The sequence below is a fragment of the Corvus moneduloides genome, chromosome 2 (assembly GCF_009650955.1).
Source record: "Corvus moneduloides isolate bCorMon1 chromosome 2, bCorMon1.pri, whole genome shotgun sequence".
In the NCBI taxonomy this organism is placed as follows: Eukaryota; Metazoa; Chordata; class Aves; order Passeriformes; family Corvidae; genus Corvus; species Corvus moneduloides.
The window spans coordinates 31906233-32008850 of NC_045477.1; the positions used below are offsets into that span (position 1 = coordinate 31906233).

A 102618-nucleotide genomic window follows, 5' to 3' on the forward strand; every position below is an offset into this window, starting at 1 on the left:
TTTCCCCAAGATTTTCTGAGATGAGCAGAGGCAAGCAGCACGCAGTTCTCAGCATGGATGGCAGTCTGGAGAGTGTCAGTGGTGTAATGAGGTTGACTGATTTAGTCCCTGTTAATTTCCTGTAATTATTAGGATTGGACTTCCCTTTTGGACTCAGACAATCCTACTAAGTCCTTGATGAAGATATTAAATAGTATTGGTCCCAATACAGATCTTTGAGGAACACTACTCATTGCTGGTTTGGACACTGAGTTGTTGACTGTAGCTCTTCCAGTGTGGCCATACAGCTAATTCCTTATCCATCTAATGGTCCATCCCTCCATCAAACCAGTATCTCTCCAATTCAGAGGTTAAGAATGTCATAAGGGACCATATTAAAGGCCTTACAGAAGTCTAGTATAGTATGAGTTTGGTGTACTGCTATCTGTGCTACACCAATTGTAGTATATACTATATTAATACTAGTGTTAGTAATGCCAGTGATCTTTGCATATGGCATATTGATAAAGTATATGCTGTATTATATGTGAAAGTATGGCTCATTTTGTCTGTCACACATGCCTCGGGTCAAGGAGAGCCCATAGGGGAGTCCTCAGCTCTTGGTTTGGGTTTCCATGTGTGCTGCAGATGTGAGATGATGCTACTCTTGTCTAAAACAGGACCTGTGCCTAGGGAGGTGTATTTTCCCGGTTGTGTTTTTTTGTTTAAAAAAAAAAAAGTCTTAAAGGGAGGGTTGAACTTCAACTCTGGAGAAAAAGATTTGTCCTTGTGCTGAGGTTCTCTGGGTGATTTGGTGTCCTGAGCTAAGGCTCACAGGTGCTGAGCTGCTGATGGGTGAGGAAGGCAGCATTTGTCCTCACCCTGCACACAGCAGAGCACAGATACAGGGTATGAAGTTCAATTTAGCATTGAAAAATACGTGGCTTGGGTTCTGGTATCAGGAAAAAGCCTAGCTACATCCTAAAGGCCCTTGTTACCCATACAGGACATTTGAAGCTGTAGGAGACACTTGGTAACATGCTGAGAAGATGCTCTGAAAGCTTTAAAGGTGCTACATAATCAAACTTGATCTGCTCATTTATTTCCCCCTTTTTCCCTTGCTCTGCATCCATGCTGGGAATCACCAGGGAGAGATGTCTTTTTATTATCATTGTTTTATTTTCCTGTTGCTTTTCTGTTGCATATACAGTACTTAAAAATGAGATCACCTTCACATCAGGCATGTACCATGTTTATTAACAGCAAAAAAAGTATTATCTAGGCTTCACTCAAGACCGATTTACAGGATAAATAATTGTCTCAAATTACTTTAAAAAAAACCAAACAACAACCCCCCAAAGAATAAATTAATAACTTAAGTGATTAGCTGTCCACAGTGATTTGAAAACTTAATAACCATTCAAACAGTGACACCACAAGAAGACACATACTGTACAGTTTGCCACAGATTACTCTTGTCCTTCCTTCTACAAATGGAAATCAAAAAATTAAAAATACTCCTCTTTAAGAACAGTCATAGGCTTTGAAACACACAAAACGTCCCTGCGCATCGGCTGCTGGTGCAACAGCTTCACAGCCGGGGCTCTGACCCCTCCTCGCAGCAGGTTAAGAAACAAATGGAGAAAATTACCCTAATCTGGGTCTGATCCCACACAATGATGCCCAAAGTCAGTGGGGACATGTTGACTTTGCCAAGGGCTGGGTTGAGTGGGACATAACTACTCTAAAGGTTTGGTCCTAACCCTACGGGATTCATCGACAGGCTCCCCGTGGAGCCAGGGTCCTGCTCCCTTCCCCTCTCTGCAACATGGTTCAACCACCATGTCCAAACTGCTCTCAAAAAAAACGTGGTATTTTCAGGGTCGATGTGGCAGCAGAACGCTGAAAACTGTGCAAATGGCATTTCCCCCACCCCCCTCATTAAGGAGAAAATCCTGCCAAGTTTTTTTCCACCTTGGTAATTAAGGACGAAGGGGTTTTTAATGAGTTTTGCCGAGCGGGATGTGCAGTGCCATGTATGATGCTGGGCGTGACAACAGGGTAAGCACCACATGCTGCCCAGCCATTGCCTGCAGACTCAAAACAGCTCTTTGCACTATTAGATGGCAATTAATTACACCTCATGACACAGCTGTGAGGTGGGGAAATAAGTACTAAAAACCTTCATTTTACAAGCCGGAGAAAAAGCAGGATGCAGAGTTCACGTGAACCCTCTCATCCCACATGAAGATACAGTGTGGTGTCACCCAGAGACTGACAATAAAAATGATGGTTTCTTATCTCCTGGTCTTGGGGCAAACCTCTCCCATATAGTGAACCCACTGGCCTAGAAATGAACCCATTATATGCTAGCAATGGGCTATATCAAAAATGAAGAGCCTGCTGATTGGGAGCAAGTCTGTTGAGAAGCTTTTTTAGCTAAAGAGATGGAGCCATGTGGCCCAGCTTCTGTTTCAGATGTTACTGGCTGGTGTTAAAACTTGAACACCACGTGCCAGGGCCAGCTGGCCGTGGGCTGGCAGGGGACAGCTGTATTGTGACACCTTGCTACATATCAACTCTTCCCCAGAGTAAACCCTAAATCAGCAACCTGATCAACAGTACAACACTAGGAGTTGTGAACAAAGAGATGAAATTGTGGCTACAATGATGAGACATTAAGGACAGGCTGATGGAGGGATGAACTGCTCCAGGCCAAGGAGGAATCATGATCAAAAGGTGCACGCCTCGACCTGCAAGAGCCTCATTAACAGCTGCAAGATCATTGTGTACACGTGGGAAGGTTGGGCAAAGAGAGGCACTCAGACTCATCAGAGGCCCCTACATTGGCTTATTGGCCCTTGTGATTTGATGCTGGACTGATTTTCTTGATGGCTCTTTGATGGCCTTGTGTGTTCTCTGGCTGGTGCCAGGGTTAGGCTTTGCTCTTCCCCCTCCTGTTACAGCTAGGACTTCTCCATAATCGCAGCCCCACTGCCTCCCTCTCATCTAGACAGCATCCCTCCAATGGGACACACAGTGTGGGTGTCAGCTTTTACATGGAACGGAACTTTAACATCACCAGGTGGGAAAACACTAACACAATGCAAGCATGACTTGAGAAAACCATCCTTTTACTTGCCTCCTAGGCCAGAAAGATCAGACAGGATCTGGGAACTATTTTAACATCTTCTGTAAGACCTGGACATGGCTGTACCCTGCCCCCCTAAGGAGCCATGATCATTGGATAGCCAAAACAAGCCAACTCTTCCTGGTATGCCAGGGTGTGCAGGTGGCATGGGGCTGCTGAGAGCTCTGGATCTAGCCTAACAAATTTACAGGTTCAAGCTGTCTCCCAGTTGCTATAACTGTGTGTCCGTGTCCTGGATTACTTGTGCTGGGCCAGCCAGCCCTCTCTCAGGTGCAAGGGATGGCCCAGTATGGATTAGGTCCTCTCACTGGGGAGTATGAACTTAGGGGTTGAACTTTGTGCCTTGCCACTTGGCTTCATGGCCAGAGAAGTGGCCCTGTCCCTGTTTTGGATGTTACAGGGCTCTAAGCAACCCCTTGGGCCCCTTCCCTCACATGGAGGAGTCTCCACTCAACCCCGGCAGCACAGGGTCTCAGTGTGGAAGAGATGCTCCAAGCAGGGTCAGCTATGGGGTTGACCTAGACTGGTCTTGAAAAGCTCCAAGGATGAACCTCACGGGACAACCCTGTGAAACCATGGCACTGCTGTCCCATGAACAGCTCACAGGAGCCCCTCAGCAAAGTGTCTTCCAGCACGTCCTCGTCCCCACACATTTCTTGTAGGGTTTCTCCTGCCCAGCTCAGAGCTCAGTGAATGGACCAAGGATCCCCCAATGCCAGACCACAGGCCTCACATTGTCAGGCAGGATGACCTCCTTGAAGGTGAAATGCCCAAGAGTGGTGGAAACTCCCCTCCCACCAGTGCATGACTTTACTGAGCATTCCACAACCCACAAATCTCTGCATATCGAGACTCAGGCCAAAGGAGCACATGGTGAGGACCAAGACCCAAACCTTACTGGCAAACTCCCCTGCCTTCTCTTGTCCCAGCCTCATGGGTCCTATCTCACCCTTGCCAGTGGCTGGTGGCCCAGAGTTCAAATCCATCCCAGTTAGCCCCCAGACAAGCCAAGCCTTCCCTACCTTTTGGTTCCAATTCTGCATTTGGCCCTGTCTGCCAGACCCTCAGCTTTGCCCTGGCACAGTCTGTGCTCACACATTATTTTCTTTTGCCAACTTGAGACTAAGCCTAAGCCTGGCACCCATTTAGAGCTGGAAATGTATTTCCCATTGAACACTCAAATGCCAGTTCAGAGCAAGTCAGTTCCAAGGCAGCTCACACATCTCACCAGACAGAGGAACGGTGAGCAGCACTTGCACACTCACAGCAAGGGATACACACTTTTGGAGACTTTTGCCTTTAAAACCAGCTGCTTAGTCATTTTCAAGCTTGGGGAAAGCTTTGAGCCATGGACCTGGTGCTTCATAAAACTAAATATTGAGATCATGATGCTTGTCCCACAGACAACCCTTCTCCATGCGCACACACACGTGCAAGCACATCCCTTTTCTAAATCAAACCATAGAGCTGTAGAGCAGGCTCTGATGTGAAGGCTCAAGCCAGTTTAATTGCAATTAAAATGAATAATTTGCAATGTTCTCAGTTTCCTTAAATAACTATTTCCAACAAAGGAGTCTGTCATACTTGAGAATTCAAGTATAAAGTGGATGTGATAAACTCAATGCCTTCAGGACAAAGTTCTTGGCAGTCTGTGTAATTAAAGCAGCTGCTTTTCAATATGGTTTAAGACTAAATACTGCACAAACATTAATCACCAGGGACTGCTGTAATCAGCTCGGCAGTCATCATGGGTGACTATTTCCACTGAAGCCATTGATTACTTAATGCTTTCAGGAGGGGTTGATACAGTCATGTCTATATGGCACAGAGTCTGTGAGCTTCTCCTTAGTTTGGTGGTGTTGTTTGCTTGGTGCTTTGCAGGGGAAAAGATAGAGGAATGTATCTGTTTTGGTGAAAACACAGACTCCACTGCAAAGCAGAGAGGGAGCAGCAACCAGCAGTTGGTAAGTAGCTACTTTTGGGCTGCTTTGGTCCTTGGTTTGCTAATTGCAATGGACCAGTTACTGGGGATGCTCATGAGAGCAAATTATCAAAACACAGTGTCTGAGCCTGGGAAAAGAGCTATCCCATGCCCATGCTTGCCCCATGAACAAAGACATTTGTGAAAAGTGGAAAAAAAGGACTAGTTTCTCCAGTACCACAAAAGGCTTTTCCAGTCTTAATTAACACCTTGGGTTAACTGTGGGAGTGGGCACTGGATGCACCTTGTCCCAGTGCAGAAGCACAGGGCACCCACTCAGCAAATTGCATTCAAACCCACTGTGTTCTTTCTCAAGCCACTAAAGCTAACAGCTTAAGAAGAAATAGGAAAAAATCAGCTTCCCAGTTGAGTGACATTCTTTTTTGTGGGGATGGGGAGCTCTCTCCCAGCTGGGTGAATGCACACTTCAGTGGGCTCTGGATCAGGCCCAATGTTTAGTCTCCCCTGAGATGAAGAGATGAAAGGGGCAATAGAAGCATGAAGTACTGCATTCTTGTCTTCATTTCGTCATCTCACCAGGCAAGTGTGCAAGCCCCCAGCAGGGGGCAATGGCCCTGGCAGGCTGTAACACACCCCCTGACCTTCGGAAAGAATCTGACTGTGCTAAATCTTCCCCTCTGGGGCTTTGGGTTTTTTTCCCCTTCTAGTAATTACTATTTTTAGCATAAACATTAGGCTATTTTCTTCACTGGTTCTGTAAAAGTCCAACACTTCAATGTCTTAACAGGGTTGCCAGAGCTTTTCCATTAACATCCTTCCCTTTCATGGCATGCGAGAAGAAAATACAAACTGGCGTTGGAAGTCCAAGATTATTTTACCAGCACACAGCAGCACACAGCCCTTAAGGGACTGGTATCCCATCCCCATGTGGGTCACATCTGGCCCTTTCCAAACTCAGACCAAGATTAAACAAATGTGTTAATGCTTAAGCATTAATAATCAATACAACTTGGTGGTGTTGGTGGAACACAGAGCCCATGGCATTGGGAGGGGTTCAGCTTGCAGAAAGAATAGCTCCAGCTCTTTAATAAATATTATTACTTAATCTTTCTAATGTCTCCTTCATTTGGCTCTTGGTTTGTGGTCAGCCTGTTTATTCGTGTCAGCGCTTGCTGTCTGGCAATCAGGCTGCTCCATGGCAATCATTAGTTCTTCCTGTTTTCATGAGATCATGAATTATTATCTCTGCATTAAACTCTCTCGTCCTTCTCTCTGTGCTCAGCAGCTGTCTGGGAAGTGATCCCAAGGCCTGGATGTGTTAAGGATGCTGGCAAGGGACAACAGCAGACTCCCACCCATAATTAGAGCCTAGGGTCATTAATGTCAGCAAGCCCCACTTCTGTGTTGAAGAGACATTGCTGAAGATGAGGGGAAAACAGTTCAGCATCCTTTTGCACCCTCCACAAACCAACCACAATGCTACATTAAAGCTCATACTGAAACTCCTTGCCCTGACTCTCCTGACCAGCCTCTTCCCAAGCCTATGACCTCACCATCAACCAACATTTCAATTACTCTTCTTCTTTCTTCCAAGAGACATTCCACCAGACTTCCTCACCCAAGACCAACCTCTGCAGTACAGCACCTGCCTTCCCCCAGTCCTTGCAGCAGCCTTCCACTCCCTTCTTGTCACTCATCCTTATGCCATTCCACATACACAAAGTCTCCAGAGCCTCCCTGCCCGCCTCATACTCAACCACGGAGCTTCTCACGATGGCCACGATGTAGGACTCTCACTCTATGGGCTTCTTTTGGTGCCATAAAAGGCAAATTTTGGTTTTTAGGGTCAGATTCACAGGAATTGGTTTCAGATAGGCAGTGGGTCAGAGCTTATATTCTACCTTCCAAAGCCAATCCCTCCAGCCCCTTCCAAAGCCCATCTCTCCTGCCCACTGACTTTGAGATGGGAATATAAACAGAAGACACTCCAATAAACTCATGTGAGCATGTGCTGGCATTTATGTGTGCGTACAATGGGGCAAGCCCTGGGCTCCTCACTCAGCTCAGGATGGTGTGGATGCTTGTCAAGCTCCGGAAGGGTAACAACCCCAACCAAAACCACGGGGGCTGTCCAGCCAGGAGGAGAACAGCCCTCAGAGGTTTTGAGTATATTATTTACAAGAGACGGGACAACAAAAGTGATTTCAAAAGGAATGGTCCTTGCTCAGTTTTGGGACTGGGAGGAGAGGACAACCATAAGGAGTTGAGAATCAGAGCTGGGGAATGATATCCTATGGGAGATGCTGCAAATCTGTGTGGCGTGGTTTGGGGTACAGTATGGAAGAAGATGGGGAGAGATGATGCAGTGTTAGCACGTACAAGGTGGCTTTAATAGCTGTAAGCAAAGGATGTGTAGGGTGAAACCTGGTATTGCTAAGTCAAAGTTCCTGGATAAGTGCATCCAGCAGCTAAAGCACAAACCTAGCCACCGAACATAGTTGGTCTTTATCACTGGCAAACAGTATCTGCCAAGTCTTCCCCTGAAATTAAGTTTTGTTTTAAGAGAAAAAAAACAATGACACCCCCTCCCCTCCACAGACAAGTCTTAGAAATCCAGCCCAAGTGGATCTGGCAGCCCAGCGGGGCTGCAGCTGGGGAAAACCAACAGGACATTTGCCTGTTTCGCTGCCTGCCCCAGGCACTACTGCTTCGTGCTCTTGGCAGGCTCCGAGGACTGCCGCACATCAGTCCACTCCTGCATGGTGCTCTGCAGCGCCTGCGTCTTCTCCTTGTCCACTTGCACGTAATCAACCTTCTCATCTGAGGCGACCGACGAGGTGGAGGGCTGTGGGGAGGAGAAACAGCACACCATCTGGTCACTCATCAGCTCCCTGCTCTTCCCTCTCGCTCCTTTCTGCAGCAGCACCGTGGCTGCCACAAGTCCACCAGCACCATTCCCGCTTTCTTGCAGACTCCACAGCTCAATACCCTCCCTTCTAGCCTCCCAAAGAGACTTGGATGAAGGATTTCAATCTGCTCTGCCTCTTGCTGAGAGCATAGAAACAGCATGTGGGTCTCTACCTTCTCACAAACTTTGGGACACAGATGTTTGGTTGTAATTGTGCTCTCTAATTGTGATATTGTGAGTTCAGCCTTGCATCTTGCTCATTTTCCTGTAAAGAACTCCAGAACTCTTGGAGATACAAATAAAAATCCCAGCTCCATCCCTTCTAGCTGTGCTGACTCCACCCACCTATGACACTAGCTCATTTTCATCCCCAAAACGATAGATATATTTGCAGAGTCACCCAGGAGATGTGTTGAGGAACAAGGAGATACTTTTTACCATAGCTTCTGGAGTCCTGGAGTTTTTTCTGCTTCTACAAGCATTTCAGAGGACCTCCATCTGCTTGTAATTGGAGCCAGATAATGCTTTTTAATGATCTAAAAGCACTTTTCAAGAACGGGATATACTTTAAATGGGTGATACTTGCAGAAATATTTCTGGGCAGAAAGAAACCATCAAGGGATAACTGTCAAATAATTAAAGGACCTAACCAGTGGGATGCTTTGCCTAGGAAACAAGGCGGTGTTTGAGAAAGTGAGGCCAACTCACAAGTGTTTGCCACAAAGGTTTATACAACCCTTGTCCTTCACCTTTCAGGTGCAAAATCCAAGTCTGGTTTTGGAGGACCTGTTGTTGACCTGAAGGAGGAAAAAGCCAATTCTGATACTTCTTGGGATACCTCCTGACAGCTTTTCAGTATATAGTCCCCAGCTGAATTTGTGGTCTCATCAGCATCCCCGAACCCTGCACATCCATGCTTCTGGTGACACTTCCAGCAAAGCTGCAGACATGCAAGAGAGACTGAGTCTGAGCTAGAGTAAGTAGAGCAGCGGGTCATAGAATGGTTTGGGTTGGAAGGGACCTTAAAGATTGTCTCATTTCAACCATGGCATGGGCAGGGACACCTTCCACTTCCACAGGTTGCTCTAAGACCCATCCACCCTGGCCTTGAAAACTTGCAAGGATGTGGCAGTCAAAGCTTCTTTGCGCAGTCTATTCAAGTGCCTCACTCCCCTCATAGTAAATTTCTTCCTAATATCCAATCTAAACCTGCCCTCTGTCAGTTTGAAGCCACTACCCCTTGTAGTGTCACTCCATGCCTGTGTAAAATGTCCCTCTCCAGCTCTCTAGTAGCCCCTTTAGGCACTAGAAGGTGCTCTAAGGTCTCCTTGGAACCTTCTCTTCTCCAGGCTGAACAATCCCACCTGTCTCAGCTCGTCTCCATAGCAGAGGTGCTCCAGCCCTCTGAGCATCAGAGACTCATGGGACAACAGTCTGGGGCTTTGGACCATGCTGTTGCCAATGTGCATAAACCCCTTAAAAATGCATCATTTTCAATCAGAAGTTTATAAAATCCCCTGTACCTTCCTATGTGGCCCTGGTGAGCTTGGCTGGAAGTCCAGGGCCAGGTAATCCACACTCCCCGAACTCTTTTTAGGCGCTGGGCTGTTGGTACCACTAGGAACAGGAGAAGCAGAAATGGGGTTTTGCTAATGCAGGGAAGAGACAGGAGAGATAATAAGGATTAAAATGGGAAGGAAGAGAGAAAAAAGGAAATTAACACAAATCCAGAAATGAAACATTGGAGGCACCTTTAGAAGAGCCTGGGTATTGGCTCACCTGCCTCTGGGACAAGGATGTGCAGAACTGCTGGGATACTATAAATGTGGTATATTGTACTAACAAATATTTCAAGCTCATGCTCTTGATTTCATGTATCAGAGCAGCTCTGCCGCCTTTGTGCTGATTTTATTCACATGCCTAACAACAGACATGGGCTTTAGCATGTCCCAGGGACCACACCTCAGTGAGGCCAGGCCAGCTCTGGGATCTTCACTAATCACAACCATGCTAAACAGAACACAGATTTCCTCTACCCCATTAGTTACACAGCCTCAAAAATATGCTTCAAGTCAGTAGCTTCACCAAAAGAGACAAAATCCCCTCCCTGTAAGCAGTGCCGCTCCCTGCTGCTGCTCTGATATCCCCTGCTCCCACAGAAACATGATGTCAGCAGCTATTAGGGGAAAAAAAGTCTGAAAAAAAATCAACTTTAATTAGGAAAATACACCCTGACAGTCTGCATAAATTTTTATCCCCTCTTAATTCCTGGCAAAGTAGGCGATACATGTTTCTGGTCTCATACACATTTAAAACTCCAATGAGACACGTTTTCAGAAGGAAACACCCTGTTTTGTGCATGTAGGGATGCACATAAGGATGTACTCCACACAGTGCTATCTAAGCACTTCCATGTCATGAGCTAGGAATGTGTCTGCAGAGCTGGGGAGAGTATCTGTCCTGCCAGGACCATCTATCTGAGCTGTGGGGCCCTTACCATCGCCACATAGTTCTCCTCACTGTCTCCCGAGTCAGTGCTGGTGATGCTCTGGGAGGAGACAGGGCGACAGTACTGCAGAGAGCCGGCGTTGAAGGTCTGCCTGCAAGAACAAAGGGGGATGTGTTACTGATGGCTGCAGGTCCAGCTTGTCCTTTGCCAAGACGGGATGGGAGAGGGCAGCTCCTGATGCCTGCGACCATCACCATGCTCCAATCTGGGCAGGAAGAAGAGCTGGTGGCATTGAGATTCTCCAACCTGTCCTTTCCATGGGTTGGAAATCACTGGGTTTGGTCTCCTCAGTTTTTTCTTTCTAGAATCTTTTAGTAACACCTTGTTTGCCATGTACCTGTAACTCTCCTGCTCTCATCTACACAAATCAGATTCTATGAACTCTTTCATCTCACAGGAAACATTTAATTGTGGAGGATGCAAGGGCAGCCTTGGTGAAGCCTCTCACCTCCAGCCTCACCACAGCTACATGATTTGTTTACTGTACAGGGCTCTATCCAAATTTTTTGCTGGAAAACAAATCCTCTGAGGAATTGTCTTGCTTTCAATTGGCCAAATCTAATTATACCGAACAAAATAATGAGATAAGCTTCTGGCATTAAATCGTGTGTCTTAAAAAGCTATTTGTTGCCTTTCAGTAAAGCAGGGTCATATGATTAGCTGATAGGGGAAAAATCCATTAGCTTCTCCAGGGTCGGACCTCTTGTCAATCAAACCCTGCTCGCTGCTTCCCAGTGCAGTGATTTCAGCACACAGCGCTCATGCCCTGCAGTCAGTCTCCACACAATCCAATTTATTAGAGGAGTCATAGCAGCCAAGCTTTGCTTCTGCCTTTTAGTGGACAACAGACCATGAATTAGTAGCAGAGCTGGAACTGTGCGAATCCTGTTATTTTTGGCTGGCAGACATAGCTCTGAAGTGCTTTGGTTTAATTTCGCAGACTTCCTTCAGGCTAGGCTTTGCTTTCAAGGCAATCAAAACACGGCTTGCTCAGACCCTGAGAGTCACCCTGTGCATTGAGACTACAGTGGGGTTTTGGGGGGGATAGCTTGGATGTGAAATCATGCCCCCCACACAGTGTGGCTGAGTTGGTCTGGCTCAGATGCATCATGAATCATGGTGGACCACAGGTCCCAGGTCAGAGCCACAGCTCTCCAGGAGTTGTCAGATCCCAGAAACAGGAAATGTCTTCAAGGGATCTTAATTAGCTTGTTAGCCACATGCTGGGCTTTCATGCGAAATCCCAACCTAAATGAATTTATCCTCCTGCCACCAGCTGTGATGTGGGGAATATTTAATCCATTGCAGAGCTGACAGCATGGCTACATGTGGACACCAGTGAGAATGAGACCAGAGAGCTGCTGTTGGAGCAAAGCAAGAATTCATCCCCCAGCCATTACTCACGTTGGCCTGGACCAGGATTTTGTGACTGGCGATTTGAAGGGAAGCTCATCGATGACAGTGTTGTTCCTCAGGTCCAGTGGTGATGGCTTTGCTGGGGAGGGGAAAAGACTTTATTCAGAGGCAGCATGTTCCTATAATCCAGCCTCTATGACTGGCATGAGAGTGTCTCCAACCTATGGTTGGTTACTTCCCATTCTACTAATCAGCCCCCCAGCCCTCCCTACTGATGACAAATACATCGAACCAAAATCATTTACGCCAGAACTGGGAGAAAACAGTGAATTTCTCCCTCTGCCCCACAGCCCCAAACTGGATGGGTGGTCCCAAAAGGGGAATGTGCCTCCAAAGGAATGGAGATCTGCTAAAAATGCCCAAATCCCAAAACCATTCCTTAGAGATCTGTCATACCACACTAGGTGGGAACAAGACCAGGCTCTGCAAGGCCTGAGCTGCCGCCATCTGGAGTGTTTTCCCATAGGGAATGGGAAAGGATATCTGCAAGGTAACGTGAAAGCTCTTCTCATCCTGGATGGTTCATTAGATGGAAGAGTGCTACGCTCCAACCCCAGCCTTTGAACAGTGTTCATGGGGTTAGGTGTTGACACCTTTAAGATGGAGCCCTCCTCCTCAAGATCTTCTTGGCCACCTGTCAGACAATGGACTGGGGAGACATTTGGAGGATATCAGCAAAGCCCCAAAGGAAGACCTGCCTGGATCCAGCCAGTAGAAAACAGTAGGAAAAATTTGTGTCATCAGAATACAACATTGAGATTTTGGGGTGGAGCACAGGGAGGGATGCAGGCCAAAGGGGTGAAATCCTGCCTGTGACATGCATCTCCTGTAAAGGCCTGGAAGGGTTTGAAATGGGCTGTTCAAGCACCCTGAAAGCTACATGTGCATTACAGAGCTCCTGAAACAGGAAGGGGGATGGGGGACATCTGAAGGTCTTACTGTACTGGATGTAGCAAAGCGCATCCCGCCTAGGACTGGACACAACTTACAGATGTAGTCTGAAGCGTTAAGAGACTAGAAGGATTCCTGGAAAGATTAGTGCAAAACCAACCATTCTTACCTTTCCGGTCGGGTTTGAGGTTGCGGTTGACTGGTGGGGGCTGGATTTCACTCAGCCGTCTGTGGCACTGAGCCACGGCTCCTCCTTTATGCACAGGAAGGGTGGCTGAGGACAACCCCACCAGGTCAAAGTGATGAGGCCCAGGGCTCATGGGGATGTAGAGATTTTGGGCATTGTCGTTGGCTTTCTCAGCGTGGATTAGGGGCGAGGAACCAGGGTTCATGGGGACGTAGTTGTCCTCGGAGTCAGTACTGTGGGAGCGGGCCACGGCCGCCTTGGCCTGCTGGAGGACAAGTGGGAGGATGCGTTGTGAACATCAGGCACTGCTCAACCCCATCCCACTGCAAACCCTTCATCTCGTCATAGCCAAACAACATCTGAGGGGAGACTCACTCTAAAATCTAAGCACAGAGAGAAGGGATGATCTGTCCCCTCCTTGGCCATCAGTTTGCAGTGAGAGGGTCTACCTCCTTTGTTTCCAAGACATTGCAACATCCTGAGTTTTCAGAAAGGTCTTCATCACTCAGACCTGAGCATCTTCTCATGATCAGAGTGAGCTGAAGAAGCATGCTTAACCTGGAAAGTCTTTCTTCCCTGGGCTCTGTCCATGACTAAAATGTAATATGAAATGAAATGCTTTAATGTGATTTCCAGCTCAGGAAATCTTAGAAAGTGCACAAAAGAGGCTGTTCTGGCAGCGTGTCAAAATTTAGCTCAGCAGCATCCCAGGCTTTCAGGAAGAAGTCAAACTCCTGGGCAGGTTTTTTTTGGGCCAAAGCTGCAGGCAAATACACTGTGTGGAAGCAAAGCTCTGCACGTGGTTATGGGTTAGGTGGCTCTGTCACTCCATCTGTTCTCTGCAGGCCACCATGGTTTTAACTGAAACCATTAATAGGCCCCTTCTTGACTTAGCTCAGCAGGACTGGGCTGTGAGGTCCAGCCTGGAACCAACCTCTCTCTGAATCTGTAAGGTGCAAGTGGTGCCTGTAGTGTGGTGGCCCACACCAAGGCCAACTCACCAGGTAGGAGTTGTAGCCATCGTTCATGGACTCGACTGACTGCACAGCACTGCTGCCCCCGTGCTGGGGGTACTCGTACGTCTCGCAAGAAGAAGCTGCAACACAACCACAAATGCACGTGTCCCACCACAACTGCTAATAAAAAGGGCTCCCTGAAAACAAAATCCAGGCACTGGGAGGGCAGTATCTGTTCTTGCTGATTGAGATGCTGATGAGAAGACATGGTCTTTAGCTTGTCACAGGCTCTCTGCTATGCTCCTTCCCAATTAGCATCTCTCTGATGCATCAGCACAACTGCACGTGCCGTGCAGCCTTAACTTTGTTCTGTCAAAGTGCTGCAAAATCCCAGGGATAAAGGTGTCAGATAAGGCAGATCATGGCGACAAAACTGGGTTAAGGGGGAGCTCTGTTAGAGCTTGCTCTGAAAATGTAAAGGCTGGCAGCCTCCAGTAAGGGAAGGATGGGTGCTAAGATCGTAGCCTAGTCTATCTACTGCTGGGCATAGGTCTGATCTCAGCCTAAGTGTGGGCATTTAGGTAGGAGGAGATGGAAGAAGCATTTCAGAGAGCTGTGTGTATAATTTACAGAGTATTTTCTCTCCAGCCACCTTTTCTAAGTTATTTTGCAACTATCTCATCCTAGGCACCAGGTTTGGAAAGGGCATGTTCACCTACAGCCAACCCATGGCTAATGGCAGTGGTGGCTCTGCTGCACTGGGGATGGGTTGGGTTTTGGAGATGTGTAAAACCAAGGTGGTGTGCAGAACCAAGGTTTTGCTCACCCACCTTGGTGAGGAAAACCAAGACAGCTCCAGGCTGAAGTACATTCTGATAAACCTGGTTACGAATTGAAGTAAAGGCAAGCTAAAAATGGCTGAAATCACCAAAATCTGGTGAAGGGCTGCATAAGCAAGCAGGTGTAGGGTTTTGGTTCAAGGTACAACACAGCCAAGAGCCAGCTGAGCAGCTCTGGTGGGCAGAACTCTGCTGGTGTCTCTCCACGCCTGCTGAATACAAAATACAGGGCCAGATCCTGGCTGGGGAGAGCTTCTCTGTGTTCAACCCCCTGGCTGATGCCACCAGCACCCCAGCCCTACCACAACCCAGTGGGACTGAACTGCCCAAGGCTGCTGGATAGCACAAAGCCACCCCCAGTTCCCCACCCTGAAATTCACCTCGGTGCAGTCTGCTGTTCTCCACTGCTGGCAGCGTGTTTCTCCGGGGAATGGTGGCTGCCATGGGGATGAGACCTAAATTTTCACCAGGCTGGGGCCGCTGGGGTGGGCTGCCCCACCGTGGCTCTGTCTGCCCAGGTTTCGGGGGCCGTGGGGGTGGTGCAGCGGGTGAGTCGCTGGCGGCCACAGCCAGAGCATTGTGGTTCTTGTCCAGTGTAAATGTCCTGGGGATCTGGTAGATGGAGAGTGGGGTGGCAGGGATGTCATAGGAGTCCGTGGAGAGCTCCCCAAACTCCTTGCATAGGGTGTTGTTGGGAGTCTTGTAGGTGTAGACCTCCTCATTATCAGTTTCGGAGCTGGTGAGGCTCGACTTGGGGTGGGTGTAGGAACCAAAGGAGCGTGGGAGGTCGTAGGCACTGTCCCTGAACTCCGAGTTGTGCCGGCTGGGTTTTGGCAGGCTGTAAAAGCCGTGCAGCTGCCCACCAACGCCGTTCATGCAGTGCCCGTTGCCCTGCGAGAGCTTCTGCACCGCCGTGTCGCTCCGCATGAAGAAGGCAGACCTTGTGGCCTGGGAGAAGCTGGCACTCCTGCAGAGGGAGGGGAGAAAGGGCCTGAAATGGGGGAGAGAGCCGGTTGTGGGGTGCAGAGAGCTCTGCTCCCTGTTTGTCACCTTACTGACCCACACTGCCCAACCCCAGAGCAATGAGAACACCTCAGACCCCTCCAAACATGCCCACAAAGCCACTTAATCCTGAAAAACCTTCAAAATGCCTCTGTCACAGGTGAGAGGTTACATGCACCCAGCTCCATGATGGGGCCATAGGCAAGAATTCCCTTTTGTCCAGACATCGATTGCTCCAAAAGGGCAGTTTTCACACCAGTTGACAATGCCCCAAGGCACAGCTGCAAAGTGCCAATCTGTCAGCATTGCCACAGGAGGGAGACTTCATCTCACCTCTGCCTTGCAAATGTGTTTGAGAGGGCCTGGAAAAGTTCCTGATGGGGATTATTTCGAAGTCTCCAGCCATGTCACCACCCTGCCCTCTTGCAAGACAAGCACTGGGGAGGTAATAGAAGTCCCCAGCTGGGATTTGGAGTTTGCAGCCCTGACGTGCATGGGAAGGAGGAATGAACCTCACGGCTAATTTCAGATTTGTAAAAGCCCTTGAGTCCTCCAGGGTGAGCAGGGCAGTGTAATCACTACATCCATGCCTTGCTAATGATTCCTTGATTTATATGCGGTCATGGCTGGGGACACTCGCCACAACAGGGGCTGAGCACAGAGATCTCGGGCCTCTAACAACTTCTGGTTAGCCACTGCTCCTCTGCTGATTCCCTTCAAGGTACTTCATCTCCTGTTTTATCCCTGCTTTATCCCTTACACAGGTCAGGCTTTTGGGGACCACACTCTCCCAGTCCGAAAGGGCTCAGCCAGCCCCATATAAACATCCCCCCATAGAAGAAAGTTCTGTCCTGTAGCAATCATTGTGGTGAGAAAAAGTGAAATGGTTATGGGGGAGTTTCCAGTCGTGGCAAATCACTGGGAAAGCGCGAGTTCTATGGGAAAAGCTGGGAGATGCTGGTTCACACTGCTCTGGTGTGGCTGATGCTCTGCAGGGACAACAGGGACTCTGTTTCATGGAGCCAGCACGAGATGGCGCTCAGAAATAGGGCTTATTTAGGGGAAAAAAACAAGTGATGCTGTGATAAGACAAATGAATCCCTGCCACCTTTGGAGTTCAGTCCACCCAGAAGTGGTTTGGATTCTGTCAGGGTATTTTCAGTCGAGGACTTAAAACATCTCAAGGGTTAATTATTCCGCATTGCCTGCCAATTAGCTACTATTACCCTCATTTTATGGATGAGTAAAGTAAGAGCTCCAGAGCAGAAAGGGGAGGGATTCCCAGCAGTCCTGCAGCCTGGCCCCATGCACTGGGCATTGATCAGATGATTATTTCTGGCCCAGTTGCAGAAGCTACCACTGGTCAGTTTGTTTCTGCTCACCAAAGCATTGGTGCTTGCTCTCTTCTCCTCCAGGTCTGAGCCCGGTTTGGGGTCTTGGAGGGTGTCTTTTAGGTATCCTCACAGCTGGAGTGTGAGAGGGCCATTTTTTTTTACACACTGTTCCATTAACTTCATCTGAAGTTAATTTTTCTGAGCCTTTTTCTGTTGTTGTTTTCCAAGTAGGGAAAGTCAGCTGCAGCAGGAAAGCCCAGTGGAGGCTGCAGCCTGCGTTCTGCTCTCACTCCACGCCAGCTGGGTTCCGACTGTCTCTCCCTCCCTCCCTCCCTCCCTCCTCACCCGCTCCTGCGAGCCAAAACTCTTCACGTCAAAAAAACTCCTCGCTATTTAAGGCAACTGGCTGGGTCTGGAGGCGGGGAGCTGTGGCTGGCTCAGAAATCCCATACCGTGTACCACCAGCCGCCACAAAGCCCAGAGAGCTCTGGAAGGGGTGAACAGCAGAGTGGTGCAAACCCTGCCCATCCCTTTGTCCTTTTCCTGGTTAAAGGCAGGAATTAGGGCCCTGCCTGCAGGATCACAAAGTGGTTGAGGTTGGAAGGGACCTGTAGAAGTCATCTGGTCTAAAACCCTGCTCAAGCAGGGCAACCTAGAGCTGGTTGCTCAGGACTGTGCCCAGACAGCTTCTGAACATCTTCAAGGATGGAGACTCCTAAACTTCTCTGGGCAACCTGTGCTAGTGCTCACTGACACTCACAGTGAAAAAGTGTTTCCTGATGTTCAGATGGGCTCTCCTGTGTTTAAGTTTGTGCCCATGTCCTCTGGTCCCTGGCACTGGGCATCACTGACTGGTTCCATCCCCTTTGAACCCTCCCTGCAGGGGAGATCCCCCTGAGCCTTCTCATGTGCCAGCGGAAGAGTTTCAGCTCTCTCAGCCTTCCCATTTAAGAGAGATGCTCCAGTCCCTTCAGCAACTTCATGTCCCTTTGAAGTGGACCCAGTATTGAGCCCTGGGGTACTGCTAGTGACTGGCCTCCAACCAGACTTTGTGCCACTGACCATCATCCTCTGGGTCTGGCCATTCAGCTAGTTTTTAACACCACCCAGAAAGCCAGGAGAGCTGGGAGCTTGTGAGGTCACCACTCTGACCTTCTCCTCCCAACCATGATGAGATGAGACCACAACTCAGGATTTTCTCCAGATGGGTCTTGCAGACCTCCAAGGATGGAGGTGGGTTGAGCCACTCACACCCAGCCCTCCCTCAGCTGTCCCCAAGTGTGTGGGATACAATACCTTGCATTTTCTGACTTTCTGCTCATACACTGGTGGAGGAAAAGGTAGTCCTGGGGGGCACTGGCAGACAGGGTGCTCTGGAGGTGGCTGGCAGATGAGTCGAAGGTGAACAGGGTGGGCTGGCTGGAGTGGGATGGCGCTGAGGACTTGCGCTCTCGCAGCAGGTGGTGGCTGCCACTGCTGAGCTCTGCCGGGGAGGAGCGTGGGGCATGGTTCATGGAGGCAATGCTCCTCAGGGTGTCTGTGCAGGGAAGAAACACACCTGTGAGTGTCAGATGTAGCTACCCCACATCCCGTGTTCCCTGGGTTTTCCCTACGTAAATGCTCTGGCGTTTATGGAGGTCGGTGGGGTTTGCTCATGACTCCAGGTGATGCTCTCAGCTTCTCTACTCAGAGCACGTGCAACTATAGGTACCATGTATGGAAATAAGTGTTTATCATATTCTATCATAAATCATATTTCATCATTTTATAATATTTTATCACATGCTTAGTGGCTTGCTGGGATGTCTGCAGGACGTCAGCCTATTTCATGGGGAGCTCAGCGGGTTGTTAAAACCTGATTTAAAAGAGAGGAGCTTTCACACCGCAGTGAGATGTGATTTCAGTCACCTCCATCCCTCTGTGTAAGGGCATCATTGCTATCCCTTTACAGTTGGGTTAACTGAGGAACAGGGTGGGAATCTGAATGGACATCATGACAGCAGAGATGAAAAATATTCTCATGTTTCCAAATTCTGTATTGATTTTGTGACCTCAAGAGAGCTGCTGCTGTTTTCTGTGAATAAAATGGGATGGAGACCCAAGGCGTGATTCCTAGTGCCCACTCCCCCTGCTCAAGGAAAAATAGACTTTAAAATATTAATTTCAATGGAGAATATCCCAGAGGCCAGGAATAATCACCCAGCTACTCCAGCCCTCTCATAAGTGTGCTTCATGAATTTGAACCACAGATGAATTTTTACAGCCAAGCTGTAAATCCCCATTAAAAAAAAACCCAAACAAAAAAGCTGAAACAAAACCAAAACACCCAGAAAACCCACAAGCTGCAGAATATTTCGGGAAAGCTGATCCATCTCTGGTTGCAGAAGACGATGTGGAAAACCATCCATGCACTCCCGACATGTGAAAACCACTCACCGCGGTCCACTGAAGTCACACTTTATATAATAAGTGTGATTTACATTTATTTGGTGCTGATACAAAACACAAAAAACCCCAAACCCTAACAAAAAGGGGAAATCCATGCATCTTCTAGCCACCAATAATTTTGGGATTGCTCTCAGGTTTCCCAGAGACGATGTTCACTAGCACTTCAAATTTGACTTCAGGCACCCATGCTCCAACATAAGGATGAAGGAGTTTTTATAGATTACCAACCTCTTTTTTTCTATTCCTTCCCTCAAATTCCAGATCCTACCAGAAATTTTGCGCCTGACTCCCTTATGCTACAGAGAAATGAGTTCTCTACAAAGCCGTTGTCGTGGTTTGGACAGGGAGAAGCTCCACACAGGGTGATTTTTCACCAACTTCTGAATCATGTCAAGATACAAAATCAGTCTGCTGCTCATTCACTGCTGCTACATTTTTTCCCTGGTGTTTCTGCAAACTTCACGCAGTGCAGAAAAAGCACATTAATAAAAGCCAAAGAGCCTGGCTTGACTGTTGTTTGGTTTGTGCTAAACACAGAAAGGATCGATATTTAACATTGACAGTAATGGTGGGGGATGACAGCTTAAAACTCTGATTCCTGTCTTTTTTGCATGGGCATTAAAGATCCCTTGGGGCTCTTCATGGGAGTAAATGGCTGTCTCGGTGTCCTCGGACAAAACAGTGTCTTGACCCTCATTCTTATTAAATATTTATCCCATAGCAATGCAGAATGATCCCCACTGGAAAAGGAGTCTTGAGAGCTATGAAAATTCCAAATCAAGTGGTTTGAGATCAACCAGGATGAGAGATCCCAAACCCACACTGCCATCAAATACAGGGGGGCTGCACCCAAAATGCCTCTCAGGAACCCCATCTTGCTACCTCTGGAATCACCAGCAAGAATTGCCCATGGCACTGTGCTTTGGCCAAGACTCTCTGGGGATGGTGAGGATGACAGGTTGGTGTTGTGCTCCCCATCCCAGCATGAAGGTCACCTCTGGGGACAACTATGAACTGCACTGCATTGGTGTCCCTCCAATAGCCCTGAGCTGTCCTCTCACACTATCCCTGCAGGCTCTGCACTTGCCATTGCATCAAAATGTTATGGCAGGGCAAAATACACCCAGGAGTTAGAAATAACACTGCTTTATTTGTGCTAACACAACCAGAGGGGAGAGATGGGGCTGCACAGAGGAGACAGACCCGAGCAACACCCCAGGGCACGGCAACTTTATAACATTTCAGGGAGCCCTGTGAATCCTGCACTGCCAAGAGACCTTAATCTTTCCCCAAAAATCAGTCTGATTTGGGGAACGCAGCGCAAAAGATGCACTCATTGAAATCGGGATGAATTACTCCACGGTTACTCCAACCACATAAATGAAAATGGGAGAGGAAGGGGGGCAGGAGGCAATGCCTGGTAAAAGCATGTCACTTCCCTGGGGAAAGCCGGTCTATTGGCATCCTCATTGATTTTCAAAATGAGTTCCCAGCTCGCTTCCCCCAGCGATCCGGCCACCGAGAGCATTAGTGGGAGCCAATTCAGGACTCACGTACTCCATTAGGTCTGTGAGATGAACTCGGTAATAGTAGGTGAGAGATGGATTGCTTTGCAGGGCTGGGAGGGTATTGTGAGGGCTGGGAAGATAAATCCTGTGGAAGGAGACTGCCAAGATTGGTCTGGATTTTTTATGTTGTGGGGGTTTTTGGCACTAGAATAAAGGACAGCTCATGTGTCCAGGTCACATGCTGACAGAAGGTCCTGCTGGAGGGCAGAAAAGGAGGCAAGAAAGGAAATCAAGGCAGGAAAATAGTATTTGAAGACTAGTACACGCTAAGGGAAAAATCAGGACACCACATCAACTTGAAACAGAGACAGGGCCCCATGAGGGCAAGGCATAGAGGATGAATACGAGCCGGAGCTCCCAAAGCCATTTCAACTTGCCATGCTGCAGCACCCAGCTCTCAGACAGTGAGGACAAACACTTCTTTCCCACATCCATGCACGGCTCTTAGTGAACAATCTCCATGAGATCCCATCTGGATGTCTCCACGCATCTGTCCCACCCACATCATGACCAAAGATACTCAACTCAATCTCTCCACAAGACAAAAAGAATTATGATTCTCAGTCCCTCATGACCATTCACCTTGGGGCCACAGATAAACCCAGGGCCCTCCTTCCTTTAACAGAGCAGACATAATCCTCTAATCCTTTGGCTTGATGTTGGTATCTTGAGTTTATGTTGAGGGAATGTATCGAGTACAGCCAAGGAGGGATAAGATTCTGTGCAGTTCCTACTGCCATTCCCAGGAGGGACAGAGTTGAAGTTATGTAGTGGGGCCATATGGGAAGTGTCATCTTAACCCCACATTTCCTGGCCAGTTCTCCTCCGAGTTTGGGGAATTGGACTCTCACGGTCTGGAAAAGGCGGTGTTGGACGCCCACAAGCTAAAATCCAATGTCAGCAGCGTGATTTACATGCATACATCTTGCTGGGCTCAGGCTACAGCTGTTGCACTGGTCCCTGCAAGAAGCCAGCAGCTCTGTGGGGACAAACCAGCACAGCCCTGCGAAATCCCATGGTGTCAGTGGCCTTTGGCTGGAGACTTGGAATTCACTAGTCCAGGTTAAGATATATCTTTTCCTTCATGTGTTGCAGCAAAGTGGGAAAAAACCCTTGGAAATGCATCCTCAAAGCAAAAATCCACGACTGTGTGAGCACAGCCAGCAATGGGATGGACTAGGCTGGGAGCCAGGAATTTTTTATGAATGTTTTCAATCCCCCAAAGCGGTAATTCCCTCCTTGTTGACAGTTCTGAATTCCCTTACTCAGAGCACTCGACTATTGCTGTGTGCATATCGCTTCACACAGTGTTCCTGGGTTTATCTGAGCAAAATAACAATTCAGCCTCCTTTGGAAATTGTTGCTCTGAATGTCCTTTTCCACCGGAGTCGCAATGTCAGCTTTACCCGCCTGAAGGCAGAGGCTGGGACTGCAACTCCCTGTATCTTCAAATGATGCAGTGGATAAATTCTTGTGCTCCTGTCGATGATCGCAGCAAAGGTGCCAGGCTTGCTTGGCATCCCTGAGTGGCACAAAATTCCCATGACTCCCAACACCAAACTGGCAAGGACTGGTCCAAGAGCTCCACAGATAAGGGCTCCTCAGATCTGCTCTGGCCATGAAATGCCTTGGACCACACTGCTGACTTTGTGCCAGTTAAAACTTGTGGCAAATGAGACTTATATATATACTCATGTATATATATATATGAGTGGAATACACTCATGCACCATCATGTTCCTCACTCTTTGGAGCAATTCCATCATTTTTTAGCAAAAAGAGAGGGAACCTTCTCCATGGGAATCTCCCTGCACCCCCACTTTTGCTACCAGCTCTCTTCTCAAGCACAAATACCAAGAAAAAATTAAAACAAGACAAACAATCCTACCAAAACAAGCCATCCACATGCTTCTCCTGGCAGGGAGAGAACAAACAACATGTCCAGTGGATGAGTCAACACACCACAGTGCTGCCAAGAGGCCCTGGAATGCCATGAGGATGAGCATGGCACCCGAGGAAGGTTTACTTACTGAGCTTTCCCTATCGCCTCCAAGTTGGATGGCATTTGGAAAAGCTATTGTCAGTCTGAGGATGCCTTGGCAGATCACTAAAGGTTTTCTCCAGCAGGTTAGTAGGACACAGCATCTGATCTGGATAACTTCCCTGCTCCTTCAAAATGCAGAGCTGTGTGCATGGACACAGGCACCCCAATTCTTATCACTGCCCGAATTCTGGGTGCCAAGCAGGGGCAGCTGAGCTTCCCAAAACTGAGGACAAGGCACAGCTTCATCCCCCACTGCAGAGGAGCTGAAGAGCAGAGACAACAGTGCCATAGGACTTTTGAGCTTTTCCTTTCCAGTTTCTGACGCTCATTTCCATTTGCTTTGGGAAACAGGTAAGGACAGACTGGCCAAGGGAAAGGAGGAGCATCACCCCTTTACAGACAAGGATCTGCTGCACAGAGGGCTGAAGGCATGGTTTCTGTTATACAATTTCAGTCATCTAAATGATACTTAGCCTATGCTAGTTCCCTTAGGTTTTCTCTATGGACAACAGTGAAATCTCCCAATTATTTAAGCATTTGACACAGGACAGGGAGAATTACCCAAGAAAGAGTTATGGGAGAGACAGTGAGAAAAAGATGACAATAAATAGCATCGTCTTTCTCCGTTAGTGTCAGTGCTGTGCTTGCATGTGTATGAAACAACTGAAAAATAGTGGCAAAGTAAGAGCACTTGCTTCAGAGAAACACGGGAAATAGGGGAAAAAATCAGTGCTGGAGAGTGAGTGAGTGAGAAGAGAGGGGAAGGAACCAAGTCCTGACCTCAAAACATTATATATCTCACTTATTTTAACAGTAATCAATTCTTTGAAGGACGAAGGGGCAGAAGGGAGAGAGACTGAAACAGAAACAATGCAATGCTTCTACCTGGAGAACACAGGTTTGCTTCTGCAAGATGAGGCTGTGCCTCAAATCCCATCCCTGCTCTGGGAAATACCCCTTGGTGACAGTGACCCATGTCTGTTTCATATCAGCATGTCCTGGACATGGCAGTTACCATTTGAAGAGCAAATCTGCCACTTGATCGTGGAGCTCAACACTCGTGTCAGTGCTTGGAAGTCTCACATTTGGCCAGACCGGGATGCCTGGTGTGCACCTATTTATTTTTGTTTTAAGGGCTTCAGTGCTTGGAGAGAAAAGCAGATGAACTTGGATGCTCACAGACCTGGCTTATGTGTGCCCTTGAGCATCCTACCTGGGACACCCTTATCTGAGAGTCCTGGAATGGGACAGTGACCTACAGCTGGGGATGAAGGACAGTTCCAGGGTGGCAGCATGGGCTGGGCTGAGCCTCGTTTGCTGCACAGAACTAACCTCATCTCGCTTTGCTTAATGGATCATCATTTCTGATATTGCAAAACCAATCTGTTGAGGGGATGCAAAACCCATCTGATTAAATGCGATAAAGAAAAGGCTGGAACAGAGGGGAAGGACAAAGATGATGTGGTGTAACCGTACAAAACACAGAGCGGACTCAAGGTGGGTATTCTTGCCTCTGTCAGGCTAAGTATTAGGTGGCAAAAACCAAGCACTGGGGATGTGCAGAAGCAGCCACTTTCTGTCTGCGGGTGGCTCATGTGATTCTGGCAGATGCCGGGGGCATCCTTAGCAAGTCTGTCTGGAGCTACAAATACCTGCTAAGGGAGGTACAAGCAGTCTGTGGAGCCCAGTGTTGCAGGACAGGGTTGAAGCTGTTGAAAACTAAAAGCTGTAGAAAGAGGTGACACATTTATACGAGAAAAAGGTTTTTATATCCCAGAGGCAGACTCATGATGGCCCAGGATCAAACCAGCTGTCTTACTGTGTGACATGAAGCTCTGGCATCCTGTTTTGGAGGATTGCATTGGATATTATCATTGGTTATTATAACTGGTTATTACTATTTATGATGATGATGATGACTAATGATTTTGGCACCTCTTAACCCAGATTCCCCTGGAAATCACACTAGAGCAGTCTCACCCAAGCACTGCAGTCCAACATGTCATCAAAAAGCCCAGAAGCTTGACTTCCCCTAGCCCAGGAAAAACTTGCTTTTAGGTCCTGAGCAAATTTTTCCTCGTCCTCTTATCATTCACTGCAAGCAGTATGTGGGCACCTCTCCTTGCCTGAGCAAACATGAGTGCACGCCTCAGTTAGCAGGGATGGAGAAGAAGAAAGATTGAATCCTGGTCTAATCCCTGACAGGGCTTCTTAACAGCTTGCTTTAAATTTTATAGCCCTTTTTATAGATAGGGGGAGTGGAGGTCTTTAATGTTCCAGGAGAGCGGAGAAAAACTTCCACTAGGAGAAAATGTGAACCCATTTTACTTATGCATGATTTAGGACCATTTCTATTCAAGGGAGCACACAAGAAGCCCAAATATTTGCACTTTGTATTATAGAAGAACTGCCATTCCTGGCTCTTTACAGAAGTAATTTATTTCGATCTCACCTTACCTTGGGGGAAGAAACATTATAACTCCCAGTTTGTCGGGGAGTCAATAAAACAGCAGTGTTGCTATGGGTCTGCTTTACCATTGCTCAGCAAGGCAGCACTTGGAAAAAAAACGGCCTCCCCAAATTTCTCCTCTCAGAGTGCCCCTCTTCATGAATGGGACTTAACTGCAGGAGTTTGACTCTGTTTTTCTCTCCTCTATACAGGATTAATGTTATTTTTTACCACTCTAAGGGTGGTATTTTAGCTGATGAGTTACAAGGAAAGAGAGGTGGGAGCTGTGCAGGGGTAGGGGTGAAGATGGGGACAGGTGGCTGCAGTACAGCTCCACATTTCTCACACAGCTTCAGGTGAGCCTGTCGTGCTCAGACAGGGTAACATCAGCCCTGCAAAAATCCAGATGTGACAAAAGAAGTCATTAACTCTCATGGATGCAATACTGTGTCCCTGAACCAGCCACAAAGCAGCCCAGGAGTCAGTGCAAGCAAGAGCCAGTCCAGCTCCAGAAAACATGTTCTTAGGGGTGGAGACTGACTTGGTTTTTTTCTTCCTGGAAGTTAAGCTTCCCTTTTTGATCTCTGCAGCCTTTTCTCTGAAAACAAGCCTATCTGCAAGGGTTTTCCATGCGGTTTTTTGTTTGTTTGTTTGTTTGTTTGTTTTCTTGTTCTTGCAGTTTTTTTCATTTAGGCATGAGTGTACCCTGTCCACATACTGGGATCATCTGAAGAAATCCTGAAGGCAATGCCATTCTTAAGATGTTAGAGGGCAAAATGCAAGAAGCAAAAACATTTATACACAATGGGAGGATTGCACCTTGCCCAGTCACTCTCTTGATAGGCTCTGCCACACCAGCACTCCAGGAAAAATGCAAACAGCTCAAAAAGCCATCCTGGATCTCTCTGCCCATCATTAAAAATCTGACTCCAGCCCATTAGACAGTCTATTAACAGTGCTCAGTGGAAGCAGAGAAAGAAAAGGTCCTTTCCAGCACGCTATTCACATTGCATAAGGTTAAAAATGCCTGTGACCCCCCAAAGCTTTATGCATTCAGAAATCAGTTCATATGCAGTAAAGGTCTTCAATATCAGTTAAAGCCCAGAGGTTTTTCTCTTCCTCTTCTTTTAAGATGCAATGATGGCAAAAGGACTTGGAATTTATTCCCTACACATCGCCATAATCAAATAATATGGTAACGCTATTAGCATGGGACCTTGCATGGCAAATGACTTAGACTCATATTCTCTTTCAAAATACTGAGTTTCATTTAAATTGGTCTCCACAGCAACCAGAAATGAACTGGAATAATGTCAGATGGAAATTTTCATGTCTGGGCACAGCGGACAAGGAAATTTGCATCAGGGATTGAGGGGAGAGCCATGAAGACAGCCTGACCCCACCAGCGTTGGTGGGCTTTTGCTGGTCAGCTCCTTCCCAAACAGTCAGCTCCTGTGGTAACAAATGCAAGGACAAAATTCACCTGCATGTCCAGGAGGAACTCAAAACATCCTGATGGAAAAGAGATGAGAAGACATGATGTGGTTCATGTAGAGTGAAGCCTGAGAAGGCTTTCTTGGTCCTCCTCCCCACAGATGCTAAGTGGCCTCAGGGCAGACACATGATAACTGGTTTCATTGATGCTGAATCAGTTCTCATCTGTTAAAATCAAACCTGGCTGTTTGCAACTGGCCTGAGAGAACCAAGATTCTCATCATTGGCCACACTCCTGAATCTTAGGGTACAAGCACAGACCAGGAAGAAAGTGTTTGCTTCTGGCTTCCCTCTGCTACAACAGGAAATGCTGCTGCTTCCTTTATCTCAGCTGCTCACAATCTCTCCATGGTAAGCACTGTCTCCCATGAGGATCTTGGATACAAACGACCTGCAGCATTTTCTGACCTGTGCCCACCAGCTGATCACGTGGTTCTGTCCCATTGAAAACACGCTCCAAACCCATTTGAAAATGAGCTGAGCTTTGCAATGCCATGGCTGAAAAGCTGCTGGTTAGAAACTAGCTCTAATTTCCCATGAAAGTGTTTTCCCAGCTGCTGTACTCATCTTCCCTGCACTTGTTTCACTCAGTGGTAACCATTACATCAGCAGGCATGGTGTGATCCTCATCCAGGTTGGGGCTTCTAGGCATTCCCCTAATCATAAAATGAGTATTAGCAATGTGTCCCACAAAAATGTCTTTGAAAGCAATGTCAGAAAGTGGGAAGCATCTTGCTTGAGAATGGCTCAGAGTTCAGGCAATGAAAAGAAAACAACTCTGACCAGTCTTTCAATTCTGTTTGTAATAATCTGGGTTCTGGTGGGTGTTAGAACATCTGTACTGGTTTGGCAGGGAGTGGGGAGCACGACTTGTGCCAAAGGCAAGAACTGGCGTGGGTTGAAAGCAGTGCAGTACTTTGGAGCGGTATTTGCACTCAGAAACACGAGGCTGGCAGCTCCTCCCACAAGCGATTTTGTGTTAGTGTCTGTTCCAGTAGCGTCCCTGTCCCCACATTCCCCATCCACCATGGCTTGTGCCCCTCTGGGACCATCCCAAGAAAGAGCTGAGGGTGGCTAAAGGAGATGCAGAGTGGGCTGGAGTCCTGAATCCCACTGGGCTTAACATCCTGATGGAGTTTGGTGACCATCAGTTCAGCTCCATCTTATGTTCTTGTTTTTCTTTTCCCTGTGCATGAGTGTTTCCACCTGGAAACCCTCCATGTCCCCGTCACATCTGGTCATGCACAACCAAGTCTCTCCCTGCTGGATATTTCTGCACTGAGAAGCAGAGCAAACTCCCAGCATGGATGTTGCTGTTTGAACCTTGTGCACTAAAGCATGGGCTGGTTTTGTGGTTATTTTTAACACACAGCAGCAGTAGAGCTGGGTTTGGTGGAGCAATGGAGCGTAATGTAGAGCTTGGTCCTCAGGAGACTCAGGTAAGGCAGATTTATCACAATCTCCTTCACAGTTATAGTTTTGGATTTTGGCATTCATCGCCTGACTCAGGAACAAAACATCCACTGGCATCCAAAGACCAGAGCAAACCATCCCTGCTCTGATGCTTGGTCATGGGTTGGGAACCATCCCATGGGCTTACTCAGCATTTCCTCACCCTCCTCTTCCTTGCTCAAACCAGCTCACAAAGTATGGTGAGTCCATTCTGAAAACCCAGAAGCACTGGATGACATTACCCTCCTTGCAGCTCACCCATCCTTGCACCCACCACAGTTGGAACCAGCACCCAGAGCAAAATCCACATCTTCTTGCCTGGTGCCTCGCCTGGTGCTTTGCACTTGGCTTAGGGCCAGCTGAAAATCTTCTGACATCCTCCAGCTGGAAAATGCCATTTAATCAAAATAAGAGCTTGCCAAGGGATTGCTTGAAGCCAGAAATTACAAGAAACCTTCAGAGGATAAAAGTGAATTTTAAGTACAAGGGGAGAAGGTTGAGGTATTTCCATTCATTCTCATCAGAGCAGATAATTTTTTGGGGGCAGATTGCCCCTCTTCGACTGAAAATCATAATCATGTACTTTTTAGATGTGAAAGCGCAATTCTTGTTTCTTCCTGAAATTCATTCAAATTCAGAATGAAAAGGTGCGAATCAAAATTGACACTGAAAGAGTATGAAAATGAATACCAGAGGGAGTGAAAATGAAGATGCTGAATTTTCACTGCCTTTTGAAAGGGAGTTTGTTTTGGGCTTGTCACCTGCTCCACTTGCTGCAAGGACAGCATTTCCCCAGATTGCTCTGACTCCATACAAGCAACTGCTGAGCACTCCTCCTTCCTCACAGGAATGGGATTTATTTTATTTTTGATTTTAATTACTGACATGACACATGTCTGAACTTAGTGTATTTGGCTGCTGAGACACATCTGGGTGACATCCATCTTCATCCTTCATCTATGGGATGAAAAGTGGTATGGTGACAAATACACAGTATACTAGATCCATTTCTCTCCAGAGATGATGGGAGGAATAAGCCAGGATATAATGGATTTTGGCTACAACCATGGGAATGCAGGGACTATTGGGACCAGACCAGACTAGAAGCCAGTCTGCTCCAACCTCCCAACTCCAACTGCTCTGGAGACAGCTGAGAACTTCACAGGGATCACTCATGCAGCAGTGCACCCGCAGGGAAAAATTTGTGCATCACCTCATCCCTTATAAACCTTATTAAAGCAAGTATTTCACTTTATCTAATATGACTGAGGGCATTCTTGCAGTTGTGGCAGTACTAATTCTTTGAGCCACTTTATCTGTAAAACAAACTACTGCTCTGTGAACACAGGGCTGGTCCTCCTTTCAGATGGCACCACGAGACACCAGACCAGTAGCACGTGTTCTCATCACTGAGACATGAGTGGATTTTTTAGTACACAAAGCTCTGTTTTCCCAGGACTTGGACAACGTGGATTTATCACCATAAAAATGTTACTGGCGGGCAGAGGACAGGGCGGTCCTTCCAGAATCGTGCCAAAAAAGCTCAAGGCATTTCCAAGTCTGTACCCTTGAGTTCTTCTTAGAGGTAGAAGAAACAGTGGAAGTGAGTTTCTGGAGCATCACAGAAAAACCAACAGGACCTCAGATGCTCAGAAGGAGTTATGTTGATGCCAAAGAGGGGATATAACAGTATTTAAAAACTGTAATAAAGCTGTAAAAGCATGAATGAGCTTCAAATGAAAATCAAAATCCACCCCCTTTCTTAGAATCATGGGGATGAGCAAAAGCCACAGTCAATAAACTGGGATTATCAAAAAAAAAAAAAAAAAAAAAAAGGAAAGAAAAAAGTAAATACTTAAGAGATACCACAGTACTTTCTGGGAAAGTCTTCTGCTCTATCAGGAGGTTTTTTTCAGACAAATGTCAAGAGAGGAAGGCAGCATTTTCATAGGATCATAGAATGGTTTGGGTTGGAAGGAATCTTAAAGACCACCTAATTCCAACACCCTGCCATGGGCAGGGACACCTTCCACTAGACCAGGTTGCTCAAGGCCTCATCCAACCTGGCCTTAAACACTGCCCCATCTGGGCATCCAAAGCTTCTCCGGGGAACTTGTGCCAGTGCCTCACCACCCTCACAGTAAAGAATTTCCCCATAACATCTAATCTAATTCTCTCCTCTTTTAGTTTAAAACTGTTCCCCCCTTGTTCTATCCCTATCTGCCCATGTAAAAAGCCACTCTCCCTTTTTTTTTATAAGCTCCCTTTGTTATTTTCACTTGGAAGACCATGTGTTGACCAGGTTTTGACCCTAACACTAATCATCAAAGCAACCATCAAGCAGCAGAAAGATTCGTCACAGAATTTATGGATTTCAAGTGGGTATTTGAAAGACTTCATCATGACTCACTGGAGAGCAATATGAACCACCATGGCAAGCCAGCAAAAATAATTATCCTCGTAAAGGCTTTATATCAATGTTTAGCCTGTGCAGAGCACACGCAGGCTTGAGGGGAGGGTTCACACAGACAGCAATGTCAAACAAGGTGGTGCTTGGCAGGGCAGGTGATCGGCCATGAGATGAAGGTGAGAATGGAGCCACAGGCAGCGCAACAGTCGTTCGCTACACTTTTACAGGGGATGAAGTATTTGCGAGTGCACAGACACCTGCCCAACACTTCAAAAAGAGGATTCATTGTCAGTTATGAAGCAAAAAACATAAAACAGCAATTGCAATGACTCACTCCACTCCATCTTACTCTCAAAAGCAATGGCGTACAAGCGCAGGGGCAGTTTGGCAGTGAAACGATGGAAGGTAATCATACCAAAACTTGGCACAAGCAGCTGTGCTGGCTGGGATGGGATTAGGCCATGTGGAACTGAGAGAGCACATGATGAAATTTTTGAGGTGAAATGTTAATTTCCATTTTAATAAACAGATATAAAGGGTGGAAATCAATCAAAGGTGCAAACGAGTCACATTCCTCGGCATGTGACAACAACCGAGTAAGTATGAAAGGAAGCTACATCTCCAGTAAGGGCTGAGATGACCCAGAGCTTCACCACCCACTATAGAGCAGCTGGGGGACCTTTAGGGGCAGCCATATGAGGAGCAGCGGAAGTCACTTGGTCTGTTCAGCCTGGAGAAGAGGAGAGTGAGGGGAGACCTCAGTGCAGTTACAGCTCCCTTGTGAGGGGAAGACACTGATCCACTGATCTCCTCTCTGTGGTGATCAGTGGTAGGACTTGAGGGAATGGCCTGAAGTTCTGTCAGGGGAGGTTTTGGTTGGATATTAGGAAAAGGTTCTTTACCCAGAGGGGTGCAGGGGCAGCTACAGCAGGTCAGAACAGTGTCCAGTCAGGTTTTGAGTATTTCCAAGGATGAAGACTCACGTTAGTCAAACGTTGGGTTTTTTGTTGGGTTTTTTGGGGGGCTGGACTTTCTTTTCCACACAGCTGTAAGTATTTGCTCCATCCTCTGTGGCTTAAAGTGATTGTAAGCATGGAAAAATAGCAAAGATGGTCCTTGGATGCCTGGTGGAAACCGTAACTCCCTTCTATGTCTGAATCCCACAGAGAAGGAGCAGACTGTGAGCAAGCGGGGAACAGAATAGATAAATAACATCTAATTTTCCTTGACAGTCTCATTTCTAAACAGGTTTTTCAGGACCTGTGGCCAAATGTCCCTTTAAAGACCATTCCCACCTTGGAGGGAACAGGTACCACCGCTGATCTGCCTCTGGCAACAAATGGCTGCAGACAGTAGAAAAGATGCACCAACACATCTATACTGCGCCTTAGTGATGAATCCTTTCCAGCAGAGGCTGCCTTCCTGCTCAGTGCTTGTGCAGCACCTGGCATAGCAAAACACAGGTTTCTTGGCTACATCTACACTGTGATGGACCCTTAGAGATGCTCTCAGCCTTCCTGGAGGGAGCTGGGATGTGGAAAGGGCATTCATGGGGCATCCTTGGATCAGGTGTAACCCCACAGCCCTAAGTAACTGACAATATTACAGCTCTGGTATTGTACCACAATAAATAAATCAAAAGTATGTTTGAGGAGCAGGGAGTAATTATAACTGAGGCATAGAAACCATCTAGGGAAGAAATGCTATCTTTACAGATAAAATCAGTAATAAATGTTACTGCATTCATAAATAAGAATCAGTCTGGAAACAAACTCTGACTGGTGTCATGGAAAGTTCACAGGAATCGACAGCTTCATGTCTCCTCCCTGCTCCATATGCCTTCACTTGGAGGCTTTAAAGGCTTTAGAAAGCTTTCCCTTTGCTCAGACTTGGTTTTAATTGGAAATATAAAGGAATACAAACCAGCAAACAAACAGGCATTGGGGCCCGGGAAATGAGAGTCTAAATCTGTCCTGGCTTTTATCAGGTTTTACAAAGCAGTGTGCAGGGCATATAAAATAATGGTCCCTCTCAAAGCTTTGGAAGGAACAACGTGAAATATACAGAGGAAAGAAATAGGGAAATACATTTACTTGCGAGGAAAAAAGTGTCACGCTGTGAAAAACTGCCAGAAAATTATCCTCTGCAAAGATGATTTTTTTCCCTTGTCCAACCTGCTTGCACCTGCATTTTGGGGTTCTCTGTCCATTGCATTTCCCAGCCTGGTTCCTATGTGTTGGGCATCCCCTGTAGGTCCATGTCCTGCCCTGATGCCTGAGGAACTCTGCAGACACAGATTCATGGCAGCTCCATGAATCCCAAAGCACATGACTGGGGCACATGGGCTACAACAGTCCCAAGACCCCTCTGGGAAATAAAAATGCAGGCGAATCTGACTGTGAGTTTCCTCCCAGTTGGCTGACACCCAAAAATGCCTCTCTCCCTCCCTCCCTCCCTCAGTTCTGCTCAGACAGAGTCATTTCACTCCAAGTCCATCAGCTGTTTTTGTTTCCAAGGGCTTTGCATGGTTTTGTTTTTTGATGCACTACTGATACTGTCTGCCACGCTCATTTTTCCACGGTCAGTAAGTCACCCTAAAAATTCCTCTGTGCCCATTAAACTAACAGAGCTCATCTGACAGGGCTCATAGCCATAAAAGCCAATTACAAAACAAAGAACTATGTTAAATGGGTTTCTGATTCTGGGTGCCAGGCCAGGAGACAGCCCTGGCCAGGGCTGAGACGTGAACTCAGCTTGTCAATCTCTGCTAGGAAACCTGTGCTGGAAAGGCTGGGCAATGCTTTTAGTTCTAAAAAAAACCTCAAACCTCTTGAACTTCACATTTCTTCCTTCTCTCCCAGCTCAAATCCCAGCCTCAGCTCAGCTAACCCAGTGGGACTTTGGCCAGGAAAGGGCAGTATTTTCCCCAAAGGCCCCAGTCCTCCAGCTCTGTATTTATCTTCAGAAGAGGCCAGTTGGATACCCTTGAGCTGGGCGCCAGCTGGGAAACAGTCAAGAAGAGCTGGAGTATTTGGCTGTTGGTCCTTTTTGAAAGCTGAGCATAAATTTTCATTTTTGCTGGTTGATGGTTTTACTATTTGCAGCGAGATAAGAGCATTTTTTGCCTATAAACCTTGTGCTCCCACAAACAGCTGCATCCTCTGCCAGTTCCCATCAGTGCTGAGTATGGTCAAAGGAGGCTCAACTAGCACTTATCTTCCAATGGACTCTCTGGGATGGCAGAGTTATGGGTTTGCAAACACAAGGCTCACGTATCTTCTGGATTATTTTCAGTTCTACCTCTTCAAAATGTCCGCAGTCACAATAAAAACATCTAAATAAGAAAATCCTAAAAATTCCTGAATTTCCAAAACCCAAACTGTGAAGAAAGTCTTGATCCAAGCATTGCAAATGTCAGAGGTTTGATTACATCAGATGCCCTGAAGCGAGAAGCTTGGTTTTCTAATCATGTAGATACCTTAAGACCTTTTCCCTTGTTAAAACCCTCTGCATCCTTTCCTCAGTCCTTTTCTTGGCACCTATATGGGCAGAAAACCTGCAGTTGGTATCAAGGACAGTGACCACCATAGCAGCGCAGTGTTGACTCTGGTCCTGCAATGTTTCTGGGAACCCAGCATGCTGAAGAGCAGAGTACAGCAAGAGGAATAAGGTATGGGAGAATAGTAGGGGTTGATCCTCCTCTGGTGTAAATTAAATGATGAAAATGAAATCATTGAAGATCCAGCTACCTTAGAGGCCTTGATAGCAATCCTGAGACAAGTGGCATTCATCTCAGTAGAGTTTTAGGAGAAAGTAGACACCTAAGCTCATCAGTCCTAGTTCCTCATTTTAGACATGTTTTTCCATTTTCACCCTAAAAGTGGGCAGACTATAACCACCCACATGTCTCACTCTTACCAGCATCAGTTCCCTCTCCAAACTGCCAGGGGAATCGCAGCAAGGTCACCCTCACCAGCTGATAGAGATCAGGAAGAACCTCTCCCTGTTTCTGTCTTCTAGGAAGCAAATTCCAGGTCATCAGTGGTGCTCTGCTCTTCAGCAGACTCATCAGTACCTCAACTAGCTCACCTCCAGAGGGAAAAGAGGGGAAAAAAAGGGGAGAAAGACAGCAGGCAGTTAACTGCTCTCAAGCTGCTCCTTTGTGCCAATACCACTCCATCTCCGGTATTGTTTACACAGAAATAAAAGCTGAACAGTGTCAGATCTTAAAATAACTTGCTGTTTGTAGAGCAGGAAAACCAGGGTCAGGGAAGTGTGGAACAAATTTAAAGTGGCAGGAAGGCTAAGGAATGAACTGTGAGTCAGGCAAGAAGGTGCTTGCATGCACCTGAAGTTTAACCACAAGCCTGGTGCAAAGTGAGTTGGGGCCACCAGGTCTCCCACACCCATTCCAGCAAGGCTGGGCCAAACCTGGGGCCAAGATACGACATCTGCATTTGTCCTCCAGAGTGAATCTGCAGCCACAGCTATTTCCCTTGTTAGGAACACTCAGAACACGGTAGAAAAGGATGAGGGGGGTCTGATCCAAATGCCTTTGAGGTGTGCAACCAGTGGATCTAGATGTGACATCAGTGTTTGAAAAGAGGGAGCTCCTTGACATCGAGTGCTGAAAGCACTGATGGGAGCACTGAGGAAAAGGCTGCATCTGTGTGTATGGTGGGACATCAGGTCAGAGTACAGGACTCAAGGCTCTGCATTCCTGTCCCAGCACAGGCTGCCTCCAAGTCCCAAATGGAGCAGGGGACATTCGGTCTTTAGGTAGGTGAACAAACATGGGAAGGTGGGATATCTGGAGAGAATCCAACGAGATATGCCCCCTCCATCCCATGGGTCAAGCTCAACTCACCCATGCTCTTGTTCATTGCTTGTTGTACTGTCTGCCAGGGGACAGACTGGCCTCCATGTCAACTGATATCCAAGTACAACTCATACCAGAGCTTAAAGATGGAGTCAAGACCAATTGACTTGTGTCACCAGAAGCTAAAGAATCAAGTGGGACAAGGGGGAATGAATTTAAACCAACAGGGGGAAGGTTTAAATTATGTATTAGGAAAGAACTGTTTCCTGTGAGGGAGGTGAGGCACTGGCACTGGTTGCCCAGAGAAGCTGCAGCTGCCTCATCCCTGGAAGTGTTCAAGGCCAGGTTGGACAGGGTTTTGACCAATCTGGTCTATTAAAAGGTATCCTGTCCATGGCAAGGGGTTGGAACTGGATGATCTTTAAAGTCCCCTCCAACCCAAAGCATTCTATGACTTTATGAAGTTGTGGCTCACTTGAGGGCACAAGCCTCCACAAGGGGTTGCCTACTCCAGTGCTCTTAGGTGGCAGTGCTGCCTGCAGATCCCAAAACAATGCACAGCAGGGCCCAGGTATTGTCAGGAACACAAGGACACCCCCACATATCCCTCCTTGCCCCCACTTCTCATCCCACATTCCTCAGCCTTGGCGCACTCCCTGGCCAGGCGCTCGGCTTGTAACTCCTCCGGGGCACAAGTAGGGAAGGAAGAAGGCATATGCTAGGCACAATGGCAAGGAAGTACCTGATCTTGAGGCAGTCAATAGTATTTCCCCTCTGCTTTGGTTCTTCCTGGCCATGGCAGAGGCAGTGGTGGCAGGAATGCAGGAACTGTCATCTTGCAGGGGCTCCCTGGTGCCCTGCTCCTACATGCAGGGATGGGGAACACTGGTGACTTGGGAGTGTTTGGGAGAGGTGGGTGGTATACAATGTTCAAACCTGGTTTTACTCTAGTCTTGCAGCCCACAGCCTCTTCACTGAGTTTTGGGCAGCTCCTGTCCTCCCAACAAGTCTTCAGGGGGGTATCTGTGTTGTTTTCTTCTCTGGTCCATCTTGAGCTCCCTTTGTTGGGTAAACACCCAGGCAAACCTGGCTGCAAGGAATCGATGGGCTGATGCTGGGACAAACACGTTTTTGGGAGAGAAGTGAGGAGGGTGCAAGAGCAGCCAGATGGGGTCATAACACAGACTTGCAGGCAGCAGGCTGGGAACAACCAGCCAGTGGCCCATAGGGGACCCCAAGCCAAAGCAAGGCAAGTGAGAGCAATAAATTTGCTCTCATGGGCTGGCAGGGGGCAACTGGTGGAGGGTCTGGGGCAGCACCAAGCCAAAGAGACCCACGCATGTGAGGTGCAGATCTCACCAGTGTGAGCAGAAAGTGACTGGTATCCAGAGGCTGATCCATTAAACTGCTAGAATGAGCACATCTGAGTTGAAGGAGGAAGGAGAGACACATCTCCATCAGACTTTAATGCTCAGCCCCGACCTATGTTCAGCGAGACAGTAAAAGCCTTGGGATTGCTGGGGATTGATCCCTGTCATGATGTAAAATACCAATGCCAAGCCTTGGAGACGGAGCGGGGAGTTAGCCAGAACCCAGAACTGCCCTGGAGCAACTCCCTGACAGAAAACAGAGAAATAAATAAAAGAAATTAAGTCCCAGATGGAAAAAAAAAAAAAAAGAAAACATGCCTGGTCTGGGTGGGAGAGGCTACTGCTGCCAGATACAACCCATCAGGGCAGGAGCCCAGTGCCATCTTTTTCCCACGCCTTCCTCACCCTCTCCAAGTGGAGGGAGCTTTCAGCTCAGAGCAAAAACATCTACTTACCCACAAATATTCCCTTCCCTGGTTCCATGTCTGGGTTAAACCTCTAGCACAGGGGCATTAATGATGTGTATGAATAAGCTTTTAAACTCCCACTCGTGTTTGCTCAGCACCCGTGAATCCAAGCCCCTGAAAGAGCCCCTTTTCCATGGAGGAGTTAGAAGAGGAGCTCCAGGGAGGTGCTGGGGGTGGCAGAGTAAATTGACATAAAGTTAATAAAGTTATTGACTCCTTAAAATAACTAATCCTTGCACAAGGCCCCTGCAAGGACATGCTCACTGCATGGGGACAGGCTGGTTCGTGAGAAATTAAACTACAGGCTGCTGTAGCTGCACCTCTGTCATACTGGGAATCAGACAAGGAGGGGTTTTGGCTGAAACATCAGCTTCTGAAAGAGTTAATGGCACATGAGATATGTTTAGTGGGACTTGGTATTTTTTTTAACTTCAACAAACAAAGCATATGAGAAAATCCAGTTCACAGCTGAGCCCTGGCTGCCTGCCCACTAGGGCAGGCAAAATGCAGATGGTTTGAAATACCCACACGCTGGCCTTTCTCATGTAGCCTGTGGCCCTGGGTCCCCGGCTGGTCTCCCCCCCGGTGTATTTGAATCACTCAAGGTGGCAGCAGTGCAAACTGCAGTGTAAAGGCAGCACTGAGGCAGGAACAAACCTACTTTCCTTGAGCATGGTCAGCTTCCTCAGACACACAGGGGAGCCAGGATCCTGTGAGGCTCTGCTTGTTCAAAAATAGTAATTAGCTCTCAAAGTATATAGGTGTTAACAGAAACAAAGAGCTTTGCCACAGTCTGGGTAAACACTTTAAAATCAATTTAATTTCCCTTCTCCTGGCAGATGTAATCATGCTGCTCTGCAATTATTTTCAGGTCGGGGCAGGGAACAAAGCCACTGGGGCAGCTTTGCTGAGCGGCTGCTCCTTGGGACAGCAGGCAGGACCCACCACCTCACTGACATTCAGGCCCCTGAGGCTGAAACGAGCTTCCTTCCGCTGAACCAGATGTATAATGCAGCTGGAGATCAGCAAAACCAGCAGTGAGCCACAGCATGACATTAAACTGCCCTAAAGTCCAGCCTCCTTCTTAATCCTAAGAGTCCCCCTGTCTAGACAGGACATGAAGGACTAATGCGAAAACCAAGTGACAGAAAATTTGCACTCTCCCATCGAGCTGCAAATGGAAAGAAGCATCAAAGGGTGTAAATCTGTTTGCCTTTTAATTGTTTCACCTTTCGGGAGCATGGGCAGCACCTAAGCATGGTCCCACACTGGTGCAGAGGGTTTGCAGCCAGTTTATATCACTGCTTCCAGGCTGCCCATTTGCTTACTAAATCATGCTAAAAAGCCTTTTTACCCTGCCTTTTGCCTACCATCACGGGGAGCTGGTGGAACAGGCTTTTACCCAAACTGCCCCAAAAGCTAAAATGAGTTTTTCCTCCATCACCAGGTGGGTTATAAGCAAACTGGTGATGGGTGGCTGAGGCTGAGCTGATGCGGGGTGTCCCTTTGAGGAGGAGGTAATGCAGCATATGATGGCAGCTGTAGTAGATGCATTTGCCGGTGATGGAGCGTTTCCCCAGCTGGGCTGTGAGTACAGCCCAGCTGGGAACAGCCTGGCTGTGGGGCCAGACCCAGCAAGGCTTTTGGGCCAGTATAAAGCAGTCACACACCCAGGAACAAGTACAACCAGAAAAATGTGCACAGTGGCTTCCCTGGCAGTTTCTGATCTTGTTCCACCACGCTGCCTGTCTGCTGGGAGAAGGAGGTTTAGTTAATTAATTGCTACAATTAGCATGGAGCTATTCCTGCCCAAGATGGTTACGTTTTCCTCCCCTTTTTGGTTCATCCAATTACTGACTCATTCATTCTCCAAGTCAGAGGCCACAAGGCACAGAGAAGCTTGAGGATGAGGGGAGGAAGGTCCAAGAATGAAATGCCAAGTGTCCCAAGCTCTGTTTCTACCCAGGAACTGCCTTAATCTTGCACAAACTTTTGATCCTCTCCCATTCATCCACCCTTGACTTCAAGGAGGTGATGAAGAGGGAGCACAGCACAGCACAGTTACAAACATGGCTATGACTGTTTCATTACTCCCTCCAGCTGACACCTCACGAAGGATGCGTGACGAGCTTATATATGCCAAGATGGACAGGACTCCCCACACCCATCATGCTCCAATGATCCCTCAACTTCTCTGCCCAGCCTCAGGCCACGGGTTCTTCAAATGAACATTACTCACTTTGGGATATTGATGATTTATTTGCCGTTATTTAGCAGGGATGGTGAAGGAAAGGTGAGCACGGAACCACTGCTTTGGCAAGGACCAAAGTGAAGCAGCAGCCCTGAATAATTCATGCTCCCTCTTTGCTGCAGCATCTGGACACATCTGCTGCATTTGCCGTTGCAGGCTTTTTCTTGGCTTACTCAGAAAATCACGCTTTGGCAGCTGGGTACTGTTTCAAGTGGGTACTTTCCCTACAGCATTAACGAGCTGTGATTCTGTTACAAATAGGGATTTTTGTTCCTCTTTTGCTGATGTCACTCCATGATCCTGCAGGGAATAGTGCTTGGATCTCTGCAGCCTGATGATCCCTGTGTGCCCTTTGGGACAGATGTACTTGGAAGAGGGAGATTGTTTTTCCTTTTGCTGCCCAGATTTATATTTCACTGAAGTCCCGTATTGATCCTGCTGCCACTGGGCTGAAAGCTCATTTTACTAAATGAGAAGAAAAACAGTTCCCCCAGCTGAATGCACGCAAAATGGAAAACCCTGCAATGAAACAGCTCTTAAAAAAGGGGCCTGAACAATTTTGCTGAACCTCGAGGGCTGCGCTGCTGACATTGGAACGGTATGTAATTTATTTAGCCTGACCTTTCCCTGAAAGAGCTGGCTGGCGACGTTATCAAGGATCCTTTCTACCACTTGTGCACCCATTGCCAAGGTGACATCCTCTTTCATGCGTCAGTCACCGAAGATCGCATCCGTGCTGCTGCGATGCTTTGTTTGCTGTCCTGCCTGACAAGCTCTTGGCAGGGTTTCAGCTCCTGCGGATGGCAGCTGCTCCACGAGGGACCAAAACAGATTCAAGCTGGACGTTATTATAGGGAGTTTCATGTAGGCAGAGCACAGGCCTGGAGTCCCTTGGATGAGACTGGACCATGGATGAGATGAAGCAGAGATAGCCAGAGGTGCTACCCCATGTAATGGGATGAGCAGCTGACTGCAGAGCTGCACCCCAGGCTCACTGCCCCATCCCATCTCACTCAGGAGTTAGGTGTGCCCTCGTGGTGCTGGGAAAGCAAAGGAAGCTCACCAGTGCTCAATGCATGAGTTTGGATGGTGGAGCACAACTCGGACAATAGGTCCCACCACTGCACATACACTACCTGGAGTTTTCCTTCCCCCTCCCAGTCCTTTCCCTGAGGGTCCCAGGAAGAGATGGGGATGCAGGTGCAGGGAGCATGTCTGTCCTTCACATGAGAGCCTGTCAGCACTGGAGAGGAAAATGGTTCCAAGTAAAGCTTCTCCCCCTACTCCACCAAGGGACTGAAACCTCTGAACAAAGGGGATTTTCACTGCTGGTTCCCACCACTCTCAAAGGGTTTTGGTGATGCATAGGGACAAAGGCTGCAGCTAAAAACGTCCCCAAACACCATCAACTTCTTGTAAGAGACTGAAAGATCTACAGTTATAGAGGATAAAAATGAATTAGGTGATTGGCTCTCACGATAGCCAAGAGAACTCTTCCGATGCCAAAGACAGGAAAGCCTCATGAAAGTTTCCCATATGTCCATCCATTTCCCACTTCAGCCCCCCCCTAGCCCCCCCATGTGACAGGCTGCACCCCCCTCCTACAGGTATGATCTGAAAGAGGAGCCAGGCCCACTGGGAGGACAGGAGAGAAGATGCTCTTAGCCATGGACCTGTCTCTCATGGTACCTGTGTTCTCCTCGGACTGGTTGAAGCCACAGATCTGGCAGATACTGCGAACCCATTTGTTCATGTCGTCCTCAGTCTCAGCCACCAGGTAGAAGGTCCTGTCACTCGTTTTGATGTCGAAGATGTAGCTGTCTTGCAGCTCCTTCTTGTTGAAGGTCAGGCCCGCGTCCACTTGCTCACAGAAATTGAGGTTGATGACACGCAAAGGTTTCTTGGAGTGGTCATTTTTGTAGTACTCCAGGACGTCAGGGTCACCACTCATCCGACCGCTGCGCAGGACGAACCAGCGTTTCTTCCATGCCTGAAACCAAGACAAGAGCAAGCATGAACCTCATCACTGAATCTGTGAGAGCGAAAAACCACTGCTAGGCACAGGGTGACACAGAGGCACGTGACACTTCTCCATCATGGGGTGCTCTGGGATGCTGCTCAGGCATACCTGCAAGAGGTGCACAGACTCAGCTCAGTTCTTCAGTTTGATACTAAAATCCAGGAGAATTAAATACTGAAATAGCATTGTAGCATAAGATGACCCCAAAAGGTGCCAGTCTTGGGGCTCAGAGGAACCTTGCTCCTACCCTACAGCCCAGCCATGTTCCCAGGACCCAAATGCCCTTCTCCCCGTGATGTGGGATAATCTGTGCAGCGGCATTACCAGGCATCGCAATGCCAAAATGCCTTCCAGCAGCTCGGAGGAGCTGAGGCACTTTGGATGCAGCACTCTGAGTGTCCTAACCTTCAGAGAAACCCCCGAGAGCATCGTAGGATGTGTCTGCAGATACTGACCATGGCAATCCCATCTCTGTTTAAATGCCAGGATAGAAAGACTAATAAAACCAAAGGACAACTGGTTTGTTTTTTTAAAATATCAGGAATAATGCCAGGGAGACCCACGGAGAATCCCAGCTTCATTTGTTTTTCAGCATCCTCTGCTCCCTGGCACATAGGTAACTCCTTAGCAAAGGAAAAGGTTATCATTGATCCTTCCAAGCACTGCTGGCAGCTGCCCCCGGCCAAACTACCTGCGGCATGGACTCAGAGGGCTGTGGACTTTGAAGTGAACCAGCAAAATAAATGTCAGCCATCAGCCCTGGCCCTGAGAGCTGCGGCCCTGCTGCCCTCCCCATGCCAGACACAGTTGGGAGCCCACAGGAGGGGGAATAGACACAAGGAAAATGTGCTAAATGCTGAAACTGTGCAGGTGTAACCCCCCATCCCATGAGGTGGGCAGTGTGTTTTTTGGGGTGTGCTCTGCATGAGGATCACGGCACCTGCATGAGGGATGCACAGGGCTGAGGGACCACCTTGAGCTGCTCCCTTTTGGAGAGCTATGCTCCCTTGCAGAGGCCTCAGCTCCCATGGCCTAAGGAAGGGAAGGATTACATCTAAGTGCAGTCCTTAAAACAGCTTGTTCAGGCTGTCTTTGAAGGCAGCAAAGGTTTGAGAGGTGCCTGTGGATAAGCATGATGGAAATTATGACCAGTGCTCCTGTGTTGCCTGACACAGACCTCAGTTCGTACTAGAGGATGCCAAGGGAGGGGATGCGATCCCCACCATCCTGCCCTGGCTCTGAACAGTGGTGCATTTTGAATGAGATTTACCTTATTCATATTTTAATATGAATATAACCAGTTTTGGAGTTCTGATGGTTACAAGGAGTTGTGCTATGAGGAAGCACACGATATTTCTAAGAAGGAAGAACCAACAGCCACAAACACCTTTAGTAACCCAAGGGAGGCACCAAGGCGAGCAGTGTTGTGGGTCCCTCATGATGCTCCCCAGGTGCTGACCACAGGCTTTGCATATTGGTGATGGGCATGTGCTAGATCTCAGCCAGCCAACTGCACCAGGATCCCACAATTTTCGAGACTTTTGTGGCTGAAGTAAGGGTAAGAAACTCCTGTGATGTTTCCCCTGAACAGTCTGATTCAGACCACACTTCTCAAAAGCTTAAAAATAGCTTTTGTCGGTGTCTTTGAGCTTTGTAATCGAATTCGTTTTGCACTAATTCTCAAAACGGCTCCTAGTGCCGGGAAAGCAACTTCAGTGCAATCTTCCAAAGGCAGCGAAGCAGCAAATTGCTTAGCAAGAAGATGTGCAAGGCTGGCAGATTTTGGCTTAATCTCACCCACTTCTCATCAAAATGGCTGCTTTTGAGTGACAAAATAGACACAGTGGAGCTGTGTCCATCAGTGAGGGAAAAAACCAATTTCACCAGGCAGCAGCAATAATTCACTAGTCCATCTCCTCAAAACAGATCACCCAAAGCATCGGGAAACAAATTCATGAACACTTTTTTCCTAGTTCTAGGTGGTAAATGTCCCATTAGCTTCTTCCTGTTAACACTGAGTCATTTCTTCGCAGCCACCTGGCAGGACTAAGACAAGGGAATGCATGAGGTGTGTGGGGGGGGGGGCAAGTCAGCGAGGGGACTGCAAGAAGATGGAGTTGTGCAACCATATGAACCAGCACCTGAATGCAGACATCCAGCGCCAGTTCTTGCTGCTTAGCTTGCTGCTTTCCAGCCATCTGGAGTCCAGTCTTCCAGCCTCCCTTCATGGCTGAGATGCTGAATTACAAAACCCACAAAGTACAGAAACTAGACTCCAGAATTTAGAGTTTTCGTGGAAAAAACAGGAGGAACTGCCGCAAAGCAAGACCAATGATGCTACCACAACTTCTCTTTTTATCACCAGTGTGAGAGCCACAACTCCCCCAGTTCTCTTTAGTCTGTCTGGTAGCAATGGAAAGTACCACACAGTCAAGATCTGGCAGAGAAAACAGTATAACACACAGGTCTGGTGGTTTTGGATAAGTTTTAACATCGGCTGGTTGTGAAAGAATGGGTCTTGCCAGCACAAAATTTATTGGAAAGCTTCAGGAGCTGGAGTAGCATTGGAGGGTGGGACCACTGGACAGGGCAGGAGCCCCACAAGCCTGGGAAGACCACCCTGTCCATCTCTGCACGGTGCCCTCCTGATGATAAAGAGTCACTGGTGTTCTTCTAATACAGCTTCTGACCCAGAAGAGCTCATGGCAGCAGTCTCTGGAGTGCTCGTCCTGGACAGATGGCTGCAGGCAGCACAGCTGGAGGCATCTCCCACCACACTTCCCCACAGCAGGACCAGCTGTTGCTGCCTCCTAAGATCAGCTTCCAAGTCAGAGGAATAAGCAATGATAACTAGAAGAGAATGGAAGTAAACGCTAAAGAAATAGGAGCCTCTGGATTTCTCTGGATTTTTGAGTACTGGGCTCAGCAAGTGTATTTTATTTTTTCCCTGTGGATTTGCTGTGCCTCTATTGGGACCAGGGCTCAGCTTGTGTTTGCCAGGCTGTGGCTGCTCTTGGAGCATCTCTTGGCACTAACTCAGCTTGCTTCAACATGTCACCATATGCAGCAAAGGATATGTAGTTTGCAGCATGTGGCCCACCCTCCTGGGACACCAATTTCCCCATTCAAAGCTATCAATACCATCCGAATCTTCCATGTTTAGGCTTCCCTAGAATATCACTTTCCTGCAAGAGAGTGATTCAAGGGTCTACTGATCACCAGCTATGACAGAGGTGAGATGTATGGGATCCACATGTGCATGGCAATCTCAGCTCGTGCCAAACCAGGGGAGGATGCAACTCCATGTGAACCTACACACGCTTTCCAAGACCACCTTCTCCCAGCATGAGGCTGTGCTGGCCAATGGGCATCTCATCCTACACCTGAATTTTCCTTCTCTGCTTATTTTTATTTCTTCACAGCTCTGTTGAAGCCCCTGTTGCCATGAGTCCGCTCCTGCCAAAACACTGTGCCTCCCTGACACGTGTTGTGAGCCAAGGGCTGTGTTTGTTTAACAGCTTTACAACGTTGAGAGGCCAACAGCTTAACAGCCATAAAATGGTGCTCTGCAGCACAAATTTCCAGCTGTGCGGTCCTTTGCCGGCATCAGGTTCCTTCACGGTTAAATTACGGCTGCCAAAGGCCCTTAATATCATTGAGGAATATTTTGACACTTGGCAAGTACTTCTTTTAAAGATTCGTTTGTTAAAAAAAAGTGCTCATCGCGCTGCTATTGTGATGCGAATCCTCCCTGGGTTCGAGGCTGCTGCTGCTCAGCTGCTTTCCACCTCAACGGAGCCATGGCAAAGTTAAAGTTTACAAAATGGAGCTCTTTCCAGCTGGATGCTGCCTGGAGCTGGTTGTTTTATGGAGAGCTGGGCTGGCAGAGGTGAGGTAGTGCTGCTGGGTTCACTGGCTGAGTGTACTTAGCAGGGATGCTCGGGCGGGTTCAGGCAGTGGTTGGGACCCTTCCTGTTCCTTCTGCTGGGTGAGAAGAGCTGAACCAAAGAGGTGGCTGCTCTTGAGCAACTGAGATATCACCATGGATGGTAGGAGATACCACCCCACCACTCCAGGAGTGACGTCTCTCATGTCCCCTGTGGCTGTCCTGATGGCACAATGCTGTGACAGAGCTGGTGGCATCAGGGCAGAGAGCTCAGAGAATCTGGGGCCGCCAAGTGCCTAAAAATCCAAATGCTTTAACTGACAGCCCAGAGAGACACTTTATTAATCACGGTTATAGTGAGGGACATTCAGATAGCATCTTCCTCCCTGCTCCCCTGTTCTCTGCAAAGTGAACACAGAGATCCAGCCTAACTGCTCTTTCAGAAAAAAAGAAAAGAGGTGAGGAAAATAATAATTTAAATGTCAGTAAAGCCAGGTATCCATCCCCGGAGAACTTGGCAAGTGCCACAATCCTGAGAAGGAATCAAAAATGACAACATGGAGAGATGGCTCTTGGTGGGGCCTGTGGGAGTGGCCCACCCAGTATTATCTTAGCTCCAAAATGAGGAGTTTGAAACAGTCAGAGACTGTTAGCTTTGAGTTGAAAGGGATGCTCTTTCAATTAGGATCAACTTCTGAGCCACATGTCTCTAATCTGAAATACTAATATTTTTACCACCACACCTGTATAGCATATATAGGGAGAAGAGAAGAGAAGAGAAGAGAAGAGAAGAGAAGAGAAGAGAAGAGAAGAGAAGAGAAGAGAAGAGAAGAGAAGAGAGAAGAAGAGAAGAACATGTATTTTTCCCAGGAAATCTTTCTGTCCTGTACCTCCTCCCCCTGACACCAACTTCATGCCCACCAGCACTGCACACCAGCAGTGTGAAATAAACCTTCCAAAATCTGATCTGACACAAATCACGGGATCTAATCCAAGGTGGCAGGCAGGATGAGCGACCTAGCCATGACATCAGGAAAATTTCTCACACCAAGATGAAGCCGTGGACTGAGTGATTCAAGCAGGAAACCCCACAGCAGGGCAAGCAGGTGCTTGTGTCCCAGATCTGCCCAGAACTAGTGGAGCCCTGGGTGCAGGATGTCTCCTGTCATTGCTCCTGCGGCCACCAGCTGCCAATGGGGGTGCCACCATATCCACAGAAAGCCGTAAGTCTGTCCCAGCCACACATGCCCCCAGTTTTCACTCTGCAGTGAAGATTAGTCTTGCACCCCAGTGAGCACGTTTTCCCTCTGGCTCCTGGCGCATCTGCCATGGCAGAGAGGAGTTCACACTTCAGGAGCACGTGAGAAGGACCACAACACCTGGAAAGGTGTCACTGTTCTTCCCAGTCACTGTGTCACCTTGATGTCCTCTCCAGGCTGCCACCACTTTAGCCATCCTGGCAAGATCACCCCTGGGAAAGGGGGATAGAGTGGCTTGGGTCCTTCAGTGGTGCTACTGTTCTTGCCATCTGCAACAATTACAGCTGTCGGACTGTGTTACGCGGCACTGGGGTGGATCCTGTCCTGCCCACCCCTCCCCACAGCCCTGTAGGAGGAACGTGGTCCCCTATAGTGGCTGGTGCTACCAGCATCAGTGAGTGAAGCCCCATACAGGAGAACTGCAGAATAACCTACTGGTGACCTGTATAATAATGTTGTCTTCCTCTGTGTCCCTGGGGGCTTTTTATCTAGTCTGATGGACAGGAGGATGCTGGTTTTATTATTCATGCAAGAACACCTCTTCCCTCCCTGTGCTAGTGCTAACTCAAAGGAAATGTGGCTTGGAAGTAGATTTGTAAGCAGCAAAGAAGCCCCCTCTGTCTGCGCAGGTAATGTTTCTGTTGGCTGATTCCTCTCACACAGCCCCAATGTCCCCAGTTCCCAGAGCAAACGGGAGCTCCCTGAGCCCCACTCCTGCCCTTCCAGATCCCCCCGGGGTTCTCCTGGCCCGCTGCACGCTCACAGCACCTTTCCACATGATACTGGGAACAGACAGGTCCCAGCCCCGCTCCTCGCACCCTTCAAAGGGATGGAGGCTGTTCCCTGTTAATCACGCCCCAGCCGTGGCCGAGTTCACGGTGAGTTCATTATCAGCACCGCTTTGGGGGAGCCGTGATTGGCAGCGCTAATAACACCACGCTGCAGCTGCAACACCCTGCGGGGCACAGGAAACCTTGCTGGGGTACAAAGAGGCTCTTCCTTGCTGAGGAACCGAGGGAAGGTGATGCAAAAACCCCTCAACCCAGTGCATATCTCAGGCTGTCAAACTGACCTTCCCTCCTGGGATTTTTTTCCCCACTCTCGGAGGTGTAATTAGGCTTCAGAGCACACATGGAATCACTACATGTGACATCCACCCAAGGGCAGCAGAGCCAGTAGGAGATGTCCTGCACCGAGCGTCACTCACAGCCGGGTGAGAGGGGGTTTCAGGGAGGTGAGGCACAAACACAGGCTAAAGCCTCTTTATTTGTAAGATCATTTAAAAAACCATAAGCTTCAAAAACAGCTCCTGCCATCAGAGATGTTTGCTACCAGGGAAGGAAGGGTCTGGGATGGCTCGGAGCTACAGGTACACTGGTGTGAGCAGGAGGACCCGTTCCCCACCTCCACCCTCTGTGAATGGGACAAGCAGCATAGAAGTGACACAATGTGGAAAACATTTCCCTTCGTATTTATTTTACGGGAGTTCTCCGGTTGGAAAGATTTCAGTAGCCTTGTGCTGCATGGTCAATCTTATGAAAATAAAGATTTCTCTCTGGGATGTGAGGGCACTGACAGCATTTCTGATGGGATGCTGGAGTGCCTGATTAAGGATGGAATGGAAAAACTAAATACAAAATAGTGAGGCTGCACTTACACCACCAGACAAGCTGTGACTGTCTGAGAAAGACGGACATGGGAAACCCTGGGAGGTCCAGTAGTGCTCCTGTCTGGAGGGTGTAGAAAGGATGGACCCAAACTCTACCAGGAGAAGCATGGGGATAGCATGAGAAGCAACAGAAAAGTCTCATTAAATGCACGGAAAAGGCTTCACAATGAGGGGTAGAACAAAAAATCCCCAGATGGGGTGATGTCCATTTTGGAGATAATCAGAACCTGCCAAGACAAGACCAGGAGTAACAAGATTTACCTCCAGAGTTGGCCCTAGCTTCAAGCTGGCCTCACCTTGAGTGGGAGGTTGGTTCAGAGACCTCCAAAGGTCTCTTCTGACCTCAGTTATCTCCAAATCTAAATTACTCTTCCATAATTAGGTCCACTCCCAGTGAGGAGTGCTGAACTTGTCATATGGAGACCTGATGAGACCACTCAGACCCTGAGTTCTGATGTGGGACCAGCGCAGCCACCCATCGCACATCCACCCGCAGCATTTAGCATGGGAATGGGCAGCACAGGCATTTTTCAACTCTCATTGACTAAAGCAACCTTTTCTGGGTAATTCCTTCTGCCGAAAGCTGCACGGCACTTTTGCAAGTGGGAAGGTGCTAGGAAAGCAAGGGGTTCACAGGAAGAACCTGGAGCCTAGCTCTTGACTCGGGGCTGGCTGCAAATGGTCCATGTGCTGAACCTCCAGTGCATTCCTGCCGCTGCACATGGATTTTGTTATCTGGAATTATTTCCTGCTATTCAGTCCTGTTCTGTATTCCACTCTGTTATTCCTAGCTGAAATCCCTCCCACCACCCTGCCTGGCACATCCTTTGTGGGGCACTGGAGCAGCACCCAGAGGAGGTGCAGGCAGGTGGATGGGTGTACCTGACTGGGATAGAGGATACCCAGGCTTGTACCTTGTGGCCGCTTTGAATGCTGACAGGACATGGGGCTGCAACCACCAAACAGGATGTCCCAGCAGCCTGTGATATGATATTTCACTTACCACATATATTGTGATACTACAGCCACACATATTTTACATGATGCACATCAAGGCGGGTGTTCTCCAAGTCTGTTTGCAAAACCCAGCTGCCACCACAGACTACACTCAATCCCGCACTCTAGAGCCAACCAGCCCACCAGAGCAAGTCAGCCCATGCCATGTGAGCACACCAAGAGCAGACTTTAGTTTGCTTTTTCAGCTTTGGGCTTCTGGAAGCAAAAGCAAACTGCTCAGAGATTTTTTCTCTCCCCTGAGACTCTGGTATCAGTCTCTGATAAGAGTTTTCCTGGCCATTACACAAGCAGGGCTGGACATGGGAACACAGCATGAATAAATGACTTAGAGCAAAGAATTTTGATAACTGAGTTTTTCTAGCTTTCTGGCCTTCGCAAGAGCAAAATAAATTCCACAGCACTGTCAGCAATTTCCCTTCCCTCTCCCCTAGCTTTGGGCTACCTTGAATTCCTACTCTCATTGCCCAGAGAAGCTGTGGATGCCCCATCCCTGGAAGTGTTCCAGGCCAGGTTGGATGGGGCTTTGAGCAACCTGGTCTACTGGAAGGTGTCCCTGCCTGTGGCAGAGAGGTTGGAGCTAGATGATCTTTAAGGTCCCTTCCAACCCAAACCATTCTATGATTCTGCAAACAGGGATCTGCTCCAAAAGCACCCACTCTGTGCTGGCAGGAACCACAGTTCCTGCCCCAGGCTTCTTTGGCAAATGTACACCAGTCTCTGCTCACAAACAGCTCATTGCACAGATGCCTCACCCAATGAGTGGCCAGGGATGGGCTTCATGAGACAAAACAGCACTGCACATGTCCCCTCTGCCTCCTCCTGGAGGTTGTGGCTGTTCTCCCACCCTGTGTCACCTCTTGCCAGCCCTCTGTGACATCCAGGAAGATGCTCAGGAGAGGACAAGGTTTACTTTCACCAGGCTTGGGTGTGGCTAAGAAAGATTTCCAGGAAGGGAATTGCACTTTGGGGTTTCTTTTGTCCCACATCCACGAGCATCCATGAGACCCAAAGAGAGACAGGGAAGGGGCTGCCATCTATTTGCTATCCTTTCCAAACCCTGAACACTGCTTGTATTTCAAAGCAAGGCTGATTTAAAGCAGTGCTTTTGAACACAGAAAAGAATCTGAAAAAGCCAAAGGGAGATTTAGTTTTAATAAATTGGAGATACACACCCATGTCAGCTCTAGCAGTGAGTCCCGTAATTAAACTGCTCTGCCCTCAATCTCTCAGGTAAAGGCAGATGGAAATACAGATGAACTTAGAATTGGATATCAGGAATGAGAGGTATGTCAGGATGCTTTCCCCTTCCCTTAGCATGCCACCTCCTTTGCTTAAAGGCTGTAAAAAAAGTGCCTTACAGGGTGATACTGAGACTCTTCTGAGCTTAACAGGCTCTATGCACAGCAAAAAACAACCACCCAATTTGGTTTGATATGATGAACTGGAGATATTATGGGGCTGAAGCTGATAGTAAAGTGTGAGGATGCTTCTCCTGCAATCTAAAGGAGTCTGCCTTGTAGCAGGATATTTGGGATAGGCTTGCCTTTCCAGGAATAGTTTCTAATTTTAGAAAAGCTCTGAGGCTTGTTAATTTTCAGCCACTTTAATGAGCTGTCTCTTTAATGGTCTGTAACCATTTCCAGCTCGACTAACCTCTGCAATGGGAGAAATTAGCCTGATTCGACTCACACTGAACTCACAGTCTGCTAGACAACCCTTTGCACCTCCTCATGGTAGCTGTCTGGGTGGCAGGGCCAACATCACAGCTGCTGGCACAAAGTGGGCAACAGGGAAGATCAAAGGGCTTCTCTGCAAGGAACTAGTGACACAGGTCTGGAAAAGGGTCAGGATAGGAGAGATGCTGAGGAAACCATCAGTGGCAGGGAGAAGGTGGTGGAGATGACTTACTCACTCTCGCCTAAGACAAGAACGACAGGACATCACAGGAAAGTAACAGGAGCCAGGCTCAGGACACACAAAAGGAGACTCTCCTTTGGGCAACACAGGAATGACTACGCTGAAGGATGCTCAGGAGGATTCAAGTTTAGCTGGCCCCAACTGGAGCCTGAACAAGGTCACAGAAACAAAATCCCCCCAAGATCACTGAGTGCCACTGTGTATGATGATGGATGTCTGCAACGAAAACTGTTAACAACAGGGAAAATACTATGAGGAGGAGGAAGAGGAGGGAGTCTTGCCAGCCGAGATGCTGGCTCACTGACCACTGTGCAACATTCCACACTAAAAGGACTTGGGAGCGGCCCTCTACAGATGTTCAAATGTGCCAGGCTTGGAAGGGGCAAGGGAGGCAGCACTGTTCACACCGACCCTTATGGCAGAGCTCAACCTTCATGGCTTCACATGATGCCCTTGCTTTGCTCTGGGAAATGTGGGTGTTTCCATTTTGGCAAGACAGAGAGGCAGGAGGCTGTGAGGCCAAACGCATTAAATGTGGGCAAAAGGGAAAAATGGAGCCAAAAGCTGCTATGAGAAAGACAGCTCCGTGGAGATCAGCACCAATGGCACTCACCCATCAGCTGGATTCTCATGGTTTAGTTGATTTTAGGGCCTCAGGTTCATTCCTGCAGCTTGAAAGGGCACCCTAATGAGTGGATTCCCTGGTGCTGCATAACATGTAAGCTCGTGTGAAAGCCTTTCCTTAGCTAAAAATGATTTCTCTCCTCTTTCAGCTCACCCTTTTGGATGAAACTTATGGAGACTTAATTATCTCATCCTTCTGTCAGGACCCTCTGGAACCTTACTGGTTTCCAGAAGACACTCACAGAAAGCACGTGCACACATAGACACTCCCTGAGGCTCTCCTTCAGCCCTGCCAGCTCGCAGCCCTGCCCACTGCTCTCCTGACAGGCACCATGCTCAGGCAGACGGGCTCACAGGTTGGAGGGAAGTGGGGGATAATTCAGGGTACATGTGGGGACAACCCTAGATCTGCACCATACAAGTGTCCAGATCTTACCTGTTGCACAGCTGGTTGAGGGTGGCCAGCTAAAATATGTAGATTGCTGATTTCAAGCCTGCTACAGTGAGGTACATCTTTCCAGATGTGCCCAATAGCCAAAACATCTGTCAGTGACAGCACTAGGCTGGGTTCTGTGTTGAGTCCTCACAACACTTCCAGTTCCACAACCCTGTGCCTACAAAAGGAAATTTTCTCCAAGTTCCCCCACACCTGTGAGAATCACAGATTCAGGCAGTTCAGGACTCCTAATGTCCCTCCCAACCTGAATTATTATGATTGTAAACTGATTTCTTTTATATCACAGGCTTTTAATTAAATGCACATTCATGCCCATATGGACCCCACTAACCATTCATTTGTCATCATATTTAGCCACCACCTCCTGAAAGAAAAAAAACAAGGAGGGGGTTGCTTCCAATCTGTCACTTTGTGGGTTTGACATCTTGCAAAGGGCTCTCGTGATGCCCTTTTCCACTACACTGGAGATCCCTTAGCATGTTCACAGAGAGAAAATATCACAATCACTTGGCTATTCCAACCTCTCTTCTCTTCCAGAAAACTAACCAGCTGCCAGTCTAAGAACTTCTGTGCTATTTCCGCAATACTGTCATTTTTCCTTTCTTCCTCTTCGGCATCAACCTTAGTAGCCAGCTACTCTAACACATTTTGCTGTTGTTGTACATAAGGCGAAATAAAGGCACCTCCTACCCCTTCATTTAGACATCAAAGGTCACTGTAGCTGTTTCTGCAGCAGCCTCAACTCACATCAGGAGCTGCTCACGCAGTTTCTTTCTACCAAGCCCAGAAAACCCTGCATTTGGTGATTCACTGCCCCTTTCTGTAGGAACAATCTTCTTTCTTTCTCCTTTGATGTTCAATTTTGCATTGGGCTGTCTTCTAACATATTTTTTTCAAATGTGCTCTGCTTGCCAAGTGATCCAGACTGCCCTGTCTGATGAATTTGTCTTCAACATTTACCGTTTCATTACCCTTTGTGCCACTGGCAGCTTCTCCCCACAGGAGCCATTAGATCTGCTTCACTTAGGGAAATGCTGAGACTTAGTATTAATCCCTGAAAAATGGCACGAAGAAGAGCCCCATTTGTGGGTGACATCTTCCTGGGATCTGCCAGGTTTTATTTCACTTGCCAGGTGCTTGGGGCTGTATGGACTGCGCTCATTACCCGACAGCTCACCTGCCATCCGCAGACCTGTGGGCTCCACCATTTGGCCCAGGATTGATGCTGGGCATCGACCTATTGCTGCCTAGGGAGTCCCTTCTGAACATTTCTTCTACCTTCTGGATTGGCAGTAACTCCCTTAATCAGGATTAACCTAATCTGTTTCTCCCGTATCTGGAAAGCTGTTGTCTTCTTTTTCCATGCTTTGGTGGAAAGGCGAGAAGACTACTGCTTCCTAGACCTCCATGAGCTTTTCATATTGCTCTGCTCATCTTTTCCTAAAATACCAGATTTTCAAACTTCTCCATGGTCCTTCAGTGATGGGAACCCTTACAAAAATCAGAGAAGATGGTCATTGAGAGTTTTGGTTGCAGCAGAAGGCTTTAGGAGATGCAGTCTCCAGAGACCACCCACAAAGAAGTTGGAAGAGAGCAAGGAAAGCCCTTGGCTTCCTTGCAGGAGGAACAACCCACCCCAAAAGGTAGCACCTCAAAGGCAGATGACCAGCATTAAATGGGTGCAGCAATAGCAGATGACTGGGCACTGGCAGAGTCTATCATGGCCTTCAGGAACACCAGTAAACATAGTGCTGAGGCACTTGATTAACCACGTGTCTGCCCCAGCCTTTGCCTTCTGCCAGCAAACAAAGCCTGGGGAAGAGATTCCTGAGCTCAAATAGTCTATTTGGTTCTGGGAACTCAAGTGCATAATAGGTCACATGATAAGAAGTAGTACGGTTTAGTCAGCATGGATGAGAAGATCAAATGGATGAGAAGTTGGCCATTCAAAGATAACCTTCTCCTAATGAATAGTCACATCACTATTGTCTTTTAAAAATTAGAGTCTATAGAAGCCCTTGCAATTGTATATTTCGGATGCTACAGGATTTCTGGTCATTCCTGTTTCCCGTCCGACCAACAGCACAGTGAGAACATTAAATATTCTGACTCTGACCCAAGAAATGCCCACAAGTCTGACTGGATGGGGCAGAAGAATAACCTGGGATCATGGTAATATTGCCTTGTTTAAAGACTTCTTTAAAATCAAGGAAGCCAAATGGAAGTAAATCAGCCAAGGTACTGAAAAACACTTTAGAACAGCCAAGGATCTACCAGATCGACAGGACTGTTTTGTGTGGCTTCTGTGGATTAGCTTTTTCTCCTTAAGTTTAAATGATTCCGTTAAAAGTGGCTGCAGCCAGACACAACTGAGGTAGTCTACTGTTTCCCCCGACTGATCACACAAGTCTCTTCATTTTGAAAACCCAGCTGGAAGCCCAGCTTGGAGCCCATGTGCCTCAGGCTTCAAAGGAGCAGACAGCAGGGTGGGTACTAATTCCACATTACCAGCACTCCACAGCAGTTCCTCCATCTGCCCGTTAATGTGTGTTCAAAAACCAATAACAACACTTGTATCAGTGGGCTGATACAGGGGTAGCTCTGTGTTTGTCCTGATGGCACGGATGTGGTCATCGCTGGAGGATGATGCCCAGCACCTCTCCCTCCACCGGAATCCCAACAGCCACTGACCCAGCTGTTGACCCCATCAATAGCTGAAAAGCCTTTCCAAAAGCAGCAAACCTCTCTCCTTTCATGTATTATTAAAATTCTCACTGGTTAATTTATTAGGGTACTTTGCACTGGGAAAAATGACCTCTTTGTTGACCCGCTTAAACATGCTCCACTCCAACACAAAACCGTCAGAAGGGCAAAAGGGAGAGCTGGGGAAGTTGTGCACAGACTGATGTCCTTTGTCTCAGTGAGACAGCTCCAGGATGGAAGTGCCGGGACTCCCTGGCACGAGAGCAAAGGGCTGGACACAAGCCTTCACAGACCAAACCACAAAGGAAACATTCAGCCCATACGCCACATGGACACAGCCAGAGAAACAAGACTTCCCGGTCCCTCTTCCTACACAGTGCTCATCCCTCCCTCAACCTGTGGGTTTGGGAAAGAAACCTTGATTTCTCCCCATGTTGCTTTCTCTAACAACCTAAATGGGAAACATGATGAAGGGTGGTGGATGAACCCATCCATGTGTGGTGGGATTTGCTCATGAGGCAGCAAAGACCATCCTCCAGGCAAAGGTGTCCAGACCTACACTCAGACTCTCCTCTTACCTGCTCCTGTGTTTCTCTAGCAAGAGAATCACAAGATTTGCTCCACAAAAATCCCTGATTCAAACTCGTATGGGATGTAGAGGAGCAGGGCACTGCTGAGCAAGAGCCAAACTGACAGCACAAACACCACTTGGCACCAAAAGGAGCCCTGTAAGTGAAATGAGCAGGGTTAGCCGTCATTAGGTCTTGTTTTTCCATTAGTGTCATAAAGATAAAGCTGCTCTCCTCCCAGAAAGGCAGCCTGCAAAGTGCTCAGACTCTACAAGACTCTCAGGTTTTTAGAGAGGACACAAAAGCTCCATTTGCTTTCATCACTGAGAAAGCACCTGGAAAGTGCAGCGATGACAAAGACACCACAAGGTGCCTTCAAACCTGGGGGAGGTTGGGAGCTCCATCCTGTGCCCTGCTCATTGCCCCGACTGTCACACCAGGTTCCTGCTAGGGAGTGTACTAAAGCTCAAATGCTTTTCTGTGGCTCATTCTTATGTGATGCTCTTTATCTCAAGCAAAGGGACTGCCAAATAACTTTGATACTAAGGGAATAAGCAAAGAAAGGTTCATGAGGACACCAAAAAACTATCGCAAATTTCACCCCTAAAGAAATGACCTGGAGGAAGGACCTTGGAGATAGACAGTGCAACACATTAACCCCTGCTTATTCTTAGTTTCAAAAAGCTCACATATCCTGGGTGTTAGATGAGCTGAAATACCCAAAATGGGGTTGAACAGAATAAACTGCAGCAGAAGGCTGAATGCAAGGTTGGGAGGTAGGAGTTTGTGAGATCTGATGCTGCAGCTGCCATTAATCTGTCAAAAACCCCTGGAGAAAGGAGTTTTACCCTGTTGTGCCACCTTTTTCCAAGTGTCAAATAAAGACTCAATCTCAGAAGGATGTTACAAAAAAATGACTGAACTGCCATCTGCAAAAATACTTTGGAGGTGGAAAGTGCAGTTATATGATGGCTGAGGAATAATTTTTCTGCCTGCACCAGTTCTGCAAACAAAGAGGTAGAAAACAGCACGCGGGAACCTGAACCTGCAGCAAAGAAGGGTGGAAAGAGCAGTAACTGATGAGTTTTATTGCAGGATGTGTTAATCATCCCAGACGATGGACTGGGATGGGGGTGGAGGACTTGGCAGCTGGGATTTGAGATGTATTTGTAATGTTAACACACATCTGGGATCCATCTTGGAACAGGAACACCGTGTCTGGAGCAGGCAGGCCAGAAGAAAATGTTCTTTGTGGCCAACCTTCATGAAGGATCTGACCTGCTGAGCCAAGTGTGGCCTTCAGAGGTGTCCCTCAAGCAATCTGGGGTCGTGGACTACTACAGACACTTTCCAAAGGGAGCATGGAGTTTCTCCAAGTGATATGCTCAGAAGCTGTAAGGACTGCCTTGCATGGACTGCCAGGGAAAAACAGGTCCAGCTCTCGCTCTGAGCCCTTATCCTCAAATTCTTTGGCAGGGCAGGCCGAGCTTGGTGATCTGGTGGCTCAGGTCCGAGCAAAGTGAAGTTGAAAGATGTTCTCACCTCTGCTTTAGGGTGCTGCACCTCCATCCCAGCACTGCTTAATTTAAATTTTGCTGCTTATCTGACACACTGGTGTGTCTCTCCCACCAGTATAACCCTCCATATTTCAGTGCAGTTATCTCTGGCTCGCAGAAGCGAGCAGGGGACCAAGGTGTGGGCATGGGCACGCAGGCATGCCATGATCAGGGATTGCACCTACAGGTGGTAAGAGTCACTGTGTTCCTGCACAGGCCCCTATTTACAAACTCCTTTGGAGGCATTTCATCTTTAGAAATCAACATTAATAAAATATGGGACTTCTCTGGCTGTGCTGGAGAATGCATGGAGCACATGGCTTTTCTGCCCCAGCTTGCATAGGCTGTTGGGTTTGGGAAAGAAAGATGGGGAGTCTACACTGGTATCTGACACCTCGGATTCTTTGGCTGGGTGTTTCCAAGGATATGTTTTTCCAAGGATATTCCCTGTGCTCTGCAAGAGTCTGAGGGAAGGCACTCCTTATTACATCATCTCCTGATGTGCAGGGGATCTCATGCTTGCTCTTGCTGTGAACTTCCTGAACGTCCCGTGCATCCCTGTGCTCCCAGTCCAGCCTAATGCTGCCCCACCAAGCTGCAGCAGCCCTGCTGCACATGGTTTGTGTTGACTCTATGGATGCCCTTTGTGAGCTCAAGTGGCTTCTGCAGCTGTGTAAATAGGAGTGAAGCCCATTGTGGATCCCTGACCTGTCTACACGTGGCCTCCTCACCCTCCCACCAGCAAGGATGAGCAATGAAGACCCTGCTGGGTTCTCCACCCTGAGCAAACACTGGAGACCAGCTGTCCTTCACAGCAAGGGTGGGCTCCATGTGTAGCCCAGGCGCTCCTGATAACCGTAGCATCCAAGGACGTAGAAGAAAGTCCGACGTCAAGCCAAGGATGTCTCCTTGTTACAGCCAGCAAAATCAAGTGAGAGATTATAACAGCAGGAGCATGGAAGAATGAAGACTGGGAAGATCTGCCAGCAAGCCCAGTCTGGCCTTCAAAAATTGTATGATTATGTCTAGAGATAAGGCTTAGTAGGATTATTTTCTATGGGAGAAAGAAGCCCATACACACACAGGTGAGTTGGGAGAGAAGCTCTGAAGATCCTCTTGAATGCTGCAGGTCTTCAGAGGGGTTTGAGTCTGGCAAAGCTCAGTTTCAGATAGCTTCACTAAGGATAAGACAGGAGGGATGAGTCTAAGAAAGGACCACGAGACAGGCGCCCACTGACCTCCACAATGATCGGTCCTGTATTAATAGTGAACAGGGTGGAGCTGGGTTAACAGCTGGCCATGATTAGCTGGTCCCTGGGTTCAGCCAAGGGGCCTTGGGGCCACCTCCTGTCGCACTTGGTCAAACAAGACCAGGAAGCACCTAGGCCCTATGAAACCCAGCACTCCTTCTGGCTTCATATGCCACAGGCACCTGGATTCCCTATTCATCATTTGGTTTTCTTCTAGGATGGCACCTCCTGTATCACCATCAGGTTCAGGTGCCAGGATCCCAGGAAAATGTCAATAAACTGCATGAAATTCAGCGAAGAACAAAGCAAACTATTATCATGGAGTCAGAGAGACTGACTTTCTGAGCTCATGTGTTTAGCTTGGCTTAACAGCAGCTTAGCAGGGGCTTGGCAACTCTGCTGTCTGCAAATATTTGAAGGGTGTAAACACCAAGGACAAGAGGGAAATCACCCAGGGAGTTTTACAGACTAGGATGAGCAGGAATGTAGGCACTCACTCACCACGTTTGCTAACTGGGGCTTGGGTATCTCCATGTAGATTTACTGAAGCTCCCTCACCTTACAGCTGCTCTCTAGGTCTCTGTAGCACCTGTGGTGTCACGATGGGACTCAGAGAAGCACACACTACCCTTACATCAGGTTTCATATCTATGGATGCCAACAAGGAGAAGGTTCTTAGATGCTGGTGCTCATCAAGGTAAGGGCAAGTGGTATCTAACACCACACAGCCCTGCTCCCAGCAGGTCTTCAGGTTGCTTGATGAGCACACTTCCCCACCTACACCCTGTTTTTCTCTTCTATCACCACCAGTTTCAAATCTAAAGCACAGGGATGGGAGCTGATTTTTAGCTGAAACCTTAGGACAGATATGGCAAGAAATGTTTTGTTAATTCATAATAATTCTGCAAATTTTTTTTTCTCTTTGGTTGGAGAAAAACATCCTTTAGTTTCCCTTCCAAGCTCCTGAAACAATTAATTTTAGCATTTCATAACTACGGATTTTTCAGTTCGAAGTCACACTTACTTTTAAATTGGAAGGGTTAAAACAATAGCTCCAAATCAAAATATTTAATTTACAGTCAAAGGAAATACTTATTCATCTTTCAAGCTAACTTCTGTGGCTTCACAAAACTGCCAGAGAAACCCCCCAAAACAAGTCACCATGTCTTATGTCTCACAGGGTGACTCCAAACTGTTTTGACTCCCTGGAGTGACGTTGCTAAACCCCAGACGAAGATATATCCCAGTAGGCACAAAAAAATTGCTTACGGAAGGGAAGATTCAAATTTAGAGTGGCTGCCTATCTATAAATAGCCTGCAGAACTAAAATACATTCCACTTCGGCTGGAAAAGCCTTTTTGCCTTGTACTCATAAACACTCCTGCCTTTTATAGTTGAAGCAAATATTTGGTTTCTATAGTTATAACAGTGAATACCCAGTGGTCTTTATTTTTAATCTGCACAGTGTTTGCATGAAAAGCCAGGCAGTGGTTTGTGGGGACCCCGCAGGAGTCTGGACCACAGGTGCATCATTAAAAATAAACCTGTGAACAACACAAAAAGCCCTCCCCAAAGTATCCAAATGCAGAGAGGTTTGCTAGTAAACAGCATTTGGCTTTTAGATGCGGCTCTAAGTGCGCTGAGAGTGAAAAAGGCCAAGGATCCGGTGATTGCTAATATAATAATGAGGCTCTGTCCTACTAATCTGATGTTCTCAAAGCACTTTGCAGGCATTAATCATCCTCCCAGCAGGGCACGGTGGGATCATCACTCCGAGCACGTTACGGGGCCCAGGGCAGATGGGGGAGAGCCACGTACAGTCTGAAAGATCATGGGTGTCCAAGGAGGGGGTGGTCTGCATTGCTTTATGGATATTTATATTCAAAAAGTCACAGCCACCTCCCTGAAACTTGCCTTCAAAGGGGCCTATTTATCTCTCTGACAGCAATACACACGAAAGCCCTGTTATTCAGCGCTTAATAAATCAAACACCCATCCACCAGCACTACTGATGGAAGGAAAAGGAAATTAAACGTGACCTGCTTGGCCTGGAGATCACAGGATGCTTCCCCATCCACTTAGAATAATTTAAGGTGATTAAATCCTGCCTGTAAGAACTAAACAGGTTTCACTTATTTTCATGTCCCACCTCAGAAAGAATCTCAGGGTGGGATCTTTGGCTTCCCAAGGGATGCCTGGAGATGATGGTGCAAACCCAATGCCTCTATCCCTCCAAGCAGTGAGCCTTCAAACCCAGCCTTGTCCATGGGCAGTGCTTTCCCTGGAAAACACCTGAATTCAGCTTCTTTGCAAATTCACAGCTGTTTCACTTAACACATCTGAATTTACTATCATGCTGGACATGCCAAGAGGATGATGAGGCAGTGAGGGTGAAAGGCGAATAAGCCCAGTCTCAGTTTTAGCAGGGCTGGGCTCACACTGGCCAGCCAGGGACCTGTCCCCTGCTCATGCTCAGGAATGAGGGCTACCTTAATGCCTCATCCTATATTGTCTTCCATCAGGAGAAGTGACTTCACACTTGCTGAGGTCTGCCTGGCACACTTCTGTTTCTGATGCACTGAGGATGTCAATGTGTCTGACAGTTGTGTGAAGCTGCATCCACCTGGGACAATTCCCTATTTCAACTCTCCTACCCAGCTATAGGGTAAGCTGCATGGAGAAGAAAAGCATCTGGAATTACAGGGACTTACTAGAAGAGGGAGAATCTTTCAAATTGCCCCAAAGGGGCAAGTTTCTGCATTACTCATCTGGTCTTGACCTCTTGCTTTATTAGGGAAAGAGAATGTTCAATTCTCCCAGGCCATGGCTGTCTGTGCAGAGCTAGATGTGAAGAATGGATAACAATGGGGGTAAACAGCCAGTACAAGACCCAGCTTGTGGCAAGGGGCTGAAGACAGCCAAGCACATTCGTTTGTGGCAGGCAAGGAGCCACTGCTCCCTCCCTTAAATTCATCAGGAATGAATACGGATGTTCCATGTGAGATTAAAACCCTTTCCCCAGCTTTTTGTTGCTCACACAGTGCTCTGGAAAGAATTCAACCAACATTTTTTACCTCAACAGAGGGAGTTCAGACATCCCCACCACCCTGCATCCTCCCAGATCTGGCTCTTAGCTCTTGCTTAAAGGCAGCACTGCTGGAAGAACCTCAACGCCCTGCTGCGGGCAGGCTGTCTGCTGGCCACAGTGGGACATCTCCAAAGGAGCTATGACAGCAGTGCTTGGAGCTGTTGGATGCCTAGAGCCAGGCTTTAAACTCTCAGCAGTGGTTTCTGCGTAAATTTACCAAAATTAAGGTGCCACAGAGATGCTTTCCTAAAAGGGAGAGGTAGCACCAGGTTCACCAGGGTGCTGTTGTGCAGCCTGGGCCACTTGTGCTCCTGGAGTCTCTGCACAGATGCCACCCCCTCCATGATGGCACAGAGCTTTGAAACCCTCTGAACACTGTGATTTGCCTCAGGAGCTGATGAGGCTCCGACACTTGCTTGTTAGCATGTTGCTACCTGCAAACAGCACGTCTTCGGCTCCTCATCCCTCCCTCCTCTCCTCCACAGCATTAAAATGCCTCATGCTTGCTGTGTCACTGATTTCCAACCCTGTGGCCACTCTGCAGTATTGATATTCTTGTATTTACCATCAGCCATCTCAGAGCTGTGTGGAAAAGGCCTCCAGTAAATTGCTTCCATGATTTAACCACCCCCTTGGATTCCCAATGCATTTCCAAGCAGTGGTGGGAAAGATAAACATCACTGCATCAACCCAGCATGGCTGATTCAGAACCAAACCCTGAACCCCATCTCTGGCTGAGAAAAGCCCATCTTACATTGGCTGTAAAACCTGATGTGTTTTGGGGTGCTGGGGGGCATAAGATTGCTTTATGCTTGGCCCAGTGGACACAAGTGGCTCCAGGAATCCATGTTCCTGGCTCTGGAGGCAATTCTTACGTTGTAGTGGAAGAGATTTTGCCATCTGTAGGTTCACAGAAATGCAGAGTGGTTCTAAGATGGGACACTAATCCCATTTGGGACTACAAAGCAAGACATACGGCCAGTGTTTGTGACATGCAACAAATCCCATTTCAAACCCATTTCTTGCAAAAATTACCCTGTTAACCTCCCATGACCTCTCACAGCATCACCCTGATTGTACAAAGCTGTCTTTTCCCACTCTGCATGTCTCAGCACCCCTGTGTGCTCCCCAGGCAGGTTCCTACAGCAGCTGGGAAGCTCCTCCAGGGAGTCCTGGAGTTATTCGGGCAAGAAGGTGAAAATACCAATGCTTACAATCATTACTTCATCACATGGCACCATGCAAAGCATCTGGGAACCATCCAAGGTTATACAAGATGAGCACACAGGAACCGGATCCCAGGAAGGATCTGTTTGTGTTCCCTATGCACAGCCTCACAGGATGAATAAAATGCTTGTGGCTTTGCTGATCAAGGCTGGGTGAAAAGTTTTTCTAGGATGCCACACATGAGCAAGAACTGATGGGCTTCTTTCAGAATAAGATTCTTCTGGGCTTAGCTCAGGTCAGGTCCAGCAACCACTCCCTGAGTGTCCCAGTCTCTCATATGTTCAAATATTTTATGCAATTTGAAGAAATTCAAGGAAGTTTATTTTCCTTTTTTTGCCTTTTTCAAGAAAGGAATCATGTAACTAAAGAAGTTTAAAGTGAAGCTAGGAGGATATGACTGCTCTGGGAGAGCTCTGGATCCTGGGATGGGGGAGGGGAGGGGCAACAGAATAGCAATGCCCTCATGAAGGGATTGAAACAGCAGGAAGAAGATGTAGGTTTTATACAGAATAAGGTGTGATTTCAACAGTCAAACATGCTTCAGCCTGGCTCAAGACACCACTGCAGCAGAAATACAGATTTAGGGCTGGATCCTCATCTCAGACACTCAGGTTAACACAAAAACAACCTCCACTGGTTTTAAGCTCTCCTGGATTTACATCTCAGAGAGGTTGCAAGAACTACAACAGTCATTGAAAGCTGCAGCCCCTTGGCATTCCTCCAGGTGCCACAGCTTCCCTGAAACTTGGCTCAGCCATAAGTGCTGAATACAAGAAAGCTGTGGCTTGACAGCAGCAATCTCCCATCTGCCAACTGGGTCAATTCACTTGGTTTTCCTGAGGAAGATCTGAAAACCTGCTCAGATATGGGAGGTTTTGGCTTGGGGATGCTGAACACCCAACACTTGATGTGTCTCCCCAAGGACCACCTGGGATGTACTAGCCTGGGTCATGGCCAAAGGCCCTCCAGCCTCTTCTTTATCCCCAGAGTGTGGCTGGTATCGCATGTCCCAGGGAAAGGTGTAGAAATCCTTAAAACTTTGAAATCGCTTGATTGTGGGAACAGCCTCTCCCTGATCCAGGCAGCACAGGACATGTACAGCACGCAGGGCTGAGCAAGCCCCTAACTGCAGCTGTGGCCGACGCGGAGAAACAGATCGGATAACAATGCCCCCAAAGCTTTTTGTCTATACTTTAACGTCATCAAAAAGTGGATAATCTCCTCCTCTGTAAAAGCATTGGCTTCCTCTGGGAGCCTTTTGGCTGCTGCGTTGAGCCAGAGCAATCCAAAGGCTGGCTCCGTACCGAACCAGGAGAGGGCAACAAAAGTTGTCACAAAAAGTGATATTTTGGAAATTCAGCCTGGGGTCTTCAGAGATGGGACTGAGCTGCAGCAATGGAGCTGTGCCCCTAGAAAGCTGTCAGTGACTCATTAAAATGCGATGACCTCTCTGGTGCTGGTACCATGCAATCCCAGCAGGAAGGATGAACAAGTAATTTTCTTCTCCTCCTGTTTTTCTTCTTTGTTATGAGTATTTTAGAAATTTAACAGCAAAATTTGTATCATTATTATTATTTTTCTTTCCTGCCTACTGCAGCAGATGAAGCTGGGAACCATCCTTAGCTCTTTGCCCACTGTTATTTTGCCTTTTGTGTTTCTTATCTGCCAGCTCTCTGAGGACATGAAGAGGCTGGTTATAAGAAGTGCCCTTTTGGATGAGCATCAGGCATGGCAGAGAGAGACAAGAAGAAAAACTCAATTCTTGACTTCTGCCCCCAGATCTCACCTTGCTCTCCTTTCTACTGATGGATTGCAGCAGCAGTAAGACAAGCAGGTAGCCAGGTGCTGCCACATACTCCTACTTGCCCATGCTAGAGCATCAACACTGTCAAAATCCCAATTATGACACTATTTCACCTGCTGGATGCCTTCCCCGAGGTGCTGCGCTATAGCTGACCCAGCTTCACAGCACTGGTGCCTGTGGAGTCAAATGCTGCTCTCAGATACACAACACCCTCAGACTCTGTGAGACATCCCATCGCATCCTCTTTATTTCTCACCTCTTGCCAGGCACGTGTGAGATACCCAGGGTTTCTCTCAGCCCTCCCCTTTTGCCAATGCCTCCCTTCCTCCATTCCCATTGCCTCCCATGACAGACTTCAGATATTTTTGGCACTGAGGGAAAGGAGGGGAGAGAAAGGGCCACTTCTGCTTTGTTTCAATCCATTGCCATTGAATAAGAAGGAGAGGGCTGCAGTGGATGTGCCCTCGGGAACCGGCTGATCCATCCTCCTATCAAACCCAAAGGTCCCAGTGGAGGAGCTGTCTAGTGAGGCTAGACAGCTCTGGTTATATTTAGGAAGAGCTTCCCCTCCTGTGTTGTCAATTTCATGCAGCAGGAAATCTTTTCTTGGATGTTTTATTAAAAAGAAAAGAGCACAAAACAACAAAAAATCACCTCATTTCCTGGAGTCTTCCTCTCTGCCTCACTTCTTTCTTTCCGTTTTCCTTGTTTTTTAGTATTTGTTTCTAGGGCATGACACAGCAGCTTTCCCTCTACATCCAGCTCCAATCCTTGGATGCCAGCATGGACCTCCATTGCACTCACAGCTGCTGCATAGGAGGGATCAAATGCCCCAAGATACTTCCGGCACCTGGAAAACTGCTCCAGGGAGCATCCTCATGCAAGTCCTACTCCAAATGCCGTTCAACACATGAAGCTATCCCACTGACTCTGGCCAGTGTTAGAACTGACCCTTGGGGTGCAGCAGGAGCACGTGCAGGCTCCTCTTCCACATCCATATGCTCCATCCGGAAACATCAATTCTCTTTCTATAGGAAGGCAGGTTATCCTGGGGCAGAGGAAATGTTTCCTCTTCCCGGCAGGATGTTTGCAGTGAGTCCAGAGTGAGGTATGTATAGAAACCTCCTGATGCAGAGATTTCAGTAAACACCTCCCAGCAAACAGCCTGGACCAATGTTAGATCTCTTGGAGCAAACGAGAGCCAGCCCCAGGGAAACACCCGAAGATGAATGTAAAACCTCCATCCTACCCTTGCCAAAGTCAGGCAGAGGGTCCCCTACTAACCGCAGTGATGAACAAAGCTGGGAGGGATCCCTATGGGGATCTCCATACCTTGGGTGCCCTGAATCCAGGGAGATGGTACCCAGGTCTGGTCAGAAAGGAGTCTTTATTCTCTGCTTCCACTGAATTTTCCTCTTGAGTAAGAAAAAGCAAAGTTTTTAAATTTTTAAAAAATAATTTGAAATTTTTCTGACCCCCAAAAAAGATTTATCCAGAATTTCCCACCTCAGTCTGTTAATATAATTGAGATCTCAGCCCTTCATCTGGGTTAATGCATAAATCCTGATGCACAGCTCCTCAAGACAAGCCTCTCTTCCAGGCTCAGGTACTAGGCAAGGTACCTGGCTTCAGGGATGGAAGACAAAATTTTTAAGAAAATCAGCTGTTAAGAAAATTTAGGGATTTGGGAATTTCAACCCCAAATATTGCATGAGGTTGTCATGCTAAGTCAGAGCTTCACCGTTTTGGTATTCAAATCACAGCCTCCAATACTGCTTGCATGAAGAGATAAGGTGGTGGCTGAGCAATAAGCTCTTTTGGATGCTGATAAACTCCCCCTTTTAATTGCTCGATGTGATTGTAATTATTTAATTTGCCCCTATTTCCCTCTCAACACGAATCCAGTCCCTTTGAGATCCAGCATGGTGCAGCTCTGCCACTCTTTCTCTCTCATAATCTTTAGAGAGTCAAAGGGGTAAACATGAGCTGGCTATATACTTCAACAAGGTTTGATACTTCAGGAAAAAGGAAGTAAACTAGGTATTTTAGAAATTCTCTGCAACACAAATAAAAATAAATGGATTTGAAAAATGTCAGGGTTTTTTGTGTGAGTAAACCATGCCTATGTCCTGTTGCCCTACTGTGGGGCATGCCTGAGTGGTGCATAGCTGGTTTTACCACTAATGATAGGTCAGTCCATCAAGGTTTATTTTGATTTTATGACCTTTACGAGAAAGTCTTGTGTAGCAATGATTAAAATAGCAACCGTCTCCTGTTTGTGCTGCAGTGAAACCATCTGACATCAACACAGACACACCACCAAGATGGAAAACATCACCCTTCCTAATTCATCACATAAACACTGTTGGCCTAAACTCATCAAGCCAAAAAGGTGTTGGACTGACCCAGTGCTTCCGGATCCCCCACTGAGTCCTGCCCATTCGTGCAGGAGACCCAGCAGCACATTTTCCTATAGGGATTTGCAGAGCAGGGTTGGGGAGGATGTCTGCAGTTGTGCCAGAAGCCTCCCAGACGAGGTGTGCTTATTCACTGTATCTCTATTTTCCGCTGAACGTGTCCCCAGGGCTGATCCTTGTCATTGTCAGCAGGGAAACTCAGACCCACCAACATGAGCAAAGCCATTCCTCCTGCACAAATGTTGTACCAGTCTCATACGAGCATGGAGCACAGCACAAGGAAATAAGAGTGAATGATTGGACTTTGGGAAGGGATGGAAACTTGCTTTGCTAGCCACAATTCCCAAAACCTTAATAATGATGACAATAATAATAACAGTAATAATAATTTTCAGGCATCTGATATTCAGAAAGGACCAATCACCTCTCTAAGGAAAACCAGGTATCTCCTTGCACCAGCCTGAGATCTGCTACTCCTTCCAACCACTGGCAGCTAAAAGCTGCAGTTGCCCTACTTGCATTTCTGCTTTTCTTATTCTTTTATTCTTTGAAACATTCACATAAATGAAGTTTTGTTTGTGGAAAAATTACACCACTTGGGCTAAAGGAGACTTCCTGCTTTTCTTCATCTTACTGTCTCATAACTGCTGTCTCTTTGTAACATGCTCACATTCAAAGTGTTTTGGGTTTTGCTACATCAGTGAAATCGGTCAAGGGGATGCGCAGGCACAAGTCTGAGGGCATGAGGGCAATGCTGCCTTCTTGGCTAAACTTTTTCCTTCTCATTGCTTCCCCCCAGCCTACTGCTTTTGCCAAAACACACAAAATTAGGGGCAGAAGGTTGAAGGGGGTATTTCAAAGATCTCAGCTCAAGTCCTACCCCAAATGGCTCCCAACACAAGAAGCCATTCCCTCAACTCTGAGAACAGGTCTTGAGTACTTGAAGAAAAATCTGAGAAATCCACAACCTCTTAGCAAATTCAGCAACCCTTTTTCCAAAGGCTTGGGCTAAAATCCTAGATTTCAAGTCCTCCCAACTTCACACACAGTCATTGGCTCCATCACAAAGACACACAGGTGCCTGGCTCTGAAGGCAGAGGAGCTGCAGAACTAAAGTAATTACCAAGGTAATTGGGGACACATTTCAACCTCAGAAAGGCTTTGGGTGCTTATGCAGTACTAATGATAAGATAATTTAGAAATATTTCAACCTGACAACATAACATATCAGCTCTGGCTGCAATTTAGTGCGTGTTATCAGGTTTTTCATTGCTTTTCCCTCGCTGTGATGGATTCCAAGCTTACCGTTATTACAGCCATTACATCCTTGATTTTAATGGGGGGTGCTTGCAGCTGTCACAACGGGCTGAAAATATATTCTTTATGTCAGATAGCCCAGGAGACATTTCCTCCTTGAGTCACTGACAGGTCACCTCCCCAAACCAATTAGCTAATTGTCTCCTATCACTCCCTGAAGAGCAAGAGAAATGAGTGACTTGCGAATGAACTCTGCCAGTAGAAAACACTTGTTCTCTCTCTCCCTCTCTAATTTAAATTTTTTTTAAACCTTAATTTAATCTGTCAGCCATTCCAACAAACAAGGCAGTGTGTCTGCCCACTCCTTGCATACTGACTCTGCTAGACCATTTTATTTTTTTTTAAATAAAGGGGAATAAAAATTAATAGTGTTTCTTTCCTAGTGTATATAGGCAGCAAAGTGGGTCATCCACAATCATTGGGTCATGCTTGGCTCCTACTCCCAAATCTGCCATTGGCTCTTTCTGGCCTCAACCTGATCCTTGAGAGCTGTCAAGGCTCTTGCGTAGTGTAAGGACACATTCGTGTCTTCTTTGGCTTCAATCAGCTGTGTTAGAAAGTGTTACTTTACTTGGCAGAACTGCTCCTCAGGCAAAGCCCCCACTTGGCTGCTGGCTTCACCAGTGTAGTGAGCTGTCGCTCTTATTTCTCTGAGCTCTGCAAAACTGACGCATGTAGTGGAAAACGAAGAAAAATTAATTGCTCCTCACTGCGTATTAACTGAGTTGCATGTTGTATTTCAGAGAGGACAGAGGGGAGGTGTGGCTTTACATACAGCAGCATGGAGAGAGGAGACCCATTCCCCTGGCACAGACAGGGATGTGAGTGGATCAGGAGAGACAGGCTGGCGTCAGTACACCCATTACAGGGGCAGCCATGGGGGCAAATCCTGAATGACAAACCCCTGTGTGCTGCTGAGCTCCACAAAGAAGCCCTGTGCCTGCCCAGCAACACCTCCCCTGCTGCTAGATGTTACTACAGCATTTAATTTAATTACATTATCATGGCTGAAATGCTCCAAGAAAACTGAAGTATCTGTTATTATTTAGTTATCACTAAATCATGTCTCGACCTTCTACAATCCCCTCTGACCCCATGTGATTCTGCAGTAAGACCCCTAAATCACCCTTGACCAACACAACAGACATCTGTGGGCAGATGACTGGCTCGATCAGAGCAGGGTGTGCTTCTTACTGGAATGTTAATAATGCTTTCTTTCAAAGCATCTCCCATAAGGTCCTTGTATGCAAACTGGTGAAGTATGTGCTAGGTAACTGTATGGGGAGGTGGGTCTTGCTGGGGCAAGACAAAAATTTAAAACACCACCAGAAACACTATTTAAACATAAGGACCGTCTTTGTTTTTAACTGTGAGGATGGCCAAACACTGGCACAGGCTGCTCAAAGAGGTTGTGGAGATCCTAAGCAATCTGCACTTGGTGACCCTGCTTTGGGAAAGGGTGTTGAATGAAGCGATTTCCACAGGTCCCTTCCAGCCTCATTGATTCTGGGCTCCAGTGGATGATTCCCTCTCTGTCTTATCCTACATCTTCCTCATCTTCCTTCCAAGCTGCTGGTCCCTTCTGTGCAGCTGCGTCCCAAAGCTCAACACCCCGTCGCCCTCCAACCCTCCAGCTCAACAGAGGAGTTGAGACCCTCAGTGGGTCAGGTTTGGGAGGAACCTAATGAAAACAGCAGGTCAGGAGTCAGCATGTCCCTTGTGAAAGCCAGGTATCATGAAGGTGCAAATCGAGACTGATGCTTTGGCTCTGGCTTCTCCATAATAATAACATGGGATAATCACGGTTTACCTGAAGCTTTGCCTTATGGGGATGGAGAAGGATAAAAACAGTAAAGATCTTGATTTACGGAGGTACAACTCTAAAGGAGGTGGTAGAAATATATCTCAGAGAGACAGAGATGGTTAGGACGGGAATGTGACCTGCTCATTCATTTTTCAAGCACTGCTGGACTTGAAAAAACCTGTAAGTCACCACAGCAGAAACACTCCATAGAATGACATTTTCTTTACTGGGTTTTTGAAGGAGTGGGAGGGACAATGAAATAAACTGACAGACAGCAAAATACCTTAAGGTCAGGAGGAAAACGAAAGCAGTGAGAACAAACAAGGAAAAAGCCAGTCCTCACAATCCTGGAAACACTCCTAACAGCTACAGATTTTAATCCTTATTCAAGCTCACCCGAAAAGGTTCAACTTGGCTTCCCACAGCACCCTGACCCCACTGGCAGTGACCCATCTAGCCAACACTCAGGCAATGCTCATTAATCCAGCATTTGGAGGGTTAAGCACTTTAGAAGAACCTGCCTCAACACATCCCTATCCACAGTCTCTTTTTTCCTTCGGAAAATGCTAAGTCACTCTTTAGCGAGAGGCCAGGCGAGAGGTTGCTTAGGAACTAAATTACTTCTCATTCTTAGACAGTGATGCTAGCTGGCACCCGGGGTGTGTGGAGCATTCAGAGAGGGGCCGGAGCACAGAGAAAGCTGCAAGCAAAGGGCTGCAGGGTCATCCCAAAGACCAACATCAGCAGCAATCACTTCTCTCTGCTCCTCTAGACAACCACCCTGGGCTCTGACAGGAAAACCTTGGGTTTCTTCCAAAAAAGGAAACCTAAAAGGCAAGAGAAGTCTAAATTAGAAAGGTTTAACGTTATTATAAGAGGTGGTGCATGAGCTCATATTCAGTGTCAGGGTTTCTGCTGGCACTGTGTCCGATGGGAAGAAGGAGGGATGCTTCAGGACGAGCAACTTTTCATCCAAGATTTCAAAAACGCTTTCAAGACCCAGATGACATGCAGCACACAAGGCTGTCAGCTGTGCCTCCAAGTCACTCACAAGAGCTGCCCTCTTTTAGGTAAAAACACTGCTGAAGAACATTTCCCCCTAGATGCTTTTAGGAGAAGTCAAAAACCTTGTAGAGAGCAGAATCACCCCGGAGGAAGCAGCCACTACAGCAGCCAAATTGTTGGATTTCCACTATGTGTGCTCTTGGGGAAAGGACTGGTTTGACTGAGCCATGCAGGAAAACTCAGAAGTGGTAAGGTAGGGATATGAAAAGTCATATCCCTTCCTCCTGCTCTGCTGAGATAGTCCATCAGCTTGTGTTGGCAGCTCTATTCAAGATTTTACACCATTAGCACTTGATGTAAAACATACCCAGCTTCCAGACTTTGTAAGATAGAAAATCCCAGCAATTCTCTGGGATACAGTCTCTGGATACCCAGAAAAGGTGAGGCTGAGCCAATGGATGAGTAGCTGATAAGAACCTTACTGGCAGGGAGCTGCCAGAGATAAATTGTTGTTCCTGCATGATTTTCTAGATGAGCATAACAGAGTTGGATGCCCATCTTCTGCCGGATTTCCCATCCATCCCCAGAGATCCATTTGAAAATCAGTCTAAACCCATTATACTCCGAGATGACATCTTGCAGCCACTGTGACTGAACTGGACCATGTCCTATCAGATCTTCATGCTAATGTTCAAGTTAGTCCCTTTTACCCCAGATGGGCTTTGTACTCCAGGAGATGGAGTTTCCCTAACACTTAAACAAAAAACCCCAAGGACCAAGTTAGACATCTAACGATGCTTTCTGGGAAGGTCCTTCACAGATGGTTCTTCTCAGCACCATCAAAAATGATGGAGAGGATGAACACAACAAGATAATCACACTACAAAACCAAATAATTAGTTTTCAAAAGACTTGGCAGCCTTGCCCCTGTATCCCTGAGCCCAGTAGACCAGCACAGATGTCTATCACCTGGAGGGGACAAATCTCCATTGCAGGAACCACACTGACACTCTACATGAGAACTCTGTCACAAGAAGGTCAGGACATCCAACCAGATCTTTTCATATGTCAGTTTCTGTACTATTTTATGGAATATCATGGCTGAGTTCAGGATCTAGTAGAGTTTGAGATTAAACATATGTCCTGCAAGCATCCTCTCCCATCCTGTAGACCACAGATGTGGGGAGAAGCACACACTGAAGCAAAATTATTCCCTGATGGACAAAACTGCAGCTTACCAAGCTGAATGAGAAAGAGGTAAACTGGTCCTCTCTCCCGTACTCCCATTGCCTCCCTCCTGAACTCCTGTGGACCATGGATTCACATGAGACCATTGTTTTTCACCCCAGGGTAGCCCAACCACCTCAGGTCAGTTCCACAGAAGGAACAAGAGAAATTGCAACGTTCCCAGGACACAACCAGCTGGAGTGGCTATAAACCAGCTCATGGGATGTCCTGTTCTGGGCATGGCTTGTGCATGTAAAGGCCCTAGCTCTCCTCTCCCACATGTAGATATCACAGCAGTCTCATGGACAGAGCTGCCCAGACGGAGATGGGAGTTGCATGCCTGTAGCATGATCAAGTTGAGATGAGTCAGTTCACTATTAAATTCTCATTTACTGTCTTTGTATCAGCTCCCAGCCAGAAAACAAAACAACTGTCTAGAGAAAGAGCCCAAGGAGAATTCAGGTGGCTACAGCAGGTACTTGAAACTCAGTGCAATATGCCAGCTTGAAAACCTTTGTCTCCATCTTTATCTGGGCCATGGATTTTTTGGCCAAGGCAGGACAGATGTCAGCGACTAGCAGATGGAATAGTGGCTCTGCATTACTACCTTTCGGAGCAGTACCTTCAGGCTCACTTCACTCAGGTCCACCACACCTTTTGGAGACATAAGTATTTGGAGACATACTGGGTGGTATGGGTTTAACTTCACAAGGTGGTTTGATCAGTGAATGGTCTCCATGTTATAGCAAAAAAAATAAAGCCAGAAGGCAACCACCTTCCATTTTGCAAACCCTCTGCCCCACACCAGGGCACTCATAATACTCCATTTTTCTCCAAAATTGCTAAATCCTGTGGTTCCCTCTTTTGCCCTACAGTCCTCCTTCCTAGCAGCTGTCTCAGCACGCTCAGAAGTTTCATCTAATGTATTTTTACATCCCCCATCTTGCTACCAGCCAAGCTTCACAGCTCCTTCTTGGGATGCACCATCCCAGTGTAGACAAATCCACACACATTACTCCTCGTACATATCCCCATGGGGTGAGAGGGGATTTATTTCTCACCCTGCTGCCCCTGCACAAACCCAAGAAAGGGCTTAGCACAGATTTGATTTGGACTTCAGCGCCTGCAGCCAGCTTCACCAGAACGTGCTGTACCACTTCTGCCTATCTCAGTTCATGATGAAGGGTGGAAACCATCTGCCCACTCTTCTAAACTGTTCCCCAAACAAATCCCTTCCCTTTTGCTTGCCAAAGGCAGCTCACATCTGCAGAGCTGCATTCGCTGTGCTGACAGCCAGCATACCCACCCTGCTCCCCCAAAAGGGCATGGGAAAAGGCAGCAGGGATGGCGCACAAAAATGTGCAGATGGGAACGTGGCAGGGGAAGGAGTGGGAGACTTTGACCCGCAATTTGTTTGCTCAGCATTTCATCTGTAGATGAAGCAATGTTTCATTTGTGGAGGGCAGGAGAGAGGAGCCTGTGTGCAAGAATAAATTGTGGATGGGGGGAAGGAGGGGGACAGATCTTCGCTCCCCAGTTTTAAAGTCCAGGAGCCAACTTTTCTTGCACCTTGTCCCTTTTTCTCCTACAGTAACCAAGTCATGTGGCAAGGAAAGAGGATACAGTGTGATACTGTAGCCCATTTCCTCATTTACGGACTTTAGGGGGCCATGAGAAGAGAGGATGGATGGTCATGCTGGTGACAACGGTAGCTTAAGATAGGGGTTTTACATGAGGATCTGGAAGGCTCCTTAAGACTTTGCCACCTTTACACTCATTCATCCAAAGTAGGATGAGAACTTGCATCAGGCAGAAAAGATTTCCCTTTCTTGTATTTACTCAGCCCTGTGTCCATCTGAAAGGTATCACTCCCACCCTCCTCACATGATTCCCAAGCTCTCAGTAATGTTTAAAAAAAAAAGGAAGGAAAAAAAGTCCTGAACCACCTCTCAGCAAGCAATATACACGGACACATGTTTTTGTGCTCACTTGAACTAAACCTCCTCCACAATTTTTCCTTTCGCCAAATGTTTCTGAGTGGGAGCACTGGAAAAATAAACTCCCCTGGCGTGGTGGGATGCGGGCGGGTGGCCAGGCTGAGCCGAGTCCCAGGGGTTCACGGCCACGGGCGAACCCCTGGGAGCCCCTTCCTAGTCCTCTCTGCAGCACAGGCAGTCAGCTGGGAGACATTTACTGGGAACAAGTGCCTATTGTCCCCCATCAAGACTGAGAGGCAGCTTGGTGGGATAAAAATATAATAAAGCAGGGTTTCAGCCTTTCTTTTTGTCCCCTTGGGTCTACTTTTACTCTCAAGTCTGGAAAAAGCCCCAGCATTGGTCCTTTTGCCTGACTTGCTTTTAAACATAGATAGGCAGCTTTGAAATGACACCCCGAGAAAATTATTATCATTATCATCTCCAGAACAGGTCTCTCCTATTATTACTATTTTTTTCTCCTTCTTTGCCTTGCAGCACTGCTACAACCCACAGCAGGCTGGGGGGTTTTGGGTAGCACAATAGGGAGGGTTGCAAGATTGAAGGTGGCAGGTTTGCTGGAATAAAGACCTGGGCAGTACCTGGTTTCCAGGACACAGCTGAAGTAGTTCAAAGCAAGCATGTGTCAATGATTGCAAGGTCCAAACTGCCTCTTAGGAAGAAATCATGAGCAGCTCTGTTGGGGCATGCCTGCAGCTGATGCCCATCTGCTTTCTTTCGTCCCTCTGATTCTCCATGTGGGATAAATACACCAATTTCTCCAAGGCAACGGCTTCTGTGATCTTTGCATGACATTTCTTGCATATATGTCAATTAATAATAATAAATATGCTAGCAGTATTGCTGAAAGGATACACAGAGCAATAAAAAACAAACAACACTTAGGAAGGACAAGGAGAGTAAAAGACGGCAAAGGAAAGCAGTAGCGTGGAGTTAATGATCTGAGATCAAACTGGACGAACTAATGGCCCCTTTTTCACAACCTAGTTAAGTGTATGAATATTGAAAACCTTCTTCAGAATCCTCCAGCAGTGAAACACACAGCAAGTCTAACAAGTGCAGAAAAAATTAGCAGCCACTTCCCCTAGGAAAACAGGGACATTGGTAGAAGCTGGTTCATAAATTGCCCACAAGGATTAGAAAAAACTTATTATTTTCAATATCCTGCTGCAGGATAAAAGAGGGTCCTGAGCAGGCATGAAACCCCTGTATCCCCAGAGGCCAAATTCTACTGAGGCTCAGCAGCATCTGTCCCATCCTCTTTTCCCCACGGCTCCCTCCCCAAGTGCCTGGGAACGGTGATGGTCAAAGACTCTGCAACACATATGCACCATGGAGCCAATTCAAGCCAGATGAGACCCCAAGCACGTATCAATCAGTTTTACTTCCAGCAGACAAGGCCTCCCCCACTGTTAAAAATAAACCCATAAAGGCTAATTCAGTGTGCCGCAACAAGTCGGATGAATCCATCCAAGCGGACTGGTACTGCCTGGTGTTTCATTCTCTCTATCCCTCAGTCCTGAAACTGGACGAGGCATATAGTTGAGGACCAGCTGCCACGTGCAGATTGTCACCCTGACCTTGCTCCAAAGCATCTGCACTTTCAGTCAGTCCTTTTTACAGCTGGTTCCTTTTATTTTTATGGTGTCTGTCATTAAACATTAAGCCTCATTAATGCAACAGGAAGATGAGGTTCACCTCAATTTTGTTTAATGCTGTGAACCAGCAAATCTTAGACTGCACGGGAGGAGGCGAGGTCTTTGGGAGTATCCTTGGGCCGATGCCGCCCAAATCATGTCCCAAGGAATCCCCGAGAGCAGGCAGAGTCTCCATTCGGGGAAGATATTAAGAAGCTCATTTTGCCTTAGAACAAGCATTCAAGGCAAGGTTGGATGGGGCTCTGAGCAACCTGGGGCAGTGGAAGGTGTCCCTGGCCACAGTAGGGAGTTGGAACTAGATGATGTTTAAGGTTCCTTCCGACCCAAACCATTCTGTGACTCTTTGACACCATGAAGCATTGCTCTGACATTGATACTCATCTGTTGATGACATTCCAGCACTGGAGGTAAGTGCGGTGATTTCTACACAGAGTGAAAAGACAGATATGACATGACATGACATAACATGAAGGCTGGTCTCTGGGAAAGCTGATGCAGAAACCAGATTCACCAGACAGAAACATGCCCCTGCTGCTTGGCTGGAAGCAATCAGAGTTGTGGGGTCTCTGGAGGCATCTCTGCTTTCCTGGGAAGGTCAATGTTTAAAAAATTAAAAAGCAGACACAGCAGTTCTGAGCTCCCCAGGACTTTCTGAGCTTTTTTGGGTAGTCTTCACTATGCAAATAGGACTTCCTGAACTTTTTTGGGTATTTTTCACTACATAAATGATTTCTGGCTGCAAACCTTTATGGTTACAGACCCAAATTCTGATCCTCATGGCAAAGAACAAGATTTACCACACACAATTGCAACTCCAGGCTGTGTTTGTAAAGGACCACAAGACCACCAACTTCACTTGATCAAAGGATCATTCACAGGTCACAGCAATTAAAGATTTGGACCTGAAGCTTTGCTGAGGCGCAGGCTGAACTGATCCAAAAGAAATCAGCCTCATCTCTTCTCCTAGCATGTTGCAGCCATGTGGCATTTGCTAGATTTACTCTCCTGACAGCTGAGATTTGGTTCAGTTTAGTAAATATAAGCCTGATAGAGATGCGCAATCTGAACTCCATGTCCCTGTTATCCCCAGGCCAAGAAAATGACTTGGAGCACCTGCTGCTTGTGATGCAGCTGGAAGCTCCAACGAGCTCCCTTAGAGTCCACGCCACCATCAACCCTGTCCATGAGCCCCATCCATTCTGTGGATGCTCACAGGACTCACCTGCCCATTTAAAATATACTTTTTAGATTGAGACCCCCATGCAATGCCACGCAGACTGCAGCTTCTCACACTACCAAATGCTCCATCGGATGCTACAGAAGAGCTGAAAGTATTTGAAAACAGCAATTAAGCATTTCTGAAGTTTGGCGGTGGGATTTATGTCAGCCAGGAACTGAGAACTGGTCTCCAAAAGTTATCACTTCATTTATTTCAAATAGAACAAAGGAAATTATAGAGGACACATAGGTTATGGAGAGCAGCACACTATGGGCAGAGCTGGACCACAATCCCAATATTGCCCTGGCACTGATACTCATCTGTTGATGCTATCTGTCCAGCACTGGAGGGAAGTGTGGTGAATTTTATGCAAAATGGGAAGATGGAGCAACATGAAGTCTGGTTGAGCCATTTTCAGCTTAGAAGCAAACTCACACTTGCATGCAACAGGCAATAAACTCAATCTGCTAAGAAAAGCAAAGACAGGCTGTGTAAACTGAAAATGCCACCAGCAAACTCCAGCCCTGAGGCTCTTCTTGCTGGTCTTAAGCAAGTTTAAAAACAACGACTGAATTTTAAAACCTCATTTGCTTCGGTGCTCTAAGACCTGGCTTTTTATTATGAAATGGTAGAAAAGGACAGAAAAATATAAAAACATAATCAGCCTTCCTTTTTTGTTGAATAACAGCCCCCAAACCACTCAAAGTACTTGAAACTGATGAGCTAACTGTCCTGATTTCAGAGAGGACGGTGTGGGTGGCACCTCCCGGCACGGGAGGGGACGTTTGCATTGGCAGCCGAGGCAGAAAGCCTCCACACAACCTAGGGAAAAGGAAAAAATGAAAGAAAGAAATAAAGAAAAAAACCCAGCCAGCAAATAAACAAAAGCATTCCTAATAAACTGGAAATGTCATACTACATCAGGGATCACAAGATTGAGCCCAGAAAGGTCCAAGTGGCAAGAACATGCTGTTAAAAACAGATGAGAAAAACAAGCCGGGAAAGGTTGAGACTGTGTTTCTAAACTTCTGTTCCCAACATGGCTTTTTGAGCTGGTGCTGGTGTGGCTGGGGAGACAGCGGGGTGAAATACCAGCTGTCTGCATCATCCCAAATCCCTGTGGAAACCTTATAAGCAGGAGGATGGAGGAAAGAGTTTTACACTAAAATTCCTAATCAACACTTTGGAAATGTAGATTTTTCCAGCTTCCTAAGCACAGGCTCATCACGCGTCAAGTCAGGTTAATAATACTGCTTTTAAAAATTTTATCCTTGGTTTTGTGGAGTCCTGCTTGGAATGGGATTTGCTCCTCGCAGCATGGCTGTGCCTAGGCAGAGGTTGAGGCTGGGTTTCTGGGATTCTCTGCAGCACGGGGATGGCCATGTCAGCCTTTCTGTGCTCATTCCTACTCATCTTAAGATGGACTTACAGAGGCAGCTCCACTCAGTGCCATAAAACCAGGTGCTCAGCAACCAAAAGAAAAGTCACATGCTGGGAAAAGTGGGCTCCTGTTGACAACCCCCTAAAGGTTGCACCATACATGAAAAGGAGAAAGGAAGACTAAAATAAAATGGACAGATGAGGGTACCAAAACATGCAGCCTGCAGAGAGCTGTGGAGAGGAAACCTCTGCGCCTGCCACCTCCATGCTCAGCCCATCATCCCAAAGGCGACTGGAGATGAAGCTCCTGATGACAAACTCCTAAGATATACCAGAGGGTACCACCTATTCCCTGAGACGTTCAGAGGCCTTTCAATATAACCAAATAACAAAAGTTTATTGTTCTAGAGGATTTTTTTAATTGTAACGCCTTCCCCCACTCCTGAGCACAGGAAGACAGAGCTGGAGCCAACACAGCTCTGCATGCACAGGGACCTGTTAGGGGTCCACAATTTTCAGAAGCACTCAAGCCAAGATCTGTTACTCAGAGAAAGAGGGTCTAGCCTGGAAGAACTCAAATACTTTTGAGCTCCAGCACCTGGAAGATCTCAAAAGTATTTGTAAATATTGGGGTTTGGCTCAAGTGCCTTTTTACGCAGGAAGAGTGTGGGGGAGAACACTTTCTTAAGCACAAACCAAATGCTATTCTGAAATTTAACAAGTTTTACTGATTTCCTCTATTATTTTGCATTCCTTTATGCTTTAGGCTCCAGAAGATGCCTAAATATCCAAGTGCATAGGCTGTCAGCACAGCTTTTCCAGCCCAGCAGGAAGTAGGAGATATCTTCAGGGAGAGCCTATTTTTGGAGAGCTATCCAATTCCTAACTAAGCCTCCAAACTTTCTGTTGTTATTATTTGGATTAAGACAGCAGAGTGGGAGAGCTGAGGCATTCCCACAGCAGATCACATCACTCACACTCCTTGCTCTCAGTGGTGGAAGAGGGGTTTTGTATGGATGCAGGACATGGCTGGAAACCCAGGGCTAAGGTCCTGGGGATTATTGAGGTCCTGAGCTGATATGTGGGTACCTGGATACTTGGATGCAGTTGTGTTTAAATTTCAAAAACCAGTCCTTAGCTCTGAACAACTTATCCTGTGTGAAGCCAAGATGGATGGAGAAGACTATTTTCCCTTTTACCCAAATACCTCCAAGTGAAAAACATGTATATGACAAAGAACTGCATTACAATAGCTTTGCACATTACCCAACATGCCTGCAAAATCAGCAGCCAAGAGCAGGACACCCCAGAGCCCCCCTGCTGAACAACTAGATTACACTAAATTAATTGCAACATCCAGTGTTGGGGTTTTTTTCCTATTTTATACGTTAAAAAACATTTATTAGCCACCCTCAGCTTACTCCATAAGATTAATAAGTCAAAACAGAAACACTGGGGAGCACGCAATAAAAAAATAAAATACTAAAACCCCCTTGGCTGAATTTAATTTCTATTAGAATCCTTAGTCATGATGGAAATGTATTTATAACCACAAACCTCCACTAAATTATCTTAACAGCCTCTAGCTGTTGCACTGATGGCTGAAACAGCACAGTAAATTACTGTCTCACCGTACAAAATTATACACATCGCTATTACACCGTGTTTCAGCCCCAGCCTCTCAAAAGCAGAGCAGATTTATTCTTATTACCCAACTGAGCTCTCCCACCAGCACACACATGTGCCCTGCCACGTGTGTACTCCCCAAACAGAGTAAATCCACCGATTTTGGTACAAAAGCCCCGCCCAGTACACAACAACCACTCACCTTTTCCCCCTCCTTTCCTGACTTTCTGCCCATCAGGTTTTCCAGTCTGGTAGCTGGACTGAGTTTTTAAACAGGCTGAATTCACTCCTAACCTTATCCAATGAACTTCAAGGCAAGGCACGTGCAAGTGAACTTGGCTCAGGAAACTTGGAATTTCTCAGCACAAGACTGCAGGGACTGAGCATGCTGGGATGCAGCTTAGAAATGGGAAGACAAAGATGACACTGAAGGATGTTGGAGTCTGGTTCCCGGCTCTGTGATAAACTTGTTGCAAGCCCTGAAATATTCACTTAGTCCCTGTTCACTGTAATTTCCTATTTATAAAACAGGGCCAGTAAAGATTCAATAGCCTGGTAAGCAACCTGGCAGCACAAGGGTGGAAAGGTTGGAAACCCACTGAGTGTCCAACCCCTTGTGCCAACTCTTTGCTCTGTTGGGATGTGCAAAGCTAAAATAATTTGTGTTTACAACCCATCTCAGTGTCATAATGCCAAACCCTCCTGGAATATTCAGGGTAGATGTATGAGTACTAGTGAGAATTCAAAGTGCAAGGACCAAAGCTTGGGGGAAAGAAAATAAACCTAAGCCCAGGCCACACCACTGGGCTTTGGGGACAAAAAGGATAAAGGTGGGAAAATGGAAGAAGAAGATATGATAGTATCCAGGAAAATATACATACCAGGAATGAAAATCTGAGTTACAACTTGAAGAGCCCCACAGCCACACTTCTGATTGTGCTTTGGTGTCTCGTTTTCCATCAAACCAGTATTTTGTTGGGGGTTTTTTCTTGTTTGGTTTGGTTTTTTTTTTTTTTTTTTGTTTTTAAATATATATAACAAGTCAAAAGTCTCCCACACTTTGAAGGAAAGAAATCCAAGGTTTTGACCAGGCCCTTCCACACTGACAAAGGAGGGTTGAACCACGCCTAAATTACAGCTGACTCAGCAGCAATGTGCACAGCAGAGGGGACCATGTAAACCCCAAACACGTCATTCTGGCTTCTCACCTTCCTCCACAACCTGAGCTATGGTTGGTTTGTGGGAGGCTCCAGGTACAAAGAAATGCAAAGAACAGGCTTTAAAAAGCTCTTCTCAATTACAAATGCAAATCTTGAAGCTTGTCCTTCCCAAGTGGTATTCAACAACTCAATTCTATCTGAAATTCCAAGCGTGTTAGAGTAGCAGGTCCACACTTCACCCCAAGGAGCCTTAATGACAACATTTAACAGCGCTGAGTTGGTCATGGCAGACTCTTCCAAGAAGCAGAATGGACAGAGAAAAATCACCAACACTGTCATCAAACACCCTACTTAACCAAGAACTCATAAAAAAGCCTCATGAACATCCTACACATTGCACAGGACAGGATTTGCTTTACGTCCCCTTTTCAGTCCCAGCCCAGAGCAATGCATGAGGCTCGAGACAAACACTTATTGTCAACTCCACTGTGAACATCTAACACACACTCCTGAGCTCAGAGTATTTTGTGAAGCACCATCCATGACACCAACCTGTAAGATGCTCTGCCTTCTGCTGCACATGAAGTGCCTTCAGTATTAAAAAACCCCAAACAAATAAACCTTGCAGGCAACCTTCTTCTCTACACATGATTCTGTCATGAATTCTTGCTCCTCAATGCACCTCCCTGTGACAGCACATGATACATCAGCCCGTCTGCATGCCAGCTGGCTGTACTGATTTGATGCTAAAAAGAGTGTATTGATTGATTCCCAGTCGAAGCCTCAGCCAACATGTTTTGCAAGGGTTTGAGACAACGGCCTGATCCCTTCAGACCCTCTCTCCCTCGGGTTGACTTTGAAGGGAGTGTAAGGCAGCAGCTGAAAATGGCTTTGGGAGTGACTCTGTGGGTATGGTGCAGGATCTAGCTAGTCTTGGACCAATTCACACCCCGTTACAGGTGGAGACTCTGAAAAGGAAAGAGGAGAGAGCCCTATCTCTTGGAAAGACCCATCCTCAACTGTTTGACTGGTTTAAACCTCAAAATACCAATTTTGTTCCTTTCCAGTGTTTTCTTCATGGTATCAACTTCTAAACTTGCAGATATTCACATTATTCATATCTCATCTACTTTATAAGGTGCAAATTCAGAGCTGGTAGGAGGAGGCAGTTTCTCTCCCATCACACATCAACAGCAAAGGCAGAATTTTCTGAAGGATGAAGAAACAAAAAGATCTTACAAGCTTTAACATCTGTGACCTGCTCCCCTTCTGTGTTTGATGCCGAGGGGTTGGACACACCTGGTCACCTCTCCTGAGCACAAATCTCGCCTCTCCAGGAGTGGGTTCCAAGATCGGATGGGACATCACTCTCTTTGGTGATGCGCCAAATGCTTTGGGCCACTTCCTGAAGAAGGACCCTGGGGTGCTCACATAAGAAGTCCCACAAGCCAAGCTGAAATGCTCTCCCCCCTCTGCATGGACAGCAGCCCTGAGGACTTTTATCAGGGCACTTTCTCATTCACTTTCCTTGGAAGGTGGCTGTCCTTCGCTGCTTCGGAGGCCTGTTGTGTAAAGCTTTCCCAGGCTCCTAATCACTCTCATCACCCTTCTCCAAAGACGCTGGTGTCAGGGGTCCACCCACACACACATTGCTGCAGGATAAAGTCCTGATTGCTGGCAGGAAAACTTCCTGCTCCCTGTCCTGCCTCGCTCCATGCACACAGAGGGCTCAGAGAAGGACCTGAACAGATAAGGCTCAGTTAAAACCTCAATTGCCAATTTTGAAGCCTTGAGCCGGGACTGGCCTACATCATTTCTCAGCATCTCTTGCTCAGGACAACTAAAAGGACCCCATACACTCCCTGTCACTCCCTACACCCCATATCTTCTGCATCTCTTTTTTCTCCTTTCATTTATACTATTTTTTTCCCTCCCTCAAAGGCTTTAAGGAGCCATGATCACAGAGCGCTCACTGTCTGCACGGCTGCCCTATGGATAACATAAGGCCATGCTGGAGGTAGCAGCAGGGCTCAGCCGCCAGCTCCGCGCCCCTCTCTCCTGCCACCCTGGCCCTGCGCCCTGACCCCCGAAACAATGAGCCCTTCTATTCCCCTCAGCCCGCTGGAAACTCCAGCCTGACATTACGTGTGGTGGACAGTGGGTGAGGCAGGCAGGGAAGGTGAGACAGGGGGAGAACACAAGCCTCAGGTCATCGATTCTTCTTGGGTCAAAGCAAACGAGGTTTTCCTGGGAGATTCCTACCTGGAGGAAGCTATTTAGGAACAACACAGTGACCCAGAACCAAAGGAGCTGAGTGCAGTGTTGATGGCATGGAAGTATAGCGGCTGTTTTATGCTGTCAATCAGCCAGAAGGGGCATTTACAGAGGGGCATTTATGGAAGGAGCATGGAAAAGAAAAGGCGCTGGGGCGACCTCATTGTGGCCTTCAAGTACTTAAAGGGAGCTTATTAAAAAGAGGAAGAGCGAGTTTTTACACAGGCCAATAGTGATAGGAAAAGGAGGAAGAGTTTTAAACTAAAAGAGGAAAGATTTAGATTAGATGTTAGGAAGAAATTCTTTACTGTGAGGGTGGTGAGGCACTGGAACAAGTTGCTCAGAGAAGTTATGGATGCCCCATCCCTGGAAGTGTTCAAGGCCAGGTTGGATGAGGCTCTGAGCAACCTGGTCTAGCAGAAGGTGTCCCAGTCCATGGCACAGTGTCGGGACCAGGTGATCTTTCAGGTTGCTTCCAACCCAAACCACTGTGATTCAATGATTCTATGGTTTATTGTGTTTGCCCCTTCCCGTGCTGGATGGCTCTCAAACACAGCCCTGGCAGGCAAGCAGGGTGAGAAGGAAGGAGATCTGGAGTTGCTGACGTGGCCTCTATAGGAGTGGTAAGGGAGACTTTTAAATGGAGAGGCAACTACCGAAACCCTGAGCTGAATTGCATAGCCAACCTTCCTTTTTCCACAGGGCACTGTTTCAAGCCAAGAGCAGCCAGGGAGAAGTAAAACCACATATTTCCCCCTACAAAAAAAGAAAAAAAAGCCAAAAGATCCTTAAACAACTGTGTGGATGAAGATCTGAAGAACAGATCGGTAGCAATGACTAATAACCCCATTTAAACATCGTTACAGACATTATTATGAGATTAAAAATTGCAAACGAACAAAAGCATCGCCCAGTTCAACAGCAGCACACTGTATGAAACCTACCATGTGCAACACAGCTCTTTGAAGCTAAAAGCTTAAAAGACACCTCAGTGTCACCAGTAGAGAGGAGAGAAATGAAGGCTTACTAGTCACTTTTGGAAACAAGACATAATCCCTGGTTGGATGTTATATTAAGTGGCTAGAAAGTGGATTTAGCAAGTCAACTTGCAACCTTTGGCAGCCATATGAAAGTCATGGGCTTGTTCTGAAGGTCAGCAAGGAATCCAAATGGGCGAGGCAGCAGCTGGGATCATCAGCAAAACTTAATCACTGAAAATCTATGAAATTCAGGAGACTGCAAATCTTTGACTCCAAATGTTATTTCCATCTTACCATATGGATGCGGGACCTGGAACTCCACCAAAGAAATGTCTAAATGCCTTCCAAAGCAAATGCCTTTGGAAAATACCAGGTTTAAATGGAATAAGATGCATAACAAGTACTGAAATGCTATTAGGACAGTATCTTCGATCCAGAAAACATGATGGAAATAGTTTGGATGTGTCCAAAAGGCGTGGGGAAGCAAAAGAAAGAATAAATAATAATGTAAAAAAATCCAACCAGAAGATATTTCAGGCAATAGATTTTCATTTCTGTCAATAGATTATTATTTCTGTCAACAGAGAGAACAAACATACAGCATTTAAAAATTCATAGCCAATGTAAAAAGGAGTCTGGAGTAGGCAGAGACAGAAAACAATCGGAACACTTAATACAGAAATGTCTAAGAGCTGTTCTCAACTGGTTCTGCCTCAAAACCAGATTTAAATAAATAAAAATGTCCCATTTCTGGCCCAAGAGTGAACTTCCTACCCTGAACACACATCATTTTAGGGCGAGAATATGCACATTTGGATAGAAAAGTTCATTTCTAGGTATTAGTGTAATGCAGACAACCAGACTGATGCAAGATTTCCCAGATCAGAACCTTCTCCAGGTAAACTGCACAAGAACTCAGAAAAAAATAGAAACCAAATATGAAAACACAAATCCAGAGATGAAATCAGCCTCCCCTTCCCCCCCCCCCCAGTTGCTGGATTTAGTCCAGATTCATTGGAGAAACAGGCACCACTGGCTATCTTACACAGCAAGAAACATATGCTTCCAGCACTCCGTTTTTCCTCCTGTCCTTTAAAGGCACAGCTTGCAGGCTAAAGACAGCTAAGAGCAATTTTTTTGACCAAAGCTGCCTTTTACTTATCTACTACTATTTTTTAAAATTTTCTATGTAAACACAGCACGTATTTAAATTGCTGTATGACTAGATATGATTGATGACATATGTAAAATGGCACTGTGCAGGCTTGCACACTGACCTTGAGGAAATCCTCTTTGTGCATTTCAAGGTCATGGCAGGCACACCTTGGTGCAAGTGTGTTTGCCTGGTAGCATGAAAATGGTCTGGATCTCTTCTTAAGGTCTTAGGTCTGTTTTTGTTAATCCACACACTGAATATTTGCTTTTTCTGTCACTAATCACAAATAAGAAAGAAAAGTGATCATAGAATTACAGAAGATCCTGAGTTGAAAGGGACCCTCAGGGATTACTGAAATCCAACTCCTGGCCCTGCACAGGACATCCCAAGAGTCACACCACATGCCCGAGAACATTGTCCAAATGCTTCTTGAACTCTGCCAAGCTTGGTGCTGTGACCACTTCCCTGAGCAGTCTGTTCCAGTGCCCAGCCACCCTCTGGGTGAAGAACCTTTTCCTAATATCCAGCCTAAACCTCCCCTGACACAACTTCAGGCCATTCCCTTGGGTCCTGTCACTGGTCACCACAGAGAAGAGATCAGTGCCTTCCCCTCTGCTTCCATGGCAGTTGCAGACCACAATGAGGTCTCCCCTCAGTCTCCTCTTCTCCAGGCTGAACAGACCAAGTTCCCTCAGCCACTCCTCATAAGGTTTCCCTTCCAGAGCCTTTGCCATCCTCGTGGCTCTCCTCTGGACACTCTCTAATGGCTTTGTATCTTTTGTATATTATGGTGCCCAAAGCTGCCCCCGGCACTCGAGGTGAGGCTGCCCCAGTGCAGAGCAGAGTGGCACAATCCCCTCCCTTGCCCGGCTGGTGATGCTGTGCCTGATGCACTCCAGGACACAGGTGGCCCTCCTGGCTGCCAGGGCACTGCTGACTCATGTTCAACCTTCCGTCCACCAGCTCCCCCAGGTCCCTTTCTGTGTCACTGCTCTCCAGAATCTCATTCCCCAGTCTGTCTGTACATCCAGGGCTGCCTCATCACAGGTGCAGGATCTGGTACTTTCCCTTGTTAAACTTCATATGGTCAGTGATTGCCCAGACTTCTAATTTGTCCAGATCTCTCTGTAGGGCCTCTCTGCCTTGGAGGGAGCCAACAGCTCATCCCAACTTATTATCATCAACAAACTTACTTAGTATCACTTCGAGTCCTGCAATCAAGTAATTTTTTAAGATGTTGAAAAGCACTGGCCCTAAGACTGAGAACCCCACTAATGATCAATCACCAACCATGCTCTACACTGGCTCCATCTATACAGCCTCCCACGTTCACTGCCAATTTGCTGTGGTTTAACCCATGATAACCACATGATAACCACAAAGCTGGTTTCACTTGGCAGCAAGGTGGAGAAGCTGCACAAAACGGCAGCAAAATGTCTTTCAGCTCTACTGCTGCTCTCTGGGTGCCCTGAAGTAAATCAAAGCCTCTCTTATTTCTCCCACCTCTTGAGATACATTTTATCATCACTGTAAGGTGCTGGAAGATCCACCTAACCATTATGATACGAAAGTGAGACTTTAAAGACTTTAAAGAAGTACTGAAAGGAAGGGCCATTTATATTAAAAGCAGTTATTTCCAAACCTTTTGGATCAACTAATCTCAGAGAGACCCCTGATGACCTTGGCAACCCTCATCATCCAAATCCCTGACAGAAATATTATGTACTTCTCTGGACCAGCTGCAATTGTTTCCATAGCTTCACACATCCTCAGCAGCTTGCGAGCAGCTCAGAAGCCCCTGGCTCAGGCAGCAACCATAAAGCCAAGTTGAGTTTCCAGCTGTGGGAATGACCCTGAACACAAGTGCAGCCAAATCACTGACTTGCTCCGTGCCTTGGTTTCCCCATCAGACCAGACCTTTCAGGGCAGATGTAGTCTCCCCAAACACTCAGCGCATTGAGCCCCAGTTGCCTCAGCTGCTACTGTAATACAGATAAATAATTTTTGTTCTGCCTTTGAGTCACTACTATAAATTATGTGCTTCGGTCTGGTAAACACTATTGCATCATATCTTTCATCTGATACTGGCTAAAAGAAAAAGGAAAAAAAAATGGTTTCAATATCACTTCTGCTCTCTTTCAAAGAGAAAAACCCAGCTTCTTCACACGCTTTCCCTAAGTATTGTTTGTCTTTCTTAAGTTCGACCTGTGCTTTGCCACCATCAATCTTTCACATCCACTGTGGACTGCCAGGACTATTGGCCAGCTCTGAAATTATGACAGATAGCTGAGGATTCACTCAAGCTATCCTAGCATAGCCAAAGCACCAGGAAAATACACCAGTTGCACCCTCCACACAACACACGGACTCCTTAACCTCTGTGGGCATGTCCACCTCAATTGATGCAATGCCTCGGAACACACATGGGGCAGTCCTGACCAAACCAGTTTGGGTTTCAGCAGCTGACAAGCTGCCCCAGCATGTGTGTTGGCAGCAAACAAAACAAAGACTGTCCACCTTCACAGCGAGCTGGGCTACAACAGTTCTCTTGCTCCTGAGATTGGTGGCACTACGTCACAGAGGTGTAAGAAATGTTGGGTTGGAGGCAGCTCAGGAAGGCTCCAGTCCAGCCTTGCATTTGAGGTGCAATTACTAGATCAGGTCAGTTGGAATTTCCTCTAGCCAAGCCTTGAAAATGTCTAAAGACTGAGAGCCTGCAGCCTCCATGGGAACCAGTTCCTCTACGCCATGACCCTCTTACTGGAGGGGCTTTCCTAAGACCCAACCTGATCCTCCAAAGCTGGGTTGTGGTTGTTGTGCCTTATTTTGTCACGTTCTACAATCAAGAAGAGTTTGACTCCATCGCTCCCACAACCATCCTCCAAGTATCTGCATGTTCCTAGATCACAATTATCATGATGACAATACATCACCACCTGACTGTTTCCAGAAAATGCTACAGTGGGCAAAGAAATGCAGCCCCACACTCAAACAAAATGACCCCAAAAGAAGGTTGTAGGGAAGAGGTCATGTTTTGACTCATCAGCAATGATGCAGCAGAGAAACAAGTTAGAGAGCGGGACCTTTGTGCAGCATTGTGCAAGAGAGCTGGTATAGCAGGAGTGCTGGCAGGCACTGCCTTTGCAAGCAAAATGCACCCCCTGACCTGCAAAACCTTCTCTGGTGGAGCAAGTGTTCATCCCTCCTCTGAATCATGGGGCAGAAGATAACAGCTAAAATACATTATGGTCTTTTGGAATCAAGCTGGGAGATTACATGGGAGGAGCAGGGTACAGCAAGGCGGTCTGACAGATGGAATAAGTGCAAAGTCATGGAGTTCAGTGCTGTCAAAACTTTCTACAAAAAACTTGTCAGAGGACACTTCCCTGAGTCCCATCAGGAGATCCAGGTGACATAACTGGTGCCCTTAAGCCTCTTAACTATCCCTCCCTGCATCCAGCCTCAAAATCCGTAAGTTAACCTAAACCAGCACTGGAAGGAACTTCTGGAGAATTTGTCAAATTTATTCCACTGTCTCAAAACAGATTCAGCTCTCTGAAGTGGAGTTAGGCCAACCTGCACTTCAGAACTGCCACGATGGAGACTTCAAGCCCATCCCAAACCATCTGTTCCACTGCTCCACTCCTCCAGCAATCAGAGGTTAGGAAGTTTTTCCTACACTTGTTTCCCTTGCTGCAGTTCAAGCTCAGCACTTCTTGGCCTCCAACCACTGCCCATGGAGAACAGCTTACTCCCTTCCCCTTCACAGCTACCTTTGACATAGTTGAGGACTGTTATTTCTGCTCTCTGCCCTCTCATCCTTAAACAACCCCATTTCCTTCAGTCTTTCTGTTTTCTATACTTTTGCTCATTTTTTGGTGCTTTTCTCTGGTGTGTCTGCAACTATTTCCTATCTTTGGTAGAGGGTAGAGCATCCTGAATGAGGCATGGCACAGCTGAGCATGGGAGTGACCGATTAAAACTCCTTAGAGAAAAGAAGAAAAAAAAGGAGATAATTTTGCACAATACCCATCTTTTGTACTTTGCTGCAGAATAAAAGGATGTTCTTTCTTCTCCCTCGTATAAAATTTCATCCCAATCAGCACTGTGCCAAACTCCACCTGGCACCTCCACCATTTGACAGCCTATGATATCGCTGCACAAATGGTCCTACTTCAGTCCACATCCCACATTCTCATTTAAGGAAGACATCCTTACAATGCATTTTGAAGTGGGATATGAAGCATCTACTTCAGGCACCAAAAGAAGCCCTTCATCAAGGAGTTGCCCCTAGGAATAAGGCTGCTATCAGTAAATCAGCCCTTTAACCTCTTCTTGCTTGTCCCATCGGAGAGGAGTAGCTCTTCCAATGACCTTGATTAAACTGCTTTTGCTTGATGTAGGAACGACCATTGATGCACAAAGCCAAACCCAGATAAACCAGCTGGGAGAAAAAATAAAAACCCCAAAGCACTAAAGGACTGTAAAACCAGTACACGATGAGAAGCTTTTGTTTTAGTCAGAACTGCAGACATACATCTCAGCCAGACAGAAAATACTCTGACTTCATGGTACATAAATGAGCAGGCAGAACGCACTGATCTAACGATAGGGAGCTGAGCTGCTCTACAACAGCACTTATTTTTCACAGTGCTTCCCTGCCAGACAGTCCACCCCCGAGCCCATCGTGCCGGGCAGTGGACAGACACAAAACACTGCTCTAAACCCACATCTAACACAGGAGACAACAGACAGGCACGTCCAGGGGGAGAGGACCAGGAGACAGTGAGTCAGTACAGCACCGCACAACATGCGCTGGTCTCGGCTCATTGGTCACACAACTAAAGCCCAGGGTTTTGTTTAGGGACTGGGGTTTTTTTAAAAATTATTTTCATGTGTGTTTTAAGGAGGAGCCAGGAGGAGAATTAAAAGATGGTTCTGTGCTTTGTGGCTGCATACAAGGAGACCCTTTCATGCATGAAAGTCAGAAAGGCAAAAGGGACAGGCTTTTTTGTAGGGTCTGTAGCAACAGGACATGGGACAATGGTTTTAAACTGAAAGAGGGTACATTTAGACCAGATATGAGGAAGAAAATTTTTTAAAATGGGGGTGTTGAAACACTGGCACAGGTTGCCCATAGAGGTGGTGGATGCTCCATCCCTGGAAACATACAAGGCCAGGCTGATTGGGGCTCTGAGGAACCTGGTCTAGTTGAAGATGCCCCTGCTCATTGCCAGGGGGTTGGGCTAGATGAGTTTAAATGTCTCTTCCAACCCAAACCATTCTTTGAAGGTACAAAAAGTGTTTGTCTGAAAAAAAGCAGTTAAGCAAGAGGACGAGAGAGCTTGGTGTCCCAAGCAGAACAGAGGTGAAAAGAGTTATTTTGGTGCGTCAATTACTTGGGACCTTCAATTATTTGCCTAGCTTTTATTATCAATATTACAGTAGCATTTACAGCCAAACTGCCCAGAGTCTACATGAACCCCTATTTGCAGTTATGAGCCTGAAAAAAGGCACATTTTGTCTCAACCTTAAGTAGTCATTGTTTGATCATTTAAATGTCCCACAACAGAAGAGAAACTCACAACACTGATATATCCCAGAGCATTGTACAAATAGGTCCCACAATCTCACATAAACACAATCCTCTGAAGTGAAACAAAGTGGGTATTTCTGTAAATGCAGATTAATGCTGCACAGATCAGGTGTGGAGAAGAGTTCCCTTTCCCAACCTCCCTGGGTGAAAGTTAGAGAGAAAATTTAGAGCTTTCCTCTCTTGCCATAGATCTCCTTGAAAAATAAAAGCAAAACAAACCCAGGCTTATAAAAGCACAGCACTTCAAGGACAGCGTTAGCAACACACCCATGTGCAGACACATACATTTGAAACGCACTAGTCAAAGAAAAAATAAATCTATCATCTACCCTGTGTCAATACAGCCAGAGCAGGAACTTCAAACCCCATTAGCAGCATCCTGCAGCCTGAGATTTCTCCTTTGAGGTCTCAAAGCAGAATATAAACCAAAGCTAGAAGGAAAGCAGCAAAGCCAGCGATTCAGCACCTTCTCTTTGAGGCCGTACAAAAGCCGGCGTAAACCGCCTTTTGTGCATGAAAACCAAAGTCCAACCATGTGGGTTTGTTGTAGATGAAGATGTCTTTCCTCTGTCGGAGGAAAGACATCACCCTCAGGCTCTGTACCAGCAAGCTGCTCTGAACTACTCTCGAGGAGAACTTGAACAACACACCAACGCCCTGAATGCACACCACAGTGATATAAATACAGTATCAATAATAATGCATTAAAAAGCAAAGGGACGGGGCACCACCAAGCGAGACACAGTCCAAGCTAAAGGCCAACACTTTCAAATCCAGCCACTGATGCAGGAAGCTGGTGCAACTGGTGTGACTGGAAGGGAAGTCCCACTGACCACAGCGCTGGGACCGCTCCAGCACAGAGATCCCCTCGAGTGACATCTGCCAAGCATCGCTTCCTGCCCCGCGGAGGCTGCGTGGGCTGGCCGGGCACATCTCAGCATGGCCGCATTTCCTCTTGGGGGAATGAGGATGTTTTGAAAACATAGGTGGCTTGCAGAGCACTTTGGGATGTATGTGGCTGAAAAGCACTCTTATGCACATTGATAATTAGCACTAACTGCCGGCGTGTCACACCCTCCACGTAGAGCATTTAGCAGATTTATTCAGCTCTTGCTGGAATGCCAGAGCACAAGCTGGATATTCAGACAGTGATGTGAGAACCCTTTCATGGGGCAGATGCTGGGGAGCTAATGATGTTTGATGAGTTAAGGCCATTGGTGACTCAGGATCAGCAATTAGTTGATTTCTGCGGGAGGAAGGTGCTTTGCTCCATTAAGCTAAAAGCATCCTCCACAGTTCAGCATGCACAAAGTCATTCTGTCCACCTCCCACAAAGCCTGCCTACATTCATTAGGGGGTTGATATTTCCCACATAAACACTCAGGTTTACCTTACTGGATTCCCTAGTAGTTCCATCCCACAACCCTGTGCCAACCTGATATTCCCTCAAAGAGCATGAGGCACACAAGGAAAGGATTGCCAAGAGCAACTGGACACACAGTCTAATGCAAAGGGATGTGGTACCACTGATGTCTATGGGGCTGAACCCATTTTGGGCAAGGCTAATAACACTCTATCACAAATCAGACACACCCCCAGTCCTGCTCTAGCCCGCAATACGGGACTACAGACATCCATCTCCCCCTCAAGGGTAGGCAGTGATGCTTCCATCAATCAATAACAGGCACTGGGGAGACACCAGCTGCACTTGTTCTGCCTGCCATTGCCGAAATGCACGCAGGCAAAAGAAACAGGACCAAAGGAAGATCTGGCTGGTGTTCCCCCAGGAAGGGAGAGCATCCAGGTCCCTCCCAGAGGCTGCATTCCTGTCAACTGAAGGCTGGCTGAGGCTGGTCATTGGTGTCAGGGAGTGGGACCCCTGACATCCTGGGAAGCGATGTGCCGAGTCATAGGATGGCAGCGCGTTTCTGAGCGCTAATGCTCGTGGCACATGGCAGGACTGTCAGGCGGAGGACGCAAAGAACAGTTATTTCTTTCAATGAGTGGGGAATGTGACAGAGCTGGCATTTGGACCCTGTTTTTACAACTTCTTTGAAGTGTTTGATCTCAGCCGCTAACGATACAAAGGCTATCGAAGCGCTACTGGTGCTATCTTCAAAGGGTTCGGACGTTCAATGATTAATAGGAACCGTGCACGGGATGAGGGACAGGGACTGTTATGGGAATGCTGGGGGGATCCAAGATGTGTTAGGTACCTTTACTCTTTGACACCAAGGTATTCCCAGCCTCCCCTAAAACAGACGACTTCAAAGGCGGGGGTGTCGCAGGTCCCGGGTGAGCCCGGCCACCGCAGGGCGCAGCCAGAACGGCCCCAGCGCCGAGTGTCCGCTCCAGCCGCGGCCGTCACCGCCCACCCCAGCACCCCGGGGCAGGGAACAAGCCGGGGGGCTCGCAGAGGCTCCCACCCGCCTTTCCCTGGGGCGGGGAGCCACGAGCGCTCGTTCCCCGCCCGGGCAAGGGGCACCCCCGCCCTGCCGAGGCTCCGCGCCGCCGGGAGAGGCGGCGGCAGGTGCACCCGGGCTGGCGGCGGGGGAGCGGGGATGGAGGCGCGGGGGATCGATCCCGGCTTTCCCGGGGCCGCGGTAAGGATGAGATGGGGTGGGCTGAGACTTACGTATCTCCGTAACTTCTTCTCCGGCGGTGACTTTCGGAGCCAGCCCGAGCACACCACCTCCCCGCCGCTCATCGCGGCAGCCGGGCGCCGCCGGGCGCTGCCTCCCGGCGCTCAGCGCCGGCCGCGCCGGCCCATGGAGGGCGGGCGGGGGTGGGTGGGTGAGCGGATGGATGGATGGATGGATGGGTGGAGGGAGGGAGGGAAATAGGGAGGGAGGGATGGAAGGATGGATGGGGGGGCGGCGAGCGCCTCCCCCCGCCGCCGCGGCCGCTGGGCTGCGAGCGGGGAAGCAGGAAACTGGCTCCTTCCCGCTCACCACGCCTCCGCCCGCCCGGCGCCCCGCCAGCCGTGTTAAAGACACAAACCCCGCGGGGAGAGGGGCTCCCTGGCCCCACGCCGCTCCCGAGGGGCTGCCGCTCGTCCCTGTCCCCCCCGCACTCATACAGTGCCCATAGAGAAACTTTATCCATACTGCAGCAGGTGATCTCTAACAGCGCAACGTTTCCTTAATTAAAAAGTGCAGCTCCCCCCAAACCTCTCCCCTGTAAGGTTTCATTATCCCAGGACCCTTCCCCTCTCTTGATGGAAAAGGCCTTCTCACCTCGGAAAGGAGAGGCTGGCTTTAGCCCCACTGTGCTCAGGGGCTTGTGCCTGAGATGAAGGTGCCATAGGAAAACAAAGAGGTTGAGCAAGGAACAGCCAAACACCAGTGATGCCAAAAACCCTCCTGGAGAATAAAAATAGCAATAAAAAAACCACGAGGGAAATCAATAAAAGCTTCGAATTTTATTATTGATTTTTAAGTAATGGAGCAGTGGCCACTGAAAGGGGATTTGACTGCCATTGGAGTCTCAGGCAGACAAGCCAGGTTTTGTATTTCAGTGTATTATACCCTGGCTGAGATTCACTATCAACTTTCAGATCTCGAAACATCATACATTTCAAAGCCTGATCCTCTCCTCCCCAGCTCAGTAACTAATAAAACGTCCCTCCACAGCCCTGCAAGTTGGGTTATGCTCTAACCCTCCTTTCACTGCACCCTTTAAAGCAAAACTTGGGCATGGCACCCATAAAAGCTGACTCCTCTTAGCCCACGCTCACATGGAAAACACAACCCATTTGCTAGGGATGGATTTCTAAGACCTGTCTCTATACAACAGCTCTGCCCCAAACCTGCCTGGGCACATTCAGTCATCCCTGCCTCAGCTTCCCTGCCTGTCCAACCTCTGTGGGCAGGGATGGTCCTTCCTTATGTGTTTGTACCGTAGCTGGTGCAATAACTCCATGCTGGCTGGATGTGCTACTGTATGTCAAACAACAACCTTTATATAATGCTGCTCGAGCAGGGATCTTGCATCACTTTAGAGCAGTAATTGCAACTTGCAGTGCCTCTGGGAGGTAGGAACAACACCTCTTTTCAAGATGGGGACAGCACGGTTAAGCCATATGTTGTTTATCATCTTTGTGAATGCATAAAGTAGGGAAATAACCCCTTACAGAACAAGTCAGTCATTTGTTAGGAATGTATTTTCTCAACAGCTTTGTTTTTCTGCCAGTGAAATGCAAAGGCTACATAAGAAGATTTTTCTACCTTCTCATTACCCAAAGGAAGGGCTTGATCCTACCCCAGTGCTGGGCAATCTCTGCACAGAGAGGCTATGCTCAGATCAGCTTGCCCATCTCTGCCAACGTGGCATGTGTGATGGGGCTGAGAGCAGAGGAGGATGGAGAGACCAGTTTTGTGCTAGCCTCAGCCAGCATCACCTTATTCAGTGCACTGGAGCTATATCAATTTATACTGCATGAGAGCAAGAGTCTCACCCGCAAACTCTCCTGGGTTAGAGGCACTTTGTACATTCGTAGAGAAAACTGTGTCCTGGTGACCTGCACTTGAGACATCTTCCCAAAACACACAGTAGTTTCAGGGAGGCCAGTGAACTATTGGGGATTTAGAAAGACTCAGTCAAGAACAGATGATCATGATTAATACACAGGTATTGTGCAAAACTATTCCACGGTGTATGCTAATGATTCACAGGTTAGGAATTCACTCATACTGACACCATTGCAAAGTGGTATCAGTTTGAAGATCAGTTGCAGTTGCAGAGAACCCTGGCTGCATTTTTATGTTAACAACTTCCACCACACGGGGTTGGAACACTTCATTTGGGTGATGGATGTTTAAAGAAATGCTCCATAATTATCATTGTGTGAATTTTAATGAATTATTCTATGTGTTCTGTGACAGCCCTTGGTTTATTACCCTGCTCCTTTGCTCTACTATTCCTTCTCTCTGCTCATCCCTTGTTCTGGATCATATTTACTGACTTGGTTATATCACAAGATACATCTGAGCAGTGTCCAAAACATGAAGAACCCCTGTGAATTCTTTTTTCCATGCTTTTGGTGATGCCTGACAAATGTATCTCAAATTGCTGGGCCTTTTGGATGGGAAATGGTTACATTTTCTGTACATTTAAATATGCAGCTGTCTCAGATGTGACATAGAATCATAGAATCATTAAAGTTGGTAAATGCCTCCAAGATCATCGAGTCCAACCGTAACATAAGCTCTGTGCAGAAAAATGCTTCAAACAAAGATGCTGCACGTGAACGTGCCTTCCCAATTCCATTGTGGCTGTACGCAGAGTGGGAACAGTGAGTTAATTCTGGCATCGGGCTGCCAGATTACATATGATCCAATGCATGTAACATTACAGCACCTTATAATGCTGGCCCTCCTTAAAGCTTTTGGCCAGGAAGATACACAAATACTACCCTCAGTGCCCCTGGGAGTTAAAGACAATGTCTGTCATGAGCACGGCTCTGATTTGGCAGCGCTTGCACGTTCGTAACAGCTTTACCAACTTCAAGCTGTTCCTCCAACCGGCAGTGGAGAATGAACTCAGGCTGGCCCCAGCTGACTGCGTAAATCTCTGGAGTGTGAGCTAACAGCCAGCAGCCTTGGCGGAAAACTGTGTGAAAACCACATCCCTGTGTTGGAAAAACCCAGCAAGGGAGTTATGTGAAGCCATCGAGAATCCATCTCTGCCAGCAGGAGTAACTGAAGGAGGAGCAGCAGAATTAGCAGGCATAGCAAGGGAGAAATTAAGAGATGCCATGTAAGAAATAATGTTACTTGAACAAGCGTAAGGCTGAGAGAGAAACATTTTTCTAAGAAGAAGCCCTTGTACCGTCTTTAGCATGCTGGGGTGCACGACAAGTGACACTTTCTTCTGCAGAAACCCCTGGAGTTTTGAATCACAACCTTCAGTGTGATTTCTTGTTCATATCTGAAACTGAAATCTATGAAAAATCAGAACTTCTAAGAAAGAAAACCACAATGTCCACCGCTACTTCTTCCTGCTCCAAATTTATTCAAATGAGCTGTGCCATCTGCTGGCAGACGGGAAAGCTGCAGGCGGAGCAATTCCCCTCCTCGCTCCCCGTCGCCGGTGCAAGCAGTCGGGATGCATGGAGACACTGGGCATTTCCTGTGGATCAGGGACCAGCTGGCTGAAACGCTTCGGGCTACTTACCCCAGCCAGGCACAAATCCCTTGGAAATGCCCTATACGGAGGTTAATATAAACCGAAACAGGCTGGAGGAAAAGGCTTGAAAAAATCTGCTGTAAGGCTTGGTGCTCCTTGCCTGCTTTTAATTCTGAGCAAATGCTCAGTCTCCTGAGATCCAGCTCCACAACAAGAGGACCCGACTTTATCTTCATGCAACAGTTCCTGCAGCAGAGCAGGATGGGAGCAGCATTTTGATTTCATGAAGAATTTTCAAGGTTAAAAAAAACATAAATCACCTCTTTCAAGAACCCGAGTCTTTTCAAGCTTTCCACCCTCCGTAAAAGAGCACAGCAAGCCCTCCAGAACAACTGCAATTGAAGCCAAACTACAAGACAGTCCTTTCCTTCTTGTGACAGACAGCAGCTCCAGCAGCACTGGCTGCTTTCCATGAGCAGAGGGAACAGTAGCACAAGGTGCTTTGATCAGATAATGAGACAGTTTGAAGCGTCTTCAGTACAGTGTTGTGGGAAAGACGGGCATCAGAGCTCTGATGCCTTAATACAGGCTTGAAACAGAGAAAAGGGAGATGACTTGCAGGTCAGCAGTGTTCAAGGCACACAGGCTCCCTTGGACTTGATGGTCCTACTTTGTCCTCTTTCTGTTGGAGATCCTGGCTAAAACCAGCACATCTCATCCAGAATGGATACAGGGAGGGGCCTGGGGTGCTGAGCTGGACAGTGTCTGTGGATACAGACGGAGGACACTTCCAGTCCTCACACTTAAAGATTAATAAATATGTTTTCCTATTCCTAATCAGTCCACACTGAAGCCCAGTCCTACTTCTCTCACCAAACTAGACACAGAAATAACTGCTTGGAGCTGAGCGGAGACAGAGTGCTACTGATGCATTTCTCAGTTCTGGACCCAGGTAAAGTTTCTTCATGTCTGGTGATTCCTTCTAGATCCTCATGCAAACTCTGCTGCCTGGATCCAGACACATTTTTGGCAGCTACCTTTACCTCCCTCCCCCCTCCATGCTATTTTTACCATGGAAGAGAAGGAAACTGGGAGTTTTCCCATTTTTTTCTCACCTCCTCAAAACAGAAAACCATTATACAACTGCCTGGTGGAAAGTGCACCAGGCAATGCTCCAGACACAGACACTATTCTGACATAAGCATAAAGGCCACTTCATCCTTGTTTTTCCCCGATGAGACCAGCAGCTCGGTATGGGAAGGACTCCCTCTACGGACACTATTTGGCACAATGAGGCTTTGACTGCAGCTGGACCCAGGGCAAGCAACCATAAAACAAATGATAATAAAACAGACAGGGAGAAATCTTCACCGGGCTCCTCTGCCTGCTTACCCGACCCCGGTGTACTCTCACATCCTTAGGCATTACTTCAAGAGCAGATGGTGCTCTGTGGTAGAGCAAATGAGCAATTATCCTCCCGACACCCTGCAAGGCCTCCCCACATGCGATTGCAAGAAGTTACTTTACCCCAAGCTAAGAGCTGTTGTCTGGCTTTTCAGCATAATTGGATGTAATCAAGTTTAATTTGGTTGGTGCAGTAACTCTGAAGACTTTTGTAACTGGATTACTGTTGGCTCAACAGTCATGTGCCATTATATCTGCTGGCCAAAACAGAAGCCAGAATAAAACCAGATGCTTTTCCCCTACTCCTCCTTCCAGTGACACCCCTCCAGGATATGAGCTTGCCCTGTACAGCCAATATAATGAACTAAAAATTCTATTAGAAGAAGGAAGTCATTGCTGTTGTATTATGTCCAGGCCTCTTCTACAAAGTGTAAATTACTTAGAATATGTATCTCTACATTTGTTTACAATTATTGACCGTGCACAGCTTAGAGCTAAAACTACTGGAACACAGACCTACTGTGCACGTGAGCTTTTAGAATTATAAATCTTACTACTCTAACTATACAAGTAGGGAAGCTGAGACCATGAGAAGGAGTGAGTGGCTGATGAGGATGGACTCCCCCAGGTCCTATGTTCCACTGTACACCACCATCTGAGAACAAGGAATATACAAAATGCTGTGTTTATAGCAGACCTATAGCTCTACTGCAGGTAATCTACAGGTGAGAGAGGGGCATCTGGTAAATGTAACAAAGCCAGCAAAGACCTCCAGCTACTACCAGTGTTAAGCCATGGAAGAGGCATGTGAAAGCCATCATGCTTCAGGTCAAATTTTGCAAATCCAAGAGCCTGTTGTCTTTTGTAGTGCCCCTCAAATGCTGAGAGTTAAGACATGCTGATATCCTCCTGACAGATACTGAGGCCAGGCAAACAGAGACTGAAATATGGCACTTTTTTAACAGTGAAAATAATCACTGGAGCAGCACGTGGAGGGGATATGCCCTTGTGGTTTCAAAGCATTTTAGCCCCTCTAGAGTGTATTATATTCCTGGCTGAGATGTTGATTTCATTTTAAACAGACATCTCCTAGAAGTCTTAAGTGTGAAGAGACTTTGCTGAGATCAGAGCAAAAGCTGCTCTGCAGCTGCCAGTCCCAAATACTACGCAGCAGCCACCCTCCCAGCGGAATGCTGTTAAGCTGTGGTTGCAGGCATATGCACCTCTGGTTTTGGCCAGATGGCTATTTCAAGTTTCTAATGATCTGGGAAATTAACATTCATAATGTTCTATCTCAGAGGGTTTAGCACAAACTTTCTTCCTTTTATCCATGGCAGCACTGTTACAAATAGTACTGGATCTCAATTAGGGTCTGGAGTAACACAGTACTAAAAACATCGTGTTTTAGCATGTACCCCAAGGACATGGCTATATAATCCTGCCTGGCAAGTCATCTATCAAGTTCATTAACAAATAGGCTCATGAAATTTGTTAAATACTTGAACCTCATGCTTCCTAAATCACCATGAATGCTAATAATTTATTAATGCCATTAGTAATACTGGAATTTGAAAGACTGTTTGTAGCCACTGCATAATCCAGGCCCTTGGATTTGATTTGTATGGTTATTTGAGTTTTGCAGGTGGCAAAGTTCAGCCGTGGAGTGTGATCTGGAAAAGCACCACCCATGCCTGTTCACAGAAAGGCACCTAAAGCACGCCTTCCCCAGCACTCCAGCTGCTGTGCAGAGCCCCATCTTGGCAGCTATGACGCCACAGACACGCTGCTGAGCCAGCCTGAAAGCACACGGTGATTTATTTATACTAAACAACTCCAGAGGTCATTTCAAGTGCTTCACAGAGATGCCATCATGTGAGTCCAACCTGCCAAAAGGAGACCTCCTCAGTTACAGTGATGATAGAATCTCTGCAGTAGGTAAGTGCTCACATCTGGATTTCCTGGAGCTGCAAACTGGCTACTGGTTGAGCACTGAGTTTCTCTAACTTTGTGCAGAAATGGCAGAAACCTGTTCTCAACTCTGATAGGACACCCTGGAAATTGATCCCTGATCCTGACTCTTGCTTCCCTCCACAACCTCTGGCAAGCCCCTTCATCTGCCACTGACCTGGAGTGTCCCAGCTGTGTGAACAGCCCTGGCAGCACCGACACTGCAAGGTCAGTCAGCCTTTGAGTTGTCTGTGGTGGGGGTTCAGCTGTCTCCCACTTGAATGGGCAGCCCATGGCCACGCATTCTTCAATGGAACAGCAGCAAAGCTGAGGGACAAGCAGAAAGCAGGAGACCTGTGTCTCAGAAAAATAGGGATCATACGCCTGCTTCACACAGCTTAACCACGGTACTGAGCACAGAGAGCCCAGGATCTTCAAAGGGCCATCAAAGATATTGGAATTATTGCTCAAAAATCACTTTGAAGGTAAAGTACCTTATAAATAAATACCACAGAAGTATTACTAAAAAACCATTTTGTTAATGAAGTATAATTATTTTCCACTGTGACTGGAAATGCAGTCTCTTTTTGAAGCCATGGCAGATAGTAGGGAAGAGTCCCATACTGAAATTTAAATGTTTACATGATTTACGCAGGCCTCCTCCCAGACCACACTGATTTTTTTCTGAGCAGTTTGCATACTTTTTTGCCAGCAAACTGGATGATCAGTGACTTCTAAAAACTCTGAACTCCATTCTTTCAGCACAAGTATCAGTACATTAACCTGCTGAAGACAGTAAGATACACAGGTATCAATGAAGAGCAAAGAGCAAGATCAAGCCTTGCAAAGAAAATTAAAAATCTACTCTGTCGGCTGTCTCAAATTATTCAGGAAAAAAATCAGTTGTAAGAGTAATAAAAATAAACAGCAGGACTTCTATCTCTGAAAGGCCCCAGGACATACAGGGATAGATAAAAATCACTGAAACACAGTCTAAGATCTTAGAAATGCCAAAAATGCATTTGAAACCAGATCAGTTGCAAACTTCCTGCTTTACTTCTCGTGTGGCAGTGCACCCACAGGCAAACAGAAGCAAGTCTTGTGGGCAGGTGCCAAGCAGGGATTTGGTTGATTTGGGTCAGATCCATGCTTCTGCCACACATCTTCCATAACCTTGGGCAAGCAGATTAATTGCTCCGTGCCTCAATTTCCCGTAGTAAAATAGTGTCAGCAATAAGAGCAACATGGATTCTAAAGTAATTTCATCCGTATTTCACTCACAACAGAGCCTACAATTTCTGATGTAGCTGGTATATGACTTTTAAATGTGCCACACTTGTCCCACAGGTCTTGTCCCTCTCTTGCCCCTTATGAGAAAGCCCTTCCTAATACAGCA

General features: G+C 47.2%; 1 protein-coding gene and 1 long non-coding RNA gene across 4 annotated transcripts; one reads left to right on the plus strand and one right to left on the minus strand.

The window, feature by feature from the left end:
• Window positions 1-1209: 1209 nt before the first annotated feature.
• GAB2 (GRB2 associated binding protein 2) lies at window positions 1210-94518 on the minus strand. 3 transcript variants are annotated; one of them, XM_032099017.1, is made up of 10 exons: window positions 94381-94518; window positions 41576-41876; window positions 18411-18651; window positions 15159-15769; window positions 13985-14079; window positions 12966-13245; window positions 11894-11984; window positions 10478-10580; window positions 9504-9629; window positions 1210-7917 (listed from the first exon to the last, which is right to left on the minus strand). In XM_032099017.1, the coding sequence occupies exons 1-10, from the start codon at window positions 94450-94452 to the stop codon at window positions 7774-7776; spliced, it is 2064 nt and encodes a 687-aa protein (XP_031954908.1). In that variant the 5' UTR covers window positions 94453-94518; the 3' UTR covers window positions 1210-7773. The 3 variants fall into 3 exon arrangements, with proteins under 3 accessions (XP_031954908.1, XP_031954907.1, XP_031954910.1); XM_032099016.1 differs by having other exon boundaries at window positions 12966-13248; XM_032099019.1 differs by having other exon boundaries at window positions 12966-13248; window positions 15159-15745; window positions 94381-94517.
• Window positions 7917-20066, plus strand: LOC116439468. Its single transcript, XR_004238168.1, has 2 exons — window positions 7917-8956; window positions 19824-20066. It is a non-coding gene; the product is annotated as an uncharacterized LOC116439468 (long non-coding RNA).
• Window positions 94519-102618: the final 8100 nt, after the last annotated feature.

Excerpts from the sequence above, each read along its gene's own strand:
- GAB2 (XM_032099016.1), bottom strand. The coding sequence starts at position 94,452 with ATGAGCGGCGGGGAGGTGGTGTGCTCGGGCTGGCTCCGAAAGTCACCG. Across the intron at positions 41,877-94,380 it reads AGAAGAAGTTACGGAGATAC|GCATGGAAGAAACGCTGGTT; the intron begins GTAAGTCTCAGC and ends TCTTGGTTTCAG. Across the intron at positions 13,249-13,984 it reads ATGGCTACAACTCCTACCTG|CAGGCCAAGGCGGCCGTGGC; the intron begins GTGAGTTGGCCT and ends CTTGTCCTCCAG.